Here is a 144,179-nt window from a genome sequence, read left to right as displayed (position 1 = left end):
GTCTGTGACATCTTTGGAATTGAGCCCAGTTCTATACTGAGTTCTCTTTTCCCCTATTGCAATTGTTTCTGAGTAAAATCTGTTTTTTACCACTTTAACTGATTTTCTTTGATGGTATTTATTCCACTGCTCTCTCCCTGTGGGGTCACCTTGGCCTGGCTGTGTCCTCATTCAAAGTCATTGCTGCTCTCCAGGTGACTGACTACGTGACTTACTCTCACAGGTTTCAATAACTGCGCCCCACCCTACCTCCTCCCTCTGATTCCTGGGGTGGTAAAGATTCTGCCACCTCGAGCTCCAGGTTACTGCACCGACCTGGTGATTCCTAGACCCACAGTTTTATAAAGAGTCTCTTTATAAATGAACTCTCCTCAAATAATTCTATTTCAGCATTCATTGTGTTTCCTGTTATTCTGATAAATAAATGCACTGTTTTAAGGAGATGCTGTGGAATAAACAGTCTAACCTCTACCAGGCACCTTTAAAGAAGCAGTATTTCTCTTGGAATAAGAAGGCTAACTTAGAAAGTCAAGTTTTCTAGTGATTCCTATGCCATTCAGGGTCCCAGCAGAAAGCAAGTGGCCACTCAAATTAAGAGAAGACCAGAATGACTTAATATTTACAAAATAGTGGGCAGGGTGCAGGAAAACCCTAGGGCACAGTGCAGCCCCTCTGGGCTACTCACAGGCCAGTGTTCCCATCCCAAGGCCCAAGGAGGCGAGGAAAGGGAGCATTATGGGAATGTGGAGAAGAGAGTAAGGAAGAGGCCACTGGGTGAGGAGCAGGGTCTTTAGCACAGGCCACAGCCAACTCAAGGAGATGCCACAGGGGAGTCAGGAGAAAGTATGCCCTGCATGCACCACCTTCCTGCCCTCTTGTCTCTTGCCCAGGGTTCCCACTGATCAAATCCAAGAAACCAGAGAGCAAGAGAGCTCCTCCATGGAGTCAGCATCCTGGAGCAAAGAGAGGGCAGAGACTGGACCCAAGAATAACCAACACGATTCCCAGATGGAAGGAACTGGCTACATCAGTCTACTTGAGGCACCTTTTAAAAATACATGAATTCCCCAGAGCCACCCCCCCCCAAAATTAATTCAGAGTTAGTAGGAGCCTAAATAATCTGTGCTTTCTTAAAAAAAAAATTCCTTAAATGATTCCAATGCACATCCAAGACTGGAATCCCTGACTTAATAGGACACACAAATGACCCTGAAGATTTCAAAACAGGTCACAAAATCCTTTCTCACCACAAATCCAAGCCATCAAGACCAAATCACCGTAAGAATTTTTCAATAAAGGGACAACATTTGTACTATTACAGGGGCCAGTCTGGGGCAGCACTTATCCGTCCAAGAGAAAATTGTGTCACTTTCTCTCCTGAAGTACTAATCCTTAGGATGGCTGAGCCTAAGCGTAAGTTTTATACACTTACTGTCCCTTTACCCCCTGAGTAGGAACCACAAGCAATAGCTCCAAAAGAAAGACCTGATTCCTTGAGAACTTGTTATACAGATCTGGACCCTCAACTTTAAATGGCAGCAGCCTCTACTGGCTAAAAGGGATTGTATTTCCACGAGGACCATCCATTGGCAAGGCATGTTGTTCAGAAGTTTCATTTAAAGATCATTCTTTCTATGATGATCATTGAAGTGAAGCCAAGAGGGAAAAAAAATTGACAGTCTGAACTCTAGACTCTTGGCTTCAGAAATGCCTATTAATTCAATACAATAAAACTTACAAACTCCCAGTAATCCTCAAGGTGCTCTTAAAATTGAAATTGATTCTGTGAAACTGCTTTCACCTACTATCATTAAAGAAAATTCCCTTTTAACTCAGCTCTTAATAGGGAGGGCATGAAGAAAAGTCTGATGTCCAGGAATGCAGAATGTTATTTATGAACACCAGATCTGGAGGAAGGAGAAACAGAGGGTGTATACCCAGCCCAGCCCATGTGTATGCTACGACTGTGGGTTCCGGCTCTAGCAGCTGTACATTTTCCTAGGGAATTACATGGAGGAAGTGGCTTATAATTTCCAATCACACAGCACAGTTAAATGGCCAGTTGTTTTCCACAAAAGTAATGCAACCCAATATTAAAAGAAGCCGGTGGGGCGGTGCACAATGGGAGGTCAGAGGGAGCAGAAGACATTTATTTACTTATGTGGCTAGAATAACAAAAGGACTCCTTTGACTTAGACTTGGAGTTGGAAAGTGGAGCTTAGGTCTATCCATGCGGTGAATGGGTCCCAAGAGCTGTGGCTGGCATTGCTGGACTCCTGGGTCCGGCTCCCTGACAGTCTATTAATCTGCCCTGTAACCTTGATCCCACGCTCTTAAATATCTTCTATCAATTTCCCAAAATGATAAATAGGAATAAAAATACGCCTACCTTACAAATCCTATCAGAGTCAAAATGCATTTTTCTACAGGTATGTCCCAATGTACCCAGCAGGTATGTCCCAAACTGCACTGAAATGCCTGCCATGAATAAAAAATCAAATGGTTGCCAAGGTGCTTTTTAACTACTCTGAGAGAGATGATTTTAAAAGCACTTATTTATGAGAGTGGCTAAGAGGCCAGTTTCTAGAAACAGACAGCTCTGTTTACTTACTGTGGCAAGATGTTTTTGGTAGATTAACCAATGTTTTTTCCTTTACTCTTAACTCCTCTTATCCCCACAATCCTTTTCCTCCACACACCAGTACCTTCTGCACTTACTACTGTGTCAATGACAGCTTACAGATCACCAGAGGGGTGTGTTCCTACCCCTCCGTGGAGCGAAGATGTCGCTGGGAAGTGAATGTCCAGCCAGTGAGCTAGGCTGAGGCCATGTGACTGAGTTCTACCTGACTCTGAGGATAGAAATAACGCAAACTACTTCAGGACCATCTCTGCCTGGTCACTGGAAAGACAAGGAGCAAAATAGGATGCTTCATTCAGCAGGGAGATTCTTTAAGTCAGTTCTTAAACTTACTTCTTTAAGTAAGTTCAGTTCATGGACCTCTTCTCCTGTAAGTCCTTCAGCATCATGTACTTCCCTGAGAATCGATGTAGCTGACTCCTCAGCCAGGACGCAGCACGTGCCTCTTTAAAAATCAGACTAAGCACCTACTGCATGCCTGTATGCCGAGATCTTTCACACACACACACAAAATCTCATCTTTTGGAGCGGATAATTATCCCCATGCAACAGAGTGGGAGAAACTCAGGTGAGAGAGATGGAGTAACTTGTCCAAGGTCACGCAACTAAAGTGCAGCAGTGCTGAGATTTGAAGCCGGGTTTTCTGGCTTTGAAGGCAGTGATGATGGCACTACTCAACAGTTTCCTCTTTCGGACAGTGTGCCCGAAGGGATCCCTGTCGCTCATGTCACCCTCAGAGACCCAGGCATCCAACACAGAATCTGAGAATGACTAGTTGAACCCACTTGTCTCTAAGAGACAGCTTACTTGAGATTCTGAGCAAAAAAAAAAAAAGTTTTTTCCAAACTTTGATCCACATGGATGCATGGGCCACAGGGCCTGACCATCTGTCCACCATTATCTTTGTATGACTGACCACTGCCAGGTGTCACGCCAGCCGGCATGGATTAATTAGTTAACATAAACCAAGTTCAATGTAATTAATCATGCACATCTAAGCCCTTAATGTCCAATATTACTAAAAGCATACCATAAACTTTGGACACTATAAAGGATGAATGACCAAAGTGGAGATATGAATAAGGCCTTGACACACCTGACTCATGTTTGAGTAAGTCTGATCCTCACTTGCCCAGTAGGGACTCTCCCAGCTCACTTTTGTTATCACTAAAAAATTCATGTAGCCTGAGCACATATGGATTTCTGTTCACATGACCCACCGTAAAAAAACCTCAGACGGTAACTCAGTGAACTCTTCCCTTTGCTTGTTCCAACCAATTAGGCCAAAACATTCCACGCCCACCTGCAGGTCACAAGACGCACACTGCCAAGGTTGCCATGGAAGCCTCCCAATGTCCCCCTGGAGAAGGGACTCCATTTGCAGACCCCACCCCCTCCATTATGGGACGAGAACACATTTATCACCTTCACCTCCCAAGGGGGCTTCCAAACTGTCTCTGCCATTGATTGTTTCAGCAATTTACCAGGTAGGGAATAAAGAGTTATGGGTTAGTAATTTCCCATGTACTTCTTCCTTCACTTCTTAAAAGTTTGGTGCTAATTTAATCCGTGCTGCTTGGATTCCCTGATGGTGATCAGAGAGCTGATTATTTATCTGCAAAGACTTACCAAAACTCACTGACTGCTAATAGATCCCTGGCTGATGACAGACACAAGATCGGGTACCAAAAAGTTTGTTCGGCTAAAAGAAAGGATCAAGAACAAATTAAGGATCCAGCTGGACAGAAGATGCCAAAGGCAGGGAAGGGAAGCTCCGCACTGTTCTCTGAAGGCTCACAGAGCTGGACTCTGCCAGGCAGTGCGAAGGATGGGCTGGAGCTCCAGGGAGGGAGAACACAGGAGGCCAGCGCTTACCTCCTGCAACCCTGTTCCCAAGGCAGTGTTCCAGGTTAATGCAAAGCACTATCAGTCATCAAATGTGTTCCATCAAGGAAAGCCAAGAAAGAGGGATACGTGATCCTTGCAGGAAAGCTAATTCCAGAAAAGCCACAGCTGCTGCTGCTGCTTTTCTTCTTTGTCTTCTTTCTCTTTTCCTCCTCCTTTTCTTTCTCCTCATCCTCCTTCTTTTCTTCCTAATGACTCTTGGATGATTCTGAAATTTTTCATTTTCTGGGCTGGAATGACTCACTGCACAATGAATTCTAATTTTAACTCTATCCTCCCCCGTAGGTGACTGAAGCAAGGCAATGATTCTCAATAAATATCTTCAACCTCCTTACCCCCCAAAGAAGGACTGGCAAAGAGTCTTGCCAAAGAATTGGCCTTCTGGGAAATGGCCTCTTACTTTGACTTAGGCCAAAGCCCTTCAACCTGTGGAGATGTTTTCCCATCTTATTTTCATGATCGCACCCCCTCCCAACCCAGAGCCTTAAACACTTTTTTCCTAATTGCTCCGCCATCTATGGAGTTTTAATGCCACAGATATACAGACACCATGAATCTGTTTGCACATTGTATATCTAGCTGCACTTTATACATGAAAAGAATAGGGTTTGGGTTTTTGTTTTGTTTTGTTTTGTTTTTTGCCTCCCAAGAATAAATTTTGTCCCTCTTGGGAGCATTCTTGCCCTCTTTGGGAAGGAAAAGACAGGCTTAAATTCACACTAAAGGTGTGCTGGTTTACCATCAAGGCATGTCCTGTTGAGTGGGGAAAATGGGGAGCCCAGTAATGTCAAGGGGGTCAATTAGGAGGAAAAGGGTAGAGAGGAAGCAGGGGACCAATTTACATCCTTTATAATATTGTCCAGGGCCAGGCTTGAAACTTGACCTTTACCGACACAGTGTCCGCTCATTTATGAAAGGCATAAATATCACCTCCAGTTCTACAATTACTGCCTTTCCCTACACTTGGGCAGGCTCAGTCTTTAAAGAAAATGTTACGCCAGGACTGATTCTGGGTAATAAGAAAGATTTCGTCGGAGGAGACAGAGCCCTTTCCTCGGCCTCTGTCCTCTGCCCCTGCTCTCATCCCTGCTGTGTGACCCAGCTCCCAGCATCCCTCCACACCAGCCTCGGCCCCTCTCCATGGTGCTCTGGGCCACTCTGAGTTTATTACAGCATTTTGTAATTAGCCAGGAGTACTTTAGACCCATATTTTTATTCCTCATCTCCCTGATTGATTTTCTAAATTATGTGTCAGCACAAAGGTGTTTAAAAAAAAAAAAAAAACACTTAACTCAGCAGCAATTAACTGCAAAGCTTTTAAAGCTTAGTTTTCATTTCATAGGTCTTCAAGAGCCAGAAATAATATCAATAATACTAAAATCAAGTTTTTTTTTACCCCTGGTTAAAAAGGCAGCAAGCGGCTTGAGAAGCACTATTATCTAAGGCGACATTTGCTAATCTTTTCCTTTTGTGCCCCATTTCTAGCTGTCAGAATTTCTTACACACACACACACACACCCCCACAGGCAAGATTTAGTGAAGGCAGTATTGCTCATGAAGATGACGTTTGAGAATGTTCGAGATCTCTGAACACTTTGGGAATGCCAACGTTTTGTTTGCGCCATACATCCTCATCCATTTTCTAAAACTGAAAAAGCTAAACCTCTAAAAGCAGAACCTTCAAGGTTATTCCAAGGAAGTCTGGAGTAAAGAGCATAAACAAGAAAGACAGAACTGCCCGGCCACATATTTCTCCAACACTGTTTAAACAGTCCCCAATTTACAGGGAGTTTGGAAACCTGGTTACTTTGCAACAACGGTGAGCAAAGAGCCCTTCCTGGAGTTTGGTATTCATTTGGAGATCACAGCCTGCCCCTAGGGTATATGTTGATATAACTGCCCCCAAGGGTCACTCACAGTTGAAGATTCTATATAAGCAAACAATACTGCAAGTCACAGAGAAGGAAACTAAAAGAGCTGCTGTCAGACTCTATGGGTTCATCACAGAATTTTGCAAAAAGATGGAGGCTGATGTCTGGCAAAAATGTTTTCTCTACTGTCTTCCACCTGTCAGTCACTAAAAGTGGCCCATTGCTCCTTTCAAGTTTACCCTTGATGCTAATTTTAACCACATTTCACCTTCAACTTTTAAGTACAGGAACATGAGGGGGTGTGTGTGTGTGTGCACTCACATGAGTGTGGTGTTTTGGGGTGAGCAGCCACTTTGTGATTTGGCTTTAAGGTGCTCTTTCATAAGATGCAAAAGTAAACCTTTATTCCTAGGCTAACTTGTCTGCTTGAGATCACACACCTAAACTTCTCTTGTCTCACAGCATACTTAATTTTATTAGATAGAGGCCTTCATACATCATCTAGTTTTCCTTTTCACCTTCGTGGCCAGGAATCTCAAAGCTAAATGCTATGCTCAATTGCACTATCTGGCTTCAGCACACATTTTCCACCACCATTATCTTACCCCTGCCCCACTGCTGCCCATCCCCCTCCATGCCTGTTACATGATGTTTTGGCCTTTGTTCTTTTCTCCTTACTTGGATGTGACTTTTACAACAAGCTATGCTACAGCTTGTTTGGTGAAAATTCAAATAGAAGAAAAAGAACTAAATTATCTTTAAATGACTTTCCATTATGGAGCAGTCTTTGCAGTATGCCCGTGTTGATATTCTTATTGAGAAAAGCGGATCCAGGGGTGGTGCATTTTAGTGAGACTATTAGCCTGCACATCAGAATTCATAAAATATCGTGACCATGACCTGCTCCGCATGAACAGAAAGTCATTTCTGCCTCCCTCAGCGAAGTTTCCCCATCTATAAAATGATGACAATGCTCGCTTCTTCTCCCTGTTACTCTTATGTGATGAGGATCAATGCCGCAGAGTCTAGAAAGTGCTTGGAGATCCTCAGGGGACAGTGTTCTATAACGGTAATTACCATTATTGACAGTGGCAAGGAACTGCTGTAGGCTTTTGAAGGAACAGTCAAGGCTCAGGCACCTGCCTGGCCTTCGACTGGAGCTGTAGATAGGCTCACAAGTCTATCTTCTGCTAGGGGCATGCTCACCATTAGCGCCAATAACCCATATAAAAAAAGAGTTCTCAAAATGCACAAAGAGTCCAGGAAGGCTGAAAACAACACATCATCACCACTGCCATTAAAAGGAGGCTTGAAACACCCAACAGTACAGCAGGGTAAATAGGCATATGGTGGGACAGCCAGCAGCAAGCGGCATGGGGCCCGGAGGCAGTCAGTGAGTCCACACAAAGATCATCCCTTCCCTAGTTAGGAAATGCTTTTATAGGATCCCGTTCTTCATGTCAGAAAAATATATATATGATGTCCACATCCATCAAGCTGTCATGGCTTTTTATGACCCTTTTAAGACTACATCTCCTGGAAGCCTGCATTATCTATCTCAAGGAGACGCCGGGCTCCAGCCCATAACTTTGTCACCCCTCCTCCCGACTGTGACTGTTCTCCTTTCTTGGATCTGACTGCTTTCACCCTACATCGTTTCCAGCTCAGTCAGGATTCCACAGGCAAATTCCTCCTTGGGACAGCTCTGAGTCCTCCTCTGATCTGAAACACTGCCCTTTCCAGCCAGTGGCATCTTAAGACCAGATTTCTAAAAGATACCTTCTGATTTCCTCTTGAGGCCCTTTCTTTTGAATATTTTCTTTGAAGTTTTTTCTGACCCTAAAGAATGCCAGGACAAATCCTAAAATCAGACACGATTTACTTGACTTCACAGAAGTACATCTGCCTCCTCTTTTAAAAGTCTGGGTACCACACACGTGGTGGTGGTGGTGTGGTAGCAACGGCAGCAAAGAAACCTCAGGAACTATATGAGATGGAGATGGTGTCTGGGTCAGGAGACTGTAAGGCCAAAGCAAAGAAAATAATTGAAAAAATATGTATACAACATGTCTGCAGTCCCAAGATTCACTTTGAGTGCGAAAGATATACTGTACTTAGCATTCTGCTTTCAGTGTAGCATCAATGAAAGCCAAGAAACGATTTCAGAATATCTGAAATTCAACTGCAAACTTGCATTAACACTTAGCAAAGAGGAGGGGAACATAAAGTGACAAATTTACTTGGAGTCTTGTGGGCTCTTTTTTAGCCAAATTGCTGGTTTGAGACAGCTCATCATCTCTGTAAGAACACGGAGTGCAGGCTTGTCACTTCCCCACTCTGTGCTAATCCGAGCTGAGTGATTATATGTCTGCCCTCCCCAATCAGCAGCACAGTTCCCGTTCTCTGCAACGAAGAAGAGCCCTCTCGGGACTAATGAACGACTGTCATCAGCGCTCTGTGACTGGGTAACGGTGGAATAAACGTGATGGACGAGTGGCGCCTTAGCGTGGGAAGTACAGTCTCACTAACAAAGAGAACCGGCTGGGGGACTGAAGGTCCCTGGAGCACAGCGTTCAGGTAACAACATCCATCCCCCGGCCTGTCCTCAGGGACGGCCACTTCGTTGTCCCACGTGATCAGGCTTATGATGATTCAGCCAATCACTTAAACTGCAAGCACACCTCCAGTGAATGCTCCTAACGGTTTCGAGAAAAAACTGGGACCACCAGCCATGAATTCTGGGGGTTAGGAGTTAGCCCTGACCTGACTGTCAAGTGCACTGAAGGAGCTCAATAAATGCTTGGTGAGAATCAGTGAATTGTGAAGTGGTTTATTAAATACTTAGATTGTGATGTGCCTGTAATACCCTGTTTCATATGAAGATGTAATTGAATTGTCACACTAATCCTATGAACCTGTCACTGTCCTTATTTTAATGGATGAAGGAACAGAAACAGAGTGACTTGCCCAGGGTCATGCTCCAGTAAGGGTCTGGCTCCGGACCCCACCTTCTTAACTTCCACACTTCGCTTCTCCTGCATGAGAGTAAAGGCCTCCCCTCCCAGCACTGAATCCCTGAAACCAGTGATACAAGCCGACAGCTACACTGAGGTTCTTTCTGTAGGAGATGAATGCAAAAGGCAGCTTGACGGGCTCATTAAAACCTCCTTTCTTCCCTCCCACACCCAAGGACACATGAAGTACCCTTGAAAACCTGTTCTCTTGTCCCAGATGGGCACCTTTCTCCCTCCCTTCCCACCACCCCCTCTACAACACAATGGTACATATGTTCCCACGCCAAGGACTACGTTCCTTCCCAGCTTTGGCTACTGTTTTTGTCACCCATCCTAGCAAAACAATGAGAAGGATAGATGCCCCCTAATGCAGATAGGACAAAGTAAATTCTAAGTCCCTCTCATGTCCCAAATTCCCAGAACTGAAGTCCTCTTAACTTACTAAGGAAATGCATAAGCCAGTTATATAGCCAAGATATAGCTCAGCTGACCTGTGACACCAAGGCCATCCTGCTCGAGGACAGGGGATTCTGAGGCTTGGCTGACATCAGGTATGTGGTACCTTGATGACATAGTAGTATGGAAACCCATCATCAAAGAAACCCTGGACATGGGGCTGAGAGAGGCTTCAAGACCATTTATGCCAAACCCCTGCCACGTGGTAGGAGAACTTTGTCCAAACCAACTCTGGGAACTTGGTTTTGTTGTGTCAAATCTGATTTACTCATGGTGGCATTTTTTTTCTTTAAAAATAAACATTGAAACAAAACACTACAAATAAATCTCAAAGAGATTACTATTCCATGTCCTTAAAATGTGGCTGGGTTTGAAATCTCCAACTCCCTTTGTATGTATTTTTCCTGATTCTTGCCTTCAGTTCATAGAGGGCAGAAGGAGGGAGGGCACTGACCAACCTGGGCTGCCAGGCTGGCATTTGCAAAACTAGGGCCTCTGTTTCACATCTACAGCCTGGAGCCTGGGGACATATGCCCCCACTGTCCCTTCTCCAAAATGTATTATTACATCAGCATTATGGCATCATTAATTGATGAAATCATTTTCACCTACAGATAAACTAAAACTGAACCAATGTTTCACTTAAGTAGTTATCTATGTGCTGATTTGAATGAGATAATAGACATTAAATTGCTTCAAAAAAGCTAAAACACAGTGCTTAAGTATAAGCTGTGCACGTATGTGTTGTGAGATTACATATAAATGTCTATTTATAATATATATTTAGGTGAAATACTATTAGAATTGATCAAACTTGGGGAGTGGGTATAGCTCAGTGGTAGAATGCATGCTTAGCATGCATGAGGTCCTGGGTTCAATCCGCAGTACTGTCATTAAAAAAAAAGGAATTGATCAAACTTAAGTCCCCCTATCAAAAAAACTCTACTACCCGTTTGTATTGCTCATGATTTCCCTGTATGTTCAAGTTCTCAGTCGTCTGGGGCTGAGAGCAATTCCCCTCAGACTGGCTCTGTCTGCTTTTTCGTAAGGTGATGACTGAGTGTCAAAGAGCCAGAGGCTTCACCAGGACATTCCACTTGAGCTCATCTCACATTCTCCGCCCCCACTCACGGGATGGGCAGGGAAATGTTGGTGGATGCTACTAAGGACTTTTTTTTTTAATTGCTATTGCTATTCAGTGACCCTTCTTGTAAATGATTTCCTTCTTACAACAACTGGAATGATCAATCAAGAGAGGCTTTCTGCGGAGAAAAGAAGAAATTTCACATCCCAGTGAGGGCCAGTTCTCACAAATTGTAGCAGAGGCTCCCACAGCTCACGGACAGAGGCTGCAAGAGCTGGTCAGGCTGCTCTGGGTGCTCTGCGGTGAGGCCCGAAAGACAGCAGCTGGCCAAGAGCAGCGACTCGGCCCAAAGTGGTTTGGTCAGAGGAATCCAGGTTTACGGCCCCTGTGAACTCCTAGGTGTCCAAGCCACCAGGCAAAGACCATGACTTCCAGGCTTCTGTTCTGCCTTCAGAAAATCCAAGCCTAGAAAAGTGACTCAAACAGAAAATCCACCTGTCTTTCTCAACATGCACTTTCCTCCTGCCACCACCAACCATCTCACTCCCGCCATGAGGCAAGTGCCCAGCCCCATCTGCCTGCATGTTCGTCCTCTTGGCCAAAGTGAGTCACATGGCCAGGCCCAGGGTCAAAGTAAGAGAGAGGCCTGATTCATTGGCGACCATTTCAATGGTAACTTTTCCCACCCTCCAAATTGGTACACGTAGATATAATCATGAGATGTAGAGGAAGACAATGACGGGTGTTCATTCAGCAGCTCAGCAAAGTTGGGAATGGAATAGTTGCAGCTAGTCTGACCCGCCCCTCATGCTTGTTGCCTCATGGTTGCAGAATGGCTGTCGCAGCTACAGACATCACAGCCATGTTCAAGGCTGAAAGCTAAGGGGAAGGGACAGCACCAACTGTACTAATTGCTTTTTATCAGATTAGCAAAAGCTTTACCAGAAAACTTTTACTGGACTTCAGATAACATGAAGTAGATGGCGATTTCTAACTGCAAGAAAAGAGTTATCTAATTTATCCAGCCTCAATAATGGAAGCAGTCAAGAACAAAGGAGGCTGGGAATGGGTTGGGATTCACCAACCTCAGAATCTGCCAGATATTCTAAGCCAATTATACATCATTTCTATCCAGAATGGCTGCTAAATTCCATCGAAAGGCTTTTCAACAGAAATGAATATGATCATTGTTCCCTTCATTGCTGTAATGAGTGAAGCTGATAGATTTCCTTATATTTCATTATCCTTGCGCTCTTTAGCTAAACCCTACTTGATCATGGTTATTGTTTTTTTCATTGCTGGGTTCCATTTGCTAATGTTTTTATTCAGAATTTTTGCATACATATAATAAATAAAATTAGTCTATAGTTTTCTTTATACAATCACTGTCATTTCTCTATACTAGCTATACTATCATTATCAGTTTTTGACATTAAAATTATGCTGGGTTCACAAAATGGAGAAGTTTTCCATCTTTCCCCTTGATGTGGAATTGCTTATATAATACTAAGTTATCTGGTCTTTAAGGATTAGAAAGAATTCAACAAATAGTTGAATTCATCTGGTCCTGGTGCTGTTTCCATTCTCTTACATGCAAACTGTTCAATTCCAGTTTCCAGCTTCTTTGGTGAATTTGGGTAAATTAAATTTTTATTTCTGCTGGGTCAGTAGCTTTTCTTTCACAATTCTAATCTAGGATTCATTCTCTTCGAAGTATCACAGAACTGAGTGGTCCATGCAAAGCTATTCCTTCTCACCATCCCAATTCTAGGTGTTTTTAAGATAATTTAGTACTTTATTTTCCAGAATATTACTAGAATTTTCTCCGCAGGAGGTCTCTTCTGTTTCAAGAGTATTCATTCATCATTCATAGTACACATCATTCATAGTACATAGTACATTCTTCAGAAACTTGTATTAGCTAAGGTAATGCCAACTGCTCTAACAGATAAACCTTGTGACCTCAGAGGCCTAAAATAATGTCAGTTTATTTTTCACTTACGTAAAGTCAAATCAGTTGCAGAAGGTCCTGCTCGCTCAGGAACCTAGACGGACAAAAGCCTTTCCATTTTCACCTCTCATCTTCTGAGGGCTCCCTGAGTGTCAATGTCTGACTGGCAGGTAGAGGAGGCCAGGGTGGGCCAGGCCTCAGAGTGGCTTACATCCCTTCCACCACCTTCCATGGGCCAAAACTCAGCACACAGCTACGCCAAACTGCGAAAAAGAAAGATTGAGAAATGCAGCTTTGCTGTGTCCCTTGAAAGAAATGGAAGTGGATTTTGGTGAACAACTTATGATCATTAAATATGCATTTCATCCAGAAACCCTCAGTATCTCTTCAAGAAACCCAGCCCAAAGTCATCTAGTTGCTGCATCCAGCTCAGAGCCCCAGAAGCTCCCCAGGGACACTCAGTTCTCCTCCTCAGGAGCATCTGGGCTCAGATGGGCAGTGACCTAAGAAACAGAAAGACAAGTTAACCTCCGCACCACACAGATCCAATCTGAAATGGAAGAGCAGGGACAGAATAATCCTGCAAAAGACTCCTTTTTGAGAAAAGTAATTCTTGAAAGATGCTCAGTGGTCACTGGTCCACGGAGGTTGTGAAGGCCTGCTTGTCAGGAATGCTGAAGGCCCTGCCCTGGGGTTGGAAGAGTTCCTTTCTGAGATCCTAATCCTGCTTTCAGGATGAACACCCTGCTCTTGTTCCCCACAGCCCTCTGGCCTCTCTCTCAACTTCTCCCAAACAGGAGGTGGAAAAACCATTCCCTTAATCTGCTCTTTTCCACATGTCTGAATTTTAATGGAATATTAGTTGCTCAAAATATTTCTCAGGTTAATCTAGAAGTCTAGAAGCAGATGACTTTTCCAAACTTGTAAAGTCCCCAATTTCTGGACACTCTCTCTTCCCCCATCTGACACCCTGGGCAATCTCAGGAGGGACAGACTGAAGACATAAGAGTCTCCACAGGCCAGGCCCGGAGTGGAGCAGAGCGCCCACCCCCCACCACAGTGATGGTGTTTTATGAGAGCAAGAAATGAGCCTCCACTGCCAGCCTCTGAGGTTCACCTGTTACAACAGGTAGCATTTCCTCAACTACGTAATGAAGGTTTCACTGCTATTTTTCTCTCTCTTCATTTCTTCTGTCTTGCTCTTCTGATTTTTCATTTGTTTTGTTGTTTTTCAGAGCTTTTCTTCAGATGCAGATTATATATTCCTTGAATTACTGCATACTTGTAAATATCTTTCTTTCCATGTGGGGAATAAACCATATTTTCCTGGATCCAAAATTCCATCGATGTAAGATGTACCATTATTTTATGCACCATTTAGAACAACAACAACAACAAAACCCAGTTCTAATTAATTATAACATAATGCTTTCTTATAACTTAGAATTTTATTTTATACTTACTGAAAGAGCTCTTTCAGGCTTGTAGACATAGATTTTTTTTAAATCATTTTTTACTCTTGTGCATTAATAAAAAGGAAAACATAAGCAAAATAAACTGGGTAGGCACTTCAAAAGCTTCTTCACACAGAGTTCAGAAGCCACTCATCAACTGAGAGCTGTCAACGTCCATGGTTTTCCACGTGGTATTATCCCCTCTACCATCAAGAAAGTTCTTGAAAGAGCACTCCATGGTCATCTCCAAGATTTTCATCCAGACTCTCAACTCCCATTCTGCAAGATTTCTTGCAGCATTTTCTTGATCTTTTCAGAAAACGTCAACCCATCTTCACACAAAAGTCCCAGTACTCGTGTTCCCTCCCAGTCATTTAATGACTGGTTCTGAGATGCTCCCCCAAGTATACGAGGGCTGTGAAGGGTCTGCAGGCCCCAACCGAGGCCTCACACACTCGGAGCTACAGACCGGCCTCATCAGAAAGGGAAGAAGAGGCGGAGCTGGAAACGGAAGCAGGTGAGATGCAACCCAGCCACCACTTTCCCAGAAAGCTCTTTACTTTGATGGTGGTTAGAAAAGATAGGGAATATCTGAACGGAATATAAAAACATACTCGGGCTACACACACCATTCCATTCATTCCACCATTTGAATGAACCAATGAATGATAACGGTGGGGACCATTATTTCAAACCACAAGAAGTAGTTCTGCATTTTAACAATTTTCTGCCTATGAGGACCCATGGCAGGGCAGGAACAGATGACATGAAACAAGAGGATTAGGAGTGAAAGCCTAGGAATGGTTTCGGTACAAACACACTCCACCTCCCCAGAGCTGAAATTCACACAAGACTGGCAAAAAGACAATCTCAGCTTCTCAGAGAATTCATTCACCCAGAATGAGGACCGGCCAGCCTGGCTCAGATGATGGCGTCAGTGTCCTCAGTTCAAATGGGGTCACAGCTTAGCCGTCGGCAAGTTACTTAACCTTAGTTTCAGATTTCTCATTAGCCACACTTTTGTGCTGTGAAGATTCAGCGAGATCATGTCAAGAGACTACATCTCACCTAGGCATAGAGGGGATTCTCTACAAATGTGCACACCTTTCCTACGACTGCTCAAGATAGTCTTGTGTACACAAGGGTCGCTGTGGTCCGATCTGGCTGGGCTCCCCAGGCTGACACCAGGTCATTCTTGGCCAAGCTTGAACCAATTCACTCTCCAGTGGGTTACCCTCAAAGGATTCCAAGTTCCCTGTTGAATGCAAGGATGGCGGTCACTTCTGCTCATCAAATTTTAGTGGCAAAACATCTAAAGTGTTTATCACGGTGCCCTGCACTTAGAAGCACCCAGTAGATGGGAGCTGTTATTCTCTGTCCATCCCTCCCTCTGGCTATCCCACACCTTGCCCATTTCTACTGTCTAGAAGAGGGAGGCTCAAGTGCCCAGAAGAGTCATGGAGCAGTGAAGGAGAGCAAAGGCACAAGAAAACGAAAGCGGTGGGGTGAAGGTGGGTTACAAAGAAGAAATAGACTCCTCTGATGCAGAGGAGAAAAATCCTGCAGAGGTTCCTGGAAGACAACCACACAATTTTGACTTAAAAGCTTTCGATCACACTGAAACTGCAGATCTCAACAGCAGACTCTGAAAATCACAAGTCCACCCTGCTACTAGGCAATTGTGCCCTCGTGTACGCTGGTCCACTCTGGGACTCCTAAGGACTAAATCTTACATTTCGGGAACAAATGGACAAAACTGGTGGGCACTGCCGCTCAGAGACCGGAAAGGAAGGTTCTCTAAAATGCTACAGGCCTGGAGCAGAAAGCAAGTGTTGACTGAGTCCTGTGCGGTGGCTTCTCTCTAATGGGATGTGGAGAAATGGGCTCCAGGGCTTCAAAATTAAGTCTCAGCTTTCCCAGGAGCCCAACACTCAGCGTATTTATGTTTAGCATCAAACACACAATGCAAAAGTAACAACCTTGGCTCCTAGGACTTCCGCAGGTGTTTCAGAAACAACTCAAACAAAAGCTTCAGGACAGCCATGCTATCATCAGAAAGGGCTGCCGCTTAGTAAACCAGCAGGTGAATTATTTCTGGCAGCTACATAGCTTGAATCAAATGAATCAAAGTTTTCCTTCATTTGATTAGCCTGGCTGGGTAAAGGCGGAGTTGCTTAGAATTCTTTTTTACCCTCTGCTGGAAAAGTAAACCAATTCTATCCAAAATATTCGGAAAACAAAAGCATCACCCAGGAGTCTCAAAGTTAAATCTTGGATTGAAATAAAACACACGATATGACTGGTCTTAGAAAAATCAGCTTCCCAGCTGCAACTTGAACAAGCTCCAATTTTAATGGTGCCAAAAAAGTGCTTCATACTGGACTCAGAGACGAGATCTCATAATTCCTTTGTGAACAATGAAAGAAATCTATCACTGAGACCCTGTGGGCAGGAATACAGATTTAGGGGGTCAAAACACCAAGCATTCCCATTTATGACCTCCCCACATGAACCCCTAATTAATTATGGGTGTCCTAATGTGAAAAATACTTTCATAACTGGAAGGTGACCTACCCCCATTCATAAGCAGACCACAAATCAGTCATAACTCTCCAAACACCATGAAAGAGCTGCTCAATTTGTATCTGTGTTGAACTTCAAGTGTTGCATAATTTATATCCAAAACCCACTCTCATACATCTAGTAAAAGACCCATTCTGACCTTCGCTCCCAATCCCAACTGCATTAAAAGGGACTATAAATCACTGGAACATGGGCACCCAATCACAGCTCAGCTCTCCCAAAGCCAGGCAACTTTCTTCCCTTGATGAGTTCATCATCCCCTAGAACAGGTTATAAAAATTGTTCCCATTTTGAGATAATAATTCAAAGGCTCTTTCTTTTACACTGAGATCACTGTTCACCCAGGTGGACCAATTTAATTGAGCAAGTAGACAGATGGAGTGACCAGGTTCCACAGAGCATTTGGTTTATCCCTGCCTTGCGAAGACCACCATCAGATCCACGCTCGCTGCTGCAATGGACTGTCCTCAACACAACAGAGCTCTGCTTTCATCTCAACACACCTTAAATCCAAGGACAGTACAAGATATCAGGCTATGATCCTTATAGCTATGAATTCCCTTGACTGGGGATCGAAAGTGAGATTTTTTTACAGGAAGCCCCACACTGTCCTTTCATTACAGTGAAACTTCACTTTGAAATACAAACATTTCTTAATTCCTAAGAGACAATATTTTCTTTTCTCAGTTTTTCCAGGGAAGGGCATCTTTGTAAGTTTCTCTCAATCCCCGGATGCAGTGAAACCAGTTGGGCTGATAAAGCAGATGATGTGAGGTCCCCCTTCTCCCCAAATCACTACAGAAAACCAGCAGCCCTGCAGCGAACAGGTGAAGCCAAAAGCCAAAAGGTTCCCTTGATCTGTAATATCTGGAGGGATGTTAAAATGCATTCTCCAAGAGTCCCTCTGCAGTCACCTGCCACCAGTATGATTTTGTGAAAAGCAAATTGCTAGCCTACCTTCTCTTGGCTCCCTGGTAGAGATAGGCAGATGCTAGGAAGCAATAAATGTTATCTCCAAAAATTTCACTGAGGCTCTGGGGGCTTTTATTGCCCCCAGCAACCTAAGGAATTGGCCTTAATGAGTGATTCTGGGGGCTGGTGGCTGGAGAGAACAGAAAGCCGGGTTTGAGGAATGAAAATGGGACAGAAGGCAGGAGTCACCCCATCAGGTGGAAGAGAGGTCAGTGCAGCTCCATCCCACCACTTCGGGGTGGACAAACAGCAGACCCAGCTTTGAGTGCACCCAGGAATCCGGGGCTGCTGCCTGCGGACAGCCGCAGAATGTCTCCGGGTCCAGGGAGTTACTCTATTATGGGATCCCCCGGCATCTCCCTTTATCTTATTGTCTCCATTGCTTCCTCTTTCCCAGGTTTTAAAACCGCTTCGCCCAAGTCAATGTTGAGGAGAGAAGTAACAAGAGAAGTCAACCTGTTTATGTAATAACTCTTTTCTAACATAGAGGAACATGTCTTCATTCGGTGCTGGTGGTGCCTTGCGGTGGCTTTTGGTGATCCTGGCAAAGGAATCCATTTTCCTTATGCTTACGTTTCTGAGCCTGAGCCTCTATTAAATATTTACTATTTAATAAATATTAACCATTGCTAAAGCGATCATTTGTCCTCATTTGCCAGGACAGTCCCAGTTTATGCCTGCTGTCCCAGGAAAGTTATTCATCTTTCCACACCCCTCCTGTCCCAGTCTGGATGATAAATCCCATGCCGACCGCAGCCGTAGGACACAGGCAGGGCTTCTTTCTTCACCAACCGGTCCTCCCCTGATAACCACTTGCTTCTTTCCAGCCCATTACTGTTTAGTCACACCAGAGGCCATTAATAATTTACTATTCGTATCCCACTTACTTACAAAAAGGATTAAAATGGTGCACAATGCCGTTAAATATTTACCACTTGGCAAATACTTACTGGAAGCCTAAAAGTTCCACGAATACTACCTGAGCATACAGACATGCGCAAAGTTGTTCAAATAAAAGTTAAAAGTGAAGACAATGAAAAAGCATACAGAGGAAGAAGATTCATGAGGTAGAGACCATAGGTGAGACAGTAATTATAATCCCTTCTCTATTTGACTTTTAACTACCTAGGAGTAAAACCAAAAAGTAACGTACAATGAATAACGTCAATCACACTGCCTAAGGAAATACAACTTTGACACAAAAGATACTTTTTCTCCTGACATTAATTTTCATAGGAATTAATTATTCATTCAATAAACAGAATACTTCCTATGTCCCAGGCAGTGTTCTAGGGGTGAGTTACAGAAGTGAACAAAACAGAACAAACAGGTAAAAATCCCTGCCCTCAGGGAGCTTGCATTTCAGTAGGGTGAGACAGACAATATGTAACAAATACAGTGTGTCCGATAGTGATAAGTGCCATGGGGAAAACGAAGCCGGAACAGAGACTGGAGAGGCTCAGACAGTGCCCTGAAGTCTCAATAGGCTGGTTAGAAAACCCCTCACTGAGAGGGTGACATTTGATGAAAGACACAAAGGGGAAGAGAGAGGGGTCATGTGGATATCCTGGGAAGAGTCTTCCAGATGGACACCCTGAGGTGGGAGTACCTGAGACCAGTGTGCGTCCCATGATGTGAGTCAGGAAGTTACAAGCACATCAAGTCAGAGCCTGGAGGGGAGGGGCAGGAAGTGGAGATCTTGGGTTTTTTCCTTCCGATAAAACCGGAAGTCATAGGAAGATTTTGAGCAGAGAAGTACCACGACCTGACTAGTATTTTAAAGGAATCACTCTGGATGCTATGTTGAAGATAGATGGAGGGGAACAAAATCCAAGAAGCTTGTGAAATTTTTCAGACAAGAGAGGATGGTGAGAAATGATCAGATTGTGGTTATGTGTTAAAGGTAGAGGCAACAGAATTTGATAATAGGTTACATGCGAGTGAGACAGAAAGAAAGTGGCCAAGATGGTTCCGAGATGCTTGGCTGAACAGTGGAGCTGCTGTCTGCAGAGACAACAAAGACTGAGGATAAGCACATCGTGGAGGGAGGACAGGGTTCGATTTTAGCCATGTTAAATGGGATACACTGGCTGGACCGCCATGGAGAAAGGTCAAGTCAAGCAGGTGGTCATGAGTCTGGGATTCTCATGAATCCTTACAAACAGGACATGGATTGGGAAAGTGAGTGAGGTCTTTGACAGTCATTTTTGCCAAAAGAACAAAAACATTTGTTTTATGACCATTTTTATATCAGTCTGCAATAAAAATCAAGATCTTCAATCACAGCTAAGTGAAGGCATTTCCGGAAGCAGCCAAGTTAATGTCATAAATGTCTTAAAAAATATTGCTTTGGGAAGCTGACTTAGACCAAGGATAGAATTTACTGAAGCAGCAGGGATGGGCAGCTCACGCCTGCCTCTGCCCACCTCTCTCAACTGTGATTTCAGATTTGCCTTTGGCAAGAGTGGGCCCTTTGATTGTACTTATTCTCTGGGGTAGATGGTGAGGTGGCAGAGTTGGCATTTCGCGATGAAAAGAAAAAGAGTCTGATAAATTCTACCCAGATCAAGGCCCATCTCGCTTTACTTGGGGGCAGGTCATAGGATATCTGAAAGAACTACCAGAATTTTTCTTTAAAAGGAGGTGTGTCTTTACTCAAATGGGCAGACCAAATGGAGACCAAAAGTCGCAAGCTGAGGCCTCAGAATGATAAACTGGTGTTTAATAACTTTGAAATTTTCCAACTTAAAAAACCTAGTGCTTTCCGGGCAAAAAGATGGATTTCAGATAGGATACACAGACAGATACAAGTCAATCCTGTCCCCAGACAAATGATAAAGGTGTCTATAGTTCCTCCAGGCCATACCAGTTTGGAGGGGGAAAAAAATGTGTGCAATTGTCAGAAATGAAGCAGAACCATCAAGAGTATATACCAGCAACTTTAGCAGGGAAACTTACGTCACAGTTGAATTTTGCCTCTAAAAATGTAAAAATCATAACCTTTTAAAATTCTTTGAAACTAGGGACTTTGCCTTGTTCAGTCTGTACCCCTATCACCTCCTAGAACAATACTAGCACATAGTAGGCATTTAATAACATACTGACAAAGGAATGAATCAAGCAACATTAAAAAATAAAACAAAAACGAAACCCATCAGCGCCATCTTGTGGCAGGCCTTACATGAGGCATCCAAGGTTCCAGTCACCAGGCTGGGGAACAGACTGAAATTTCTGTGACAGGGCCGTAGGAGCCAAGGACTGTTGGGGGTGGCAGGCTAGGAAACCTGTCTCAGAGCTGTGTTTGCAAATCAAGTACACTTCTGACTTACATTCAGGTGAGGTTGATGAAGACTATGGGAGGCTACAGAAGTTCCCCGGAGCCACCCCTCGACACTGCCAGAGTACAATGGAGAGATATAGATCTCAGTAGCCTTTGACAAGTCCCCCCACCCCACAACACACACACCAAAAAAATGTTATAATAACCTAACCTCAAATTTTCCCTTTGTATTTCAAAAGACCCTTGGGAACACAAAGATCCCAAGAGCTCTTTGGACACCTGGTAGCATCCTCTGCCTTCCTGTTTCCTTCCTACACTTCTCCCCAACTCCCTGAGGCTCCTGCTATCACCCCTTGGTACTGATAGAGGCTTGACCTGCTTTTCTTCATTTCTCTCCACATCTGGGGAAATAGGGGGAGAGGCAGAAATTGTTACCTGGTCATCTTCCACTTGCTTACCTCCTCTGGGACCACCAAACAGAGGCGGAACCACCAAGAACCACCAAGGTTCCCTGTGTCCCATGCCTCTCCCCCTAGAGCCCCTTTTCTGTCATCCTCACTCCTTTACCAAGAGCCTGGCAGAGGCCTCCAAGAGATAATATGAAGAAATCTAGTAACATACACACCTGGTATGCATGGGGTACTCAGGATTCTTCAGGTTTTGTGGATACCTGCAGCTTATACAATTTGGTGGACCCTCTTTGAGAAAAAGAATAAAAAATTATAAACACAAATTTAGGTGCAAAAGTGAATATTCATTTTAAATAGAGAAAGATATCAGAAAAAATTACTGGCATCTCAAAAATCCAGGTTCTTTTCTTCTGACTCTCTGTGACAACTGACTAGAAATGTCTACACAGAAATGGATTTCAACCTGGTCTCGTGGCTCACCTTCTGCAACTCCCAGTGAGAGAGCGACCAGAGCATGTGAACATCACTGGCTTCCTCTTACCCCTGACCCCAGACCGAGCCTCTGCACCTTGACTCTGCCCCCTCAGGGCAGCACCCCCGCCCTTGCCCCCACCCAACAGTATTCCAAAGAGCAAAGAGGCCCTCTAGGGTACTTAGGGGTCTTTGTCCTGGGGGCCAGCCCAAGTGAGTCCACTTAGGATGTGCCACGCGCTACCATCCGGCCAGCCCACCCTGCAGTCTCAGAGACCTGACCCGTTAAAGGGCCTCAGCTCTGGGAGCTTCAGAGCCTGTCTCTGCATCTGAGCAGACACCCACCCACAAGCTCAGCGCTGGGCCCAGGATTCAGGAAAGGCGATGCTGTGTGACTTTGTATTTAGAAAAAGAAAGTTATACAAATTACATATCATTAATTAAATAATAAAACAATAAAACTCCGCCCAGTCTTTGCAGCTCCTCCTCTGCGGGGAGCCCAACTGTGGACTGGCAGTTTGGCCTGGCAGGTGCCAGCCGCCTCCAGGTACTGACGGCCTGTGGTCCACAGTCCCCTTTTGGGGGAACACCTGACGCGGGTGGCTGGGACGCCAATAATGAGAAAACTTTCTGGCCAGCCACCCTGGCCCCAACCAGGAGAGAAAGTGGGAGAGGGAAGCCGAGAGCAGGTCTGGGCGCGGCGGAGGGTGGGGGCGCCGTTCCCATGGTAACCGAGCTAAACAACGCCGGCGCCAGGACACTGCGCGGGATCCGTGCGGGCCCCCGGGCTTGGGTAAGAGCTGCGGGCTCAGCCGTCTGCGTGCGCGGGGAGACTCGACTCCTCCCGCCCCGCCGGGGAGTGGGGAGCAGCGTTGAGGGTCCGGGGAACAAAGAAGTGACACCACGCAGACATCTTTGTTTCCGCTCCCTTTCTCTGCCCTCCCTGCTCTGGCCTTCCTGTTCCTGACTGTGCCGCGCTTCTCCCCTTTGTGAAGCTCGGTGTTGGGTCGATACTTCTGCAAATAAAGGCGGACTGGGTCCTTTCCACTCCAGACAGTCCTGGCCCTGAGTTCAAGGGAAAATTATGGGTGTGACAATATGAATTCTTCCTTTTAAGACCAGTCAAATAAGCAGGAGATGAATTCCCCACATCCAAAATTCTAAAATTCCAGCCTTGAGCACAAACCGGCTCCTGTGACCCAAAGCAAATGACTCAGTCTCCTTCCCCCACGCCCTCTCCTCTAAAACGGGAGAGAAACAGCGGCCCTAGCCTTCCAGGGAGACGGTGCTCCGCAGGTGCTCCGTGCCAAGAGCTGGCTCAAGGTCATCCTCCTTGAAAGTTCAATCCTGAATACATTTGAGATTCTATTTCTCAAAAAGGCCTTAGGAAATGATGTTTCAATAAGTGCGCCAGGGTGTCCCTACTGCTAGAAACTGCACTGATTGGTCTGAGAACTTTCTGATTCAGCGTTTGCCCCCTGTCATTTTCTCATGTGGACACCCATCAGCACCAGCACGGCACCACAGGACTCAGGAAGTAGGCCATCCATCGTTCCCCACAAGACGGAAGGCAGCTGCCTTCAGCCAAGGATCCTGCCAGGTAGAGAGGTTGTAAACAGCTACCGAGGACAGTAACAGCAGCCAGAAGTCCTGGTGTTTGCAGAGCACAAGAGACCATTCCTTTACAGAAGTGGGACTTCTCCTCACACTCCAGCTAGGGTTTCCAAGCTACAACCAAAGATCCTGTGGCCCACCCCAACCTCCTCGTCAGCTGCATCTTTGCTGTTTGAGCACACCCACAACCCATGTCTTGGGTTTTTCCTTCAGAAAATGAAAGAAAGTTAAGTGGATGGCGGCCTGAAAGGTCCAAACCAGAAACTCAATGTATCTTTCTTCCTATGGACCATCCATTCTGTCCACAAACTCCAGTTGAAATTCTACCATGCGAGGTGTCGTGCTAGGTCCTATGGGTGAGACAGACTTGCAAACAAACAGGTGCAACGCAGTAAAGGAGGGACTGAGAGAGCTGAGGGGAAGAGGACAGGCTCTTTCCAGAAGAGTCTGCATGTCCTCACCGAGGAGGTAACTTCGAGTTGGTTTTTTTAAATGACTAGACTTGCTTTCAAGTCATAAGGAAATTCAGAAGCAAGGCTGGAATCCCAAAAAGAAATCTTACTCTGGAAGAGCTGGCACAAACGTATGTGGCCTTCTCCAGAAAATACAGCAGGACTGTGACTAGGAAACCAAGAGGAGACTGGGAAACAGGTCAGGAGGAAGCCCAGGCAGGAGGGCTGTTCAGTGGACAGAGCCCTGGTCCTAGCTCTGAAACAGGCTTGCAATGCCCAATCTGATCAGCTAATCCACGACTAGCCCAAAGGCCTGGCCTCTTCCTAAACTGACTTTTAATGTTAAATAACATAACGGTGTTAACAGTGCCTCCTTCTGGGCACATCAAGGATTGACAGGAAAGACTGAGACCTACAGGTAGGGTTTTGAATACACTGGCCTGTTCTAGAACCAGACTTATCTCCAGTCTCCGAATGGTAGGAGACTAGGTCCCATCTACCAAATCTCCAGGCTTCTCTTGGAGCCCTGCTGTCTCATCTTTGCCAACGCAGTTGGGGCTAATATATATTGTAGGTAGGACCTCAGCAGCAAACTCCTCACCCTTCCCACTCCTCAGCCAGTGACTGCATCCACTGGTCTTGAGCCCAGCACTTGCTGGTTTCCTCCTGGACCTTAGGGGTTTACCCAGCCTCTTTACTTTTGGCTGATGTAGCTCACAATCTAGAAGTGTTTGCCTCTGCTCTTCCTGTCCTGCCAAAAATCGGAGATGCTGATTTAATAAGAGAGTTTATTCGTTGGTCATATTTAATCCCTCCAAAGTCCAAATGCAGAGCCAGGTATCTGTGCCCTTTTAGATTGATGTCTTAGCCTTTTAGAAGAAAGGGGTGTTTGGGAAGCACACCCCAAGTCCTGAGCCTGCCCGCCAGCTCCAAACCATGGAAGATCCCTAGTCGTGCTTTCACCAGTGGTTGGGATAAACTTCAGCTTTATGCTGGTTCCCAGCTATGAGCCATGCTTTAGCAGCTCAGCTATCTGTGTGTGATTTGCGCCGACTCATGGCCATGCACTCAGGGCCCAGGGGCTACAGCTGACCATGTTCATGGACACACTCTGTAAGGAAATAAACACTCTCAGCACTCCTCACCCAGATCATAATTTCCTGAACTCCCAGCAACAGGTGGAGCCCAGCAGCCGGAATCAGATCAGTCTGTGCAAGAGGCTTTCTACAGGCTTCCAGGGATTCTGGGAAGCACTGAGGAGAGACTCAGGGACAGCTCCCAGATGGCACCTGGCACCGTCCCAGAACCCACTAATTCCCAGGACTCTGTTGCCTCTTGACTACAGAGGTTTCCTTCCTTAGGAGGGGCTCACTGCCTCAGGAGTATCCCTTTTTGATCAAGGACATGGGTCCAATGTGGGATGGATGACCTAGCAAGGTCACCTATTCTCTGTCCTACAAAACTTCTAACACTTGGGAACCGCAGTCTCCCAGCACCACCCTGGGGTCTGCAGCGTGAGCAGATGAGCCATTCTGTCTGGAATCCTGAGGACTCCAGGCTTCACATCAAGGTCAGACTGGGGAATTACTCTTGGAAGAACCCAACGAGCAGTCATAACAAAAAGTCCCTTTGCTCCTGGTCATACCAGCCTTCCCAGTGCCTAATGGGGTATTTCCAGGTCACAAGTGACCCCCTTCCACTCTCATCCTGTCCCTCTCTGGTCTCTAATTGAAATCTAGAATGCTCCCCATTTCTCCAGTCCACCATGTGAAAACAGCCCCCCTGGCCAAGGCAATTGAACGTCATTCCTTAGGGAAGTTCACCAGTGGGGAGGGAGGAGCCCTGCTGGTCAGGCAGGTAACAGGAGAAAAGGCTGCAAGACTGGGCAGTAATAGCCTAGCCCCTTCCATGAGTAGGCTCCCCTCCCCTCCATCCTTTTCCCATTCCTTTCCTGTTCAATTCTCCTTCCATTTCCTTATGGTGGCTAAAGCCTCCTCCCTCCCCCAGCCATAGGACATCCTCTGGCCAGCTTTTAGTTAAGTGGGGACAGCCCACGTCCCTGACAGGCCCCACACCCCAGAAGCCACAGGTAGCGCTGGCATTCTCCCAGCTCCCTATTTTCTCCTCTCACAGATAATTGCTCTTCCGACTCATGCTAAAATTCCCCTCCCCCTCTTTCATTCATGACATGATCACACTACCCTTTAGTTTATTTTTTTCTCCCTCTGCTTAAGCAAGAAGCTTTTTTACGGCCTACAGATATGCCGCATGCAACGTTGAAGCCCCAGTGCCCGACAGTGTCCGACACATAGAAAGTCCTCAATAAATGTCTCCAGAAAGATAGAGGAAAAGAAGAAAGGGAAAAGGATGGGGGGGAGACTTGGAAGCTTATCCTTTGCAGTAGCAAATTTTCTAAGGTCTGGTTATGCACAGAATGATAGAATCAGATTCACAAATATTTGAGCAGCATGTAAGGGTGAGGCAAAGCCAAGAAAATGAAATTTAATACTGATCTATATAAATTCCTGAATCAGGTTTAAAAAAAACTTACGCTTAGCACCAAAAAAAAAAAAAAAAAAAGGTAAATAACATAAAAGCTACCTTCAAATATTTGCAGCCGCTGTGGAGCAAATCTATCATGTGTAGCTCCAGACAGCAGACCTGGGGAGGCTGGTTGAAAGCCCAAGGGAGGAAGATTTAGCAGCAGAATTCTGTGTAATTTGTTACGTGCTAAATACAGTGCCTGGCACGTAGAAATAGTGGCTGAATAATTCCACACTTACTGAGATCTTTCTGATCTTTATTATTACCAGCATCATTGTCATTATTTATTATTTATAAGAGCTGTCCAACAATCTGCCTCAAGAAGCACTGAGCCCCGTTCCCCAGAAATCCAAGGTTATCACTGGGTAGCCACCTGTCTGGGGAGCTGGTTGACCTGATGCCTACCTAACCCCTCACCTCCCCTTCTCCATAATCCTGTGATTTGAAGAACAATGCTCTGTGTGTCCTGGGTAGCAAAAGCTGCAGATACAATTCCTGGCTGAGCAAACTGTCTTTTATATAAAGAAGCTTTTGCACTCCCTGCATTTGTTGCAGTGTGCCTCCTTCAAGCAACCCCTCCAAAGCATCTCTTTGATGTTGAAAAATAAAATTGCTTTGTGTGAAAGCTCCTTTAATCTTATATAGATACAAATGCCTTGTATCTTTGGGGAGATGCCAAACCACTCTTTCTGTTTCAGAATTAATCTTATTAAAGAAAGCTCTATTTAATCCCCACTGCTTTTGCCAGAGATGCTGAATAATTCCACATCTATTGCCGCTTTACTAGGCAACCTTCCAGGATTTAGTGTTGTCCAGGAAAACATACTGGCGAGTTTAGGCTGGATGATGGCATTCCCACTTTGGGTCTAACGCTGTGGTTGTAGAAATGTTCCTTTACACATCTTTTTTTTTTTTTTTAATTTTTATTTTGGAGAGGGGTAATTAGGTTTGTTTGTTTGTTTGTTTGTTTGTATGGAGGTACTGCTGATTGAACCCAGGACCTCATGCATGCTAAGCATGCACTCTCCACTGAGCTATACCTTCCCCCGCTTCCTTTATACATCTTTATCTCAATTTCTTAGTTAAAGAAAAGGAAAGACTTCTTCAACAATATAATTTGATTCTACAGCCAGCCAACATTTTATTCTAAATTCCTGCATATGGATGAATTCCTCATTTAAAATATTATGGGGGAAAACAGAAAATATAAATTATATCTAATAAAAATAATGAACTCAGATTAAGTCTGATAGTTTTCTTATAAATTAGCAAACATAATGCATCAGATAAAATTTTTGATTTTATAATGAAAACCCTTTAATACTGTTTAATTCAGTTAAACCCTATATCCAAATATTTGGCCATGAGCACACTTTATTTATATTTTATGTCTCCCTGAAGATCAATCTGTAATTCATTACAGTTTTTCTACATTTTTTCTGTATCATATACCCCTATATTTATAACTTTGCAGATTAGGATTCTGAAATAATTCTTTGTAAATTTAGAGGAGAATTCCACATATTAATAAAACCTGCTGTCATATCTTACAAGTAATGATGCACTGATGTCAGTTCACAAATAAATTCCCCAAAATTCCTAAAGCAAAAAAAAAGAGAGAGAGAGAGAGAGAAGGAAAAGGTAGGCGGAGCTTGCCTGTTGTGAATAATGAGTTGCTTCACTGACCATCTCAATATAATCCCATTTGATAAGCCAGTGCTGCTAGTATGGCCAAGGAAAATAGAGTTCTTATGAGGTTATTACCTGTTTTCTCTTTCCAAAGAATATAGGAAACCATTGATTAGACTATCTGGCTTGTACAATGTATTTTATATATAAATGTATATTTCATTTATGTACGTATCAGTATGTATATAGAGACATACAGTTGTATCAGTCAAATGACATTACAACTTCCTCCCTCCGAACACACTTCTCGATTTCCTTCACGAAGAGCCATCCATAAGTGATCTAACCATGCAACCGATGAAATAATCAGACGTTTGTCAATTTCAACACATATTTATGACCTCCTACTTTATGCCAGGCATTATTCTATGGCAGGAATACAGTGGCAAATAAGAGATAGTCTCAGATATGCAGATCAATGAACATGATACAAATACTATGAAAAAAATAAAACGACATAACAAGATATATAGTGACAGAGGCAGAGGGTGGAGGGGGGTTATTTTAGATCCATTGCTCAGGGAGGGCCTCACAGGGGAGATGACATCTGGGCTGATGCTTTAGGAGGAGTAGGGCATCTGAAGAGAACTTTCCAGACAATGGGAAGGACCAATGGAAGAGCCCTGAGGTGGGAACAGGCTGCAGCATGGTGAGCAAGGGGAGGAGTGGGATTCCAGGAGGACCAGGAAGGAAGCAGGGGCCAACATGGCAGATTCTGGAGGCCTTTCAAAGCGAAGTGGAAATCACTGGAGTGTTTTAAGCAAGGTCACTAAGACATGATCTGTGTTAAAAAAGATCACCTCTGAAGAATGGATTGTTGGAAAGCCAGAGGAGGGAGGCTGTTGTAGAAGATGGTGGATTAGACAAGAGTGATCACAGGAGTGATGGAGAGAAAGGATTCAGGACATTTTTTTGGAAGACATCACTAAGAGGATTTACTGATTGATTAGCAGGCTTGGGAGGATGAAAGAGAGCAGAACCAAGAATGACTCTGAGCTTCTATGTCTGAGCAACAGCATGAATTATACCAGAGGTTCGCAAACTTTCTCAGTTCACGGCACCCTCAGTATCTCAGTGAATTCTTCACAGTGCCTCCTAAGCCAGGAGAAATCTACAATGGTTTTCACTTATTAGTTATATGCAAATAATTTAATAAATACTTGTGTTGCATCCCTGTCATAGATTTATGTCCCAATGTAAAACACAAAAATTGAAAGAAAAAATAATATTCTTACTTCATTCTTAACAATGACTTGCTAATGGAATGTGTATGTCTGTTGGGCATTGCACAACTTGGAATCAGATAGCATACAGCCACCCTTATTTCCTGTTCCACGCTGATGTTTTTTTTTACTTGCTTATCTCAACAACTGCCAAAAATCCAGCTTTGCAAAATATGCCATCATTGAAAGGAATGCAGTGTAATCTAAATTACAAGTTTATACAATACCCAACAGATGTTGAGTATAGCTGTTTTTCTCAAACATTTTAAATCCACTGCAATATCCCTGTGAGTTCCTCGCAGTGCCCAGTGAACCTCAGCACTCAGATTGGTCAGACCATTCAGTGATGGGCTGGGGGCAGGGAACAGCAGGGGAGGTACTATAAGTGAGGGCTGCTTGGGTTGGATTCTCATGTTGGACGTTGAAGGAGAGCTAATGACCAAGGAAGGTTAAGGAAGAAACATGTACTACAAAACCAAATTCCATTTCATCTGAGCATAGGAAAAAAATATCCATTATCCAGTACTGGAAGTGAGGTGCTCTCTGGCTAACTTTCTGGGTAACTAACAGCTAACCAGAAAACTTTATTTTTTCAGCTGTTATTGTTGAAGAATCCCTTGGCGGACTCAGCTCACTCCCTGCGCTGTAAGTACTGAATGTGAGCACAGCTGGGCGTGGCTGCTGCTGCACCTGCCAGGTCTCAAAGGCCACACAGTCATGATCGCAAATCATCCTCATTGTCCCCCCTGTGAGCCACACTGTGATCCCAGAAACAGCAATGTCAAAATACATCTCCATAAAATGGATTTTGTTTTAAATGTATTTTAAATTCACTGGAAGTGGGAGGAATGTTATCTCAGTGGTGGAGTGCATGCTCAGCATGCATGAGGTCCTGGGTTCAATCTCCAGAACTTCCATCAAATAAATAAATCAGTAAATCTAATTACCTCCCCTCCCCAAAAAACAAAGAAAAAACCCCAGAACAACAAAAAGATAAGGGGAGAGGGCATAGCTCACTGGTAAGCGCATGCTTGGTGTGCATGAAGTCTTGGGTTCAATCCCCATTGCCTCTGTTAAGGAAAAGAAAGAGAGAAAGGAAGGAAAGAAGGAAGAAAAGAAAGAAAGAAAATAAATGCACCCTATTTCCCATCAAGGGCATAACATTAGATAAATGCTAGATGTGACCACCCGAAGAAACATAGACATAGGATTCAAATCCCTTATGCTCAAAATCTGTAATCCAGAAAGTTCTAAAACCTGAAAGTCTTCATGATTAAGTTTGTGGCAAACTGATTTGGACACAAAATCTGACCTGCTAGAACAGCGGGAAGCAAAATCCAGCCTCAACTGATACGGGGCTATTTAAAGTTTCTCTTTATTCCACTTATTGTGAAAATGCACGTGTTTTGCTGTGGAAGTACTAGTAAGATCCACTACAGGGTGCTGCCCCCAGGCCACTCTAGGGTTGTTATATATCTGTGATGTATAAGGCCAGTCTAAATCAGAAAAAAAATCTGAATTCCACAGCACACTGGCCCCAAGTGTTTTGAATAAGGGATAATTAGTCTTTAGAAACAGATGGCAGGAAGGAACCTAGATCTCTTACAGGTCAATCCATTAACACCACAATTGAGAAAAGAAGCCTGGACACATGTGTGGGAGGAGCAGGGAGCATGTCCAAGATCACATATTCCGTTTGGAGCTTAGCCAAGACAGTGCTATTTCTCCTGCCACCTGCTGCCCACGGCCCCAAAAGGCGGCCCATACATGTGCTCGTTTGTGTTGAGAACACAGGTGCTTCAGCCAAACAGGGCACACCCAAAGTACACGCTCCTACTGAGATGCTAAGTTGAGCTAACTGAACATGAATATGTCATTGATTATAACAGTTAACCATACTCCTGCTTTGTTTCAGACAATATTGAAGGTTTGAGGGAGGTTAGTTCAAAGTCATTCCAAGTGACTCTTGAAAATCAGTCCAGTAAACTTTTAACTAAAAATGCCTCTTCATCTGAATGAATTTCTTTTTAGCAAGTAGAAACTCTAAATACTATTTGTTTGTTCTTTGAAATAATTTCTTTGTTCTCGAAATATTTGGAGGAATCACTAAGAACTCGAGTGGTAAACACTGGAAAGATAACATCTCTTGCTCATTCCCACATTTAATTGTTTCATAACTCAAAGACTGCTTCCCAGGCGGGCAGAGGAGGGCCCGGGAGAAGGCCTGGGGGAGGAAGAGGCTTGCTGACCAAGCGGCCAGATCAGAGCCTTAGCTTCCACCCCACCTCTGCCAGGGCCATCACACAGGGCCTCACGAGTTGTACAGCGCTCCATCCTTAGGGCACAGCTGGTTCCCAACTGTAAGTCCCTTTCCCTGCATTTGGTTTCCAAAGCTCGAAGCCTTTCAGCACGTCTGACCGGCCATGGCCACAGGAAGAGAGTCAAAGAACAACTCGGAATCAGCAGACTTCTCCGATCGTGGAAACAGAGGAGACATCCTGCTGACTCCTTTACCTAAAAACCACAGCCAGAACACGGAGCCCGTCTCAGGTCACTCAGCCCGGAAGCAGAGGCTATTACCAGTCTTCCTCTTTTCAGTCTAGTCTAATCAGCCATTTACAGAGGGAGTGTTCTGTTCTGTTCTGTTTGTCTGTTTGAGTTACTTATCTCCCTCTTTATTTCAACTAAGAATGTTTCAGGGAACCTGGCCTTAACCCTTCAAGAATGACAAATGGAATTCAAAGAAAACCTCACTATAGGGAACTCAGTTGGCCTCTTACTGACAGCACAATGTGGAAGGGGTTATGCAGATAGAAATCTACCAGATTGTGGCAGTATGCTGACCTCTGGCATTAAAGCCTTATGCCTCTTCACTAAATAATCCCAAGCACATCATCAGTAAATACACTTGGCAAAGCACTTAGCACTTTATTGATGCTTTCCTTTGCTTGTCCATGTATTCATTCAGTGGGTACTACTGAGAGCCTACCACCTGCCCAACCCCATGCTAGGTGCAGGCGTGCAGTAGTCAACTGTGCTAACACGGTACCTACCGGCCACCACCAAACAGCCTCCGCTGAAGGCCCCATCTCTCTCCAGGAGCTGGAAACATCAGGCCGAGGCACCAGGAGGCAAAGTGTGAGAAAGAGCAGACCTCTTAGGGTATCTTTCGTCTTCCCGCTTTTGATAGAGATGTGGCTCTACCTTCTGATAGAGACAGAACACTATGGTTTTCCTACCAAAAAAACCCCCAACAAGACATGTGCGCTGATAAGCCTGCCTGGGAATCAAGCAGGTCCAGGCAGTGGTGTGGACAGAAGCAGAAACAGGGAGCGCGGTTCCATTCAAAGAGGGCAGCCTCCAGTCAACATCACTGTCCCCATGTGGGGAAGCCAGCCCGGGGTCCCCGAGACGCCTATGTCCAAGAGGTGCCAGAACTCTTAACTTTTTGTGAACTCTGCCCATTCTAAACATTCACTCTAATTTTTTAAAAACTATTTGAGTTGAAAAGAGTATGTCTGGCAGCCTGCTTTGATTGTGGCAGCCACTTTGTGAAGCTAGTCTAGGGATTGCTGAGCTAATCAGCTGATTAAATCAGCTATTATAAAGTTGATGTTTCCTGTTGTGACCACAGAAATTAACCTGCAATCTGGCAGAAACCAGGGTCAAAATGAGTCAAGATCTAAATCACAAGTCAAAACCAAGACGTTTGCCTCGGACACTGGGGACCAGGTTGCCATTACCATTTATTTCTGCCTGACAGCTTTTCCTTTACATTTCTTGGCGAATTAAAGGGAAAGTGTTGAGAATGTGGTTTCTTCTTTGATCTGTAGAATGAGAATGCAGCTGACTGGAGCCTTTTTAGAAGGCCTGATGGGAAAACAGAGAGAAAAGACTCTTAACCCTGAGCGACAGCATGCCATTGATAAATGCATTCTGGGCTATCCAGGGGATCCACTGATTTTGATCTTTTATCTTAAGCAGATAAAAAATATGAAAGCTGGTCCCAAGTGCAAGCACACCTTTGATGGAGCACCTAGTGCCTGCATGTGCTCCTTTACTGCTTCCAGGGCACGGCCAGACAGACCCCTTCTCCTAGGGCTCTTGACATCCCCGGTCCCTTCTGTCTCCCTCTAGCTTACAGGTATCAGGAGCAAGCGGGGATTAGGACTGAACAGCTATAGTAGGTGGTGTGTTTAGGTTTTAAATAAAAATAAGGCTGGAAGGGCTCCTTTAAAACAGAAGAAGCGCCTGTAGACACAGAAGCCCCAAAGCTTTCCCAAAGCTTTGCACCATCTGCCGCAAAGGCAGCAACCTCCACCCTCATCTCATGTATGATCTAAACTTCACCTCCTCCATGAAAAGACACAGGTCCATCACAGAGCTGTAAAGTGATGGAGAAAGAGCAAGTCAATGACAGGCCGAGCTCCCAGGCTCTACTTCCTAACTGCCTGGTGAGTGGCCACAGGAATCCTCTTGTGCCGGAGTCACTAATCATATCACCACCCAACACAAGATGCTTATTCATGGGTGTTTAAGCTCTTCAGCCACTCTGCACGCCCACCCGGCTCTGCCTTTACTTTACTGCCTTGTCATCCCTCTGCCAGGTCAGTTTTCCCTGCCCGAGCAGGTCTGTGTTATTCCCCACTCACCCAGCCCTCTAAACTGTCAAGCTATCCATGAGGACTTTCCCCTTCTCTTTACCGGATCTTACAATCAGTTCTTTTCCACATTTACATTTCGTGAAGCTGCCTGTCACAGGCTGGGTTCTCTAGAGATAGACTCCAAGGTGCATGCTGTTGAGAGGCAATCTGTTGAGATGTAAAATGTTTCTTAGGGACCAACCCCTGAGACAGGAAGGACAAGGAAGCAGGACCCGCAGGAGAGGCCACAGTGGAGCAGGCTTGGCAAGACCGGCCTTGGAGGAGAGCTGGTGGGTGAATATGACCTCTCAGAGGTGCCCCGCCTGGACTCAGATGGACTTTTATACCCCCACCTTCCTTTGCCACCAGATGCGGGCGCCCCGAGAAGGGCGTGGCTTCTGGAAGTTAGCTCCCTGCAGCTGAGGCAGATCCTGAAGGGGCTGGGGGCTGGCGGCTGACCATGCTCCCACAGCTGGGCAGCAAGTCCTTCCTGGAAAAGAGGTCTGGGCAGCGCACCCACATGCACCACACTGCCCTAGGCTAACCCTACAGGAATCCAATAATCCAAGGGCTCTAGCAACCCTGTGGGTGGACAAATATGGTCCATTACTGATACTGACCCAGGCTCCTGGACCCCTTTAATCAATAAAAATTGGTATGAGGCCAGATGAGGAATTCAGGCAAGGCTTTGTTGGGACGCGGGCTGCAGCACAAAGGAACAAAAACAAGTAACTGGTGCCCTTGCTCACTCCCTGAGCGGGGGTGAGCTGGCCCCTTAAATGGGGTGAGGGGAGGGGCGGACCCAGGGGTCAGGCTGGGGGGGGGGTCTGCCCACCCCCTTGGTGGTGCTGTGTGTGGGGATCCTACCCAGTACCCAGTTTTTGCTCCCAGCACCTCGGGAGTGGCAGTTGGGTTTTGGCTTTTTTGTATCTTACTTGTTCATAATTTGCCCCCATGACATGTGTGCAATTATTTTTAGTCCCTACAGTTTCTTTGTACTCTGTTGCTGGAGGAGACAAGGAGACATTTGTCCCAGTGCAAGCACTGCAGTAAAGGGTCCCAGGTCCCAGCCGTCTCATGTGAATGTCTTCACACATCACACCCCTCATCTAAGGCACCATGTCCCACGTATGCTAGACAGTGATCCTCATGCTTTCATCTGGCTGATTCCCCAGAACAGAGCTTCCCAATCAGAGATCTGGAAAAAGGCAGACCAAAATATTTATCTCTCAAGTCCTCAGAGCAAACAGGAGGATTCTGGGCCAGTTGCCTCCACAATGAGCAGCTTATCCCATTGAGCAGAATAACTATTATCCTTTTTAAAACTTTGGGATGCCCTGCTCCAGAGCATCTACTCTTGGTCCTTCATTCAGTTGCTGATCATTTACTCTGGGGACATCTATTATGCATCAGGCACTGAGCTAACCACTGCAGACAGAGTGTGGAACAGGTCACACAAATTCGGTCCCTGTCATGGAGACACTTAAGGTCTAGTGGAAAAGAAAGATTGAACAAGTGAACACAGAAACAGAACCATAATTAGAAATAGCGGTAAGTGCTAGAGGAGAGGATAAAGGGGTGGGAGAGTAGAGGAGGAGGGTAAGAGAGGAAGTCACAGAGACCGGCAGGTACCAGATCTTGAAGGACCCTGGGAGCCACAGAATGGTGTTCGCGTTTTAGTCTCAGTGCCAGAGAAAGCCATCGGGGGATTTGTAAGCAATGGATATCATGATGTGATTTGTCTTTTGACAAGAACACTCCTTGTAGAGAATGACTATAGGGCAGCAGCAGGGGTGACAAGAAGGCCAGTTAAGAGCGTGTGGCGGTCAGTAATCCAGACTAGAGGTGACGCAGTTCACTGCAGGCAGTCACAGTGGAGCGGGGAAGAGAGGAAAGACTCGAAATATATAACAAGAATCAGTTCTTGCCCTCAAGAAGTTCATGCACTGTTGGAAAGACGGACATGTAAACAAACTATTTAATATGGCAAAATCGTTACTTAATGAAAATATAGAAGGGACAGATGGAGCATCGGGTGGAGAGTGGAAGACTTCGTTGGGGGATGTAGGTGCTGACAATTGTGTTGAAACAAAAATAAGTAAGCGTTTGCCAAGTGAACTAACAGTGAGTGATGCTTCTAGCAGCTGTGGCAGCCGTGATAATGTGCCTCGCAGGAGCCCGACTACAGGGGCCCCCACTGACCAAGACCCGGAACGTTGTGTTCTTCCCCGCCTGCCTGGGCCTCTTCCACTGTGCTGCTCGCTTTGTGTATGGAGTTTTATTTGAATGTCTGCTTTTCTCCCCAGTCTCAAGCTCCTGGAAGACAGTCTCTGTCATGGTTATTGTTGCAATAACTATTTCTTGGTGACTAAATGAAAGTCTTCTCTAATGATTGTACCACTAAATACCAATCATGCCTTCATTTTCCAGCCAGCCTTCCTCATTTACTTCTTACTGTGCAGTCATTTAATATGATATTTTTCTTTCTCTCTCTGGCTTACTTCACTTAGAATGACGATCTCCAGGTCCATCCATGCAAATGGCATTATTTTATTCTTTTTTATGGCTGAGTAGTATTCCATTGTATACATATACCACAACTTCTTTATCCAGTCACCTGTTGATGGACATTAAGGTTGCTTCCATGTCTTGGCTATTGTATATAGTGCTGCATTTCAAAGGCACTGTCTTCAGGTGTGGTCTCTCCAACCAGCTCCTCGGGGGTAAAACCTCAGGCTCCTTTTTTTGTGCCTTTTCATGGACCACCAGGTACTGATCTGCACACTCAAAGGGCCATCCAAAGAGCACTGGATGAAATGAGGGGACAATATGCAGTAGGCAATTCCTGACTAATGGGGTTTTACTCCTTTCTTGGTTCCCAGGATAACAAAGTGAGCTGCCTGCTGCAGAAGGCTTTCAGCTGCTTAATGCCTCCCCAGCATGTCTGCTGAAAATCACAGCCCATCGGAAACATCACCTCCTCACTCTCCCACAGTTTTCCACCATCCCACCCAGACCTTAGCTTCAGAGGAAGAGGATACTGAGGGAAATGAGAAGAGTTCATCTGAAGAATCTTTATTTCCTAAAGACAAAAAGTCTCTGGAGGAAGACCAGCACCTGGAGGAGGAGGAGGAGGAAAAGTATCTGAAAGGAAAGAAATATCTGCATGAACAGGAGCATCTGAAGGAGGAAAAGTATCTACAGAAGGAAAAGCATCTGGAAGGGAGAGAGGATCTGTATGAAAACTTTCTGGTAGACAGTGAGTATCTGGGAAGGATGTCCCCTAGATGCTAGCTAGAGCACCACAATGCCTAGGAAAAAAGAACAGATTTGAGATACAGCCAAAGCTCAAATGATCAGTCCTACCCACCACGCTGACTGCCTCGTTAACCACCGCTGACCAAGTTTCATGCCCTACCTCACAGCTGTGCCCCAGAGCACTGTGCCAGCAGAGCAGACAGGGAGCCCTGAAGAAGGAGACGTGCTTGTTCATAAAAAACCAAAACAAGGCAAACAAAAAACACCCCCTCCTTTGTATCTTTTCCTATCCTTATTGCACAAGTAATACGAGTGCATGGTGGACGTTTGAGAAACTGTATAGATGGAAAAAGAAGAAAGCAAAAATCACTCTCATCCAGAGATGATGTTTTCGCACTTTGGTAGTAATATCCCCAGACTCTACCTAGTGCTTGTAACTTGCCTTTTAAGATACATTATTTGTATAATACATAAATATAAAATTATTTCTATATTTATATATTATAATTATAAATACTACACACTTACATGAGTATCATTCATGCTGTAAAATCTTCTACAAATCATTTGAGTGGCTGCATCACACTGTATTTTCAAACCATAATATTTTTAATTGATTTCCTATGATTGATCATTTATTGCTTGATATTTGTGTTACTTTTTTAAACAGCTCTTTGATAAACATCCTTACAGCTAAATTTTTTAATGACCTCTAATTATTTCCTCAAATACATTCCCGTGATCTGTTGCTATGTCAACAGAGACTAGAATGCTTCCCAGAGTGCCCGCTCATCCCACGCTGCTGATGGGTACTTAACTTTGGAGTGATTTCTCTCATCCTAGGGCTGACATTTTTTCAATACTGTTTCTGCAATTGGCAACTTTTCTTTAAGTTGGGTTTTATTATTTGACAGTGGCCTCCCTGCCTGTGCTGTTGCTCCAAGTGGCATTAGCCATATGCATTTATTCACAGGCCCACACAGTGTCTTCCCTTAATGTTATGACTGCATGGCTATATCCAACCAGAAACAGAAAGTTAATCCAGGTCATCTGCATCATTGTAATGGTGACCTAGAAATAGAACTATTTTTCTGGACCCTGTTCTGTTACCAACTGCAAGCATCTCAGGCAGCTTGAATTTTTAAATCCCAAAGTGATTGCACACAACGAACATCCTAAAAGGTGGGGGGTGGGGGTAGGGGTAGTTCAACAGCCACAGGCATTTTACCTTTACGTCCTGTCCATCAATTCAGTTTTATCATCCTAGATTCCTTCTACCCTCACGAAATTTCAGTTAGTACATGGGGAAGGTAATTCCTCCACTGCTGGGAGATTCTCTTTTCTGTGTGCCTCTACCATGAAGCTCCCTCTCAGAATTGTTAATGTCCCTGCTGTTCGAGTACCAAGTGTAATTTTAATACTGGAAAATAGCATTCAAGCCATTTCTTTTGCACAGTATGAATCAAGCATTCTTAACATGTCCCTGCTATGCGTCAGATCTTCGTAAATATATTACCCACTAGAGTAGGACAAATACAATGCTGTCAAGTGAATGGAAATGTGTATAAAGCAAAAGCTTTGAAAATAAATGCCCTGCTAGCCAAAATTGGAGAAGCACTGAAAAAACTGGAAGGGAATACTAAAATACCTTTAAAGGCACATGGAAGCACGTCTCGGTCTACAAAAACCCAAGGTACCAAGCCAGACTATACAAAACAGGTTAAGAAGGGGTTTACAAGAGGATCTTAAATTTTCAAAAGAGTGTACATCAAGATTTCTTTATGTAGAATTTCCTCCCAATCCCTTTAAGATATAATTTTGTTTATCTCTTGTTTTGAACCTCAGAGCCTAACAAAAGTGCATTCCTGACTCATAACAGATGCTCAGTAAATGCAAATTGAATCAAGTTCAATTTCATTCATTTCACAAAGCCAGGCATGTATATACACACACATGCATGCACACACCCGCATGTATTTTTAAAAACAGCTTTATGAATGAATTGGTACCTATAAAATGAGCCCTAGAAATGACAAATGGGCTTCCCTCTCTTATGCTGAAGGATTAATTGTTAGAGGCTAGTGGTGAGGCACTGTAGTGAGAAGGATTCTGAGCCCCACTTTGGGCTCAGCAGGAAAGAGTGCCATGATCCACTAGTGATGTCTGCCACAGGATCAGGAGAGGAGGAAGGAGCATGCATGCCATTTAGTTGTCTATTTTGTGGCAGATATGAATCTGCCACAAAGAGCATTTTTTTCTTCCTCTCTCAAGAGCTCAACTGCGCAGGTTTGAATGCCACTCTCTCCCACTTATTAGTTACATGAGCTTAGGCAAGTCACTTTACCTCTCTGTGTCTTAGTTTTCTTGGCTGTAAATTAGGGATGACAGTAGACCTACCTTACTGTATGTTTGTGAGGACTGAAGGGGTTAAACTATGCAAAGTATTATGCGGTATGCCAGGCATACAGCATTTTAAGCCTATGTAAGTGTCAGCTACTATTACTATTATTATTATTGTCATTATATTTTATTATTCCCTTACCATTGACTTGTGAAGGGTGGATTACATTCCCCTGGCCACATTTCCATCCTTTGTGAAACGGACGTAACAAAAAGACAAGAGAAGATGCAATGAACTAGGGTGTGGGAGGAATCTATGCTCCCACCCAGCTACTCTGCAGGCAGGTCAGTTTCAGAGCCTCCCACTGTCCTGGACAAACCAAAGTAGCGTCAGACTGACACCCTCCATCCCCTCTCTTCTTTAAAGGGATGATTTTCTCCATGGTTTGTGAGGAAATCCAGTAATATTAGAGGAGCAACTTGAATATAAACACAGCTTTGATTGCTACTGAATAATCACTAATTACATATGACGGGTCTTCCCGGACTTGAACCCAGGAGGTCCCAAATCATTTTTGTGAAACATGGGTATAAACCCTCTGGTGTCAGAGTCAGAAGATCCAGCACGGGGTGGGGGGGGGGAGGGTTGACCTCAGGCATGTCACTTACTTTCTCCAAGTTTCACTTCCCCATGTGAAAAAATACCTGGTGGTTGTGACAATGAAATGAAAGAACATTCTGAAGACACTTTGAAAGCTCTCCCAGACCATGCAATGGTAAGGTGTGAAAATGCTCTTCTGATCTTACAAGGTCCAGGAAGGCTCTAGAAAGAAGACGTCCTAGCTATATTTCTGTCCTGCTGTCACAGAAGCGGAAACCACCCCATAAGGTCTTTTTTGTTTTCTCAGAATCCAAGACCTTCCTAAAGATGAATTCTGCTCTGTGGCAAATAATGCCAGAGAGGTGTCACAGTATATTACTTCTGATTCATAATATTTTTACTAAATGGTACTTTGAGCCACATAATTGGCTGGATTTGATTTTCTTTACCCTTGCTAGCTCCTCTTTGGTGGCTCCAAATGCTGTTTGGCCTAAATGCTATAATTTGGATGCCATTTCCAGTTGAGAAGTGGTGTACCAAGGATCATTTCCAAACAGGGAACCTGGCAGTTCTGTGTCTTTAAAAAGATAGTTTTGAGACATGCTGATAAGGCAGAGATGGGTGAGCCAGACAACTCATCAAGCAGGAAAGCTCACAGACTGTGGGAGAGCTTCCCATCAGGGTGCCTTGAGTTGGCCACTATCGGGGGAAGATGTTGAGCCCCAAGACCGATCGCCCCCAGCCTCCACTCTGCTCCTGTACAGACAGCATCATTTTCTGTGCACGTCTTGTCCTGAAGGTCAGGAGCACAGGCCAGTGGCACAGGGTGTGTATGGTGGATGTTTCACAATCTTTGTCTCCTTTAATCCTCCAGCCACTCTTTACCCCTCACTTCACAAATGAAGATCCTGGAGTTTGAGAGCCAGTATGTGACTTGTCCAAGGTCACGGAAAATAATTAGAGGAGCCAGGACAGGCTTCCAAGCCTTGTCATCTTTCTATTCTAATCACTTCTTTCTTTGTCCTTTCCTTCCTCTTTTATCTTTTGTTTCTGGTATTTGCTAAATTATATGCATATTTCAATTGTAGAAGAGTAACATAAAAAGAAACAACATCTACTTTTGTTCATTTTTAATGGGAAATTTGAAAAGCAGAAAATAGAAAAATATCTCCCAACCTGTTAATACCCAGATACAAAGCTGATTCACATTTTAGCAATTTTTACTGTGTCCCTCCTGCCTTTATTTTTTGCATGTCTGGTGGTGGGTGGTCCTTGTTTTGCTGGATCATTTTAAACATGCTGTATATACAAGTTTGGGTTTTACTTTTGTAACTTAGTATTATGACTTCAATATTTGCCTGTGTTGCTTAATTTTTGTAGGCATCATTTTAACAGCCAACTAATAGTCCTCAATAATAGTATGTCTCATGGGTTAACTATGGATAAGTGTAAGTGTTGAACATTTAAGTTTCAAACTCAAATTTTCTTTTTTTTTTCAAATTCAAATTTTCTGATTCTCATTTCTTTACTGCTTTTACTATGCCATTCTCTAGTACTAGAAGTGATAGTATATTTTATTTCAATTATACATGAAATTCTTGATGTCATATCATTCAAGGTCAACAGTCAGGTGATTAAATGACACAAGTAGTCTTTAAAATTAAAAATAATTTTAAAAATATTTATATTCTCTGAACCTCAGCCACCTCTCCTATACAGATAGATATCTTTCATCCTGTGACAGGCAGGCCTCTGTGATAACACAAAATAGTAACACAGCAAATTTGAGTGTCCAAAATCCACGATTTCATGAAAATTATCTTCTCAAGTTTTTTCTGATTTTATAAAATTTCAGCCTCATAATTTCTAAAGGATACCATTAAGAGAGACAACACTAAAGAAAAGCAAAAATAGAAAAATTCTGTAAATCAGGGCCACCCCAATCCCAGCATCACATATTTAACAACAGATTTTCTAATAGAAAGAATGATTCTTTCCCTTTTTACCCCAACATTGTCTTTCTGTTCTTTCTTCCAACAGAATTCAAGGCTCATTCATCGCAAACCCCGCCTGATCTTAAAGCAAGGTAATAGTTTTTGATTTTTTTTTTTTGATAAATCAGGTGAAAATCCATGCTTAGGGATGATGTTTCAGGAGGCTTTGCAACATCAAAGATGGAGAGTGGGAGTGAGGGTGGGGTAGGGGCTGTGGGGAGCAGGTCCCCTGAGAAAGGAGGGGTTCGGGTAGGGGGTCTCCTGGAAGTCACACCCAAGGACCTCCCAATACTGCTCCCTCTGCCACTCAGCCACTCACAGGGTGAGGGACAAGTCCCAGGATCAGAGCCCTGGGCACCCAGAGAGGAAAAGGCAGGGGCCAGCTGACTCTGGAGAGAAGGCTGACCTGGGGAAAGATGGCAAAGTGCCCTCCCTGGGCAGCACCTGTGGTGAAGAGATGAATGAATGCCCACAATGAAGCTGCCATCTTCCGTCCATCAGGCAGACTTCTGAGCTCTAAACGATCATTCAGGGAGTGTTCACGAAACTCCTGCCACACGGCTTAGCACATGCTAGATGGTCAATGACACAGCTGCAGACAGAAGCCTCTATGCGCTCAGCTCTGTAGAGACCCATGGGCTCAGCGACAGGCACCTGCCAGGATCACCCCCACTAAGGCAATCCGTAAGAGGAACTAGTTTTCCTGAGGTCCCCCTCACCTCCACACCGACACTCACGGAGAAGTAAGCCACTTGGCACTGAAGGGGCCCAACGGTGAAGTGACCCCCAGGAAGGTCATGAAGGAGAGCAGGGACCTGGGGGCCAGGCTGCCTGGGTCTGAATCTCAGCTGCTCCACCTGGCCAACTGTGTGCCACAGGGCAGCCATTGAACCTTCTGCCTCGGTTTCCTCATCTGTTACGTGGGGAAAGTAAGTTTCCGCCTCCCAGGCTGTGGTGAGAATTAAATGAGTACCAACTCGAGGGGGCACGTGTGGAGCAGCATCCAGTGCACAGGACACACCCCATAAGGGCTGTGGGTCACTGTTATCCTCCGTTCTGCACCCCATGAGCCACCATGTGTAAAACTTAGCACATGGAGAATGAAAATCATGATTCCTAGTCACCTTTATTCCAAACACACGCACCTGGCCAATTTTTTATTCGTATTTCAGCTGAGGGAGTTTCCTGTTCCCCAGGCTCTGCAGGGAGCGTGGCGATCACAGAGTCCCTGGAGCCTTACCCACTCTGTCCCTAGGCAGTTTGGCTTGACTCCCGAGAGTCCAGGTCTGGGCCTCGGGATGTTCAGAGAAGCCCTGGACTGTCCTCACACAAGGTTGCTGAGAGCCCGAACCCTCCACAAACCCCTTTGGGCAAGAAGTGTTACACTCGTATTTGTTTGCTGGTGGGGTGGGGGGAGCAGATTCTGGGCAAGGGTTTTGTGGGTCCCTTGGAAACAGGAAGGCCCCCTCTCCCACTTGTGCACACGGGCCATGAAGGTCCCAGGCACACGCCAGGCCCCTTCCCTACTCTAAAGCAGCTGCAGAAGCAGGCCCGGGACCAAGGGCCAGGGGCTCCCCGCTGCATCACTCCCGCCACTGCCAACAGGGCACTGGACCGCTGTTTGGCCCTGATGAGCCAGAAGCCTGGTCCCGCTTCCCGGGTGCTGAGGTCACAGCCACATCCCAGTCTGGGGCAGGCGTGACAGGGAGGGTGCTGGACAAGTGGACGTCCGTGAAGACAGAAGTGACTAGACCAGCCCACCAGGACCTTAAGTATAATCCCTGTGTTGGTCAGCAGCTTTGACTTTCCAAGTCCTTTCATGGGGACTGGAGTGCGACAGCTACAATTTCAGCTCTGATCACCTGCCACCAAAGTCCATGCTCTTTCTACCAACCATCGTCACTGCCGGCTTATCTGCTGGGAATTTTCTCTTACACTTGTTTGAGAATTAGGCCAGTTTACGTGAGATGACTTCAGGGTCAAAGCCCCCTACCCCTCTCGTTTCTCTAAATTACAGTTTCCCGCCCCAGTTAGAAGTCAGAGATCCCTGAGGAAGGACTCGGTAGGTTGGTGTGTTGGCTCTTCCCTTTGGATCCTGAGCTCCCAGACAGCTGGCCCTGCACCTGACCCCCAACGCCCTGTCATCAGACCCCCAGGAACCTTTCTCGAAGATGGTGGTGTTTGCAGTGAGCAGGCAAGAGGGGACAGAACCCAGAGCTCAATTTTAAGCTGCTGCTTATTTCTTCTGCGCAGCCTGAGGCAGCTGTGAGGCAGGAAGTGCACCTGGAATGAGCAGGGTCATGAGCCTGCAAGGACAGAGAGTGGTCTGGAAGGTTAGGCTGACCATTATAGAGGCCTGGCCCACTGGCCTCTGAAGGGCCCCAGATCCTTTCACTCCAAGTGAAGAAGTGGCTGGCAATCAGAATGGCACACAGACCTACTTTCCATGGTCCACCAGCTGGTCCCCTCTAACCTAGTGACAGCACCACCTGGGATGGGTGGAAGTCCTCGGGAGCTGGGGAGCAGCTGCCGCCACCCCCACCTCCTTGTGGCCATAGCCCTGGGGTCCTAACCTGGCCCCTGTCTGGAGGTGGACTGACCCCTGCGCTCCCCTCTGCTGCTGGCATGCCTAGGGTGCCCACCTTCTTTGCGGTCCCCGCTCCCATCTCTGAACCCACCAGCAGCAGGCCTCCTCGTGGTGATTCGATACCATCTACATCTTCCATGAAGTACAATTGGGAGTTTCTGGACTGGCAGGACCAGAGCACCCAGACGGAATGGATCTATGAGAGCAAGCTCGGTAAGGGGCACGGCACCCTACGTCCGCCGCACGGGTGGGCTCGCAGGCGCTCCGTGTATGTGGAACGCAGGGGCTGGAGTCTTGTCCGTCACCTGATGATGTATACTGCTTCCCAGGCCACTTAAAGTCAGTTTCTGGGTAAGAATTTAAGCTCCTCTCTGACCCTCTGACCCCCTTCCTCCGTCCCAGAGCCCTCTCAGAGAAAGAGCGTCAGCAAAGTGCTAAAACAAATACCTTCCTCAACCTCCCCCTGTCCTTTCCTTAGTCTTTCTGTTCTTGTTCTACGTGAACACAGGCCCCTTTTCTCTCAGGGACACAGGCCATTTCTTCCCAGATTACGGACTGGTCCCCTGGGGAGAGGCCATATCCAAATAATCAGGTGGACGGCGGTGAAGGGGACTCAGGCCCACCCCAGACCCTGTCTCAGTCAAAGCCAGCCCTGGTTCAGAATGAGCCCAGACCATCCATAGCGGGGAATTTTGTGGCCACAACTAGAAGTGACTCAGGAGACAGTTCGGCAAGATTGCACTGAGGCTCTTAATCCTCTACCCAATTAAGCCCAAAGGCCCCCCGCTCTAGGATCCCGGGAATGGAACACTGAACAGCCTTTCTCGCCATGATTAATAATTTAAATCCAGCCTTAGTGAGATTGATCCATCACAGATTCACACATTCGTTTCACATCTGTAGTCATGGCAGCGGTAAATCAGATTTCCCCCCGGTACTTCACGCCCCTGTCCCCATCCCAGCCTGTTAAATTTTGTAGCTCAAATGTGGCTAAATGAAATCAGAAGCCAGAAACCCTGTGAGGGAGGATGCAGCGGCAGAGGCAGCCCTGCACCTGCCAGGAGTTCCGGGGTGCAGGCTGCCTGGCATGGGATGAGAAGTATTTTACAGGCTAAATTGGTTCATGTGGGGTTTTTGTCAGCGTGTGTTCTCCAAAAGAGTCCGGAAAACTGGAAGCATTTCAGAGTCAGTGAGCATGACAGCTGGAAAAAATCTGAGCATTTATCTAAACATTCATAAACAGGATTCTGAAAGTCATTTACCGGGTAATCGTCTGTGAAGTGCTAAGGTTAAGCTTGAAAGGATGTGGGAGAGAAGGGAGTTGGAAGGAGGCTGGGGTGTGGGAAGGAGGGCCCAAGAGCCTGTTCATACCCCTGGGGGCCCCCCTCCAGTGAGAGGCCCCCAGAAATCATTGTTTCATTTGCCCCGTTCATTCATGATCCTTTTGGTCTCTGAGTTTAATTTATAAAGCCAGGCAAGTCTGTATCTAATTTATAGGGCTCTCTATATTTGGTCTGTAAGGGCATGTTTTGTCACTAAGTCTCTTTCCAGCACTGAGTTCCTTAAAAGCCAACATATGTTCAGTGTTTAGCAGAAGTCTAGTCACCCATAGTAACACCTACTGATAAAATCCTGTGATGTTGGTGGCCTGGACCATAGGTCTGGACAGTGTTGGAGCCTCTAAGCCAGGGCCAATGAGACGCCCCAGGCTCCCACAGTGACATGAGGGGATGGTGGTTACAGCAGAGACTGAAACACAAGGAAAAGTAAGCAATTTCCTAAAATTCATGAAGGTTTTTCTTTTCCCTTCTGCCTCTGGTTTACAATCAATCTTTTGGAGAGTGTTGGCAGTAACTGGGCAAAATCTGCTGGCAGAACATACATGATCGTTTCTGGCCAATGGAATGGAGCAAAGAGACTCGTGAAGAGACTTCTCTGAAAGAGTAAAGAGTTGTAAGAGGAAGTGATGGGAGGGAAGGTGCAGGGGGAATCCACGAAATGTGGGGCTCCAGGAAGGCAGAAGGGCTCAAAACACAAGAAGAGGAGGCAGAGGACAGTGACCCTGGGAAAACGATCTGGGCGTGATGGGATGGGCCCTGGCCACAAAGGAAAGCAGTTGGGACAGAACACTCGGGGTTCCCAAGAATGACGGGTGCAAAAAAGCGTCTGCTTTCAGCCCATGGCAGAAGCCACATATCCACTTGTTGGAGAAACAAAATCAATCAAGGTAAAAGCAATTCAAGTGCTGGCTGTGTGGGGCTGAGGGCCCCCAGGCGTGAGCAGAGGTGAGAGCAGGTGTTGGCGGTGTGGCTCCTCGGGGTCCAGGACCCTGCGTCCTCATCACCCAGTGCCTGTAAAGATGCAGATTCCCAGGCTGTCTTTATCAGGGTCCCTGCCTGCATCCTTAACAAGATCCCCAGGGGATCATTAGGCACAGGAATGTTGAAACATCAGAGTAGCTCTAGGGTAGAACAGATTTCATGGCTACCAGGTTCCTATTTCTAATGCACTTTTTTATTATGGGACTGTTCAACCCCAGTGCACCAGAAACAGCATTTTACATGGATTCTACAAACAGCACTTTGAACTGAATATGGAGGAAAAACACCCAGATAAATCCCTGAAACCTATTACTACAGAGAGTGGCAGGTCTGACACCGAAGGAATGTTAAAGGCCCTGAGAATGCTCGGGGCTCATGGCAGGCAGCATTCTGCAGGGGGACCAGAAAGACTATTTATGGCCTCAGGTGTGGACCCATCCAGGCACAGAGCAGGGTCATAAACAAAGTATCCGGGAAATTCTAACACAGCGCGTTACAACCATGCTTGTAGAGATCCTCAAGACTTGGTGCCTGGCGCACAGTAAGCACCTATAAATGTCTGTTATTTACTTGTGAAACTGCTGTCAAATCCTCCTCAGACTCAAGATCAGATACAGTGGTGAGAGGGTATATCTTACTCCCAAGAGACAGCCTTGATCAGAAGGGAGCTGGTGTAGAAATGTGTACACATGGAGACACAGCGTGTAGAAATGTGGGTGAGGATAAACAGAGGGAGGGCAAGTGCTAGCTGTGGAGTAGTTTACTTCAGGCCAGCTGGCCACATGGAGAAGGTTGGAAAGCTCCCCAAAGTACAAACTAGTTCTCAATTAAAAAAAAAAAAACCCACTGTAGCCTCCTGTGGTGTAACTCAGTGGATCCATGCCCAGCCAGCTCCCGGTATGCACCCCTCTGGGAACCCCTGACAACAGAACACCATCTCCTACAGGGACAGACATGCCCCATCATGTGTCTACACAGCCTTGAAGCCCTTGACGCTATGCTTCCTATAGCTACTCCCTCTACAGAAGGAGGAATATCTCCAAGGTCACCCCTCATCCCCAGCCATCCTGCTATCCTGGGGACCCAACTGACCAGAGAAGAAGGCCACAGAGGGGCCACATTTCCCCAGCATTGTTGATTGCAGTCCCAGAGTAAGTTAGCAAAGTTAAGGAGGAGGAGGCAGGCAGAGGGAGCAGCCAGCATATGTCAGCAGTGCCCGCCAGCCCACACGTTCCCCCTCTACTGATCAGCCTTGGGTGCCAGGAAAGAACCTCAGACCCTAAATGTCCAATAAGAACACACTGTAAAGTGTAAGGTTAAAACTGTTAATAGCCACCCTCTTCTGTCTTTTAACAGCACCTTTAAAATCAAAAACACAGAAAGGAGGCTCAACAATGATGCTAACCACCTTGAAGCCTGACTCGCCAGGTAACACTTTAATTTCATAATTGATGATGCTTTTAAATGACTGGCAGAAGCTACAAATCCCCCTACGAGAAGATAAGCAGCACAGAACTAGCCCACCCTGGGCCAAAGAGAGCCCTCTTTTGACTATCTTAGATGAGCGTGGCCTCAGTTAAGGCCAGAGGCCAAGGCATTATTTCTATAACCCTGTCAAGGTTCAAGGTTCAGGTAGGAAACTGGGCCAAAGAGTAAAATGCTTTTAATTTTGAATCAAAATTGAATTTTCAAAGGAGAGGAAATAATATTTACCACTGGAATTAGGAAGGAAGATAATGGATTATCCACACTCAGTTTATTCCATGATGTTTACTGTACACCTACTAATATTTATTGTATACCTACTGTATACTGGGCAGGATATAACCATGGACAAACCCATCACACCCTCTCAGAACTTAAACCCTGAAATATGAACAAAACAGGGGAATCGGGCATGTGCTGACCATAGGCTACAGGCGTCTAACTGCTGAAAATCAGAGGAGCCTCTTCCTCTAAAATACGCGATCTCCACCCAGGTCTCCCCAGACGTTTAGGAGGTGATTTCTGAACGGATTCCCTCAGGGATCCAGGTCTGGACTCGCTCACCACACAACATTCTATTAATCATTCTTCCAATTCAGTTTTCTGTATATATTCCCACTGAAGAACAGCAAAAGGCAGGAAATGGTGAGAGTCCCACATAGTCTATTCAAAGGTATCTCCTCCCTGCAGAGTGTCCTGGTGCCCTGGGTGGGCGGGTGCCTTGCTGGTCCAGCTGGTGCCAAGTCCTAGAGAGGACCTAGAGACATGCCGGGCACACAGTCCCTGAATCTGGATGTGCTTCCCTGTCCTTAACTGAAGACGAGAGACAGGATAAGAAACAGAGGATCTCTGCAGCGGGACAAAATGACCTGGGAACAAACCAGAAGTCCATCTTTCTACTCAAGCTCTGTACAGGGATGCCCACTTTTAAAGAGGATCCCGTCGGTCGGTTGCTGGGTTCTCTGAAGTCTGGGCAGCAGGGCTTGACTGGGATGCATGGGCCCCTCCAAACTCGGTCGATGGCACCTTAGTAGGGAATAAATTGGAGTCCCCTGAAAGCCTGCTTAAATTTGTATTTAGGAAGGGTTAGTTGAACTCTGTTAGGGGGAAGGACAGGGGAGAGTCCTTTTGGTGGCAGAATCTCAACCTGCACAAATCACTCCACAAAAGTTCGGCGATTAGCCAGACCCATCCTATGAGAAACAATGCAGGGACGAAGATCCGCTGTCTTAGCTTGGGGAGCAGGAGCGGGGAGGATCAGGGTTACCCACACAGGTGGCTTAGCAAACAAACTCTTTCAAACTCTGGACTATAGAATCTTCTTCAGCTTATTCGATTTCCGGGGGTGGAATGGTTTGGAGTGGTGCTGCTCAGACTCAATGTACAGAGCATCACCCAGGAATCTTGTGAAAGTGCAAATTCTGACTCAGTTGGTCTGAGATTCCGCATTTCTCACAAGCTCCGGGCAGCAGCTTCTGGACCACACTTTGAGTGGCTCTGGGACAGATTATAGGCTGGTGCCCATAGCAACTGCCAGAGCAGCCCACCCTGGACCCACCTGTGGCGGATAATGAGGAATCCACACCATGAGGGTGGAGGAGGTGACAGACGGCTGAGTTTCATCAGTGTGCTTCTCTTCTCAGAGCTGGCGCCAGGCTAGCGCCTATGGCCTCTCCCCCTTCCCTCCTTGATAACGCGGGTCCTGCCCTGCGGGGCAAACACACAAGGTTCAGACATCTAGCCCGAACTCAGGAACTGCTTCCACCAAGAAAAATATTAGAGGAGAGGCATTGGTTAGATGGGGAAGAATTAAGATTTTTCCTTAATCAGTCCAGGAGAGAGACCCTCCACTTCAGGGGGTGCTGGGCGCCCGGCACTCACCTACATCAGCACCGGTCCTCTGAGCCATCTGAAGATGAGTCTTATGTCCCCGTCACACAGATGAGGGGACGGGGGCAAGGCGCAGGTCCTGGACAACAGGGCCAGCACTCAGGAACCTGGCCTGACACCTCCCCTGCCTCCCACAGACCGAGTTCAGGGGAGGATAACGATCTCACTAGAACAAAGGTAGAGGTTGACAGAAATCCCCAAAGGAAAAGTTAATTAGGAATAACGCTTTTGCTCCTCATTCTGCCCCAGTTATGGCTGTTACTGCCTATTTACTGCCCTTGTCCTGACATGCAGACAGTGCCCATTGATGTTAATAAGGTTAATTATCACGTTGAAGTGAATGCTTCTGAACACAGCTGTTCTCTATTCAGGACTCCTGAGTCTCCTTCTTCTCCTGAGAAACACCTACTTCTTTTTTTCCCCTCAAACTCACTGTATATTATTCAATAACGCCTATTAAAACATGGCAATCACAAATGATGGGGCTTTGCTAAGCTATCAGGGCCAGAGCCGGACTCTTCTTGTCCACGGAGGTAGGCTCGTACTCCGAGCATCTTACACGGAGGCTCTGCCACCCGGTCCCTCTAGACCCCTGTTCTATCAGGTCCTACATTCCCCTTCAGTGACAACCAAAAGGAGTTTCCTGAGGGTGTGCCTGAATTCCCAAGGATTCCTGTTGGGCTTTCGCAGATGGCTTTTCAAAACTTATCTAGGCTGTGTCCCTGGCGGAGAGTCTGGGGACACACAGTGTGTTGGAATCAAGCTGAAAGGGCCCCTTTGCCAGTCGTGAGCACCCCGGTGGGGTGGCGTGTGCCCGGCGTGTGGACCTGCCTTGGGGACTCCTGTAGCGCAGGGTCCACAGCAACAGGGCCGGTTTGGGTCAGCAACAAACCACAGCAGGGCAGGCGGTCTGCAGGTAGAAAGGCCCGGGGCTGGGGTCGGTACGGCAGGTGCAGCTGAGGGGTGCTCTCCATCCCACCAGGAGCCCAAGGCAGGCAACGTGTGTATTACTGAACCAAAGTTGGGAAGAAGGGCAAAAACAATGTGTTGGGCGATCACAAAGAATGCCCCTTCTCCACCCTCAAGAGCCCAACAGGGACACAAAATCAGACTGAATAAGTCAGCCCAGCGCCAACCCGGTGGATTTTCAGGGCTCTCTGGATGGCCCAGAATAAGGGGGCTAGTGTCATCCTGAAGCTGAGACAAAGGCCACCATGATTTCCCCAGGGGCCCAATTATCGTGTGTGAGCCCTACCCCCCAGCTCAGCCTCAGGATCCACACCTTCCCTGGAGCAGGGGATCCAGGTTCAGGTAGTAATTGTCAATTCCTCCGTTCAACTTGTACCCTGTTGACACTGGAGGTTCCCAGCCGCTCTGCTGGCCCAGACAGTTACTAGGCTGTAGCTGACCTTAAGAACAAAGGCATCTACGGTCTCCGAGAGACTTTTTAAAAATCTCACTGGCTTGGAGATTCATCTCGTACACTTCAATGAGCAATTACAAACCATGCACATTTCTGGAAATGTGCAATTTTTGACAAAACTGACGGGAAGGAGGGATATTACTCATAATTTCTGAGACAAAATCACACTCAGAATACATCTCTCTCAGAATAAGATCTAAAATCCCACCCACAGCCTACATGGTCCTCCGTGAGCTGCCCCTGTCCCTCCTCACCTCCCCTCCTGCCACCTGGCATCATGTGATCTCGCTCCTCTCCAGGCATACTGTTCCTCTTGCAATTTGTCAAGTATGTCAGCCACGCTCCCATTCACTCTCACCTCAGGGCCTTTGCACCTCCTTTGCCCCCTGCCAGGAATGCTCTTCCCCAGCCATCTGCCTGCTTGGCTCCTCTGCTTCATTCAGGACTCACTCCAGTGTCACTTTGTCAGATGAACCTTCACAAGAAACACTCACTTTCTCAAGTCTGCAGATGAAGCTGACCTTTTTATTCTTATTTTATTAATATTCCCAAGTTGAATTTTAAGTTAACTTGATGAATCTATTTAAAGGCTTATTGATGACATATGCATTTTTATTTAAAAGAGTAAGTGCAATGCCATAAATCTATTTCCCTTTGTGTTTTTGTTTGTTTTTTATTTTGGTTCCTTTTCCAAATGTCCTTCCTTTTGCTGTGCCTTCCAAAATTGAAAGCCATGGAGTCTGCCTCTAAAAGGAACTTTTGGGATCAAGTATTAATTGATCCCATTGGCACGCTGGAAGGCGAAGTCGACTCTGAAGACAATGTAAGTTGGATAAAAATTGGAGCCCACCTTCCTCTGAACGGCAAAGCAGGGTGGCCTGGGGGCAGCTGGGAACTGCCTCGTGAGCCCCAGGATTTGTAGTTTCATTCTGTTGTTAACACAACCCAAGTGAGCTTTTCTTAAAACAGACATGAGTTTAAATAACACACATTAAATCAAAGACGGTCAGAAGAAAGCCAGATGTGGCACTGCAAGGCCCTGCTTTCAGTAATATGAACAACACACCCTCAAGATTGCTTCTGAAGGCAGCAAAGCCAAAAACAAAACATGTAACTTACCTAGATGTCATAGATATCTAGATATCAGGGCAAATTGATCTTTGTAGAAACCCTATGTAAAAATGAAGTTAGATTCCGGAAAGATGGACTAGATCTACTCTTCCCACTAAGTACAGCTTAAAACCCTAGACGTTATATACAAACAAACACAAGAAGCTTCTGAATGCTGGAGAGAAGAAGGCAGACCGGCTAGGGACCTTGGGACTCAAGGAATGATAATGGCAGTGAGTTTCCTGAGTTTTTGCTTCATATATCCCTGACTGGGTGCTAGAAAAGACAGCAACCAGAAACCCCGACAAGCACAAACACACACCCCAAGGAAGTCTTAACTGTATAAATTTTTTGCCTGCTACAGCCTGAGTGGCTCTAATTTCCTGTGTCAACTTATCTCTAAGACTTACAACACACTTCGTTTTGCTTTATTTTTTATTGACTTATAGTTGATTTACAATGTTGTGTTAGTTTCTGGTATACAGCACAGTGATTCAGTTATATATATGTGTTCTTTTTCAGATTCTTTTCCATTGTAGGTTATTACAAGATACTGAATATAGTTCCCTGTGCTGTACAGCAGATCCTTGTTGCATATCTATTTTATAGTAAGACTTACAACACATGTTGATTCAGGTTTTACATCCTTTTAACTATGACTAAGAAACTTCCTCAGGATTGTAGGTACTAACTACATCACAAGAGTGAAATCTTGCATTCCTGGAACTCAAAATTAAGCAGATTTTTTTTTAAAGAACAAAGTTAAGCAGGTATGTTCTTTCTAAACTTGCAAAGGAAAAGGGAAAAAACCTAGGCATTTAGGGGTCTTTTTGTAATTTGAATTGGTAAATTTTCTGGTCTCAGTTCCTATTTAGCCCTAAATTCCTTATTTTCTAGACTTGCTTCTATACACACTATATTAATAAGAATTGCTTTTCGAATACTGAAATACCATGTCAAAGGGAGGAAAAAAGATGACTTGAACCTGGATTCACCGCACTGTATTTACTAAGACAGGAAAGTAAACTCAGACATTTTAGAAAGATTTCTCAGAAAGAGTTGAAAACAAAAGGAATTGTTTTCATTAGAAACTTAAATTACTCAGAACCCTTCAGCAGGCCTGTCCCCTGAGGCTCTGCTGTGCCTGGCGGGGCTGCGGTCCGACGGGGCTGCGCAAGGTCGGAGATGAACCCAGACACCGGGAGGGCTCCAGGTGCCAGGGGGGCCTGCGCAGGAGCGCTCCAGTCACAAACACCTGGCCTCAGCATCTCAGGGGCTCTGCCCAGGTGACAGAGCATGGCTCACAGAGTTGGGGGATACTTTCCCCTGCTGCCTATCCCACTTAAGGGATTATGAGGCAGCTTCCACGGCCCAGACCCTGGCGTGCTCATGATGGGCAGCCATGTAGCTCCAAGCTCTACAAATCTCATGACAGGAAGCAGTGCTCCTCCAAGCAATGCCACAGGTGGCAGATGTGCACAAGTGGGGCCAGAGCGGGACAGAAAGCGTGACATAAATGCCACCAGGTTCCTGCAGCTGAAAGACTTGTCTATATGGGCTTCTGAGGCCTTTTCAGGGGGCCACCAGAAGCCACTCAGGTACACACCAGGGAGAGAACGCTGAGGTCCTAGTATCTGAATGGGGGGCTTTCAATCTACACTTTGGTTATGCCGACAGTTCAGCCCCTTGACCGGTTTTAGTTCACTACACATGCTTGTTTTATTTCTGTGACACACTCATGTGTCACACACCCTGCTGTGCAAATCCTTTTGGTTGCAAGAACCAGAGATTTACCCAGGAGGAATCCCAAGGCGTGGAAGGACTCAACACTCGGGCCCAATACATCTACTTGACCAGGAAGATTATTCCTCTCCGTAGGTTGGGGAAGCAGATGGGACAAGCCTCCCTCGATGGCCTACGTGCTGGAGAAGTTGAGTGGGGTGATGCTGCCTAGTTGGGACGAGAACTTCAACCAGGCCCAGCAAGCGGGTCTGTTGTCTGGTGGACCACAGCGGGCACCCTATTTTCTGGTGAACAAAACATGGAATCCAAAGGGGCTGGTGAGCGACCACTGGCCTGGGCAAGTAAGCCGTCGCTGCATCCCAAGGGAGGGATTGTCAACAAAAAGGAATTTAGAGGCAGGAATGTTGGCACCATAAGCCTCAACCTCCACCTGCCCTGGAGCACTGATTCATTCCAGTAAGAAAAAATAAACTAAGGCCTATTAAAATCTGAAGAGTTTATTTGAGCCTCTGTGGATTCGAATTGGGCATCGCCAAACTGGAAGTGGCGAACCGCCTTCTACCAACAGGCGCCACGTCCAACTTAGAGCCTCCTCCATCTAATGGCCTCAGTGTTTAATTAACAAACAGCAGCAATGAGGAGAGGAGTGTGCAGAGGCTGGGAATCAGGCAAGGTGGGCCTGAGACACCTCAGCTTTTCCTCAGCCTAGAAAAACCAGCCAAACAAAAGCTACCTTCTTCTATCTGTCCCAGGTCACATGCACTTTCTATAGGAGGCTTGTAAGTCAGTGCCTACCGTACATTCTCAGATGCTGAACAACCTCGACCTGCAGGTGGGCAGGGCAACGTGAGAGACCCATGGTTTTCCTGGACAGCAAGCCAAACTAGCAAAAGACATCCAAAAAAGAAACTCTTGTGACCAAGCCCCCGTGGGTCAGTTCTGGTTAACATCACGGACTTGGGATAGAATGATCAAATTCACAAAATAAAAAAGTAGCTTACAACTGTCATTACTTTGGAAGAATCTTTAAGTACAGATCCGTCCCCTAAAAGAATGTGCTACGCTGGAATTTGACACAACATTGTAATATGAATATAACTCAATAAAAAAAAGTTTAATAAATAAATAAATAAATAACAAAGTAATTAATAATAATAATAAAAAGACATGTGCTAGGTGCTCCCTGCTTTCCTGAAGAACCTTATCCTTCACGTTGAGTAAGTAACCACTGAGAGCTTGGCCATTCCTGAAACTCCAAACACCTGTTATAATACTCTTAAGGCACAGAAGCATTTTTATGTTCTACAGACATCTCCACACTTGGAAAAAGAGGATAATTTTATGCTCTCAAAAGATTTCTTGGTATGCTGCTATTAAAAAAAATCCTTGAGGGAACTGGGGAATGAGGAGAGAGTATGGTCATATTGGAAATAGTATTTAAAACAAATCCTCCCAGCTACCCTACTGTTCCCACTGATTGTCTTTTTTCGAATGACATGTTGAAATCTCATCCTGGCAACTTAGGGAATCAGAAAAGTGATCATTCATAAACCATTAATTTCCACTTTCTGGATATATCATCTGTGGTCCTTCTGTAGGTTTTTACCAGCTCCTATCAGATGGTGTTTAGGACCATGGTCAAAGAAATGGCTGTTCGCGACGAAATGGAAGAGGATATTTACATTCCCCTCACTGGTCATCTGGAGAGTGAAACCAGAAGGAAACTTGGAATTCTGTAAGTGACTGGAGAGATCAAGCAATTGGTCAGTGAGTTCGGAGAGGCCAGAGGTAGCGGCAGGGAAAGTGTAGACTGGGTCACCAGAGAAGAGAGCAAGACCAAAGTCAAGCAGGTCCTGAGTCAAAGGGCAGGCACAGGCCAGGCACAAGGGCAAGGGTAAGACTTGGGGTCAGGGGGACAGAATGATCTGGCTACTGAAACTTAAGAGCAAAGAAACCCACGAGCATGGAATGTGCAGGACAGATCAAAGGCGGGCAGTGACAGAGGTTGGAAATCCAGGACAGGAATGAACTTGAACAGAAGTCTGGGAAGCAAGACTCAGACCCCTGGGACAATGGGGGATCAAGATCCTGAGCATCTGCCCAGGAAATTTCTTAGCTGTCTCCTAGGCTAGCCAGTGCTTTCCCATGCTCCCTGGGCGGGGAGAACCCTGAGCGTCACTGACCTAGGATTCAGGCTAGAGCCCCTATTTGGAGTGCGAAATGATAAGGTTATCCCAGACTGTTGCTAGCACCAAATCTTTCCAGTTGGCATGACCCCGGGTCACAAAATGTTCCAGAACCGTATTTGTACATCCAGCCTGTGGTACACGAAAGTCTGGTTTTTCACTTCTCCAGCTGTCAGAAACCTTGGCGAACAAGGTGCACTGCTCAGGTGTCCAGCGGGTCTGTGCAGACCCTCCCTCAGTGGCACCAAGGATCAGGCTGGGGGGATGGGGTGTCCTGCATAACCTCCTCGGTGAGTGGATTTTCCCAAAATTCAGGATGAGAGATTGACTGCCAGCAGCTTCTGCTTTGGGCTCAATAGTCATGGGGTGAGAGACCCTCGAGGCTTCTCTAGGAAAGGGGAAGGCAAAATACACAATGTAAAACCCAAAGAACATCAAAGCTTTCAGATCCTTATACAGCAGCAAAAACAAATGCCAAATAATATCTGGGTAAGTCATCCTGCGCTGTATGCAAGATTTTCTCCCCTTCTGTCCCATTTAAGCCTATAAGCAAGATTCCTTCTAACCTAATTGCACTCAGTGGATATTTCCTGAGCACCTACTGTGTGCTGAGGTATGCAGTAGTGTATACCCAGTCTCTACCACTGAGGAGGCAGCTAGTGAGGATTCCACTAGCTTGCAGAGGTGGGCCAAGAGCCAAAGGAGAAACCTTCCTGAGAGGGCCAGGGGTGCCTCTGGCTGGATTCCCCTACTAGAATTTAACTCTTGCATGCACGAGGCATCCTGCTCTAACTCCATGAGGTAGGCTTTACCCCGCCAACTCCTCAGCCTTACTCGTTCACAGGTGATGGTGGGCTTAGGTGACTGCTGCAATTCTATTTAAAATGCTTGCAAATAAAACAAACAATACTTGGTTAAAAAAAATGGACTGTGTGGAGCTTATTCTCAAGTTCCACTATTGCTTTTAGAGTACAAATAGGAAATCTCTGTTCTCTGCCAGGCAAAACACCAGCCCTTCCCTGCAAAGGGTATTTGCTTCCTGAAGTTGCTTAGGGTTAAATTATTACACTCTCTTCAAGGAATCTGAACTGAGAACTTAAAATCTGTCATGTCAAAGGCCTTCTTCTCAGATCCAATTAAGCCTGGGAAGCTCACTCCTTCCGGCAGATTCCCCTTCAAAAGGGCTCTGATCTGAGAACCGGGAGAGGCAGCTGCCCCTGGAGACCACCCTTATTTGGAAGAAAAACAGTCCAAGTCGTTGAAATGCCTGGATGACTTGCTTTGTATACTGACACGAGAGGAACTGAGGGCTTGATCATTTTGAACAGTTGTGCCTTAGTGTGGCTTTCATGGTAAGCCATTTTTGAGTGAGTCTGAAATTTTCCTACCAAATGCAAAGGGGTTTCAGGTGGCTCTGTCCGATTCATAGACAGTGTTGTTTCTCTAAGCTATTTCCAAAGGCAGCCTTCACTGAAATATGCACAAGCCGTAGAAAAATCAAGCCACACGAGCTTAACTCATAGAGCCAGCCTTGTATTTGGACCTCCTAGCCCTTCCTGGCTCCCAAGAGGACCCCCTACTGGATTCATTTTGAAAAGTCTGGAGGCTAGCCCAGGCGCCCAGGCTGAAGGCCAGTGAGAGGCCGGGAGGGAAGCACAGCATCGTGCGCTGTCCTGTTATTCCTGAGAACAGACTGGAAGAAAGCTAGGTCCAAAAGTGGAGCCATCAGTCCAGCTTCCCACCTATGGATCAGTACTGTGTGAGCTGTGTAGCATGATATGTAAACAGGAACTTTGTCTCAGCTTTTAAAGATGATTCACATTCCTTTCAGGTTGAAGAAAAATTTTGAAAAATACAAGGAAATAATCCTCTGGATCATCAAGAAACGTGAAAGTAAGAACCCCTCTCCCATTTTCCATCCTGTGACCTTGCTCTGCTGGGGTGCCTCTCCCTGCCTCCCACCTTCTGCTGTGTCCATAAAGGAGGCAGAAATGCTTGTTCCCTCACTTGAGCTGGGCTGTGAAGGTCTTAGCTGCTGGAGATAAAATACTAAGCAAGTGAGACCCAGTCTGGGACCTCGACAGGCTTATCCTTTGGTGGTAATGGTGAGTGGGTAAGGATAGACAAGAAAGCAGAGAATTTGTATATAAAATGGTTAATACTGGGGTGGGAAGCAGATATCACAGGACCACACAGGAAGAGAGCTAAGCTAGACAGGGGCCGGCAGGGTGCGAGGGTGCTCCAAGAAGTCATTATAAACACAAAGTTTAAGAAATAGCCCCTTTATCAGATAATGAAGGCACTTGAGGTCCAGCTGTTAAGATTTGCCAAACATGGACGATGCCTTTTTTTAGGCCTAATCATGGAAAGCTTCAGTCAAGAGCCTAAGCTGTCAGGCTGCTGAATTCAGAAACTCAAAACCACCATGTGGAACATCTTTCAGATCACTAGGTCCAACTAACGTAGAAACGGCAAGAATACTCATGGCAGACGGAGCTAATCAATCGTGGTGTTTCTTGCTGCTGAGCCAGGACACAGCCCCAGATTCCCTCTCCAGGAAATGCTCTTGCTCCCCAGAAACAAGGCAGCCCCTGACCTAACTCCTGCAGAGTAACTGCTAGAGGCCAGGTATTTTCACATACACGATCTGATTCCAATTAACCTTCGTGACCAGGTGAAGCAAGATAAACAAACTTAGGCTGAGAGAGTAAGTGACTTCCCTGGGATCCCCAGCCACTGTGCAGGTGTAAACCACACTCCCACCAAAGACCTCTCAGGTCAGACCCAGAGCTCATCCCGGTGACCTGTTCAAAGAACAACAAAAGAAGAAAAAGGTCTTCTAAACCTAAGCCTCGTGCCCGATTGGAGCTGGGAGGCTGGAAAAAGAAGGAATCATCACCTTCAGTTTCTATAGCGGGTGAGTCCCGCCTCCTACCAAGACTCTCACAACAGGGTACCCCCCAAAACAAAGATGCTCTGCAGCCAAAAACACAACAACAGTCTATTACACGGGTTATGTTATACTCATCTGTTGTTTCTATTTCTGTTCCCTCCAAGCTATAGAAGCCAGTGTCTGTCATTCTTTAGCACCATAGCAAAGCACACAGTAGACGCTAAATAAGTGGTTTTTGAATAGATGCAGGCAGGGATGATTTTTTTTTTTTTTTTTTTTTTTTTTTTTTTTGCTCGTTTTGGGAGATTAAGGCCTTTTAAGACACTCTACTGTCACATACTCAGGGTAGGACTTCCAACTGGAGAATGAAATATGACACGGCTGGATTCTTCCCAGTGCCTCACCACCCCCACCACCCCACACCCACTCCCTGTTCCTCTGGAAAACTGAAGCCTGGAACATTGGAGCTTTTAACACAGAAAAGCCACAATTTCCAACTGATAAGAGGCAGCCCTTCCATATGCAGGCTATAGCCAGTCCCAAAGGAATCTCCCAGCCTCCTTTGAGATACAAACTCACTTCCGGTATCCAGACCACTGTCTGATATCGCAGGCACACAGCCCCGTCTCTGAACCCTCTGATTTCTAAGCCAAGGCTGGCTTCACGGGCATGTGCCCTGTGCTTGCTTAATAATCCGCTGGCACTGTCTTGAAATTCTTAATAAATTTAGAACAAGGATCTTTGCATTTTCATTTTGCACGGAGCCCCTCAAATTAGGTCGCCTCTCCTATTCAGAGCCATCTAGTTGGGCGAAAAGAAGTGGGAGAATACGACACAGCTCATGTCTCGGGCCATCGGAATTCAAAGCTCCCCACGTGAGGGAACACAGGTTTATCGCCTGCCCTTCTCCGAGGCTGCCAGCTCTAGGCAGCCCCAGCTCAGAGTAACCTGATGGTCTCTGCAGGCAGCATGATCCCACTTGAAGGAAACGGAGGCTCAGAAAGGCAGCCTAAAGTCCCCCCTAATAAAGGCAGAGCCAGAGGTACAGCACAAACCAGAAAATCCATGATTTTAGCATTATGACAGGGATAAAAATGAGCATCTAATGTCCTCTTTTATCATGACCGTTTCAGAAAGGCTTTCTATTAATTTCTACTTGATACTCAGAAACAGCAGCTGGGCTCACGTCAGCCATCATTTCCACCTGGTCAGCCAGTCCCTCAGTCTCGGAGGGAGACAGAGACCGAGACCGAGACGGGCTTCCTGACTTTTTACAAGGGACTTTAAATGGCTCTGCCCCTGCCCACCTCTCTCCTTCTCATTTTCCTAAGGAAACACTCCCTGTGTGAGCTCTAATGAGCAGCCTCTCTAGTTCCCCAGGTGGTTCTCCTTCCCCATCCCCCATCCCGTCTCTCCATCCTCACTGACACCACTTAGACATCGTCTCTCCCCACACCCGAAGATCTCACCAGCCCCCTCGACTTCCATCTTCTCTCTCAGTCCTTTCTTCACATTGTTTACAGCATTATCTTTTTATAATCTCCACTGGCCCGCCATTGCCTCCAGGAAAATCCCACATTCCCCATGTGGCTCCCTTTTTCCTCTCCAGACACACTGGCATTTTTTGTTATCCATCGAATGGGCCAGGCACCCTTGCCCCTGGGCCTTTGGACTTGCTGTCCCCTGCCTAGAGCGCTCTTCGCTCCAGTATCTCTGTGGCTAGCTCCTTCACTTTATCCAAGTCACGGTTTCAGAAACAGTTTCTTGGCTACCCTTTACAAGCCAGCGCACATGCACGCGCGCGCGCGCGCACACACACACACACACACCCCACACACACACACACCCCACACACACACCATTTTCCATCCTTTGCACCCTGCTTAATGTTTCCTCAGAGCACTCCTAGGCATTGGCATATGAAGTGTTATCCGGTCACTTATTTAGCATCCGTCTTCCCTACTAGAACACGTAGCAGGGACTATGGCATCCCAGACAACCTAGGACAGTTTTCCGCACACGGGTACACAACAGGTATTCAATGAGTGTATAAAGAAATGTTCTAGCCCTGCCGGCCTCTCCCGAGTCATCTGCCATCACCAAGCCGGACCCACACTAGCCTTCAACCACGCAGGGCATAATCTAGGAATTCCACCTTGCACAGAAGAGGCAGCTTCCACTGGGAATGCCCTCAACCTCCAGGGCTGGTTACGTTCCCTGCGAGCTCTGAGGCACCCTCTGTGTTGGTTCGAAACTTCAGAGTTCCTCGGGTGAAATCTGAAATTAGCCCCCGGGGGAAGCAGGCCTAAGAAAGAGGCAGCCCGCTCCAGGCTGGTAGGTGGCGTTTTAATAAGCGAGGTAACATATCCGAGGCTTGTCTTGGTCGAAGCAAGATTAGATTTCCGCCGGTGCCCACCAGGACTTTAAAATTTAGACACAGGCCTTACCTGGCTTCAGGCACGTGTTCATGCAGATGGGCTCAACAACACACACTGCTCCCCTGGCTCTCCTTTCAAGGCTGCGTCCTTGAAAAGGGCTCCCGCTGCCGGAACCGTGGGAGCAACGTGCCTTCCAGGGCCAGGCGAGGGGGTGGGGAGCCCTCCATCGCCCCGTCCAGCTTGCAGGTCCAAAGGCGGCCACGTCCTCCCCGTGACCTCCTCCAGCACTGTGTTGGCCCCAGTGGTGGGGCCACCAAGCTGTCTGAACTAACCCCCCCAAACCTCACTGCCGAGGGAGCCGGGCCCCTTCCGGCGGCGGGCAGCCGGCCGACGCCGACCTCGCCGGAAGCCCCGCCTCCCGCTGCGCCCCCCGAGGGTCCCTGGGAGCCGGGGTTGTTCCTCCGGTGTCCTTCCTAGCGTAGTTCCAAAGTTCACTTGTTATAAAAAACGGACCAAAATGAAGATGAAAAGAAAAGCATTGTTGCTGTGAAAATTAAGTGGAATGCTTTGAGAAGACTCATTAAGAGAAGATTTTTTTTAGAAAACTGTCTTGAACTAGATGTGGACTAAACATACGTAAAAGAATGAGGAATATACAGAAAGATTTTTAAAGTCTAATTTTGCACTCAGGCTATTTAGCAATTGCCACAACGGAAAGTTAGACATCATAAACTATGAATGGGGTTTGAGCGAAAATGATCACAGAGCTCTGCATTTAAAAATGGTGTGTTAAACAGAAACAGACTAGCAGACATAGTGAATAATCTTATGGTTACCGGGGAAAGGGGGTGGGAAGGGATAAATTTGAGAGTTTGAGATTTGCAAATGTTAGCCACGATACATAAAACAGATTTAAAAAAAAAAAAAACAATTTTCTTCTGCGTAGCACAGTGAACTATATTCAATATCTTATAATAATCTTTAATGAAAAAATATGAAAATGAATATATGTATATACATGACTGGGACATTGTGCTGTACAGAAAAAAATGGTGTGTTAATACACATTTGCTTGTTAAGTTAAAATAACATGTTTAAGGTAGGTTTCATTTTTTTCTAATGACTCCCCACTTTAGCTTATTTTTTTCAATTAACAGAATCAGCAGCCACGCTTATTTTGGGAATATGGCTGGTGTGTCCCCCCTCACATTTCCAAGTCTGGACTGAGTGGTCTTCACCATGGCATCTGGGATCTGGCACTGGGCTGCTACATTGTAGGCTCTTAAGAAATACGTGTTGAATGAATGACAAAAATGAGAGAGCTGGAAATTCAGCCTCAACATCTCTCCCTTCAAAGGCTTGCTCTTCCTACTGCTTGGCAGCCTTCCTTGCTTGGGAGAACATGCCCGATGTCCCAAATCCTCAAACTCTCTTTGGTGCGTTGAGAGAAATGGATGTAAGTTTTCTTTCTGTTTTCCACCAAAGACTTGCTTAACCAAAGGACTACAGAGACCACTATCTCGTTTACTTTGTGTCATCAACCACCAAAAGTCGAGGAGCCTGAGAAAGAAGAAGTAAAAAAACCTCGTATTGTTCGCCGTGAGAAGACACTAGAAATAGATACGGACTGGATAAAGAGCAAGACTAAGGTAGACCCTTCCTAATCCACTATTCACGCAGGCTGCCCAGAAGGCTCATGAGGATGGGGACATTTGGTCATTTTTTGTTTTTATAAATGGGCAATGAATTCCAAGTAATTTCCTGAGTCAGGCAGGACTGTTGATAAGTGTGTGCCAGTGTTCAGGCAAAATCCAGCCTGGCCAACCCAGGAGCCAGCATCCCCACCATAGTTAGGGAGAGACTGCAGACAGACAAGAGCCAGGGAGGACTCACAGGCAGGCAGACAGACAGCAATAGGGAGAGCTCATGGACAGACGGCAGCTGGGTCCTACCTTCGAGGCGCTGTTTTCTCTCTACTAGAACTGAAGAAGGGGCCAGAGATGTAATCCCTTCTCTCTTAACTTTCAGCTCAGCCTCATACTCTGTCCCCAGGCAAATGGTGGTGAGATTTTGGCTTTTAGATATGCCATTTGTGATATATTTCCCAGTGAGAAAAAAATGTGATGACTCTACCTCTGCACCAGAGATTTTTCTTTGCCCGTGGGGTCCTTGTCATCAGGAAAATGTCATTACATGACAAGTGAATTTGACAAGAAGAAAGCATCTAGAGAAAGTCTGGCTTTCAGGTGGCTTTTGAAAATAAGACGTAAAATACAAAATCGTCTCCCATGAACCATATCTAGAAGCTTCCTATGGGCTATTAGGAATAAACTAACCACAGATGTCCTTATAAAGCACTTCTCTAGGTTAAGAAAAAAGAGCAGTGATTTGTAGACTAAGCGTGCCAGGTGGCTGGGAGCTGACTGGTTGGAGACAGCGTGGGTTCCGAAGACGAGCCCACAGGCTGGGCGCCAGATTGTGGGAGTCCAGCTCCCCTCTCACTGGATAACCTTGTGTAGGTCACTTAGCTTCTCTTAAATGGGGCTGATACTGCCTACCCTGCAGGGTCACTGCATTGTGGAAGTGAGGTGTTGAGCACAGTGCTGGGTGTGGGGACAGAGTCAGAGGGTCATTGTCATCATCTCATGCCGTGGTTCCTGGGCATTTAAAGGCTGTGCCCTGGGGCGCCCCCAGCACCTCCTCCTCAAACCACCGTATCTCTTTTTACTTACTTAGATTTTGGCATTCTGACTTAAGCTCTCTTGAACACAGGATTCTATAACTGTTAAAAACAATAGCTTGAAAACCACTGATCTGACATCTAGTTAGAATCACGCAGGATATGAGAGGACCTGAAAAGGCTTCCTGCTACAAACACCTGGGAAACTTAGTGGAAATGTAAAAAGCATCCTTTTAAATGCAGAGCAGAGTGTATAAGAAAGCAAGGGAGTTATTACTGGAAATCGAAACTGGGAAATGAGAAGAGTGAGAGTAAGTGAGGAGTGAGTGTCCTGGGAGAGGGGAGGGGTGGGAAGGAGGAGACAGCCGTCCTGATCACTCAGGGGCTTGGGTTTTAACACCTGATGGGGACACCAGGCAGCTGGAGGACTTGCGTCCTTTTCAAGCACACATGAAATAGCTACAATAATTGATGGCACACTGGGCCACAGACACTAAAGAGCGGCTATCATATAGACTCTGCCCTCCTACCCTTGTGTATTTTGATTGGGAATAGTAATAACATAGCCAAAAACAACTGGTACATGTGCAGATTTAAAAGCATGGTAAACAACTTGTGTGTCAAAGAAGAAATCATATTGGAAATTTGAAAATATTCAGAATGAAAATGTAGGTATCTACAGTTGGGGGAACAGCTAAAACAGTATTTTGAGAGAAATATTATAGCTTTAAATGCTTGTATTAGGGAGGATGGTATAGTTCAAATGGTAGAGCGCGTGCTTAGCCTGCACGAAGTCCTAGGTTTAATCCCCAGTGTCTCCCTTAAGAAAATCACTAAATAAATAAACCTAATTACCTCCCCACCAAAAAAAAACCTAAAAAAAAAAAAACTCAGAAATATACATGCCTATATTAAAGAAGAGGAGGAGGAGGGTCAGGAAGAAGAAGAGAGATGGAAATCAATGAGCTCAACATTCAAATCAAAGAATTAGAAAAAATAGAAAAAATTTGCTAATATAGAAAACCCACAGAAAGGAACATATATAAATGATAATAAAAGGAGCAGAAACTGATACAATAGAAAACAAAGAAGTAATAGAATAAGCAAACCAAAAAGTTGGCTCTTTGAGAAGACTAGTAGGCAAATCTCCAGGCAAGGTTGATCCAGAAAAACAAAAAAGAAAAGGAAGAAAATCTATAAAGAATGAAGACAAGGACATCACAGAGAGACAGTAGAGGGTTTTTTTTTAACATTATATCACAAATTTTTATGACAATAAATTTTAAAATTTACATAAACAATTTCCTAGAAAAATATGATTCACTAAACTGATTCAAGAAGAAATAAAATCCATGAATATACCAATATTATGGGTGGAACATTGTCCCCCCCCAAAAAATATGTTTAAGTCCTAACCCCGAGTGCCTCAGAATATGACCTTATTTGGAAAATTGGTCTCTGAGGATGTAATCCATTAAGATGAGGTCATACTGGAGTGGGGTGGGCCCCTTATCCAATATGACTGGTATCCTTACAAGAAGACGGAGACACAGGGAGAACACCATGTGAAGATGGAGGTGTTGAAGCCATATGTGTCCCAACCAAGGTACAGTAAGGATTGCAGCCAAAAGCCAAGGAAGAGTAAGGATCATCACCAAAAACTAGAGAAAGGCATGGAAGAGATTCTTCCTCAGAGTCTCCAGAAAGAACCAACCCCACTGACACCTTGATTTCAGACTTCTGGCCTCCACAACAGTGAGAAAATTAATTCCATAGTTTTCAACTGCCCAGTTTGTGGTACTTTGTTATGGCAGCCCTAGGAAACTAATACAACCAGTAACATGAGAGTGAATGAGATAACAGTTTAAAATCTGCACACACAAACACACAGACACACAGTGATCCATTTCAGCCTCCTCGTCACATAGACAAGTAAACTGAAGCCCTGAGAAGTTTCCTGTCCCCAGCAAGCTGGTGGTAGTGATGGGAAGGGTAGTGATGGGTGGGGGGCATGTGGGCATCAGAGAGTAAGTAGACCCACCCCAACCCTTCTAGTAACAATACCATGCTCTGAATTTGGTCCATCAGCCCCCAGTGCACCTTTCACAGGCTTGTCTCTTCTTCCTAGGTTCATCAAGATGATGGAGAATTAATTCTCTACCCCAGTGAGACTGTCTTCCAAATTCTCTTTTCTGATGGATCAGGCCAGATACAGTATCCACTAGACCACGGGGACACTCATGCTGACACATGTGATGCCTAAAAAGTCTGTGATTCAGGGACTGGGTCATGGGTTTTACTGAGGCCTTGGTCCTCTGCAGGGCTCTGCCTTCCCCATGGGATCCCAAGGGACTACTTGTGCCTTAACCATCTCCCAGTTATCCATCAGGACACCTGGCCATGCTCATCCTCAGTATAAAAGAAGGAAAGTTCACGTGCATCATTCTGGAAGACAGTGAACATTTGTGTATCCGGGCCCTTATCAACAATTCTGGCCATGCCACCTTCTACGATGAAAATGGAGACATCTGGTAAGCTTGGGTCATGAGTCCCAGACACCCCGCCCCATGGAGAAGCAGTGTGATTAAGGTTTTGATTCCCAGTCTGCACAGCTTCTCACTGGGTAAGCCTCTCTCTTTCTCTCTCTCTCATCCACTTATGAATTCATTCATCTGGCTCATACTTTGGGAGGTTGGTATCATGAGGGACCAGTAAGACAGGTCCCTGACCTCAGATGGCGGGCTGTCCTTTTTGCACCATTGTTTCCCCACTGGATGAAATAGCATCACAGACTCAAAAGCTGGAGTAAGAACCCCTGTTGGTTTCGTCTCCTCGGCACCACTTAAGAATCAAACCAAAGAGAATAACCTTAGAAAGACACGGGGTCCCTCTGTTCCAGGTGCCTCGGAGAGGACGGTGTGGTGAGGGCTTTGGAGGTACATGTATTTTAAAAACATAACTGCTGAATGTTTCATTGTAACTAAACTGAGTTGTTAAGTTCCCATTTCTGGTGACAGTGGGAAACTTCATCTTACCAATTCAAGGTAATTCAGTCACTTCAGAACTTTTCTCCATCTCTTTGGCGTTAGAACTCTGTTTTTGCAGGATTTCTCCCTCCTTTTTCTGTTCTAAGTGGTCGTGGAGTAGGAAATGCAGATTGTCTTGAGCCAATTTTATACTTTCTTCTTGATAGTCAAAGCCAAACTTTTTTTTAATTCCAAAAAAAGATTTTCACTCTCCAGACCTTGGTTTTTAAGAACATTTTCTCTGCTATTCAGTTTTTATCTACACCGTTTCCTAGTTTACTACTTTGTTCTTAGAGGTATCTGCCCTTCCTGGAGGGCGCTTTGTATAAAAATTGATGTCTGCAATACTACAAAGCTACAGTAATCAAAACAGCATGGTATTGGCACAAAAATAGACACAGATCAGTGGAACAGAATAGAGAGCCCCAAAATAAACCCACAGACCTATGGTCAATTAATCTTTGACAAAGGAGGCAGAATATACACTGGAGAAAAGATCAGTCTTTTCAGCAAGTGGTTTTTGGAAAACTGGACAGCTGCATGTAAATCAGTGAAGAACACTCCCTCCCACCATACACAAAAATAAACTCAAAATGGTTTGGAGACCTAAATAAAAGACATAACACCACAAAGCTTCCTAGAATAGAACATAGGTAAACATTCGCTGACATCAATTATAGTAATATTTTGTTAGATCAGTCTCCAAAGGCAAAAGGAATAAAACCAAAAATAAACAAATGGGACCTAATCAAACTCAAAGCTTTTACACAGCAAAGGAAACCATAAATTAAACAAAAAGACAGCCTACAGACTGGGAGAAAATATTTGCAAATGATGTGACCAACAAGGGCTTAATTTCCAAAATATGCAAACAGCTCATACAACTCAATATCAAAAACAACAACCCAATCAAAAAATGGGCAGAAGACCTAACTAGACATTTCTCCAAAGAAGACATCCTGATGGCCAACAGGCAGATGAAAAAATGCTCAACATCACTACATCACTAGTTATTAGAGAAATGCAAATCAAAATTACATTGAATTATCACCTCACATCAGTCAGAATGGCCATCACCAAAAGTCTATAAATAATGCTGGAGAGGGTGTGGAGAAAGGGGGACCCTCTTACACTGTTGGTAGGAATGTAAATTGGTACAGCCACTATGGAAAACAGTATGGAGTTTCCTTAAAAAAGTAAAAATAGACATACCATATGATCCATCAATCCCACTCCTGGGCATATATCTGGAAAAGACGAAAACTCTAACTCAAAAATAGGCACCATAGTGTTCATAGCAGTGCTATTTCCAATTGGCAAGACATGGAAGCAACCCAAGTGCCCATCAACAGATGAATGGATAAAGAAGTTGTGGCATATATATGCAATGGAATATTGCTCAGCCATAAAAAAAGAATGAAATAATACCATTTGAAGCAACACGGATGGAGATTATCACTAAATGAAGTAAGTCAGACAGAGAAAGACAAATGTTATATGATATCACTTATATCTAAAAAATCATACAAATGAATTTATTTATTAAACAAACAGACTCACAGACATAGAAAACAAACTATGGTTACCAAAGGGGAAAGGGCTGGGGAGGGATAAATTAGGAGTTTGGGATTAGTACAAATAAACTACTATAAATAAAATAGATAAGCAACAAGGACCAACTGTATAGCACAGGGAACTATATTCAATATCTTATAATAACCTATAACGGAAAATAATCTGAAGCACTTTGCTATGCATCTGAAACACACTATTGTAAATCAACTATATGTCAATTAAAAATTGTTTTAATAAATAAATTGATGTCTGAAAGGGGGAAGAAAGTACTGAACACAGGAAGCACTAGGGAGATGGGGCAAGAAATTCAGTTAATTATCTCAGATAGCATTTGCTACATACAAGAGAGCCTCTTCTCTTAATGACACTTAAATTTTAGGGCCAGAAGTGACCCTGGGAAAATCCACCTTCATTTTCTTGACCAGGAAACTTAGGCTCAGAGAAAATGGTAAGTCGTTTGCCCTGAGCCATACATAAAATCACAGGCAAGAAATTTTAGGAAATTTTGACTCAGTCAGAAATAAAGCTTTATTTTAAATGATCAAATCATGTTTGCAAGAGAAACCACATCTTATCCCAGCCCATCAAAACCCAAGAGGAAGAGGAGGGGAAAGACACTCCCTCACACTGTAGACAAAAATAAACTCAAAATGGATCAAAGACTTAAACATAAGAAAAGATACAATAAATCTCCTAGAAGAAAATGTAGGCAAAACATTATCTGACATACATCTCAAAAATGTTCTCCTAGAACAGTCTACGCAAGCAATAGAAATAAAAGCAAGAATAAACAAATGGGACCTAATGAAAACTACAAGCTTCTGCACAGCAAAGGAAACCATAAGTAAAACAAAAAGACAACCTACAGAATGGGAGAAAATTTTTGCAAATAAAACTGACAAAACTTGATCTCCAGAATATATAAGCAACTCACACCATTTAATAAGAAAAAAACAAACAACCCAATCCAAAAATGGGCAGAAGACCTAAACAAGCAATTCTCCAAGGAAGACATACAAATGATCAATAGGCACATGAAAAAATGCTCAATATCACTAATTATCAGAGAAATGCAAATCAAAACTACAATGAAGTATCACCTCACACCAGTCAGAATGACCATCATTCAAAAGTCCACAAATGACAAATGCTGGAGAGGCTGTGGAGAAAAGGGAACCCTCCTACACTGCTGGTGGGAATGCAGTTTGGTGCAGCCACTGTGGAAAACAGTATGGAGATTCCTCAAAAGACTAGGAATAGACTTACCATATGACCCAGGAATCCCGCTCCTGGGCATATATCTAGAAGGGACCCTACTTCAAAATGACACCTGCACCCTAATATTCATAGCAGCACTATTTACAATAGCCAAAACATGGAAACAGCCTAAATGTCCATCAACAGATGACTGGATAAAGAAGAAGTGGTATATTTATACAATGGAATACTATTCAGCCATAAAAACCGACAACATAACGCCATTTGCAGCAACATGGATGTTCCTGGAGAATGTCATTCTAAGTGAAGTAAGCCAGAAAGAGAAAGAAAACTACCACATGAGATCGCTCATATGTGGAATCCAAAAACAAAAAAAAACAAAAAAAACAAAAAATACAAAACAGAAACAGACTCATAGACATAGAATACAAAGTTGTGGTTGCCAGGGGGATGGTGGGTGGGACGGGACTGGGATTTCAAAATGTAGAATAGATAAACAAGATTGTACTGTGTAGCACAGGGAAATATATACAGGATCTTGTGGTGGATCACAGCGAAAGAGAATGTGACAATGAATGTATGTATGTTCATGTATAACTGAAAAATTGTGCTCTACACTGGAATTTGACACAACATTGTAAAATGACTATTTAAACTCAATAAAAAAGTTTATATTAAAAAAAAGATAAGAGAAAAATCAATGAACTAGAAAGCACACAAACAATAAAGCTAATCAATGAAACCAAAAAAAACCCCAAGAGGAAGGATGGTGCTCAGAGCTGGGATGAGCTGACCATCAGAACACCCCTGCCCCCGAAAGAGTCTGAGTCTGTACATCTGGGGTGGGGCCTGGAGATCTGCATTCTTTAAAAGCTTCCCAGATGGTTGTATGGGTCAGCGAGGTGCTGGAGCCCAGGCCAGCGCACCCACTCCTGGCCTGACTTTCCCTGGCTCCAGTCTTCTGAAAGGTCCTGTCCTGGAGGAGAGCAACGACCATCAACCTCTCTGCCCACCGGCAGCCTGGCTTCCAGGCCGTAGTCCCCAGGCCCAGCCTGGTAGCCCCCTCGTGGCCTAGGAGCCCCTAACTTCTCATCTCCCATCTCTTTCCTCGGGACCTATTGTCCTTTTGCCTTGGAAGTTTTTCTGAAACCATGTTGACCACTTCATGGCTTGTGGATTCCCGAGATCGGGAGACACAATTTCCCTCCTAACCCTGGGCTCCCGGTCCACAGGGAAAGTGAAGCAGCTTAGAATAGAAGTCTGTCTCATGTTGAAAGCTAATCAGTTCGGCTCAGAGTGAGCCTCGAAAACCCCAGCAAAGGGCCCAGACACATCCTGCCCACAGAGGCACAGGCCAAGGCCCAGGGCACCCCAAGGGCCTCCCCTCTCACCCCCAGGCCTGGCCCCTCCCCGCCCGCCAGGCAGGCCTGCCTTTACCTGCCTGCTCCCCAGTGGCCCCGCAGTAAGAGAGCCCCTGCGATGGTGTCACTGTCGTTTTTTCTTGCCCTTCCAAGAAGATGCTGGACGAGCAGGGAGAAGGGATGAGCTTCCAGCCACCGCTCCTCTCGGCAGGGCCGGCCCTCTGCACACAGGCCTGGGGCCGCGTGCTCGCCTGCTCTCGGCGGCGCCTCCACACTCAGCTGTGAGCAGGTTCTAGTTGCCAAACCTTTCTGCCCTGCCTCCTCCAAGGGCAACTGCATCTTACCTGGGTCATGCTCTCATCTCACTTGGCTTAAATCAAAGGCAGGTGGCACCACTGATGGCATTTCAGCACTGGAGACCTGGATGAGAGAGGGACTGTCCCTGTGTACCCTCCACACACACACCCATCACACCTGAAAGTTTATACCATCAGGCAGAGTGCGCTCCCCCGCCCCAGGCGGCACCGGAGAGAACTGTGCTCCCACAGCAGAAGGACTTGGTCCCACATGGGCTTCACCATCAGAGCTGCAGTCTCGCTGTCACTGGGAGAAAGATTCTGCAGAAAAGGCCCTCCAAGTCACTTAGGAGCGTACAGCTGCTGCACCAGGGCCAGCGACCCTCATCCCTGCTGGGATTGAGGCAGCGGCCCCTGCTCCCAGCCCCACCTCCGCTCCTCCATGGCACCACAGGCCCTGGGAAAGAGTGAGCATCAAGCTGATTCGAGGACTGAATATTTCTTAGGTTATTTTTTGATCACCAATTTTTTCAGGGAAGGCAGAAGGCATGGTTGAAGTTTGCAGGGTGTGTGGAAACTCAACCCCAGCATCGTCCCCGCCCTCCAGGCTCAGACTTGAGAAACTGCAGACCAGGCCTCCCTGCAGGGTTCAGAGTCCCACCCAGCAAGGGCCCCAGACCTGCCTGAACTCGGGATCCCTGTCGGTGGGGTCCCCTGGCTCCACAGTCCAGGGTCTTCACACTTTCTGAGGAGAATCCTTCCATTCAGACCATTTCTGGGTGTTTTAGACCCCATTTTCCTGAGGGAGCCTTAGCCCAGGACCAGGTGCCCACAGACTGGGGTGGACCCTAGCCCTGGGAAGTAGGGAGAGCCTAGCGTGAGAACTCCGATGGGAGCCCTTTAAAAGGTCAGAAGCTAGCAGGGATCTGCCCCACTGCAGAGTGAAAGAAGATTCCCCTCTGCTCTCCTCAAGGACAATAAGGAAATTCTAATGTTTGCCGAGTTATTGCTTTGTACAGGCACCTAATCTTCACAACAACCCTAGGAGTAAAGTACTGTTATTATTTGCATTTTACCATTGAAACTGAGGCACAGAGAGGTTAAGTAACTGGCCCAAGGTCACAAAGCTTGCAAGTTGCAGAGCCAGCTATGAACCTAGAGAGTCTGGCTCCAGAGCCCAGGTTTTTCACTCATCACATACATACAGCCTCCTGTCTAAGAAAAGAGGGATGAGGTTGGACATGCCGGGGCCCGACAGTGAAGGGACTCAGCTGTTTGCACTTGGTTTGATGGGCAGTGGGAAGCAACAGGAGGACCTAGGGTTGGGAGTGACCAGGGGACATTCTGCTTATTGGAGGTGAACAAGGCTGCTGTTAGCAGGCCTGAGCTGGCCTCTCCCTCCCAGCAGAACTTCAAGGCCCCTGGACATCCCAGCCGAGGTCTAGCAAGTAGTCTGAGTAATCCAGGCTCCCTGAAAACCCCACTTCTCCTGACGAACCCCGGGTCAGATTCTCTTCCCTTCTGCTTTTGGTTCCTGAGAGAAGTTGCTGCCCCAGCAGCACTGATTCTCAGGACAGCCCTGGTGGAATCAAAAAACAGAGGCTTGAAATGGTTTGAAATGCTGGGAAAGGACAGCTCGAAGGAGAGCAGGGCCTGGCCTGGAAGAAGAATGAACCCACCACCCCTCACTCACCCACACTCGGGCGTCAGGCAGTGTGGGGCCAGAGTTCACCCAGGAGCCAGACAGGTGTAGCCCCTGCCCTCCGGATCACACGTTATGTTGACATTTAATGGGAGGACAGGTAATAAGCAAGTAGGGTCGGTTCTCATTATTCAAAATAGCTCTGTTCTATAAAGTATCCAGAACACTGAACTAGCAAACCCTGAACCATTGCTCCCAGGGGGAAGGCGTATATGTACATATTTCACGTAGAGTCACAAATGCGCACAGAGCAGTGAAAAATTCAAGTCTTCTGATGTGCATGTTCCCAGCTGCTTTGCCTTCTCGATTCGGCTCCTGCCATGGTGACCAGAGGTTGGAGCCAGGAGGGGCATGTGGTGCTGGAAGCCCCAGCTCTGGGGCCCACTGAACTCTACCGGGATGGGCTGTTTCTAATATGTAAGTTTATCTCTGTGAGATACACACACACACACACACACACACACACACACACACACACACACACACACACACACACACACACCCCTATTTCCCTTGGGAGCAATGGGTCCGTATTCTCTAATTCCATGTTTGAGGCAACTTTATAGAACCCAACTACCGCAAAGAATGAGACTCAGTGTATATTAGCTAATTATATGAAGGAAACTAACAGGAGACGGAGATGCACTGTCATATAGGGACACACCGGGGCTGCAGGAAGGGCGTCTCTGAGGAGGTGACATTTAAGCTGAGACTTAGAGTAGAAGCAGGTGCTGGCCACACCAAGCAGGGTGGGGAAGAGCTTTCTAGGCAGAGGAAAGAACACGGCAAAGGGGTGAGGAGGTCAAGGATACGAGTGACCCAGGAACTGAAAGAAGTGAGTGGGAGTGGGGGGCCAGGGGCACGGGAGGAGCCTGAACACAGACGGGCTGGGGCTGAAGGGCCGTACCTGGTCTTGGGTTGGCCTCCTTGTTCCCACCTGCCAAGGCCCCGTGGGTGGGCTAAGGAGGAAAAAGCAAGGCAGGAGGGTAGGGAGGAGGGGCAGGCCTGCATCGGCCAGAGAGGCTGTGCCCGTCGACCCCAGGCCCAGCACAGTGACTGCCTGATTCCTTCTTGGTCTAGGTTGAGCCTGAGCCCAAACCTAGGCTACTACTTCGCCAAAGGCAAGCACCAGAAGGCCTGGAACTGGTGGGATCTGAACCTGCACGTCCACGCACCCCCTGTCCAGTCCATCTCCTTGAATATCAACCGCTACATCAAGGTACATATAAGGAGCCAGGATAAGATCATCTTCCACTTCACCCACCAAAAGAAACGCATCTGCTTAAACCTGGGCACCAGGTACAAGGTAAGGTCTCAACTCCCCACACCCTCTGCCAGTTGGAGAACCACCTGCACATAGTCACTGCTGGCTTGGACTGGTCCACACTGGGCCTGCCGCCACATTCTCCATCACTCCAGCCCCTAGGAAAACAAAGCCTCCTTCCCTGACCTGATGCTTGACCATATACAAAGGCAAACACTTAACTTCTGGGCACCATGAGATTCAGAGCTGAGGAAACTGATATCTTCATCCCAGCAAGACCCAGACACGCTCCAGTGGGAGCTCAACATGGATGTGGGGCTCGTAGCAGACACAGTGACCCGCCTCCTGGCTGCGGCAGGGCCTCAGTCTCCTGCCATGCTAGGGAATCCCTGGGGAGAAGCCTGACGTCCCTAGATGGCACAGCCTTTGGAAGGCAGGGTGCACCAGGGCCCAGCAGCTGGCCTCCCTTTGGTTTGGAGTCAGGCTGTGGTGTGGCCTGAACCCAGTCGCTGCAGCCCATGTAGCCACAGGCTTAAGCCAAGCGAGTATCTCGGGGAAGTGGCAGAAATGTTGCCGGTGGCAGCGCCAGGTGCACAGCTTTGCCCTGGAGAGTGACGTCTCCAGGGGAGACTTGATCCTGGCATGAGGGGAGCATGGTGCCCAGGCAGCATTAATCCTCACTGAGCCTTCTATGCACTCCTGCAGTTCATCAGCCCAGAGGTACTGAGTGAAATGAAGAAGAAAGCAATCCTGGAAATGGAAATCAGTCCAACAGCTCAGAAGATCCAGATCCTCCTGGGAAAAATGAGTAGGACCCTGAATATACTGACCATCTTTGATCTCAAAAACTTCATAGAGGGCTCCAAGATCTTCCCAATGAGACAATCTGAGCTGGAGGAGAAAACCTCATCTTCCGGTCTCAGGCAGTCACCAGATTACCCCACAGCCTCTTCAGCCTGAGCTGAATGTTTCAGGGAGGTGGAGTTGTCAGAATCCTAGAGGAAAAGCCCAAAGCCCTAGTTTATGTCTTTGAGAGTTGGTTTGTAATTTGAGATCTATGACAGATCCTTGGTTTGGGGGGGAGAAAAAGGGAGGTATTTTTGGTGGGGAAGGGGCTGACAGACTCTGTAGCTGGCCACAGGAAAGACTTAATCAGCCCTGCCCCACTCTGACAGCATTAGAAATAAATTGTTTCAATAGACAATACACATCAACACCTGTCTCGCTTGATTCTGCTGGTCACTTGAATGCAGAAGTTCTGTGGCTTTCCTGTACTTGGTTTGACTCAAGACACAGGCTATCTCAAAGCCTAACTCTGCCCCTGGTTGGCTGTGTGACCTTGGGCAAGTAGCTTTCTGCCTCAGTTTCCTCATCTGTAAAATGGGTCTAGAAATAGCCTCACAAACCACCCCCTCATTCACCCCTGCCAAGACAGAGGGAAGCCCAGTTAGAAAAGCAGCCCCAGCCTGCAGCCAGTGTCCCAAACCAGGAGCCGACTGGGAGCCCGGAAGGACCCACATTTAAACCCCTTTCAATAGCTGGACCGCTTTTGGTCATGGGTAACAGTCACTCAAATAGGTAAAGCAAGATGGGAAACATCATCAGGATGGAAGATGCAATGCATCTCCCTCCTAGTGGAGGGAGGCCTCCAGGAGCCAGGGGGGGACTTTCGTTCTTGTGTCTGCAACACTCATGTTCTTCCAAAGGGGTGTTTTCTGTGCATCTCGGTTCACACGGCTTTGTCTCCTGACCTTTCTCAGAAGAACCCCCGTAGTCCCCAACTGACCTGGCTTGATCCGGAGGCCACTCTTGGCGCGATCATGTGGTAAGGGAGGTGGGGTTATGTCTTGTAAATACAGCTCCTAGCTGATGCCAAGCATGGTCGGGGGTAGTCTCTAGAAAAGGGAGACTCGGGAGCTGGTTGGCCTCCTCTAGCGTGACTTACAGATTCCTGAGACACTGCAGGATTCCCAGGATGGCTTCCACTGCAACCTGAACAGAAAGAGTGTAGAAAACTCCTTCTTCTTAACTCAGCGCAGCAAACCAGCCATTCCCTGCAGTGAGCAGACATCCGAGCCCCATGTCGCGGCCCTACTCTCCTAATCTCACACCGCCTGCCACCAACCCTCACCAAAGTCCTGCCATCACCCCAACCCCAAATGCTGCGCAGCTGCAGTGGTACCAGGCTGTAAGGCCGGTGGTGGAGGGGCGTTACACGGTCACTTCCCCTACGGGACTGTCACACGTTGGCAAACAGCATCATCAGCTAAGACAACAGTTACTTTGTTGCCAGACAGTGAGCCACAGATGACCACTGCAAGAGCAAATCCTCACAAGCCAACCTTGACATTTTAGAGAGCAGGTTAGTTTCCGCCTCTGCTCAGTGTGCGCGGGGCCCCCTCCCTTACCAGTTGCTAGAGACAGAAGCTCCGGAGTCTGGTCTGGGCTACAAACAAATCCTCCCAAGCTTGCAGCGTGTCTCAGAGAATTGAGCCCGCTGGGGAATTGAAAGCACGTGTGTCCTTGAAGCAGACAAGCCTGGTCTGCTTCTTGGATGGTCTTGGAACCATCACCACCACCTGCTGGCTGTGCGGCCCTGGCCAAGGCAGTAAGCCCCTCTGGGACTCCAGTTTCCTTGTCTGTAACAGGAGGACAAGCAAGGAACACACCTCACGGAGTTACGGTGAGGAGGAATGGGGGTGGCCACGGTGGGCTCTCAGCTTACAGGGGGCTTAACCCACGTGGGCTCTGAGGTTCACCAGCCAGTTCCTCTCCCTGGTCTTTCTCCTTCCATAAAACCTAAACACGTGACTCCATTAATGCAGAGGTTGTCCACAGGTGGCCTCAAAGAGGCATTGTGTTTGGTCAGCCCCATTTTCAAATATTTTGTTGCCAACACTTATAAGGCACGCTCTTTCCAACCTCTCTTGTGGTTGCTGCTCTGTACAAATGTTATCAAAGACGGGACAGAAAACCCAGTGCCCAGGGGCTATTTCGTAAGGAAAAATGAGTCACCTCACAGGCTGCAGAGTAAGTAGTGAAAGCAGCCATCCGGGGACTATAAAACCTCAGCACCCCCTGGCCTGCATTCGTTTGCCAGAGCTGCCGTAACAAAGGACCACACCCTGGGTGGCTTGCACAACAGCAATTTATTGACTCACAGTCCTAGAGGCCGGAAGCCCACGACCAAGGGCCAGAGAAGGATGTGGTCAAGGCCCCTCTGCCAGCTTCTACCAGTACCTTTGTCTCGTGGCAGCATTAATTCAGTCTTCATGTGGCGTTTTCCCTGTGCATGTCTCTGCATCAAATTATCGTTCAACTAATGAAGCATTAAGAAGCTTCAAAAAATGTCTTTCTACAATAATCACCTTGCCAAAAGAATCCACAGAGTACAAGGAAAACGGGGGAAGGTGGGGTAACGCTGATGGAGTGTAATGAACTCAATAACCTGCTTGTGATACAACCTGTTAACGTTCTGCAAGATGACATCGCTGGGAGAAATCTGGTAACGGAACACGGGATCTCTCTGTATTACTGCTTACAACCGCATGTGAATCTACAGGTTGTCTCAATAAAAACTTCAGTTAAAAAAATTTTTTTAAAGAACCCACACACATAATGGACCCATGAGGACAAGGTAGGAAGCAAAAATCTTTATTTAAAAAAAAATTCACATTTATTAAAAACAGCAATTTCTAGCCAAATAATATAAGGCATTTTAAGTTAATTATTTGAAAGTATGTACACTCTGTATAAGTAAATACTTGAAACTGTACAGATTTAAACAAACAGTCATTTAGCAAACAAACGGGATCACTATCACCTACTCAGCACTTTTGTCAGGTATTTGAGTGTTTCAGACATAAAAGATTCAAAACACAAGAATGAGTGCCGTCAAATATTTTTATCCTTAACAGACTCGCTCTGTACACCAAATCAGTCACAGTACTGTACAATAATCATGCCCTCATTTCTTTGGAAAGGCGATTAAAAATCAAATGTACATATAATATACAAAACTGGATATTTTACAGTTTATTTCATTAAACACATATTTAAAATAGTAAAAGTACATATAATCTTTCTAATTCACTCATTTCCTGTCAGAGAATGAATATGGACCCTCTTTACCTTTTAGTTTCCCAAGATCCAGAGTATTAAGCTCTGTCAAGCAACATCCATCACCAAGTTAAACCGAGCTGAAAAACAAGTGACCTGTTTAAAATGACAGGCGTCACGAGATGTACACACGGCGGGAGGAGAAATGCTAGTCGCACAGAACGAGGCCTGCTGGCTACCTTCCAGAACCCTTGTTAGCGTTCTATCTCTAAACTAGTGTCTGAATAACTCAAAATCCCTTGTGAACCAAAAAGCAGGTTACATTTACTGTAATATCAGAGGCAAAACCAAACCAATCCAAACAGGAAACAGGTATTTGTAGGTAAACTCATAGACGTGCATCATTTATCTGATAATCGCTGACACCCTGTGGTGGGCGGGTCTGAAGGGACGGGCGGTCTTCATCGCCCTCTCTGTTAGTAAAACACGTTCCGCAGTAGCAGGGCTGGCGCGGCACAGCCACTGTGAAGTACAGGACATGAAAGTGTTCACTTTTCAAAGAACCATGGAAACGGAAGGCAGTGTGCAGAAGGCAGGCAGCCCAACCTCCGTGCCAGGTGCACCATTCATCAGGCTTCCTTCTCTCCTTCCTGCGCCAGACTGAAGATGCCTTAATTGGTATTTCCCACTCACAAACACTACCTATTGTACCGTGAAGATTCTCATTAAAGATACGACACATTTCAATCATGAGGAGGCTGCTGCTCCCTGCCTGCTTCTCAACGCCCTGCCCCTAAGCAATTCACGGAGTACAGATCCCGGGACTTTACGCCAGGTCCCTGCATCTTGAAACTCCCTCACATCAAACACACAGAAAGATAACACCCTGAATTCCCAGAAAAGCAGAGCGTGTTCTCAGAAGCATCCAATCTACTCCAAACTAAACTTCAAAGTGATAGGAGAAACATTACATTAAATAGAGTGCAAAGATAACATTTCTGGAAATAAAAAAATTAGTCACCATGGAATGCTCAGTGGTTAAAAAGATTGCAGTGTTTCACGCTTTAACAGACCTTTCTCTTAGCTTTCTAATTAGCTGTATTTCCATAAAGTTCTTCTTTGCACTATTTATTGTCACCTATTTTCATTGCACACTTTTTCTTAGAACCATTTCACTGAGTGCACACCATAACTTCCTCTTAACTTACACTGCTCGTGACCATTTAAATGAGGCAGTTATCAGCGCTCATAGGTTAATCTTTGGCATTTTGATATTTTTCAAAGGGAAACATCAATCATTTCACTCTTTGCTTCTATGTCATTCTGCGGTCAGCACTGAGCAGCACGCCGTGTGGTTCTCGGGACATCCTTCGTACAGTTCCCCGGGGGGTGCAGGCCGAGGGACACCTCAGCCCGCTCCCACCAGACAGGCCTTTTACACACAGCCCGACAGGCCTGGTTACTTGGAAACTGACAGCAGGAGGTTCAGCTGAAAAGCAAAGAGAAGGCTATGTTAGTTCTGCTGCAGAATACCATACTCAAGAAAACTATTTAGATTCTCAAAAACAGAATGAGAGGGAAAGTCCAAGATTTGTAAGAGACCAGTAAACATGGCTGCAAGGTGTAAACTGGACCTGCAATGCTGGTCTGATTTCTGAAGCAGCCTCTGGGCGCGGCACATCGTGGAGGCCCGTGGGGAGTCACACCCCATCACAAACCTAGGCCCTCGACTCACTTAGAATCCAGTGAGGAAGACAGAAAAAAAAAACCACACACCAACAATGACAAATTAAATAATCAATCTCACCTTTTCCTACGCAGAGTGTGTTTTGGGGAGAATCGTACATAAGCTGAATTCTTTAAATGAATTCCCCTCCTACCCGGCTGCCCCCAAGGACGAGCCTCCCCTGCAGCCTCCTCAAGTGATAGGAGTTTCTCTTCCACACGCCTGGAGGTGGGATCAGAGGCCCCCCCCGTTCCTCACTGGCATTTCCAGCCCATTCTCCTTCCCTGTCGCAGCACCTTCTGCAGCTTTCCTGGTCCTGGTATCAGACCATGCCAGGCTTCACTCCTCTATCTGTGACCCCTTGGCCATCAGCCTGCCCCGCATTTCGGGCAGATCTCAGAGCATGATCACTCTTTTCTGCAACTACTCCTGCAGGAATTCTTGATGATTTCAACATCCAGACAGATAACACTTCCAGTGTGGAGGTCTCTCAGTCCTGCGGCTCCTTTCCTCCCACAATCTCATCTTCCATCACCCACGTCAGCCAGCCATGCATGGAGACACCCTCACCCTCGTGACCCTGACTGCAGCCCCTCCGTCAAGCATCTCACTCTTTGATCACAACGTCTTCCCAGCTCATCCTCTCCTCCTCCAACTCCAGTGACACTCTGACTCCGCCAGGCCTAGAACCCACGGTTCCTCCTACCTCTTCACACTCTTCCCTCAGCTCCCTCTTGCTCCTCGTCCGCTCAAGTTCTGTGGCAATGATTTAAATCACTCCCTTCTTTAAACACTTATCTGTCCTGCCCCCACGCCCCTCCCCCTGGTCCCTACTGGCAAAACCACAGTCCTGATGACTACAACCCTCCAGCCACCCTGCATCGACCTTCACACAACCGTGACTGGAGAAAACAAATGAGACAACTATGTTGAATGGTCTCTCTTGGGCTCATAACCACGGAACTCAACAGAACCCTCCTTCCAAATCTCTAGCACCTTTCACTCTCAGTAATAACCATGCTTCCTGGTTCAAATAAGAGCGCCCGGGAGCTCCCACCACACCCATCAGCTCCCTGCATGTGCGCCCACATACCTTGCCTTCTCCCCTCTTCCCACGCTGAACCCCGCAGGCATCCAGCAAAGGCCCCACCCTCCAATTGCCCCTGAGATCCCACCCCCACTTCTCTTCTCAGGAACATTTTCCCAGCAGCAATTTTCCCCTCAATTTAGATCTTCCCCATGAATACACAAACATGCATTCCCTCAACTTAAAAAAAAAAAAAAAAAGGAAGGGTAATCCAATAACAAATACAAGTAACTATCTAAGGAGGAGAGAGGGGAAGGCTGGAGGGACTAGAAAAGGAAGCAAGACTCCTTCAAATTCACCTTGTTCCATAATTCTGACTCGGGAACCATGTGAATATCTTATATAATTAAAAACAAAATTAAATCAAAACAAGAGGGGAAAATCTCTAACTACTGAAAACAAACCCAACTATGTATCAAGTTAATGGCATAATTACATAGAATATAATCACTGCAAATGACTTAGAAAAAAGGATCTTGACCGTACATCCCTAGAACTACAGAGACAGTTTATCTTTTTAAAATATGACCCCCAGAGCCATCCAAAGACACACGCACAGCCAAGAGGGAGAATGAAGCCCTGATACACACTGCAACACAGATAAGCCTTGAAAACATTATGCTGCTGGAAAGAAGCCAGTCATGAAGGCCATGTACAGTACAATCGCACCTGATGAGCTGCCCAGGACAGGCAAATCCAGAGGCCACAGCAGATGAGCAGAAGGCAGGTGTGTGCGCGCGTGTGCGCGTGTGTGGAATCTGCTAATAACAGGTAGGGATTTCTTTTGGGGGATGAAAATGTTCTGGAATTAGACAGTGGTGATGGCTGAACAATGCGGTGAATGTACTAAAAACCACTGAATTGTCCACTTTAAAAGGGGGAATTTTATGGCATATGAATTATATCTCAATTTAAAAATGACCCTATTTCTCCTCCAGCTACCACCCCACTTCCCCTCTCCCCATGTAGTAAAACTCCTCCGAAGACTCACCACAGTCCCTGCCTCCGGGTTCCCTCTCCGCAGGCTGCACCCACTCCACTAGCTCTCACCACCCTGACCACACGCTAACCTCCAGCACTAAACCAAACTTAAAACCGGAAATAAAACACCCTCCACGGCACCAGCCTACTCCTACTCAATAAAACACTTGCCGACTGAACTGAATAAATGAGTAACAGTAAACACAGACCGAGCTCTCTATTTAGTTTCTTTTAATTTAAGAAGAGAGAAAACAAAAACACTGCTCTCTGGGATCTATCTGAATCCCTCAAATAACTTCCATTTTTTTTTTTTTTTCATTTGAAACATGTTCCACTACCATGCACGTTGCAAACAAATTATTCAGCAATCTAAGGATCACTATTTGAATCTTTCACAAATGGCTTATTCATCTTAAACACAGCAACCTTCAATGTCAGAAAACATTAAAAAGCAATTAAAAATTCTAAAGACATCAACAAATATTTGAGAGAGCAATTCAAAGCTTGAACTCTTGCTCTTCAAAATAAAACAATGTACAATTTTTAAAATTACATCCAAAAACATGGTTACTCAGAGACATGATCTATTCAAGTACAATAACTAAGAGGTTATAAAAGTAACAGAATCTTCAGACTATGGATTACCTGTTCCATAGAAGGACAAGCAATGATCTGGATATCTTCAGGGCTGAACTCTTCCTTTAACAAAACATGGAACTTCTGGAAAATCTGCTGAATGTTATTCTTAGAAAGAAGAGGCAATCATGTTACACGAGTCACAGAAAACATATGCAGTCGCCTCAGACACGAAGCACTAATAATGTTAAATCTTACTATTTGCCAAAACAAGTAGAGGAAATGTATCTTCCGTGGAGTTACCAAACACTTGTAATTTACACTAAATATTTCACAGGCTAGCACAACCTAAGACTTATCAGATAGTACTTCCTAAAAAAACTAAACTCTAGCAAGCTCTGTCCCCAACAGAGAATAATACGAGTCTTCAGCAGCAATTCCTTACACAAAAGATAATAAAGTTCCAGACACATAAAATGTACTTTAAAAATCAACCAACACCGTGTGAGCTCAACACAGCACTGGAAGCTATGAGCACTAAATTGGCCTTGACATTAATTCCTCGGTGGCCACTGCTAGCCATTTATTTCCACTGCTCACCAGTAAAATGGGGCATAATTCTTGAAATGCTGTTCTCTCAAGTGTTGGGCCACATCTAATGTGAAAGTCTGATTACTTATTTATTTATTATTAATTTCTACTTGTAGGTAGAAATTACCTTTGTGCCAAAGGTAATGGAAATTAAGGAAAAGGAAATTAAGATAAAGTGAGGGTAGGGGAAAAAAAAGATACAATCAGATGGATGTAAGCTTTGTAAGTCTTTCAAGAATCACGGTGATTTTTAATCAACTGCACTAGAAGAGCACACCAACATTTCAAAATGTTTACAGGAAGAGAAAGATGGTAGACAAGGCAAGAACACGTGAAGAGACTGCCCAACCCTCACGCAGATTATCACAATACTCACCCTAACAGGTTTAAAAAGGATGAACTCAGTATCTTTGTTGGATAGGTACAATGACATACTTCTCAATGTCAGGGGCAGCTTTGCTTTTATTGTCTTGTAGGCACTTGCCACAAGGTCACCAACCTTTGCTGGAAAGAAATTAACCTCGTTAGTGTCACAAAGAAAAAGAGAAGAAACATTTCCATTTTAATTCAGAGGGGAATAAAAGGAGAAGAAAATAGCAAAATAAAACACTCTTTATTTCCCCAAAGAATTTCTTTCACTTGTTTATTTATCAAGTTTAATCATAAGCCCTATAAACATTTATTAAATTTCTACTATATACAAAATTCTAATCCTAAGGGATAGGGCAACAAAAGAATTCCCCTAGCATGGCTCAGGACACTCAGGGGCTGTAATACGGTACCTTTGGAATCTGGAGAAAGAGGTAAGGTAAAATAAAAAGTCATTTGCAGTGAGACACTGGTAAGAATTACTTTATAATGAATGAGCTTATTCATTTGCAGAACCAACTCACAGTAAGAGATGCTGTCTTATGAGATCATTCAGAAAATACCCACACATACTTAATGGGAACTAAAAATCCATTTGTACATTCTTATACTGTATTATCAGAAAGGGAATAGAATTCCAGAAAATTGGAATTGAAATAATTAGTAGCCCAGGTGTGCATCTGAAAAGACGTGCAAATGGAAAAGAAGAGCAGTAATCTGTATGAAGTATTTAAAAGAAGAAATTACCTAGAAAGCTATAAAGGAAAAGACTGATAATTTCAAAGATGCTCAAACTCACTCATAATTAAAGAAATGCATATTAAAACAACTGAGATATTTCAGATTGGTAAAAATTACTAAGACTGTGAATATCCTTATTTGGCAGGGGTGTAGGGAACAGGTACCCTCATCCACTGTTGATGGGAGTATAAACTGGTTCAACCTCTTTGAAGGGATATTAGGCAATGTCTAGCAAAACTGAAAATACATGTACTCTTTCACTTAACACTTCTACTGCTCGGTAGAGCTGAATATTCTGGCACAGAAAGGGCTCCTAGATGTGGAATTAAAAAAAAAAAGCAAGGGATATAGTATAATTGTATTTGTATAACATGCCTCAAGTCCATATATGCTAGTACATCCATAAATAATTTGGGGAAAGCAACCATTAATAGTGGTTACCTTTGAGACGACTAGTTAGTTCTGAGGTGGAGAATAGAATTACTCCTCATTTTATACTTTTCTACAGTTCAAATTTAATATCATGTTAAAAAAACATTCGTTTTAATTGAGGAGGGTTGTGGTAGAGCAGGGTAAGAAGGTGCAGATGCTCTCAAGAAGAAAGAAACAATCTAAGAATTGCTTCCTTTTCATAAACAAAAGAAAACTCCTTTTGAGACAATGAATTCCACAGGCTGTGGTCCTATCATCACTGACACTTCAGGGATCAGTAGGTCAGTCTTCAGAGCCCTTCATGTTTAAAAGTTACGTGTGGAGACTGCTAGTAAAATATCCTAATTCTTAAAAGGTACACTTCTCAGAGTAAATTAAACTGGCGTTCTAACTTATAACTCCATCTCCTGTGAGTTTATCATGAAATGGCCCTGAATGTAATCAAGTCTGCATGAACCAGTAACCCTGCTTTTCCAGGGGCCCAAGACAAGTTCCTAGATTGTTCCCGGTGCTCCCACCCCAAAGGCCCAAAAACTTTTGACATTTAAGTGTGGGCTTCTCATATTACAGATCAAGAAAAAGCAACTCCATAGCTCCCTGTGGCTAAATGGCTCAACGGGACAGAAGATACAACAACGAGGTAAACTGAAGTGTCACTGCTACAATCACCAGGATCTCCTTGCTTAGAAAGAAATGAAATGGGTTACATGACAAACAGCAAGCCCTACTTCATCCAGGCCTTGTGTCAGCCTGCTTTCATCTACTCCTACTTTCTAACAACAACTCTAGCAATGCTTAAGAGCACAACACACCCACCAGCGGGAGTTCTACTAGGGTTCCACTTGAGAAGATGACAGCCCCTGTTTTGAGTGAAAGAGGATCTTTCCAAAGGGGAAAGAAAATACATTAATTATGCATCAAGCCCCTGGGCTTAGCTGTGCTAACTACGCCTATGCCAATTCGGTGGTTTCTACCTATTTTAAGAAAGATTTATTGCACCCAAGAGTTTCATTTACACGAACACTTGAAATAAAATCAGTTATGTCCAAGCTCTATAAGTGGCTGAAACCTTGAGCCAAAAGCCCAATTAATCCAAAGATGATCAGAATTCCTTCTAGAATCAATGCTGAGTTACGGACCAACAAGCCTGCTCCTGACCCTGAGGGGTCAGAATAAGTGGTCACCACCAGGCTGTGGTTAGAATTTCTAATATACGTCCAGTACTGTCTGTCCTTTAGTAAAATGGTGGAGATTTCAATCTCATACATGTACAAAGGCTTAAACTAATAAAGATAGTGTAACATTTACTGTCTCCACCACAGTAAACAGAAGGCCTATTAAGCATGTCACAGATTTTATTTACAAAGAAGCAAATCAATGCAAACCTATACTGACATCATCAAAGTTCACATGACAAACTTTTGCGTAAAATTCTCCCTTCCATTCAAATACAAGTGGTAATTCTCCACATTTATCTATCTTCCTAAGAGACACATAGCTATTCTTACAATTTCTTTGCTCTACTTAATCTTCAAATTAACCTGAGGCATCAATAATAATAACTGAAAATTTTAGAATGGCCCCAATTCTTTTTCCCAAAAGAAATAAATACCTGGCAGACATATATTCTTCCACTATGGAAAATCAGTCAAGTTAAAAACCTAATTCCAGTTTAGGTGCCTGTAGACAATTTTCTATGACTAAGCCAGAATCATTCTTTGGATCTCTCTATGAGCAAAAAGCTTCCCTATCAACTTGGACACAATTTAACCATAATTAAAACACTAATTCTTTTGCCATCTTGCCTTTCCAGTTTCAAAAAATCTCTGTCACAATATGGGCCAGGGAATGGCCAGAAATACTAACAAAATGATTTATTCTGGCTTAATGGCAACTTAAAATGTCACAAAATGTACCAAAAATAACCCACAAAACTAGTTGTGATTTTCAGTGTCTAATGTCTAATGCCAAAGAAGGAAAGAAAAAAAAAAAAAAGAACCTAGCACAAAAAAATTTACATTTAGGAAAGAGTTAGGACTGGAAACATCTCAAGCCTTTCTGCCAATTACATGATGATATTACCTGCCAACTGCCAACTGATATCATAATTTTTCTGATAGCACATTTTTTATATAATTTTTTCCAAACACTCTAAAACATTAAAGAGGATGTAACTTGCATAAAATGTAATGTGTCCAATATTTCTTCATATAATATTTGAAAACAGTAGCATCCCCTATAATTTCAGACTATCAAACACAGTTTTCACCACAGTTCTCAGACGATGAAAAGCAGGTATACAGAAACCAGCAGACTCGAAAGTGTTTCCACCTAAGCCACATTTTATTTTTAACCCTATGTGTGTGTGTATGTATATATGTATGTATGTATACACACACACACACACACACACACACACACACATATGTAGTTTTTATTTCTTCTTCCTTGGAATGCTTGTTGAAACGCAGGTAGTGTTGACAAATTAAGACCTGTCAGCTCCAAACTGAATCATGCATTAACCTAAACCACAGCAGGGGTAGGAAACCAACGCTAAGCTATTAAAGCAGGACTATATAAATGCAAATTAACTGGCATCCTAAAGAAAAAAATCCCAAATAGTAAAATGTGGATACCTGGTTGTGCCCAAGGCTGCTGAGAGAGAGTATACTTGGGTCCTCCCTGACTGGCCATTGTTTTTAATGCGGAAACCTAGCAGAGGAAATAAAAAGTTTCATTTCACTGATGACAAATTAAACTAGTACTGCTCTCATAGGATACACCATTTAAACCTGTGAAAACATAATGATAATCAAATGTGCAGCCCTGAAAGAAATCCATCATATCTCTCAGTCCTTTACAACTAATAAAATATTTCAGCAAAACTTCTTTTGTGATTTCAAGGCAGATGTTGTTTTGCAAAACAAACGAAAAACAAAACAAAACAAAACAAAGCATACCAATATCCCAAGGCATTCTGCCTGAAACATTTCAGTGTAGGAAGACAAGAACGAAGACAGAGAAACATCAACACAAAACAGCCCTCTAAGTAGACGTTGAGGTTAACATTAAATTATTACTGTATAGTATTATAAAAATGTCACAGCAGCAGGACAAAATCTCCTTTATATGCCTAGAGGGTTCTTTTCTTCATTATAAGCAGAGAGAATGTTATTTAAGGGAAAAAAAAACAACAGACTTTCAGATAGCATCAAAGTGCACATTTGCCCAACCAGTGCTACAGGTACAGAACCGGATGCCCACCCTCTATTCACCTTTCTCTTCATCCCTCAGCATCAGTACAGGGAAGTAAAATCAAGAAAGTACATTTTGTTTCTTGGACAAGAATGTTCTTAATATGGCAAATTACAGTGGGGCTAAGGTGTAGCCAGGGAGAGTGAAGGACAGAAACAATATAAAACATTAAAAAAAAAAAAGATTGCTAGGTGCCAAAAGTCCAGGCCATGACCTTGGCCTCACTAGATAGTCTCATTAGGAAAACTTGAGCACCAACTCTTTAGATTTCTCATAAAGAAGGCCACACTAATATTTAGGCAGAGGATGGGCACAGACAGGATATAATGTTAACTCAGCCCTCTTCAGCCCTCTCTCTGTTTCTACCAAGTTCATATTCCTGGACCACCCTAGACTTTTGCTCATGTTGCCATGTGTATAAAATCAGCCCTTTTCTACTGTCACTCAGTTCCTCTCTTTGTCTATTTTTTATTGTGAGATGCAGCTTTTAAAAGTGAGTCAAACATACAAGTACAGATTATGCTAAAAAAAAAATCATGTTTAGTATGTACTATCCCATATATTTCCCAGTGTAAATATATAAACACACTAATGTGTCTACATTTACAAAAATAGGAACACAGTGCCCTGAAAACTTTTTTCTAAATCTAAATCCTGGCCATTTTTCTGTATCCAGCAGTTATGTTTTAATAGTAATGGCTGCCTGTTAGTCCACTGATTGCTCCAGAATTTAACCAATTTCATAGTAACATATACTGTATATGGTATTTTTATATCAAAAGCAAATACAGACTTGTATGTTCATCTCAATTTACTATCTAGATAATTTCCTTATCTTTAAGTTAAGCCTCAAGGAGCATTTTCTTCGAAAGGTTTAGCCCCACCTTTTTAAAAAAAAAAACCCTACAGGATAAAGACAGATCATTGTCTATAATGACACTGCTGTACACATCTTAATGTCTACATAATTTTCTATCTTGATTTCCCATTAGGTTATAACTCCTTGAGAACAGAAATTAAATTTATAGGTCAAATTCTATTACACAAACTATGTCTCAAGAAAAAAAAATTAAATTTATAGTGTTGCTGAGGAAATTAGTAACTTCAGAGGGAACATTAAAAATAAACTTGCAATACTTTAGCAAATTGCTTGAGAGGAAGTGATATTGCTAAATACAAGTCTGCATAAACTTGTCCCACCTGGGGAAACACTTTGAGCTTAGCTATAAACTTGAAATCATACTTCCTTTAAAATGTTTTCATTTAGACTTTTTGCTAATGCAAAATCTTCACTTCAAACTTATATTTTACTATAAAATAACATTTCTGTTGCACTTACATATGAGATTGTCTTTTGGTCCTCATGATAACCTTAAGTGGGGAGGAAGGGTGTGATGGCTATCTCCACTGCAGAGCTTAGAAAACCGAGGCTTGGAGAAACTAAGAGACTGCCTACCATTCTAGGCAGGAGGTGCGGAAGGCGGTCCAGAGCTCAGCTTTCGTGGCTCAAAATGCTATGCTCCTTCAACTACACCCATGACTATTCCAAGCCCTACTTGTGAGATTGTTTCAAGCAATATTGTATGATGAAATTCTAAAACAATAAAAAAAACAACAGCTTTATAAATATCTGACTGAAATGTTTTAATATGAACCTCTGCTCCTAACACTTAGAGAACAGTATTACACTCCCTAGGGCTGTTCAAATACTGAGAGAAAAGGTTATTTTTCAAGGAGCAGAAAATAAGGCAATAGTTCTTCTTATATTGTTCTCAAGAAATTTCATTAACTGTGCCAAAAAATCAGGAAGGGTATTTACACCAGGCAGATTAAGCTGTGGTAGAAATGTTTACCTCGTGTATAATGGGTCACTCTGCAAAACTTGAGCTTCTAACTTTAGCTTTAGTCTGTGAAATGAAGATGTTCTACTTACTCCAGGTAACAGGAATGTCATGAGAACTAATGAAAACAAAGTATCTCAACAGAGAAAGCCCGAGGAAGGAGCTACGTAAATCAAAGAAGGCGATTCACAACAAGTGAAAGGGCACCAGAATCACATCTGGAGTCTTAGGGCTCAAACACAAGTCTTCTGACAACCTAAGAGTGTCCTCTACACACTCTGACACTTCGTTTTATTATGCAAACCATGTATACTTTAAAAATCAGTCCAAACTTAGAAACAAGCTGAGGACATTTTGTTGGTAAGGCTTACACCCAAAGAGTAAGTACTAAGACCTACAAGCACACACCCAAATGGAAGGTAAAAACTGTTTCCTTCCAGCACCTATGGATGCTGGTTTTCCTGCAATCATTTATCAAGGTACAAGAACCGGCTGCCTTAAAATGCCAACTATAATAAAAGGGGTATACGATTCTGCACTTGCAGAATTACCTTTAAAGAAAATCATTTTAAACTTTTAAAATCATTTATTCTGTTTCTGCTGTGCAGAATACTAGTAATATTGACCAGGTGAAAAGTGAAAAACGTTTGGAGAAAAACGTTTGTTCAGAGTCTTCCAAATGCACAATTACAGAGTCATACCAAATTTACCAAGCTTATGCTAAGGTCAATTTGGACAACTGCATCAGTGAATTTTCATTCTCTTGGCTTCTAGAAGAACTGTGCTTTTCTAGAAAACCCCTTTAATCCTAGATTCCTTTATAACCAACTTGCTTCTATCAGAAGATTTGTTCTGCTGCTGTTATTGGAGAAAATTCATCTAAGATATTTCCCACCAGTACTAATGTGGATGCCCTCCCAAAAATACATACTACAATCTACACACTGGTTTTCCATGAGGATAATTTCAGTAAAAACTATAATGACTTATTTGTAACTTATAAACTATCAATATTTGTACCCTTTTTAAGAAAATCAAAACCTAGTAGAAAATATTTCCACCACCCTCCTTTTAAATTTATGTAGTAGGGAAAAAACACACATACACATATTCCAAATACCTCATGAATGGACTAAAATCCAGTAAACAAGTAATGTACCCCAATGATAAACAAAGGAACAGTTTGTTCTAACATTTCTATATTTACTTTTTTGGGGGTATCATTTATAATTTTTAAAAGCTAGTATCTATCATCTGTCTGTATGACAGGACCTAGCAACAAGTTACTGATGGACAATTTCCTTTGCTGCCTCTTGTCATTCCATGGATATGGTACACTTTGTCTCCCCAGCTAAGACTTAGATAAGTAAATCTGAGAAGAAAGACTGTCAAATTCTTATTCTTTTTTAATGTCCTTTAACACAAATCTGGACAGACAGTAGAGGCTTAATAAATGAAAGTTTATTTCAAGACTTTCTAAACATCTTTATGAGGTAATCCTTAGTAACACCACTTATTTTTTTTAAATGGTTATGTTGAAACAGGAAAGTCAAAACCACCATGATCTGATTTTTTCATTGCTGGTATTTGACAGTTGATGGCTTTTAGATAGGAGACAGAAAGACAGACTATTATAAATCCATGTATCTGGTGATTAACAATGCCATGATGTAAAACCTTCAATTCTCAATTATCTATACAAAATGAAAGGATGGGATAGTACGTAAAACTAAGAGGAAAAATAAATCACCCATTTAAGTAACAGGAGAAACCCTAACAGATAGGACTATGATTACCACCATGCAGGTCCTGATCCAGGGAAAGTTGGAGTCCCAGACCACATGCAGATACCTACTATGTGGATAAAGAGAGCAGAGCTAACTGGAGGTCTGCTGTAACTAGCTTTGCAACATCTGCACACTTTCTCTTTAAAACTGAAAAACTCTGCAAGCATATCTAAAAGTCCAAACCAGAAAGCTTCCATAATCAGAAACAAGGTGATTTCTTAGACAGAATCATTAAGATGTGTGTTTTCCTATCTCCTTCTGCCAGAGTTTTCACAAAAGCGTAATTCAAAATGAAATCTAGAGAAGAATTCAAAATCACTTTACCAGACATCACCAGGGTCTATACCTTTGTCATGAATTCCTCCAGCTGCTCTATAAACAGCGTGGTCTGCTGCTGAATAAACTGCTCACAGGCTGATTTCAGATGACGATCTACATCTTTCTTAGAATCAAGATAATGTTCTCTGATCTCAGGAGTACCCTTAAAAAGAAGATAACAATTTCCTCCTGTTTTTATGTGCCTAGAAATTACCAGACATGTAAAGAATGTCGTTTATCTCCCACCACCAAGGAAACAGACTCCGTCTCACCTCCAACAAGAACTCTATCAAGGCATTGTTGCTATTCAGCCTAAAAAATCTTGGAACAGTCATAGGATTCAGGATTTTAAATGCTGCATCTGTGAAACAAAATTACTCATCCAGTGAACATGTACAGTTTCAACAGAAAAGCTGAGTTACTATTTCAGTGTGTGAACATACGCTAGTTCTCTACAGCGCGAAGCAAGAGCGCTTTTATTTTCACCAGCTCACCTCCATGAGTGGGTGAGGTTAGTGCCAGTGATGGCTACAGAACTCACACATGATTATTTGCTAGTAGTCAGAAATGCAAAATGACTATTAATCTCAACTGTTCATTCAGAAAAAAAGGAAAAAGGATAAATGGTAATCAATACCTTAAAATTTCATTGCTTTACTTTCATGATGACAAATAGGTTTAAAAAAAGTAATTCATATACTTACCCAGCTGCTTTTGTTTAAGATCCAGCTGGCACAGAAATTTACTCACATTTGAAGCAGAGTAAGTAAACTAATGTGTCAGCCAGAAAGAAAACACCAAAAGGACATATTTACCCCTTAACCTCCAGACTAACTAGAATCTATGCAAAGTACTAACAGGTCTCATTGATGTTCAAATGCAATAAGATATAACATTAGTCATGAGAGGTTAGAGGCTTAAAAGTAAAGATAGCAAATATTATTAAGGGATAGAAAAGACCATTTCTTTGCTTTGCCTTGCCAGGCTGGAGAAAGCAAAGCATGAAATGCTTCCAACCTTGGTTTTACAAGTACACACCATGTCGTACTTACTGGCTTGACCCTGATCTTGCTGGAAAAAAACTCTATTAGATTCAGGGTATTCAGAGTAAAGCTTTAGTAAATGGCTCTTTGTTTCTGTTGTCTTTTCTACAAGACGCATGAAAAACTGTAGGTGACTGAATGGTAGGGTTACATAAGCTTCATAATGTTTTAGGGAAAACAATACTTCCAACCAAAATTTGCCGAAAGTTTAGAGTATTTCATTTTCTCACTCCTCAGGGGCTCTGTAGTAGAATGAAGCAGCAACAAATTATGAATTAGAAAAAACATGAAAGAAAATAGATCAGCCGTGCTTTATTCCATCACTTAAATAAAGGACGGACGACAGTGCCTGGCATTCTTCAAGGCAGAGCACCATCCCACTGAACACTGAAAGGAAAGCGGGAAACCAACGAGAATGGCTGGGCGATGGAAGCCTCTGATAAGAATAAGCTCTAAAAACATGACACATTCTATAAAGGCAAAGGCCAGGAAATCTGGCTGCTGTAAAAAAGAAAAAAAGAAAAAAAAGATTACAAAGCATGTGAATAGCACACAGGCTTACTATCCAAATTCCACCAGAACCAAAAGGTATTCTCTGCAGTGAAAAGGAAAGCGTGTTAGAAAGAGAAAAAGAATAAGCTGTTTTAATATGACTCATGATGAGACCACTCTGGCTCTCAGGTGAGTTAAATCGAGCCTACTATTTTGTAAGCACAGTCATTAGGAAAGTAACAATCCAGCCCCCTTGGAAATCCCACTTTTGGAGTTCCTCTAAACCACAGAATACAGAAAATAACCTGAGTGACTATGAATTTTCTTAATTCCCCCAATTCATAAGAGAGAAATTCATTCATTTTAAATGGATGGTTTAAGGCGTGAGAGCTTAATTCTCTTGGGAATGGTTAAGAAAAATTAAAGTTAAGATACATTTCTAAGTAATGAAGGGAGACGGACAGTTATGGTGTATCCTTAACTGCTTAAGATCAACATCTTAGAAAATGACTACTTTGATCTTTTAGAAGTCAGATTCAGAAACTTACTTCAGTCAGAAACAAATCATTAGGATGGATGAAGCATCCTTCTCAAGATGATTCAATGCCTGTTACCCACTCAAAGATCCTGTCTACAGGATTACTTAACCACCAGCTGATTTAATAATACAATTTAAGCTTATTTAAGCACGTTAATAATATATATTCTTGTTCATTTTCATTCTTAATGATCTTGATAATCTGGTGAAAGCATCATGACAAGTTGATTCTGCTCATCTGACCAGGGGTAGGAAAGCTAAAACATGTATCTAAGATCATAAGAGCCAGGAAATGATGGGCCAGGAATAGACCCTGACTCTTTCAGACTCTTAGATTAGTACTCTTCCTGTTTTACATAGCTGGCTTCCTGAGTTTCTACAAACTGACAAACTCAACTCAGTGTTTAGAATCACTCCAGTTAGCTGACACTCTGAGTAGTTATTATACTGATTTTTTATTTTTTAACTGGTTATGGTAATAGATGGCAGAGTCTAAAAGAGGTAATACTGTGTTACAAGTTGAAATGCTCAGATACAGTTCCCTTCATAAAGAAATACAGCAAGTTAGATGTAATAAGGATGTTGCCCAGCTTAGCATGAACAAGAAACATGCTTAGCAAGCACAGCATGCAAAAAAAAATTGCAGATGAACATAAAATAAACCTATAACCTGTGCTGACACATTTGGACAGGTCAAACACACCCAACTGTGTCAGTCAGGACATTAAAGTACCTCTAGTTTTCTTGAGGTCCAGGGAAATTTCCTTAATGGTGAATTCAGTGTGAAATGGAGCAATTTGTTCACGAAGAATCAAAAGGTGCTTTATTAAGAAAAGTTGTCCATCAATCGGAGTCTAAATTATAAGATAAGAAAAATGGGTATTATCACAGATTAAATAAAAATAGGAGCACATAAAACATACACATTATCAATCAACATTTATCTCTCTGGGTCAATGGCCCTTAACCTAACTATACAGTACCAATACTCTCTTGCTATGCAAGGAACTCTCCCCATATTTCCATGTTAGAATTACCTGGAAAAATCTTGCTTCAGATCCTTACTAACTCTATCACATGCTCTACTTAGTAAATCCAAGGAAGTAAATCAAACGGTTGCAAAGCAACATATTTAGAAGGAGAAGTCAAATCTATCCTAAGTTGGTGCAGGGACAGAAGAGATGCTGTGGCCCAACGCCAGCAGAGAGCAGGAAGTGAAAGCTCCAAGTGCGAGCACGGTTCTGCCCTCCCACGGCTTTCTGGTTTCTCTCAGTAACTTGGCTTTCACTCTTTGGTCAAAGTAGTTTCAATATCCAGAATATCAGAAACATTCGTATTTATACAAAAGTACAAAAGGAGTCAACAAATATAAAATGATTTGGGGTTACTATTTTGGATTTTCCAGCCAGTAACAGAGCACTGACTACCCAGAGCCTCTGGGAGTCACTGCATTTCCCTCTGTCCTCTCAGGACGCATCCACAAGAGTCCTGTGACTCAAGCTTAGTTCTCAAAGCTCTGACCCAGTCCCGAAACTGTGAATAATCATAGCTCTCATTTCAGAAAAGAGACTGTATATTAAGAGAGCAAAGCTGTGTTTGCTGTGCTAATCAAGACAGAATCTTACTTGGAAAATATTTTCAATGAAATTATACTGCATTAGGAAAAAAATAAAGCTGTCCTTGTAAGCAATACAGGCATACCTCAGAGATATTTTGGGTTCAGTTTCAGACCACTGCAATCAAATGATTACTGCAACATAGCAATTCACAGGAATCTTTTGGTTTCCCAGTGCACACAAGTTACATTTACACCATTCTGCAGTCTATTAAGTGTAATAATCTTTTTGCAATAGTAACATCAAAGATTTGATCAGCGATCACCATACCAAATATAGTAATAATGAAAAAGTTTGAAATATTAAGAGAATTACCAAAATGTGACACAGAGACACTAAGTGAACAAATGCTTTTGGAAAAATGGCGCCAATAGACTTGTTCCGTGCAGGGTTGCCACAACCTTCAATTTGTTATTAAAAAAAAAAAAAAAAAAAAAAAAAGCAGTATGTACAGAGCGCAATAAAGTGAAGCATATAAAATGAGGTGTGCCTGTATAAACTTTAACGAGGTTATTAAGATGATTCCCTTCTGGTCTCTCTTCCTCCCTCTAAATATACACACAATCAATGTACGTAAGTATGACTTATATGATGGAAACTCACTTGGCACTCTGGAACACAGAGCATTAGATAAGCAGAAATGCTACACATTTTGAGTGCTTGCTCTATTTTTAAAAGAACAACTCCAATGGGGTAAAATAGTATAAGACAGATTTAATTTACTTTACTGAAGCTGTTGTAATCCAGCAGATAGTATCATGCTAGTTGACTGATACACTAGGTGCTCAACTTAAGTATGTAAGAACAATTTCTTGCCTTAAGAAATTCTAAGACATTAAACCATTTTCACTGATCACTGTTTAAAAAGTCTGAAAGTCAAAAAGCACACGAGCTCAGCCATGAAAATAAATTTGCTAATTCTTAACAAATTGAGGGCTTCTTCATACATACTTAAACCTCTTATAATATGTAGGAAACAATTAGGTAAAAAAAGAGTGGCCTTATAGGCAATGAGGACAAAAGACTAATCAAAAGGCTTTTCACTCCTCCCTTTAAAAAGAGGACAGTGGTACAAAAGGACATAAGTATATGAAATTTTTCTCTTAATTAGGTCATTTTTTCCCACTAATAATCTAAGAAATACACGCTCACTGTAGAAAATCTGGAAAATATAGGAAAGTGTAAGGAAAAGAAAGAAAAATCACCCATAGTCATGTAAAAGCTTTCCCCATTACTTTTTTTTAATGCGTATGTTCACTACATAAAGTCACAGTGTAGTGATTTGTATCCCTCTTTTTTCTTTTTTTTTTTTTTTGCCTTAACATATTTTAGTTAAATTTTATCGTTTCATTTTTAAAAAATTTAATGACTGGGTAATATATTAGGCACATGTTTCCTAAATTCACCTCTCATAAAAAAATGTGAAAGCTCAGACTTGGAAATACTCTTTAAAGTTCAATCTGCCTGTCTGTATCTTAGCCTTCCATCCTCTTCTAGTCCCCATATCAAAATTTCATTTCAACTCTCGATTCCACAAATGAGAGAATACAGTGGTCACAGACAAAGGTAGAGCCTTTCTAGCAAGAGGATCTCAGCTAAATTCTTTTATGAGGTTTTTGTTTTGTTTCGTTTTTCAGTTTATCTAAAGCCTAGAAATTAGAAACCAACTTTGTAAATATGGAAGTCCAGAAAGGTTCACAAGGTTTGAAAACTCCCAGTAGCTATGGAATTCTGGCTGGAAACAGACCCCAATGCTTCCTTCCTATAGGCAACAGGTATTTTTAAGCCGAGAGTTAAGCAGAGCAACAGTCTGAATCATGCTGTACTTCTTGAGGAAGAAAACCTCAGCGGTCATGGAAGAACAAGGGCCAGCAACTTTTAGGCCCAGATCCCTTCTTGATTAAAAACTTTAAGTCCCAAAATCATGGCCACTACTTCTAATCACACAATCCACAGGCCACAACTGCCTGTCTTCCAAACTGACTGGCTGACTGCCTCCAAGTGAGGCTATTCGACTATTTAAAACGTCATTGTAGGGATGATTATAAATTGCTACGTCTCCTTGAAAACAACATTTTGGTATTCCAAGGGAACAGTGGTTCACTACCTCCCCAGCTGCTAAGGCTATAACAAGAAACCTTTACCCTACAGATTTCATAACCTAAGTATCATTTTTGGTACTTCAGCAAAGCTGGCACTCTCTTATACAACATAGTCTTTATTTAGCACTAAAATGAAATACTAGCTTCTCTCAAAGGACCTCAAAATTAAATCATATTACATAAACAAATCCTACTGCCCGAATAGCTTTAAATTTCTGTGCCTATAAATTAATGATCAAGTCCACAATATTACTGTAGGTGACAAGACTTCACCTAACACTTCATCAAACCTTGTTTTTGCTGATAGACTCTGAAGCTCCAAGTAACGACTGAATGCAGGCAGACAAGGCTTCCTGTGACAATCCTTGGAACACTGCCCTCTGGTGAAATAAAAGAGAAACATCACCTTGTGGCACTTCACAAAATAGAAAAAAGGAAATTGTAGGCTACAAGTACAGTGAACAATGCTTGCTCGCCCTCATCTGATGAATTAATTTATTACTGGCAATATTACTCCTGAGTTTCTTATTCCCATGTAACCTTTCTAGGCCAGCACGTAGTTTCCTAATTTGCATCCTTCTAAACACTCATGTGAACTCTTCAACAGTATTTCCTGAGAACCTGTTTCATGCCAGGCTCTGTGTTAGATGCTGGAAGTACAGTGCACAGGAGACGCAGTTCTGACTTCACGGAGCGCTCACTTTGGCACAATCTCACATTATAGGCCGTTTTTTAAATATACAAAATCAACTTTAAAACAAAGCCTCAGCAAATTCACTTCTAAGAATGTATCCCAAGTAATTAATCAGTATTGTATTCTAAGACTCATGCACATGGCTCTTCATCACAGTATATTTAAAGCATCAGAAAACTGTAAATAACTTAAATGTTCAATGATGGGGGTGCTAACAAAAATACTAGTAATCTAAATTACAGAACACTGCATGAAATCAAAGAATGCTAAACAGGCACGATGAAGTTCTTACAAAATATAACTAAGTAAAAGCAAAATCATGTTACAAAATAGTATGTGAAGTATGACTCCTCATTTAACTCTGCCATTTCTATATCTTCCTAGAGGTGCAGCCTATTGGTCTAGGCAGGGACTCCTGTCAGTTCCCCTGCAGAATTCCTTTCTGCCTCCATTCCACCCAAAATGGAACTGATATGGATGGGTGTGAGCAAAATATTTACTATTAGGCCACAGTCCTAAGCCCTAGTCTCCTACTTGATATTATTCTCTTTCTGTACTGTTTCTTCTCTTTTGTTTTCCATGAGGTCACTGTATAGTAAGAAGAGATCAGAGCTGCCTCTTACTAGGTCACTGACCATTGCCTTAGGAAGACCAAAGGTGGGCCGCTCAGACTGAGGCCCTCTCTTTCTCCTGCTCAGCCGTAATAGGGTTTTCATTGGATTTGTCTTTCCTTACCTTTGGTAAGACAGAGAGGGATAAGAGTTGGATGTAAGCTAGGTGAAAATGGAATAGGCAGGTCTAGGGCATAAAATAAAAACAGGTAGAGTGATGTCCTTAGGCCTACCCTGTTTGGCTAAAATCCCTGTTAAGCACCTAAGAGAATTCACCAGGGTCTGTGATGACAATGGGTTCTACGTGGAATACGGCCCCTGCATACTTCCCTTGGGATCCTGCTCCACTGTAGGAAGTTTCTGAATCCCAACCTAATTCCTAAGAAATAGTGGCATCTGGACAATTAATTACATGACTATTACAATTAATCACTTCTCTCTTTATATGCTGTTTCAGCTGTAACAATCAAATTAATTTTTTAAAAGTGAATTAAAATCACTGAATTTTATAAACTATTTTGGTTTAGCAGCAAACCACTGACAATAAATAAACATAGACAAATCTGACCATTCAGGGATTGATATTCATAACATTAAACTGGAATGCTTAAAATAACTGTTACCTAAAACCAATGCACAGTATAGTTGGGACTAAAAGATAAAATAAAATAAAAGGGTATGGCTAATTTCAGGAAATTAAAATTAGTCCATGGGTAGAAACTCGTGTAACCTCACTACTACTTCTTAATAAGGAAGCTAATTTAAATTGAGTGCAAAACTGAATTAAGGTAGCCATATTTAGTACTAAATGAATATTATACCCATGTGGCACTGGACATATTACTTAACCTTTCTGCACCTTTTTCTTCATCTACAAACTAAGACAGATGAATTAATTAGTAGTTTCAAGGGTACCTGTAGTCATAGACCCTGTGAGAAGCAATAAAAGCTATAGCTCTTTCCCTCAGAAAGACACAAATACAAACATACATATAAAATTTTACCCACAACTTCAAAGTGTTCATAGATTATTCAAAGCCCATTAGAGGATTCTAAGAGTCTATAGAATGCTCAGGTTCAGAATCTCTAAATTAGGTTGATCTTAAAGTTATTTCTGTATCTAAAAATACTATGATTCTAATCAAATACCAAACTATATTGTATCAAGATCTTAAAATAAAATTAAAATTTTAAAAATATTTTAAGTGAAAGAGCAAGCGATTTACAATAAAGACACAAGACTTTACACACGTACATCTATGCATCTGTACAATTTGGAGAGACAGACGAGAGTTCGTCGAACTGTAGGATACCACATCCCATGAAGATCTGCTGGGGAAATTGTGGTCTGTGATCTAGCATTGAAAGATTCTGTTGAACCTAAAAACCCAAATGGAAAAGAACACATTTTACACACATGGAGGTCTGTCTTATTTGCATGACAAATTTGCTTAGTGCGTAACATGCACCCTATTCCAAGCTATCCCATACAGTTCTGTCAATTTTTTGCCCCAGACCCAGGCACTCAGCACATTTACAAACTGCAAATCTGATGATACAATTAGCTAGACATTCAAACTCCATGAGATTATTACCTGACACCTATCACAATCTGGCCTGATTTACCTGCTTCTTCCGTACAAATAACCTGTGCCCAAACATACCAAACCACTTGACTTTCCCAAAGCAACCATGATCTTCCATTCTTGTATGCCTTCCTCCATGCTATTCTATCTTAAACAACCTCATTTCACCTGGCTTTCTCATATTCATAAACATTACAGCTTTCAGGTGCCACACCTCTCACTGAATCTGCCTTCTTGTACTCAAAGTTCATCTCCCTTCATAATTTTGATGCCCTTCTTCCATAGTCAAGAGTGCCCTGTGCATACTTTACCCTGTCACCACTGAATTATGCCTTGGCTTGCCAATCTCCCCTACTAAAAGTGTAGGCTCTTCAAATGTACAAGCTGTTTTTCAAGCCTGAGACATGAAACGTCCACAATAAAAGTTTATTAAATGAAAGAGCAAAAGTTAGAAGTTAAAACATCATAACATACCAGATTTTGTTAAATTATTAGGAGATTCTGCTTCTTCTAACCGAACATCTGAAAACGAAGATTCTGAAGGTACCTTCTTCTGTTCATCTTTTAAACTCTGTGCAATTTGCTATATAAAGAAATCAGAAGTAACATTAGAGTGTAGTTTTCAGCAGTGTTTAGCAACATGATCCTTTTTTATCTTCCTTTAAGGTAAAAAATATATATACTACTTAATAAATAAATGGACTAACCAAGAGAACTATGCCAAAACAACACATAAAAATGAAAAAGTTAAATTGGTATAGAGTATTTCTATTCTCGTAAACACATACATAGCTTTTTCTGAACCTCTAATTTTGGAACCATTATAAGGTATCTGCTGAAGGGTCAAACATAACAAGGCTCAGATAAGAAGTTTAATTTTCGACTTTACATTTAGAAACAAAGATTCAGTAGGGAAGGGTACAGCTCAGTGGTAGAGTGCATGCCTAGCAAGCACAAGGTCCTGGGTTCAATCCCCAGTACCTCCATTTAATAAATAAATAAATAAAACCTAATTACCCCCCCCACCCCTAAAAAAGTACACAGTGCTATAGGTCAACTATGTCTCAATAAAACTTGTAGGGAAAAGAAAGAAAAGAAAAGAAACAAAGATTCAGATTTAAGACTGAATGCATTCTGAATGTCAGAAATGCTCTTATCAAGTTGCTGGCCAACCTGAACTATAAATTTTCTCTTTATATGAGAACAGCTACCATTTGTCATTTTTTAAATAGATTCTTTAAAATTATCTTATGGACTGAAAAAAAATTTTTTTAAATTACCTTATGGCCTGAAACTATTTAACCCTTCTTCACTGCCCAAAGAATATCATCAAATATACACAGGTCACTAACTACTAAGTTAGTAATGAAAGTCCCACTAATTCATGTTGGTTATGAAGGTGGAAATATACAGAAATGAAGGCCTAACAGATTCCGAGCTACTGCCCAAAGAATGGCCCAAGAACTGTATAAGAGACAAAGTCTATATGAATCAGGCTGGTCCTTTCATTCTGCGTGCAGAAACCAGAAAGTATAGCTAATCCCTAAATGGAATACAGATGTCATATTCAGCTCACATCTCTCACTAAAAGAAAAACAAAGCAAGCATATTTACTGAAAGCAGTACCGTTAAATCAAGAGGTCTACACAAGAAAGCATTCAAGATACTGGCCATGTGATGACTAAATGTACCACTAAATTAAATTGCGGAGGGGGTGTACAGTAAACTTGATCACCTAGCATCCTATCAGACAGAAATATTAAATCAGGTATTCTATCCAGAATATAAAAAACTGATATTTACAAAGACAAGGCAAGGAGCGGAGGAAGAGGAGAGAGCACAATTGCCTAGATCAGGCCGAGAAACAGACCTAGTTTTCATCATATCCACTTTGTGGCCTTCAAAGTCAAAGTAACTCCTGTAAACAGACTATCTATCTGCTCTCTGAAATTATTAGCAATACCCAGACACCAAAAGAATTCCTACCATGAGCCTGCAGAATAATAAAAGTTGAACAATAAACAAACAGCCCCAATACTACATGTCCTTCCTACCATATACCTGATCCCTAAAGGGTGATTTTACATATTATTTTTAAAGCATTAGGCAAATAATTAATACAACTATCCAAAAAATAATAAATTTAAATAGAAGTGAGGAGAAAGGATTAAAGATGAGGAAAACATTCTTAAAACAAAAGGTAAGGACATCAATTAAACAGGGTGGTGTATTTCAAGCCTATTAGCTTTAAAACAAGCATATCTATTACTACGTATTTATTAGTCTAAGCACTGAAATAGGTTAAAATGCTGGTGAGGGTGTGGAGCAATAGGAATGAGCTAGTATACACACATGTATTTCTTTGCTCTGTCAGCTGAGAGGACCCAGAAGCACCAATACCCCATAGCAACAAGCATACCTAGAACCCAGATCTTGGTTTCTAATACCATTCTCCAATAAAAGAGGCCAGGACTCCTTGAAAAAAATGGCTAATTCTAGGGCTGACGCAGGAAACAGACAAGGTAGGTCTGGAGCATCCTGTAGTGCCAGGAAATGGGAAGTGCTCAAAACAAACAAACCAATCTATATAGAGGGAATTATACAAAGGGACATAGGAATCTACTGGAAAAGCGCCCACTGGCCAAGCCTGGAGGTATTTGATCAATAAAATAAAGTAGCAAAGGACTATAACCCAAAGTATAAAATAAACATCCATGAGTTCACAGTGATATCAATAAGTGATTAAATAAAAAAATACATAAATAAATGGAAAAAGGGCAAATCTCCCTTGCAGAAAAAATAATTTATGTAGATACTCTGCTCTCAAGAAGTAGCATAACTCCCATTCTTTACATATGGGTTACACACAGTACAGAAAAGGGGAGGAAAAAGTAACTTTTCCATGGAGAAACCTGATAGTACTACCTCAATTAGGTGACCAAGGTCAATAGCAATGTTGATAAGTCATGTTGAAAGTAGGCACTTTTGATATGATGTGATAAAAATGGTACTTTACCACTACCGTTTTCCTTTCCAAAACACGTAACGTCAATCTAATCGTGAGGAAAATACAAGACAAATTCCAAGAGAGAGGCATCCTACAAAATACTCAACCAGTTCTTCTCAAAACTATTAAAAATCATCAAAAATAAGGAAGTCTGAGAAACTGTCCCAGCCAAGAGAAACCAAAGAAGACACGAAAAACAAATGTAACATGGTATTGTGAATAAGATCCTGGAACAGAAAAAGACACCAGATAAAAACTAAGGAAATCTGAATGAAGTCTGGACTTCAGTTAACACTAAAGTATCATTACTGGGCCACTAACAGTGGCAAATGTACTACACTAATATAAGATGTTAATTAACAGAAGAAACTAGGTGTGAGATATATAGGAACTCTCTGTACTAAATTCTCAATTTTTCTGTAAATCAGAAGCTGTTCTAAAAAATAAAATCTATTAAAAAAAAAAACAAAAAAACTTCTATTCAACACTGCACCAGAGGTTCTAGCCAGGGCAATTTAGGCAAGAGAAAGGAATAAAAGGCATCGAGATTAGAAAGGAAGTAAAACTATCTCTATTTGCAGACAACGTGATCTTGTAAAGAGAGAAATCCTACAGAATCGACAAAAAAACCATCAGAACTAATAAGCTAATTTGCAAGGCTGAAGGATACAAGATCAACATAGAAAAATCAAATATATTTCTATACACTTGCAATGATTCAAAATCCAGAAGTGGAATTAAGAAAACAATTCCATTTACTATTTAGCATCAAAAAGAATAAAATAATTAGGAATACATTAGACAAAAGAAGTGTAAAATTTATACTCTGAAAACTACAAAACATTATTGAAAGAAATTAAAGAATATCTAAATAACTGAAAAATATTCCAAGCTCATGAATCAGATTTAACACTGTTAAGATAGCACTGCTGTCCAAATTGATCTACAGATGCAATGCAGTCTCTAACAAATCCTAGATGTCTTCTTCATAGAAACTGATAAGCTGATTCTAAAATTCATATGGAATTTCAAGGAACCAAGAACAGACAAAGCAATCTTGAAAAAGAAGAACAAAATACGAGAACTCACACTTTCTGATTTCAAAATTTATTTACAAAACAATAATCAAGGCAGTCTGGTACTGACACAAAAACAGACATAAACATCAATGGAATAGAATTGAGAATTCAGAAGAAAACCCATTAATCTGTGATCAACTGATTCTCAACAAGGGTGCTAAGATTATCTAACAGAAAAAGAATAACCTTTTCAATAAATGATGCTGGGACAACTGAACAGAATGATGGGACAACAAGCAAATCAAAACTACAATTAGACATCACTTTACACCCACTAAGATGCCTAGAATCAAAAAGTCAAATACTAATCAGGGTCGGCTGAAATGAGAACCTTCATACACCTCTGATGGGGATGTAAAGTAGTGCAGCCACTTTCACTAACAGTCTGGCAGTTCCTCAAATGATTAAACAGTTACTATATGCCCAGCAATTCCACTTCTAGGCACACACACACAAAACATAGGTACACACAAAAGTGCGTGCATGAATGTTTATAGCAGTATTGTTTACAATAGCCAACAGCTGGAAGCAACCCAAGAGTCCCTCAATGGACAAATGGATAAACAAAATGTGATATGTCCATACAATGGAATATTATCTAGCCATGAAAAGAAATGAAGTACTAATATATGCCACAGCATGGATGAATGGTGAAAACACTACGCGAAGTGAAAGACATCACAAAAGACCACATATTGTTATTATTACATTCATATGAAATTTCCAGAACAGGGCAATCAGTAAGAGACAGAAATTAGTGTTTGCCCTGGGCTGGGGTGGAGGGGAGATAGTTAAAGGGTACAGGGTTTCCTTCTGAGATGATGAAAACAGTCTAAAATTGACTGCAGTGATGGTTGCACATACCTATGAATGTACTAAAAACCAATGAGTTATAAACTCTAAATGGATAAACTGTATGGTTTGTAAACTATATCTCAAGAATTAAGAAAAAAAAAAAGAAGTACTCTAAGATTATGGGGACATGCCAAAAGGACAAAGAAGGCAATCTAAAGGGGCTTCCACTAGACAAATATTTTGAGCACCAAAAAAAAAAATAATGACGGCAATGGATTATAATAACTTAAAAAAAAAATCTGCTAGTCTACAAGAGACAGGAGCAGGGAAAAGAGGGGTTAAAAAGGGAAATTAATTCCTTACAGCAAAATGCCAATTAATCACTGAAGAAGAAATGGCAGATGGGAAAATCACCACTTGCTACCCTCAACATAATAACTGGTTTAGGCAAGGATCATTAATGTTTACCATTGGGTGAGATAATGTTGGGGAACCACAAAATTTCTAAGTGTCGTTCATCATTACTTATTAATTACAAAGCAGGGAGTAGATTTTCATAATGAACAGAGTTAGCAATCACTATCTTAACCAACAGTGGAACAACCTGCCATGTGCCTTTGATGTGATGAAGTAAGAAGTACACACATCAAAAAAAAAAAAGTACACACTTGCAAAATAAAAGTTTAACCTGAATCTAAACATACTGAAAACAATCAGACAAATCGAGAATGTGACACATCCTACAAAACTGGCTTGGTCTCTTCAAAAAAATCAGTATCATAAAAAAAGGAGGGGAAAGACAGCAACCTTGACTGGATCCCACTTTTTAAATTTTTTGATCTGGTTATAAAAGACATTTGAAGGAAAACCAGGGAAATTTGAATATGAACGGTATATAAATAATACTGCTGAATTAATGTTCTTTTTCACATATGTAAAAATGGCATTATGGTTATGTGGAGAATAAGAACTGAAGTCCTTAGGAATGAAGTATCATGTTTGTAACTTACTTTCAAATAGTTCACCAACAGAGCAGACACAGACACATACACAAAGAAAAAGTAAATGCAACAAAACATTAGTGAATCTGAAGAAATTTTAAATTCAACTGAATATTTGGTGATATTAAGGAAGTAAAATAATGTTTATAGGTGTAACTATATTGTGGTTGTGTTCAAGATAAAAGTGCCCTTATCAAAATAAACAACTGGGACTACATCACACTAAAAAGCTTCTGTACAGCAAAAGAAACCATCAACAAAGTAAGAAGACAACCTATGGAAGTAAGAAAATGTATTTGTAAACTACATATATAATGGGTTAAAATCCAAAAATATATAAAGAACTCATACAACTCAAAAGCAAAAAAACAAATAATCCAACTAAAAACTGGGCAAAGGGCTGGAACAGACATCTCCAAAGACAATACATGAATAGCCAACAGGTACATAAAGAGATGCTCAGTATCTCTGGCCATCAGGAAAATGCAAATTAAAACCAAAATGAGATATCACCTTACACCTATTAGAATAGCCATCATCAAAAAGACAAAAGATAACAAATGTTGCCATGGATGTGGAGAAAGGGGAACCCTTGTGCACTGTTGGTGAGATTGTAAACTGGTGCAGACACTGTGGAAAACAGTATGAAGGCTCCTCAAAAAATTAAAAATTGAACTATCATATGATCCAGCAATTTCACTCCTGGGAATATATTCAAAGGACACAAAACACTAACTCAAAAAGATATCTGCCCCTCCATGTTCACTGCAGCATTATTTACAATAGCCAAGACATGGAAACAACCTAAGTGTCCATCAATGGATGAATGGATATATACACAATAGAATATTATTTAGCCATTAAAAAAAAAAAAGGAAATCCTACCATTTTCACAACATGACTATAATTAAACTGCTATATGATATACAGGAAAGTTGTTAAGAGAGTAGATCCTGTTTGAGTTCTCATCACAAGGAGAAATTTTTCTTTTCTTTTCATTATATCTATATGAATGATGAATATTCACTAAACCTAGTGTGGTAATCACTGTACAATGTATGTAAGTCAAGTCATCATACTGTATACCTTAAACTTATACAGTGATGTGTATCATTTCTCAATGAAACGTGGGGGAAAAATGCCTTTACCTTTTAAAGTTACCTACTAAAGTATTTACTGATGAAAGGATATTTGGAATTTGCTCCAAAATAACTAATGGTAGGGAGAGGGAGTAAGGGAGGTCTAAGCGAAACAAGACTAGCCATGCTGAATCTGGGGCGGCGATATATGAGAGTTCATTACATTATTCTCTCTACTTCTGCTCCTATTTGAAATGTTCACTTTAAAAGTTCTAGGTTTTAGGGGAGCGGGGGTATAGCTCAATGGTAAAGCGCCTGTGTAGCTAGCATGCATAAGGTTCTGGATTCAATACCCAGTACCTCCATTTAAAAAAAATTAAAATAAAAAAATAAAATGTATTAAAAACATTAAAGTTCTAGGTTCTAATTCTGTTCGAGCACTAATATCCCAGGCATTATTTAAACTCTTCAGCAATCAAAGAAAATGAAGACACATATCTAAGTGAAAGAGCAGACCGATAAATCTAACTCTTCAAACTATTAATTGGACATCAATGTAATTTTGAGGAGACAGCTTCTAGTGTTTTTATGACAGAGCATGACACATGGTTATGAGACCATCATATGGTAGCTCATATGTTATCAGTCCTCTTCTATGCCACTTATATAAAAAAGAAATCATAGAAAGCACTAATTCAAATTAAAATCTGGGAATGCATATTTCCTGGAAAAGGGGAGAGAATTGAATAAAATGTTTATAAAATATAACTTGAAGGAAAGACAACCTAACAAATTATTTCTGTTCAATATTTTAAAAATTTTATTTCCTACACCTTTATAGCAAGTTTATATTGATTTTACATCTTGAATGAGAATTAAAAAGAAAAATCCTATTTTCACCAGTATAAAACATCCAAAAGCTGTGTGGGGGTGGGGGAAGATCAAGTAGGAAGACCCTACCTCCATCATTACTAACTTATCGGGGTACGCCAGGTCTCCAGGAGCTGGTTTATAGCCCGTGATGTCTGTCTGAATGTAGATGTGGGTTCGGTAAACAAGCCGCTCTTGTACATCTTCCAACATCTGCTTTACTCCAGCTGCAAATGCCCCCAGTTGCTCAGCTGATAAAAAAGGAAAGTACAATCATCCACTCCTTTAGATTTAGAAAATACTTTAAACAAGCAAAAAGATTACAAAACTGTCTAGGAATAGTATAAACCACTTCAGCTATATTCCATGTTGGTATGACTCAATAACCTTAGAAAAACTTATGTCTTTCAATTTCCTCAAATTCAAAACTGGGAAATGAATTTGCCCTTACATCTTCTTCCTGGGACTCTCTGAAGTAACTTCTATTATGAATATGAATAACAAAATATGAATTTTAAAGTGCTTTACGTTTTTTAAAAGCTCTCATATAGCTTCGGACGAAACTGAAGACACAGCTAAAGCAACTTATTAATTGGGTTATCATCTCCATTTTACAAATAAATTGAGTCTCAGATATTAAGTGACAACAGTCTCACGAAGAAGAATGAGTTAAAAAAAAGAGGTATGTTTACATAGAACTTCTTCATATCTGAGATGCCCTCAATGTTAAGACACCCCAGTAATTCAATAACAGCTTTCCAAGAGCTAGGGAGTTGAAGACACCACATACTCATATAATATTTACATTAATTTGAAAAATCATCTTTAATTCACAAGCATTAAATGTGAGAAAATGTGCATCTTAGAATGAACTAAATGCTGGGTGGGAAGGGTATATATAGCTCAAGTGGTAGAGCTCATGCTTAGCATACACAGGGTCCTGGGTTCAATCCTCAGTACCTCCTCTAAAAATAAAATACATAAGTAAACCTAATTACCTCCTCCCCTCCAAAAAAAATTTTTTTTTAATTTTAAAAATAATAATAAAAAAAAGAACTAAATGCAATAGAGTAAGAAACTCTGGGAAAAGTAACAAAACTATAGTGTCTCTTGAGGAAACTCAAAGTAAGGATAATAATTTCTTTTGCCAGTGAAATGATCACCAGAAGAGTATTTTTTAAAGGTACTTAAGTATCACCAGGAAAATCATGTTTTTTATGATAATCAAATCAAATACAGAAGAACATATTGGATGAATAAAGTAGAGCTATTTCAGAGAACTGTTTTTCTTAACTTGTAATTTCAAAAAAGATGAATTATTACTAGGGTTGTATACTAAAATAATTTCTGGTTTTTTAATTAAGACTATGCAATATAGTCAATTACTTTATGTATTCTGGTAACAGTGTACTATAAATGCCCAACCCAAAACTGATGTTAATTCTCTCTGGATTTCAGATGCTAGAAATAAAAGTAACTAACATTATTTTTTACTAAAAAAATTCTCCATTATTACTTAGTCACAGAATAAGGTGCATCTTGATTCAAAAAGAGACAGGACATCAACCCAGGTTTCAAAACTATTAAATTTACATAGGGATGTGGGGGCTAATAGTTTTCAAATTCATTGGACCACAGATATAATTGAAAAGACCTTTAAATTATCATTTCTGCTTGTCACTTACCATTGTTCTGTACATGATCTTCAAGCACCTCATTTTTAAGAATCCCACAAAGTTCCGATAGCGTCTCTAAGTGAATAACATGAATGATCAGTGGCCTGAAGACATCATACAATGACACACACAGTTTCTCCAAAAGTTCACTAAAATGAAAGAATAAAATGTGGTTGTCAGTAATAATCTTCTTAGGATTTTCTAATAGTTTAAAAGGCAGCCTTGATTACTTCCAGTCAATAAAAATAGTAAAAATCTACTGGAAAATAGTATGTGGGAACATTATATAATGAGAAGTGAAAGGTAGAAAGTAATTTTGTAAACTGTTTTTTCTAGAATCAATAATCCAGCTCAGAATCAATAAGCAATCCTCAACTCAAACTAGCTGGCTGCAGTCAAATGTCAATTTATTACTTTTACTTATGTCAGCAGTAATTCTGTATATGTCCTTTCAAAAATAATAAAAAATATTTCATTAGACTTAATTTTCCTTTTTTAACCTACATCACTGTGAATCAAATGATGACATTCTCCCCAAGAAAAACAGGTTCAAAATTCTTGCTTACAGATTTGGATAAACAAAACTCATAGTATTCTGAGCATACAGCAAGTATTTTGACAATTTTAAACTCTTCTAAAATTTGAAAAGAAAAAACTAGGTGGTCTATATTCTTCATATTGTCAGTAGTACTCTTCTATATATAGTATTTCATCAAAACCATAAGATAAATTTATTTCTTCCCCATTGCAAGAGTTATAATCTTGGAACTTTTATGAGTCAAAATCGTCAATATGAAAAAAACCAACAGTGACTAACAGTGGGTGTGAAAAACACTTTGAGAAAAATAAGGAAAAGGATATTAAATAGTGTCTATATTTTTAAATATCTTTCATTAGTTAGAATCATAGAATTTTTTAACCAGAAGGAGTTATCATACTTAGTGGAGATAAAGGGATCTAGATCTCAAGACAGTTCTCTACACAGGATTCTTACTATCTTATTGCCACCATAATTATATTATAAACAGTATGACAGCATGTTGACCTTTAAACTGCACATTTATTTCAAAATAAATAACCACTGACTCATCCAACAATATTCTATTCACACACCCACAAAAGTTAAAATACTCCACAGTTAATTTTAGAATACTCCTATAACATAATAAGCCATATGTCATTAGCAAATTAAATCTTTTAAAAATCTTAATTAAATCTTAAAAAAAAAAAAAAGAGTTAGATTCCATGTACCACCTACTCTAATTTTGATGTTGGTTTTGTGAAAAATTCATTATAAAGTTGGTGCTCATCCTGGCATACATGGACCATAAAGGCACAGCCACTGCGAATCTGCAGGAAAAAACACACACCACCTATAGTTAAAGACACACGGTGACTCCAGTGTTTATGAGATAAATATTTTCTTTACAAAGACACGATGCGCATATAATTCATAAAACAACTTCCTGACAAACAGAAAATGGTTTTCAATGGTTTATTGCACAATAGGAATATGGGTGATCTTTATTTTCTTCTTTATGCTCTCTAAGCTGTTGATAATGAAAATTAGTTACTCTTCTAGTTGAAAAGGGGGTGTTTAAAAAAAGAATCTATGTATTTTTTTTACAGTCTGAATTAAAATCGCACTTAACAAAAAAGCACTTCTGCAGCAAAAACTAAGATTAAATTGTCAATATAAATCCACAAACTTTGAAAATTCATCTTTCAAAAAAATAATTTGTGAATCTTTGTACCTCAAAAAATAGATCAAAATGAGACTATTTTGAAAGCTGAATGCTAATTACTAAGCCAGATTTGTCATAACTGAAAGAAAAATTCTGAAGTTTGTTGATATGGGGACGAAAACGTATTTACTCAAGTATAGCATCCAAGGTATCAAAAGAGCTCAGAGAAAGGTTTAACACTAAACCAAAATAATCAGAAACTTACCAAGGCACAGTGATCTCTGTTATTCTGGCTGGTTAACTCTGTTACAGTACAAGTAATACTAGGGCCCAAAAGAAGCTCCCGCTGATCAAGATAACACTGGTGGATGTCATTTAGCAGTTGTTGATATCTGATGAAAAGCAATGAGAGTGAAGCACAAACTTTTGATTTCAGATATATAAATGAAATCTGATCTTAAATCCCAAAATAAGCTGCCACTCCTTTAAAGCTGTATGGTCACCACTCATCTGCCAACATTAAATACTAGAAATATTTATGTATATATAAATATTCCTTTATCTTTTAAAGAAGGACTTATCTTCCAAGAGTAGCGATCTTACATCTACCCAAATGAGAAGGAAATACTGCTTATATGGGAAAAAGATGCCTTGCAAACTCGCCAAGTCGGGTCTATGACTTTGCTTCCCAAAATAAGTTTTTTGCTACAAAAAAAAATCTTGTATAACATGCAAGGTAACTGCTCAGAAAAATACCAGGGACATACAGACTTGGAAAAATAGCACCTCAAGGTAAAATAATTTGGAAATTGAAGAACTTATGGGTACTCACTCTGGTATTCTTTCAGATCGTTGTTCTATTTGTTCAATGAGAGTCTGGAATAAAAAAAAAATCCATTAACCCCATCGGTTTTAATTATACTTCTAATTAATTTCTGATGATAATAACACAAGCTCATGCTAGGATACCTCTTAATACAAAAAAGATGAAACATAAAAATCACCTATAATACTGAAAAGTAATCACAGGTAATATTTTAGAATATTTTCTTTCAGTTTTTATATGTACACACAGTTACTATATTTTTCTTTCTAAACAAAATCAAAATTATACTATAAATTTAGCTTTATAATCTGCTTCTGAAAAATTAACATTTCAAAACATTTTCCTATTATTAAATAATTCTCATTATCAGATGGAAGTATATAGAAAGCCTTAGCCTAGTGCCTGGCACCTAGTAAACACTCAATGAATCATCATTATAAATACTATTTACAACATTACTTTAAATGGCTACATAATATCCTACTGGGTAAATGTCGGTAAGCCAACCATTCTTCTACTGTTAGACATCTAGGTTGTTTCTTAAGAGTAACAGCCTGATGGTTAAGAGCTCTAGGCCTGGAGCAAAATTAGAGGGTTTGAGAGCCAACCCCCAGTAGCTGTTTGAACCCAGGAGAGATAGTTCACTTCGCTGAGATTCCACGTCCTACCCTGTAAAGCTGGTATAATAATAGTACCCACTTCCCAGTCAGGGGCCCCAAAGCTGTTTCAAAAGAGAGAAATATTTTTAGAGACTTTTGATCCATTCTCCTAAAATGTTGAGAAAGGGATTTATTTACATCCCTATCAGCAGTATTGCCTGTCTCACCAAATCCTCAAAAGCACTGATTATGAAACCTTAATCTGTCAATTTCTAACAGACAAAAAAATGTCTCCTAACGCTAAACTGAATGTACTCTCTACTGAGGCTAAATAAACATGCATTCATATTTATTAACCATTTGTATTTTCTGTGAGTAATCTGGTCATTTTTATATGAGATAGTCATCTTTCTTACTGGCTTATAAACTCTTTTTAATATATTAAAAATATTAACCTTCTTACTTATTAGCTGCAAATATTCTCTCCAATTTCTGCTTTTTCTTTTGCTGTGTAAAATTCTGAAAATTTAATTTTTACATCCTTAAAATTCTGTAATTTTTTTCCAAAAATTTCCTCTAGTTTTTTTGCGGTTGTTCTTGTTGTTTTTGGCCTGCCTATTATTTTTACATTTAATTCTTTAGTTCACTTAAAATGTATTCTGGTAATGTCATAAAGTGAGGAGCTTACTTTTCCCCCCCAAACACTTAGCAAATCTTCCCAATACAATGTAGAAAACTTCAGCCCTTCCTTTTAGATTTGAGAAGCTTCTTTATATACAAAGTTATAGAATTTTCCATTCCAATGATCCATCAGAATTCTTAAATCAGTATCAATTTATTTTTCAAATTTTTCTTGTTTAGTCTTGCTTATTTAAACTACCAAAGGAATTTTAAGATCAACCAAAAGGAAATTCCATTGGAATTTTTGACAGGATTACATTTAACCAATAAATTACACTAGGAGGAACTGACATTTTAAAAACTGTCTTAATACAACATTGTAAATCACTATATTTCAATAAAAATTTTTTAATTAAAAATAAGTAAAAATTAAGTCTCCCCAACCAGGAACACAACAGGCTTACCATTTATTCAATCTTTTATGGTTTTCTTTCTAGTTTTGTTATTTTCTTCATACTTCTATTTCCATTAAGGTTATTTCTAGGTAAGTATTTTATGCTTTCTGTCACTTATATAAATGGGACCTCATCATATGTGCTAACTGGTTACTAATGGTATGCAGGAAAGCCCCTGATAACTACATAATCGTTTTACATTCACCTACCACTGAGCCCTCTTATCTACATCATTTCTTTTCTAATCAAATCTTTATCACTGCTACCTGACTAATAAGCAAAAGCAACCAATCTGGCATACTCTAAACCTCAAACCATCAACTGTATCTTTTCTAAACATGACCCAGTTCCTACTTCAAAAAACAAAAACTCCTTTCCACTGACTTTCAAGAAGGAAATAAGGAAAGAGTGAGGTCAGAGTCAGCCAAAGTAGACTACTCATGCTAGTAACTTCACAATGATAAAAAAAAAAAAAACAAAAAAAAAAACATGTACCAGCTCCAGGCAGCTGTTATCTGGGGTATGTCATTAACTATTCCAATATATAACACATATATCAAAACTCCATTTCCAATCACTTAATCAAGTTAAACACTTTGTGCATTCCTTTATGTACCAGACACTGTGCTCAGGAGGGTGAATAAGGTACACAAGCTCTACCTGGACCACTGAAAAATCTTCTTGTTAATCAGGCCTCTATTTGTCAAATCCCTCTTCACCATAATCCATTCTTCATTCTGCATCCTTAGTCTTATTAAATGGCACGCCTGACCAAATCACTCTCCCGTGTAAAATACTGCACTGGTTCTCCACTTTTCCTGAATTGGCATGACCAGTAACACCCCTTGTGAGATGGTCTTTGTGGTCTTTCCTTTCTTCTTTCCCGTCATGTCCTAGTTAAGTCTCATGTTCCAGTCATGCCAAATTACATGAGGTTCTCCCAAACTACATGTCTTTTATGTCCCTACAATCTTCCCTATAAATGCTGTTCTGTGTAAAATATCCTTCTCAATTCCCTCAAGTCCACTACAAACCAAGCCTTTTAAGCTCAAATATCACCTTCATCTGGAAACCTTCCCCGAGCATCACAGGAAGAACTAGATGTTTCCTGCTTTGTGGTCCCAAGCACCACAACATACACTGCTGTAATGTGGAAGGACAAAGCCTACCTTTCATGCATATTCATTTTCCTGGTATAGGCAAAGGATCTAACACACAGTAGTACTTCAAAACGGTTGGCTAAATAAATTTCATAGAATACCCTATTTACATCAATAGACTTACTCTGACTTTGGGGGCAGCAGCTCGAAATCTCACATAAAATAGTGTGAAAGCATTATCTGCATTAGGTACAGATGAAGGATCCTGAAGAAACATGGGGAAGAATAGAGAAGGAAGATAATTAACAAACAAATAACTATTCAGAAGATATGACACAAACCATTTCATATGTCTACAGCTTGGCCTATATAGCAACCAAAAATTTATGGAGAAAAATCTCAAAGAAAGACCAAACACTATTATTGCTATAAATGAGAAATAATTATGTGGAACTGTCATCTCTCTCCTCTTTATAATTAAAATTTATCCTAAATTACATGAATTTTAGTGGTAAAAAGACTTCAGTTTCCTACTCAGCCACTTGTTGAGTGTAGGACATTGGTCAAATTAACCTCCCTGAGATTCAGTACATCTATTGAATGGCAATATTATATACTTACAAAGGTTTTAAAGCACTAACACATATTAAGTACAAGTATTTATTAGGTATTAATTTCCCAAACTTATTCAAAATTTTACAAAATAGAAAAATTACAGTCTGTCTTTACATCAGCTAAGAAAAATGTGAAAGGTAAATGCAATCCAAAAACCAGTGGCTTTGAACTGAAAGCTCAAAAAGATATTCCATGTTCTTTAGAAAGTAAGCTTAAAAAACAAAATACATTATTTTTACGGATTTATTTTCTTAGGAAAGAAATGTGCTCAATGACCATCCTAGCTAGCTCCACTCTTATTTTCTGAAACTCTGCTAATTTTCCACCTAGTATCTACTACAATCTGTAATTGATTAATTCATCTGTTTCCTTCGTTACTGATTATTTCTCCTGCGTATAAGCTCCACGAGGGCAGGGACCTTGCTAGCTCCTTTCATTATCATACACTTTCTAGTACAATACCAAGCATTTAGGAGGCACCCAGTAAGAATATATTTACTAAATACAGAAAATTAAATTATCCATCATTTGTAAAGAAAAAATTCAAATTATCCACCATATGTAATCCTACCACGCAAACAGAACCACTTTTATTATTTTGGTGTGTTTCCTTCCAGTATTTTCTTGAAAAGATAGGCAAAGAAAATTTTTAAGTGACAAACAGTTTGTATCTTATTTTATCATTTACCATATAGTCCTGAACATTTCTCACACTGTTAAATACTCTTTGAAAATAAGACTGTGATGGGCATATACAATATAGCCTTTTTTCCTATTATAAATAAAATTAGAATGCATATTCTTTTTTTTTTTTTTAAAGGCAGAGGAAATTAAAAAGGATTGGAGAATCCGTCCCATCTGAGAATGCACATTCTTATTTAACAAAATGTTAAAAAAAAATTGGAGTTACTAGGTACTAATCTCAGACTAAGATTATGGAAGATAAATGAATCCAAAAAAAACTCGACACCTCACCAGTTAACTCACCCTTTTTAATAACTGATTTGTGAGGTTCTGTAGTGTGTTCACAGTGTATGCCTTCATGAGGTGCAAAGCTTTAGAAAGACATTGCTTAAACTTCAGTAAATATACAGGATAATCCTTAAAATTTGGCTGTAAAGGAAAGGGATAAAATTACAAAGACAAAACAAACATTAACAAAGCAAACTTTTGATGAAAACCAACTTGTTCTTTATGTAAAGTTATCTATAAAGTTCAAAAGAAGGTCCTATGTAGATCTTAAGCTCCTTGAAGACAAAAACTCTGACTGTCTTGGTCACAGCCAAATCCCCTGTGCCTGGCATGTATATTTTCAGTACCCCGTAGACTTCAAGGCTAATACATGAGGCCCAACTAGGAAAAGTATAGGAGTTCGGTGAAATAAATACAGCTATAAATCCTTGGAGGAAAGAGAGAGAGATGGCGATTAAATCAATGGACATGTCCCTTCCTCCCACCCCAAGCAATATTTTTGTTTCCAAAGAAGTATCTAGCAAAACAGGAAGTCAACAGTCTGAAAATCACATGTCGTTTTAGATAGAATAAACCTGTGTCATCCAGGCCCTTTCTCTATTCCAGGAGCTGCCTCAGTAGCTCAAAGTACTTTTTACATTGTTACTGACAATGACTATGAGTTCACTACAATCTTTCTTCAAGTATATTACAGATATCTATTTCCCTTTGGAAGAAATAATTACTCTATATAATAGAGATGTTAAGATTTCTTAAAAACATACAGAAATACCATGACTTACATGAGATGATATATACATTATACAATCATCTAACTTGGCCAGCATAGGTATAAATCCTTCACTATTCACAGACAACGTGGGAGAATTCAGTTTCTTTAAGGAAAAGAAAAATTTTTTTTTACATTTTAAGAGTCACCAAATATCCTCAAAAATAGCAACACAAAGAAGAAAGCACAAATTAAAAAGAATATGGATTTAACTCAGTTTATTCCTAATGAGCTTTAATGGGGCCCTTCATGAATTAGCAAACATTTTATACTCTACTATACAATGTTATATTAAAATAATACATCAAGGACCTAGATTTCCCATTTTCTAGTCTTTACAACATAAATTTTCCACTTGCAAATGCTGGCAATTTTCTCAAGGGTAAAAGATTAACTAGCAGTCATGTTTAGTAGTTGCTATTAAAGTAAAAATATAATATATACAGGTAAAATGCAAGTAAACTTATATAAGTAATAATAAGCACAAATATAGGTAATATATAATATAAATATAGTTAATAACTTAACATAATAGGTAAATTATATATAAAATATTAAAATATACAAAACTATACAATATATATAAGTAAAATCAAATATTTCTTATTTTGATATACAAATAGTTTGGGAATGAACTATTTCCCACTGCATTCCATTGTTAACTGGCTACTGATTTTATTTCTATCTCTTTAGTAAACATAATAATTAAGATTAATAAATTTAATAACAATTCATATGTAGTTATGATGATTAATTTATGAGCCAGAAACACATAAAAAACCATTAAGTTAAAATATCACTCAAACCAATTTATAAATTTAAAGATTATACTCAGAAAGGGAAATAAATATAAAGTCACTAATTTAAAAAAAAAAAACAATGCTTACTGTGTTAATAGTCTCCAATTCATTAAAATAGGAAAGCTTTTGTTGAATATTTTCAGCCAGATCAACAAGTTCCGACTTGCATTTTTTAAAAGAGAAAAATCAATTATTATGAGAACATAAGAATCAACACTTCAGTCTCAAAATTACATTGAAGAGATTTATATTAGACATACAGGTTTATATTAGATACACAGTTTCAGAATAATGCTCCAACACTTCTGCAATCATGGACTAAAAATAAAGCAATGATTATTACAGTAAATTACCTATGATCTCTTTATAAAATAACAGATGATTATCTTTAAAAAACACACACAAAATAACACATAGAGAAAACTCTGACATATAGTATCTTAAATATTGTATCTTTAAGTCACACATTTAAGTGCAACCTAGATCAGTTCATCTTTTCATAAATCCCACCATTACTATAACCACTATGCCTTGTTTGAAAAGTGTCAGTAATTAAGAGCAGACAGAGCAAATATATCCTCTTCACTATGAAATTGTTTTGAGATGTTAACAGCTCAGAACACAGGAAAGCTTGCCCTTGCCCCTGCTCACATAAGCTTAAAAGGCTGTCAAAGTAATCATTTGCATGCTTAGCACAGGGCTTCATACAGAGCAATGTTCAAAATATACTTGGAGAAATTTTTTAAATTACAATTAAATCATTTATCTACTTTAAAATAAAATATTAAATATAATCACTGACTTTCCTATTTCAAATTACCTGTTCTTTCAGGAGCTGTTCACAGGCTTCATGTAGGGTTCCTGTCTTATTGGACACAAAAAGATACTGTTTCTGCAATGATTCCAGATGCTGAAGAGCACTGTTTACATCATTCAATATAGCATCACACTGCTCCTGAAACCCAGACAAGTAATCCCTCATCTGTCTAGAAAACAGAACCAAAAGGGGATTGGCAATAATATTTTCCCCCAATAAGCATACACAAAAAAACAGCAAAGTCTTATTTTCCCCCAAATGCCTGAATTTCAGAAGGAAAGTCTGACATATTCACAAAGTTTATTACATTCAGAAATGTACCAAAAAACTATGTCACAAACTGTTTCTTAAGAAGAAAAATTACATAAGAAGGAAAATGACTGAAACAAGACTGGAACACCAGGGCCAGCCCAAGGTATCAAGTAGGTCCATCCTTCTGCCTTTGAAAGATGGTGTGATGTCATGAAAGAATTTTGGATTTGGAACTGGAAAACCTGAGTCCAAGTCCTAGCTCTGTCCAAGTGTCCATGACATTAGGCAAGTACTGAATATTTCCAGGCCTCAGTTTGCTCATTTGCAAAATGGACATAGAATACCTTTCCTCATAGGGCTGCTATAAAGATGAAATGGAATCACACATCAGAGAGCCCAACACAATGCCTAGCGATAGTAGTCACTTAATTAACGTTAATTAATGCAAATATTCAACCCACAGTCCCCAAATCAGCTAGAAACCATGGTTACTTCCTCCATGCCGGCAATACACACAAAGAGAACAACAGTTAACACCCAGCCTAGCTGGCCATCGCTTAAATCTCTCTCCCTCCAAAGAAAGACAACAAACACCTCTTAAAAGTTCCTGCAAAACTCCCACTTGATCCCAAGCATTTCTAGAGTTATCTAAAAATCAATGTCTGCCCCCTTAACCTATTAATTACGATGTAACTTTTTTAATCACACAACTTCCAATACCAGTTGTAATGACCCAAATCCTCTCTAGCTATTCTTAAAGAAAACGTTCAAGCTTTCTCTGTCCCTTAATTTTATTTAAAGACACAGATTACAAAATGCTTCAGAGGATCTAAAACAGAGGATAGCCGACAAATGCAAGAGCCACATACCTATATTTAGTTTCTTCATCCTGATCCATCTGAGTTTGCAGCTTTGCAAACCATGAGAAGAACTGGAAAAAGAGAGTATTATGTTGTCAAAAAACTAGAACAGACAAAATGAAAAGTGGCTACATGCTAAACAGCAAGTCAAAAGGGTAGACACTAAGTCTTATTGTTTCAGGCTCAGACATTAATAGTTTTAAGCCCGGAGTTGATAATTTAATTGCACAGTCAGTATCTACATGCTAGGAAAGGCAAAGGATATTAAAAACACTGGCCATTTTCAGAGTCAAATAAGGAAAAGTATTAACAAGATAATATGCAGAAATAAATATTTCTTCCTAAGAGGCTAATGCCTACTTGCTAGTTTGCCAAATTTGAGTAGGTGACACAGGGCTTTGGGTAAATATTAATATTAATGTTATCTAATAATAATTGCAAAGATAAACACTCAAAAATAATACAAAAGAGTGGTTTAAGAACACGGACCTTTGCATCAGCTAAACCTGGGTTTGAATTCTGGGCCTACCAACAAGTCGTATACTTAAAATGAGTACATTTTATTGTATGTAAATTATAACTCAACATACTGGATTTTTTTTAATTTAAAGAGAGATATGCAAGTGCAAATTTAATCCAGAAGATTTTTTTTCAAATAGTTCAAATAAATTCAGAGACATAGTGCAAGAGTATCTTTTATAATTCTCAAGTGCGATTCGAAGTTAAAGGTATGCTTCATTCTCTCAAGATGTTAGGCGTGCCAAGTATCTGGGCTTCCGTTTACTGAAAGCTGATTGTCTGCCTGCTACATACTGCATTTACATGCATTACCTAATTTAATTCTCACAAAAGTCCTATGAACTAAGTATATAATTATCCTTGGTTTACACATTAGGAAACTAAAGACCTGAGAAGTAATCTGCCTAGGCTCACAAATATGGGAAGTGATGGAGGTGACTTTCAGATCCAGGCCTAACTCAAGAGCTGACGCTCTCCATCACTTGGCAGCACTGCCCCTCTCGACTTACTGTATATGCAATTCAGCACAGTTGCTTTGTGGTTCACTTGACAAATGTCTCAGCTCTGATTCTTAACAGGACAGAAAGAGGAGACAGAGGAAGTGGCAGAAGAAATTACTGCATATTTAAATTTATAGTTAGGAATAAGCAAAAACCAAGAGAAGATTACACATTATAAATGACTGAAAAATAACTCTAAATGTTCAGCTAAAGAGAATACTGAGGTTTTAAAGAAAGAAATCACCTAGCAGAGAGGCATGTGCATGGGGGTCCACATGTGTGCAAGTGCACATACATATGTATGCTGGGAGGACATGTTCACACAGACACACACTGGGAGGAGGTCAAAAGGATGTAAGATATCAAAACCTTAATAAGTATAACAAGTCTACCAACATCCAAACTGGAATATTGTATTTTCATCTGCATTGCAAATAAAATTGGGCAATAGGTTCATTTTAAACACTTCAGAAACAGTGTATATTGATTATACTTCAATTTAAAAAAAGTGGCTCACAACTCAAAAAAAAAAAAAAACAACCAAAAACTCACTTATGAAACAGCCACAACACAAAATCAAGAATGTTCTGTAAAGATTTTATTTTAACTATAATTTCAAATGTTCAGAACTTTTGATTAGGACCTTTTTTACTAGCCTTATTTTACTGAGACATTTAAAACAATCAAGCATCTTTAGAAATAACACTGCCATTCACCTGTTGTGCAGTTTCGATTCTTTCTTCTTTCATTTCTAAGGAGGTGAAACCCTTCAAGAGAATGTCTTCCGTGGATTCGGGCACTATTGAAGAATGTGCAATGGGCAGCGACCGGGATGTTAAACTGCACAAGTCTTCAATTGGGAGCTTGAAAAAAAAGAAAAGAGAGCCACAAAGATTAAAATAACTTGAAAATTCTCTGAACTTAACAAGACTGGTATTTCATCTCAGGTGTTCTGAAAAGAGAAAGGAATGCTTTCTATTAAATCATTTAATAAGTGTCATATAACAGCTACAACTAAGCTCTCTCTGTATTAAATGCTAGTCTCAAAGTGTACCCATGACACAAATATCCCATCATTAATAAAGTATGGGGGCTTGTTTTGTTTCTTTTGTGCTTTCGGTTCTTTCTTTTTAAGTAAAGCATGGTTTTTGAGTTACTTTTCTAAAACTGGTGGTGAGTCTGTACTAATTCACACACATTTTCTTACTGGACCCTCTTGCAAACCAGAAAAAGGCAAAACCTGCATGCTAATGCAAGAAGCTTGCCCTTTCTAGTATCAAACACAAATACATAACCTTATTAATACCAACCGGAGAACAAATTGCACCCAAGAATTAACTACCAACAACTGTTACCTCCTTCTACTATTTCCACTGCTGGCACACTTCACCCACATCTTCTTGCTGACAGATTGTGAAATTACAACTGAAAAGAATATCAGAGTTTCCCATCAGATTCAGAAGAGCCTGACTTTGACACCATCAGACCTGCAATATTTTCTAGATGTCCACTACTAAAGATAGTCCAGCTGTTCATTTACCTAGAGTCATACAGACAAGCTATTTTCAGACCTAAAAGAAAGGAAGCATAGATGCTGGGGAAGGTACAAGGGCCAGATTGTTTCATTTCAATTCCAGTTTCCAGCCCTTATGGCATGACATCTAAGGTCCAGCAATATCAGACCTTGATTCAAGGCCTTAGGAAATTGCCCCCTGTCTATTTTTCTAGATATAGGCATTTCATCCAAAGATTTCATCAGTATTTTCTCTTCAAAGCTAAAATAAAATAAGCTAGATGCAACATGCACCATCATTGATTTAGAAACACAACCCTTCAAATATAGGGGTTTTGTACCTGGGTTCAAGCTGTACCTTCAGGCACAGTAAAGCACATCACAACACAGCCTGGATTGAACCCTGCTCCTGCTCACTTACGAGCTGGGGGACAATAAGCAAATCACTTAATGCTTCTAAATCTCAATTTCTTCTATGTAAAATAGGAAGTACATTATCTGTATCATGAGGCCATTGTGAAAAGAAGAAAACACAAGTGTGGGAAGAGAACAGGCTTCTTGGACCACTGGGAAGTTGCAGGCAGGAAAAAAAACATGTTCAGGAAGGTCCTTGATCTGCTTTCTCCCCACAAATGAGTCTGACTCAAGAGCCAGGAGGGTCCTGGAAGTACATAATTATGTCTTATTAAAGGTATCACTTGTTCATGTAAACTCTTCCTGAATAGTGACATAATTCCTGAGTACTAAAGGACTGTTGGGCAGTAAGAATGAGGTTTCTCAAATCTAGTGAGAATCTCTTTTTTTTTTTAGTTAAAGTTTTTTTTTTAATTGTTTTATTTTATTTTTAGGTTTTTTTTTTTTTTTTTGGTGGGGGGAGGTAATTAGGTTTATTTACTTATTTATTTTTAATAGAGGTACTGGGGATTGAACCCAGGACCTTGTGCATACTAAGCACACACTCTACCACTGAGCTATACCTTCCCCACTCTGAGAATCTATCTTGAGTCTACAGTGTCACCAGCAACTGTGCTGCCACCAGAGGTTCTGGAGGACAGAGGAAGCTAAGTCCACCTGCTCATGCTCTGTGCAACCACCCCAGTTACCAAAAACAAGCTGTCTCCTTGGAGAGGGCAGGTAACCCACCAGACAGAATATTACATGTACTCAGCCTAATGCCTACCAAATAGGAAATACGATAAATGTGAGCTACTGCTATTTATCACATTACTACCATTATTCCTATTTATTAGCAGCAACAGAATAAGTAAATTTATGAATCAGAATCTATACTGCTTCTTGGGAACAGAATAGTCTGAAAGCTATCTTTATACAATTTTATTTTATTAGTAGTAAAATTTAGTTATATATGAACAGATTATGAAAAAACTCAAACACATAGTTCTATCAGCACTGCTTATATGATACCTAAGGAGGAAAAGGGAAGGAGACATGGATTAGGCACAGATTTGAAAAATATACTAGAAAGGGCCTGGATGCTAGGCTAAAATAAAGAACGGTAGACAGGGTGTTGCTTGCACCCTAATAATAAGAAAAAGACAAATAATGTACGAAATCATATTCCTGAATGTATCAGAGAGCTAAAGTTCCTCTAATCAAGTAGATTACTAGATTAAAACCTAGAGAAAGATGGGCACCTTCAGGCAGAGACAGTGTGAGCAACTGGTTCATCACAGCAGATGATGGGAAAAGAAATGACAAACGCCACATGAACTGGTAAGAACTGGGCTAAAATTTCTTACAAACTGCTAAATGCTGGAGGGTGGATGAGTACAAAATGCTCCGGAGCCACAGACACGGGAAGTTTGCACCCACTCAGACGGTCTTCATGGAACTCCACCAGGTGCTCACAAGAAAGAATGAGGATGGTGAGGTGCAGGCCTAGAGGAGGGAGCTGTAGAAAGTGGGGCACAAGGCGCCATCCAGACCCTTCTCCCCAGTGGAACAAAAGACACTCTAAAAAGGGCAGCAAACCCTATCTACCCTAGGGCACAGAAGACATACTACAGCTGGGGAAAGGGAGAACAAACGACCACAACCCCTGGAGGAGAGGCGAGAAACCACCCAAGCCCCAGAGCATTAGAGGTCTCTTACTGCCGGAGGAAGGCCGAATCAGGAAGAAATTCCACCCCCAAGCCCAGGAGCAAAGGGGCCTGCCTAAGACTGAGACTGGACTTGGATGACAGAAAACTCCCACCTACCACGCCCCAGCTACCCGGCAGCAGCAATCCACCGCCATGGGAGAGGCAGAAGCACAGACACCCTGAGACACAGGCACGAAGCACACCAAAAGCTGAGGGTCGAGGAGGAGGGTTAAGAACACCCTGCAGCAACCCAGCCCCAACCCAGACAAAAGGTAACAAGAGAGAAGTTTGAAGCCACTGGTAAACTAAAAACAACCAGAACAACATCAAAACCCTAGCTCAACTCCTAACTAGGCTGATTCAACCCCCCACACTAATAACTAAACAGAAGTGTACTCACTTCCAGCCATTCATACTATTTTTCTCATTCTCAGATGTCCTGCATAATGTCCAGTATTCAACCAAAAGGCACATTAAAAAGGGGGAAGAAAATTCACTGTCAAAAGATAAAGCACTCAACAGACCCACATCTATCTTTAATTCAATTTATTTTGAGAAAAAAAGGTTATAAACATATCTTAAAAAGTAATGTAGGTCATGTAAGGTACTATTACTCATTCTCAAATAAAGGAAATCCTGCACGTGCTACAACACAGATGAACCTTGGAGTCATTATGCTCAGTGAAATAAGCTAGTCTCAAAAGGACAAATACTGTATTTTACCTGTTATATGAGGTACCTAGAGTAGTGAAATTCATAGAGAAAGAATGCAGAATGGTGGTTTCCAGGAGCTGGGAGAATCAGGAGTTACTGTTTAATGGGTACGGAGTTTCAGTTTAGGAAGATGAAAAAGATCTGGAGACTGACAGTGGTGATGGTTACACAACAATATGAACGTACCTTGTGCCACTAAATTGTACACTTAAAAGTGGTTAAAATGACAAGTTTTACTTCTGTATTTTTTACTACAATTAATAAAAGTAGAAAAAAAGTAATATAGATCAATGTCAAAATCCTGATTGTGATACCACGTACTATAGTTTTGCAAAATGAAAAAGTAATGTAATAATCATATTCTCCTAAGTTCATGAGGCCTTACAACGCATTAATTCTGGTACTACTTCATAATATATAACAAATTCCAGATAAAAAATTAATTCCCAGAATCGTTTGTAATATATATGGCAGTCTTTTAAAACATATTTATTTGAACAGGTAAAAAATTCATGTGGCACAAGATACAAAGGATATTCAATGAAAAGTCTTCTTCCCATGGACCCATTCATTCCCCAACGATCCGGTTCCCTCCTCAGAGGCTCTTAATGTTAACTAGCACCTCAGGAAGCTTTCTTAAGGCAGTCTATCCATATACAAAGGAAGTACACCTTTTTTTTAATCCAAATAACAGCATATTATACACACTTTGCCTTTTTCATTTGATATGCAGCATTTTCAACAGAGCATAAGGAAAAGATGGAATTTACTTTCTTCCTTTAAATTCATAACTCTCTGTCATTAACCTATAACGAGCCTTTTACTCTAATAAAAGTCCAGGAGCATAGGATGATTAAGTGAAAACCCAGTCTCCCTCTTTCCATCTTCTCTGAAGCAATACCAACGTTTATTATAGTTTGAGAAATATTTCTAAGGAATTCAAAGGCAAAATAAAGAACTTTAAAAGAAGAAGGAACCAAAGAAATAATCTGGAATTTTTATCAATCTTCTTTTATAGATATTATTCAAAACACACGAACGTATTTTTCTCCAAATCATCAGAAGAGTTAAATGAAAAGTAAACTCCTCCCCTACCTCCACTTTCAACTAATTTTTTGCAAAATTTTTTTAAAGTACATTTATTTATTTGGGGGGATTATTTATTTGTTTGTTTGTTTATTTAAATGGAGGTACTGGAGACTGAATCCAGGACCTCCTCCATGCTAAGAATGCACTCTACCACTGAGCTACCTTCCCTATCCCGTTTTAACTAATTTAACTGTTTTCAGTATTTTTGTTGGTTACTCCATAACTCATAACACAGATTCAAAGCATTGTGTTTTATCAATTGATGGTCTTATCTACTGACTCCCCGTGACATAAAATGAAGAAATGAGTACCCCTAACATGTCCTTTTATATTTACTCTCAAGTTTTGTCACCTATACCATCTCTTTTTCAGACTGTCAAAATCTGTAATATTTACACTTTGTTCTGTAATTAAGTCTTTAGATTCATTTTTTTAATGATACTACATGCTTCCTAACTCCTATTAATTTACCAAAATTACAGATTTACTGATACCATCTGTGTTTTGGATGTGCCTCACATTTATTACTGTCATGTAAAAAGGATCCCAGGGTGTCACACATGTGCTTAGTCTGTCATTCTGAACCAAAAAAAATCTTCCAGTATACTTCAGAAAATGAAATCATATGAAAACTCTGGCTACTTGAGAAGGTACTACAGATATTCCAGATATAATCTGCAACCTAGACATTGTGAGTAAACATGATAATTTGAATATATGAAAGAGCATTCTGTTTGATTGGTTCATGCACAAATGACTACTTCCCAGTCATACAGACTTTCAAATATCAGAAGCAGAAGGCCTCCTGTTCACTTGCTTTAATAAAAAACCATTTTCTCTCAAGCCAAGCAAGAGAGAAGCCACACTGCAACCACTTCTAAGAAACAAATTTATAAAGTAACAAAACAAGTTGCTTTTTAAGAGTTTATGAGAAGATGTCCCCCAGTAGGGGCATTTGCCCAGCTGTCTTCTCAAAGCACCTGGGATAGAATGGCAAGTCAAGAAGGGTGTGGTGGTGGGGGAGGATACAGCTCAGTGGTAGAGTGCGTGCTTAGCATGCACAAGGTCCTGGGTTCAATCACTAGTACCTCCATTAAAAATAAATTAAATAAAAATATAAAAAACTAATTACCTCCCCCCCAAAAAAAATTTTAAAAAATAAAAAAGAAGGGTGCAGTGGTGTCACAAACTTCCCTGTTCTGACCTGTCATTCACTCCTGACTAGGAGATGACAATGCCCCTGGCTCACTCACACTGTCCTGGCTCCCAGATGGAGCAGACATTCACCACCCGAAAGAGAGGAGCATAGACCTCGGTTGCTGGTTGCTAGTCCCAGAGAGCTACTGTACAGTTTATACAAAAGGGGACAAGCAACATTCTAAATACTAATTACAATAAATTATCAAGCCTTGCTTGACCAGCTGAGCAACTCCAGGAAAAAAACAATATACCTTTCTCTCCCAAACTTTATTTCTTACCTGATTCTGGGCTGGAGAAAATCACTTTTGTTATCAATCTAATTAATTCATTCCCTGAAAGAAACCTCAGGTTACCTTCTCTGTTTGGAGCAAATCACTGAGGAGGTAGAGACGGAGTCTCAGAACCTTTCACAAGGCAATTAACCTCTTCTTTCTTACCTTTGGTCTGTGTGACACCAATACCAGCTCAGGATCATGATTCTAATCTATTCTTTTAAGGTACTATTCATATGAGAGGGGAAAACATATGAATAATAAAATACTAGCAGGTAGCTTGCTGTGTGTACCTCACATACATTATTTAATTCTCTCTACTTCTGTGAGGCAAGTACTATTATCATCTTCACTTTATAAAGAAGAAAAGAGGCTCAGAGAATTTAAGAATCATGTCTAAGGCCACAAAGCCCTTAGAAAAACAAAAACTTTAACAGTAAATTACAGGTAAATTTCAGTGTAAATTACCTCAGCATTTTATTGAGAATTACTAAATGCAGTAGAAAGAAAAAGGCCCTCACTACTAAAAGGTTTGCCCCGGCTACAAGAAACCAGACTACCTAATATTCTACATCAAATTCTCTTATCTAACATCAAATAAAAAGGTATAACTTCTTTCCAAGATATGATTAGTTCTTCAGAAAAAAGAAAGCTATTAACAGCTTCATCATGTTTGCTGAGAGCTAGCTGGCTTCCTGCTATTTAACTAACGTGTTCTGTTCCAGTTGTTCAGGAAGTAATTTATCTCCTGAAAATTGTGAAACTTCACAGAAAACCCTTCACAGATACACTGGTTGGGCAAAATAAAAATTAAGACATGCTTCCTCACTGTCGGTGTTAAAAAGAGTGGTAACAGCAATAAAAAATTCAATTCCAGAGTCTTCCTACCAGACATATAAAGGGAAATGAGGGCTGCAGAAAAGTTGAAAAGCAACGAGAACCTCCCTCTCAAAGATTCCAGGATGGGTAAATAACAGGCTGGTACTTCATTCTCACAGGAATCCCATACCAAGGCTGCATGTACTGGAAGACCTTCACTGAACCCTTGAACTGGTGAAGTTCATCCCCTACCCATGACTCTGCATTGTTTTTTCCCTCCAGCTGGAAGCTTATTTTTCTCATTTTCCATCACAAGGTCTCACCTTAGACCGTTACTATCTCAGAAAGGCCTTCCCTCTTTATCTAAAAGGGCACACCTCATCCCCTGTTGTCATACCCTGTTGTCATACCATACTGTTTTATTTTCCTTAGATCATAAACCACCTTCTGAACTTACCTTCTCTGCTCTTTTTAACCTGCTCATGATCACTATAATTAGGTCAGCTCCACGAGGCAAGAGATCCTGTGTTTCTTATCATTCTATCCTCAATTCCCAGCCCAGGATAGGCACATAATTCATGGTAAGTGACTGAATGAGACTAATGGTAGATATTATATTGCATAAACATCAAATAATGGGGTGAAAATGAAGAGATTCCACTAACTACACTCCAAATCCTTTCCTTTGTGCTCAATGAGAATAATAATATTGTATGATTCAAGACAATAAAAAACAAATTGGGTTACTTTTCTTGTGGAATATGTTTGCCACAGATGCTGTGATGCCCAAGCATTCTGCTTTGGTAATAGGCCAAATCAATTATAAACAGACTCAAACATTTATAGAGCAAACAGTTTCTATCATCCAGAGCCTAAAAGACTTTGACAGCCACGCCAAAGCAAATTTCCACCTGCTTCCTCATTTATTTCAAACCCACTTCCAGCACAGAATCCTAGAGGTGGACAGAGAAACCCAAGAAAAAACACCTGTACTTTACGGCAGAACGTGCAACAGTGAAAGTGGAGAGAACTTTCAAAGAGTTCTTAACCTCTGAAGTGTGAAGGCAAGGGGAAAAAAAAAAAAAGCTTAAGTCTGTAAACTCAATCTGCCTTTGAACACAACTCCAAACCGTAAAAAGAATGCTTCCAACATCAAAAAATAACCATCCTTATTAGTAAAACAATCTTCCTAAACCTGGCCCTCAAAACAAGAAAAAGTTTGTAAAACATTTGACAATTGATAAAACGTACTTCTGGCTATTATAAGTAACTGAATTGAATCACACAAGCAGTAACATGCATGATGTCTCAATGGAAATTAGGATTTAAAACGTTGACACTAAAACCGAACACTAGCATTATTTAATAATGTACTGATCCAGCTTCTAAAGAAAACCCATTTTTATTGCTTTGCTACAGCAAATATGAATCGGATCTCCACAACATGCACTTAATCCAGAGCTCACTGCTCAATGTGCGATGAATGAAACTATCACTCAGTATCAAGTTTGGTCTCCCCAAGTGCCCCTATGGAAAAAGGAAGCTGAGTTATTCATTAAACTGATGAACGAATACTAGTAAGAGGCTGTCCTGAAGCAAAGCACTTCGGGTTCAGTGCCCTCTCCTTCCGGGAGAAGGTGGGCAACAGGACTGTGCCTCGCTGACACCAGGGACACCCGGGGCAGGACGCCCAGAACCAGGATCCGGGCCAACCGTCCCAAGCCGCAGGGGGAGGGCTGGGTGCCGGCGGCCTCCAGCCACTGGACGCCCCCGCAGCCTTCCCCACGCGGGAGGGGAGAGTCGGCGGGGAGAGTCGGCGGTCGCGGGCAGCGTGAGGCCTGACAGCCGGGGAAGGTGAGGGACCTCTCCAACCGACCCGCCACCATGACCGGGGAGGAGAGAAGAGAGACCCTGGACAGGGGTCTGCAAGGCCGGGGTTCGTCAGCGCGGCCGTACAGCATGCCAGCCCAGCTCCCGCCCGTCACCTTACCTCGGCCGGCACCGGCAGGTCCTCGGCCGCCGCTTTCAGCTCCAGCACCGAGTCCGCCTGCCGGTCGGTCAGCGGCGCCGTCGTGTCCGGTCTCCTATCCCAGAGAGCCAGCTTCTCCCGAGCGTCCCGCTCCCCCGCCGCCTCGGGCAGCAGCAGCAGCGCCGCCTCCGCCATCGCCGACGCCCCCGCTGCCCGCAGCAGCAGCTGGGAGGTCGGGACCCCGACAGAGAGAGGCCCGGGCCACTTCCGGGACAGTCGCGGCTTCCAACGCGGCACCGGCGGAGGGGCGGGCCGGGCTGGAATACCCTGACCCCGGAAGTGCTTCCCCCCTGCGTGGGCGGGACTGAGACCAGGACCGACGTGGCTTTTAAAGGGGTAAAAGTATTTCCGGTCGGGGTGTAGATGGAGAGGGCGAAGGATATAGGCCCTAACGGAAATAGAGATACCCCTACCGGAACTCTCTTCCTCAACATCAATAACTTTATTGTTACGTGTTGTTGACAACTATGCACAGCTACCCCGCCGACAGGGGTCTTCGTGAGCTCCAGGATATACTGCCTCTCTCTGCTCGCAGCTGGGCAGTCTGGGTGGAGTGTATGGACTGTCATTTCCTTGTTACATGTTGACATTTTCCACAGCCTAGATAGAAACTTTATAGAGTGTAAACTTTTCCAACATCCAATAATTGCTGTTAGAAACCTCAGCATTTTTAATCTACCACAGGTCCAACATTTTGTTACCATTAGAAGGAATGAAATATTTTATCAATTCTGCTTCTAAGTAATCCATGGATTACCTAGGGGCATGAGGAGCTTTTGGAAACAATGGAAATGTTACCTTCACTGTGGCGATGGTCTTACCAGTGTACACATATGTCAAAACCGATCAAACAGGGGGGACGGTATAGCTCAGTGGTAGAGTGTGTACTTAGCATGCACAGAGTCCTGGGTTCAATCCCTGGTACCGCCGTGAAAAATAAATAAATAAACTTAATTCCACCCACCCCCCCCCTCCTCAAAAAGTAAAGAAGGAATTCTTCCCAGACCTTTCCCTAAAACAAAAAACAAAAAACACCTGATCAAACTACATGTTAAATATGTGAAGTATATGTATGCACACACGATGTACTCAGTGATACCGCAATAAAACTGGGGGAAAGGGAGAATGAGGCAGATCTGTAAGTAATGACACGGAAGAAGGTACATCATATATTGTTGAATGAAGAAAGTAAGCTGCTGAACAATATGGATATAGACCTGTATTTAGTTAAAAAAAAAAAATGAAACACACACAGGGGGAAAAAAAGGCTGAAAAGATAACATAGCAAATTTTGCTACTAGTAGTCATTCCACAGAGTAGGATTGGCAGAGCAGGTAAAGAGTAGGACAAGGTCTTCATTATTTTAAGACAGTTTATTGAAAAAGAATGAATATTGGATTGGGGATCAAAGTGAATTCTAGTTCCAGCTCTGCTGCTAACTAGCTCTGAGCCCATACCTTAAATTTGCTAAAACAAACTACTTGTATATGGCAACACTCCAACAAGTACACTGTTCATACCCACCCGAATGACACAAATACTCCTCGTGTCCTGAGTCCCGTGCCTGGTGAGGACTAGGGCAGCTCTGGGCCAGTGGGCACAAGCAGTCACCTGCCGCAGGCAAGCTCTCTGCCGCTCCATCCTTAGCCCTGAGTGCATTCAGCAATGTGTGTTTTCCACTCTGCTGGGGCCTCTCTTTACGCCACCTAATTAGTGTGTTCATTCACAATGTTCTACAAAATATGTGCAACTATTATTGCGTACTTGTCAAACAGAGAAAAGTTTGTAGGAAAGATTAAGACATCTGTTTTGCAATGGTTTGAGCAGCCTTTCAGAAAAGGGTGCAGGGAAGGAGGTATCCTAACAGGGATGTGTGATTGTCTTCTGACGTTAAGGACACCGGCGTAAACATCACAGCAGCCGGGGAACCGAGCCACAGCTGTGCCAACTGCAGAGGAAAGAACAGCTGGAGGCAGGTTAGGACTTCAGGAGATTGACCAAGTGCTGGAAACCATCTCCATAGCCCTTTGCTGGTATTAATGCCGCATATGGTGCTCATTCAGCTTGCGATCTCACTGCCAGGGACCAGAGGGTACTGCTTGTAAAACACGTAAATATGTACCAGCAGTAAATCTACGATAAACGAGCTCTGTCACAAGGTCTGAAGTGGTTCCCCGCTCCCCCAACACATCAACAACCAAAAGTAGATCCCTTTCTTTCCCCTCTGCGCAGGTATGAGGGGAGGGAAGGTAACTGTGATCTCAGAAGGACTCCTGTGGGTAGGGATAGGGTTTCCAGCCTTCTGTCCTAAAACGAACAGCCTGGTAAGTGAGTTTTTTGGTGAATTACAAACAAAACAATCAAAAAGCAGAAAAACATCTCTTCTTTTTTAAATTAAATAGCTTTCATGATGATGTCATGGCATAAAATACAGATATTCACCCAGAATGATCCTGTGTTTTAAAATTTTCATCTGCATATTTTATCAAGAGTGGCTGGCATTGTTTTTGAATCCAACTGGCAACTTTAAACAGGAGAAGGAATAGAAAACACTTAAAAATTTTTTTTTTACTTCTTCACTTTTTCACCCCCTTACTGGGATGTGAGCGTGCTAAAGAACACCCGTGAGTGGCCCTCAGGGCCACAGTTGCAGCGGTTTCTGTGGTCTTGGGTTCCCTGCCCTCTTCTGCCCCAAGCGTGGGAACTTGCTGTTCTGGCCGCTACGCTTAGGGGCGCCCCCAGGTGGCGGCCGCTGATGGTGCTAGTGCGCTTCTGGCCAGCTCTCCTGGACACCGCGACAGCCCTGCAGAGACCTGGTTCTTTCCTGGTTAGAGCTACAAATCGGCCTCACACAAGAGTAATGGGCTGCTTGGGGACATTCCTGTTCCTGCCGCAGAAGGCGGATCCCTGGCAGGCATGACCCAGCTCCCCGCTGGAGAACACAGAGGAGCAGTCAGCACCCCAGCCTAGGATCTCTTTCCTTTACTCGGTCCACAATTGATTGTTGAGCTGTATCATTCAGACCCATAAGGCCTGCCCAAGGGTCGGTGGTCCACGGTGCTCAATAGCACCTTTGCCTGTCTTTGTGTCTGTGCTGGCAATGCAGAAAGATGTTTAAGAGCCCGACTCCAGAGCCCAACCACCCAAGGGTGTACCCTGGATATCTTCCCCACATGAATGTGGGCAACTTGAACTTCTGTGCCTCAGAGTCCTGATGTGAAAAGGTGTACCGAATAAAATAATAAAAGTATTTGCCCTTAGAGGAACTCTAATTCAAAAAGATACATGCACCTCAATGTTCATAGCAGCACTATTTGCAATAGCCAAGACATGGAAACAACCTCAATGTCCATCAACAGATGACAAGATAAAGAAGCTGTGTTGTATTTATACAATGGAATACTACTCAGCCATAAAAAAGAATAAAATAATGCCATTTGCAGCAACATGGATGGACCTGGAGAATCATCATTCTAAGTGGTCAGCCAGAAAAAGAAAGAAAAATACCATATAACTCATATATGGAATCTAAAAAAAGAAAGAAGACATTAATAAACTTATCTACAAAACAGAAACAGACTCATACACATAGTAAGCAATCTTATGGCTACTGGTGGGAAAGGGGATGGGAAGGGATAAATTGGGAGTTCAAGACCTGCAAATATTAACTAGTATATGTAAAACAGATAAACAAGTTTCTTCTGTATAGCACAGGGAACTATATTCAGTATCTTGTAGTAACCTATAATGAAAAAGAATATGAAAACAAATATATGTATGTATATGTATGACTGAAACATGCTGTACACCAGAAATTGACACATTGTAAACTGACTATACTTCAATTTTCCCTTAGGATGTGTGGTGAGGATAAAATGAGAAAATATATGTGAAAAATCTTAGAATCACACACGGTGGGTTCCAGTAAGGTTTAGGTATTGGAGCAGAAGGGAGTGGGGATAAGGCAGAGGACGAGGAAGAGGAGAAGAGGGAGAAAGAGGAAGGAGGGGAGACTTTTTTAGCCCCTCTAGAATTCGCCAGGCTGATTTTCCAAAGCCTCTAGGTCTTGGTTGCAGCTGGACCTCTGCCTGTGGGAATCTTCCAGAAACACCATCCAGCACAATCCAAAGACAGCTTTCTAAACTGCCTCCCAACCATTTTTCTGTGCCACACCCCAGAGGATCTGATCCAGTGCCAGCAGCAACACGGTCTAATTCAACCTGGTTCTCAAGTGGGGTGGAGCTCCAGACAGGGAAGTTCACTGGATTGAGAAGCCCTGATTCTGATGACACCCTACCCTCCCCAGGCCGCGTGACGAATCACTGCCACATACCAGGGACATCCAAAGTGTGTACCTTGCATCTGAGCCAACAAGAGTTAAGGAGGCCCCTTCCTGCTCCTCCATAGGGTCAGAGCAGCTAGAAGCAGCTTCGTGCTGATCTTGACAGTCTCTGGCTAAAATTACAATGACGTCAGGCTTCAGTCTCAGAGAACAAATAGCACAAACCAGCCTGGCTGTGTTTCCAAATAAGGGCTCCTGACCTTTGAAGAACAGAATTGAGAGCTAGAGGAGAATCTAAAGATCATACAGCCAAACCCTTTCATTCTACAGATGAGCAAACTTGAGGGATACAGAGGTGAGACGACCAGTCCAAAGCCCTACAGATGGTTACTGTCAAAGCTACACTTAGAACTTAGATAACCTGACTTCTGGAGCTGATGCTCTTTGTACTACCCCTGAGTTTCTCCAGTGATGTACAAAGTCTCTTAAAAAAAAATTGCAGATCCCAAACATTGACGTAAATAACTGTATTACGTTGCTTAAGAAAAAAAAGGAAAATTGACCTAAGCTTTGTATGTTTACATCAAAATAGATTTATAAGTTACATACCAATAAAAGTATAAAACCACTAACATTCAAATTAACAACAATAATGAGATGGATGATACTGTCTTGCTGGAAAACTGCTGCTGGCAACATGAAGATGGTGATGACAGCTGCCATACAGCTGCTTTGAGGTTCACGGTGCTTATGTTACACCAACAACATGCTCAGTTCCCCTGCCATTTGAATCACCAGGAAACCAACACTCAGGCTGGAATCCAAACATCATTTTGCCTTTAACTGCCTTGTACATACCATTTGCATCTTAAATCAATCCTTGTTCTTTTATAGTAGCTTAATTAGAATAGTCTGCATACACAAATAAGGAGCGTGGTGAGTAGAAGCTGAAATCACATGGCAATCCTATTTTTTTCTTACTTTCTCTTCTGGGGTTCTTTCAAAAATTAATGATCTTCACTATTACTTTAAAAAACTCTGTGGAGAGATGTTCATCACAGGATACTAATAAACATTTGGAAACAATTTAAGTATAGAACTATGGTGAATTTAAAGTCTTTTTATAAGTCTTTATTATTATTATTTGTTTATTTTTAGGGGGGGGAGAGAATTAGATTTATTTTTAATGGAGGTACTGGGGAGTGAACCCAGGACCTTGTGCATGCTTAGGAACTATACCCTCCCCCACTAACGTCATTTTAAATTGTTTAAATTTTACTTGTATTTTGTTTTTATATTTTTAAATGAGTAAGTTATTTATAATGATGTACATATATTAATTATTCCTATATGTTTTTATTTGTGGTTGGTGTATGTGTTTTGTATAGAATTAGGGTTCTCAAAACATACCCAATTACCCATTTACTCATTAACTCATCCACTTATTAAAAATTTAGTGTGTACCTATTATGTGCCATGTTGTGTGCTGGTCTGAGCAATCAATACTAAACAAGAAAATTTCCTGCCTTCAGAAAGCTTATGATCTAGTAAGACAGGCAAATACTGGAAAGTGCAATACAATGTAAGATGCAATTATCACTGGAGTAGCATAAGATGATACTACAGAAAGCACAGAAGCAAAGCATCTAATTCATTCTTGGAAGATCAGGGAGGTATCCTGGAGGAAGGGACCGCTAAGCTGTGTTTGGCATGCATTAGATGCTCAATAAATGTATTCTGAATGAACTGGCATCTGAAGGGAAACAAAGAGAGGAGGAGAAATCATTTCAAGCCAGAGGGAAATAGCATGAGCTAAGGCTTAGACGCGAACATTTTTAGGAAGTCAAAAACTTTACAATGTGGCTGGAATTCAGAACTGAAGGTAGAAAGGTGATGGGAGATGAAGCCAATGAATGAGTAGGGACGAGACCATGAACTCCCCGGGTGCCATGCCAGGGAGTCTGGGCTCTGTGCTGAAAATGGTAGTAAGGACATTGCCAGACTGGCTGTAGAAAGGTCCTGGGCAGATGGACATATGTACTGACGGGTCAGCCTGGAGGTGGGGACAGAGTGGAGGCTGTTTCAGCATCTAGAAAACCTGAACTCAGGAGTGTCAGGGCAGATGGAGAAAGCATGAAGGAAAGAGGTATCAAGAGATAAAACCCACAGGGCTTGAGGTTTACTTAAAATAAAATGGACAGAGAGGAGTCAGGGGTCCAGCACAAACAGAAGTGGTGTGGTACAGACAGACAGCATCAAGCATGAGCAGGTGGCTCAGACTCCCCCGCAGGTGGTTCTACTGCATTCCTACCTTTCCCTCAACCACACCTATGGCATCACTGGGATTTCCCTTTGGTCAGCTGGCAGAGGAAGAAAAAACTTAGCCTGGTTTGGAGATGGTTCTGAACAATATACAGACACCAGCTAGAAGTGGACTGCTGCAGTGTGACAGCCCCACTCAGGGGTGTCACCAGAAAATAAGGTAAAACACTCTGACTGCTCAGCCTTCCAATGGTACCTTTGTACTGCCAGGGCTGGAAATCTTGAATCCATGACCACGGTCCAGGTAGTAAGGCTCCATCAGGCCCCCAGAGCTATTACACCTGTGTTCTACTCTATGCTTTTGGGTGATGGCTTCTTGGATGTGGACTCCATTACTTAGGTCCTTTTACTCTCTAGGCTTTAGCTGGGCTTAGTCAGTGAAAACATCAGCAGGAAATTGGAGGTGGAGAGGGAACAGGGTATTTTCTTCACTCTCCCCGTTTCACAGCAGTTTCCCTCTATGGTCACAGGTCCTGCCCGCTGGCCCCTCTGTCACAGCTTCAACTTTCACCAGACTCTGACCACACGATTTCCTAGCCTCGCCTCTTCAAGCCTAGGGGTGGTCATGGTGTCTGTCACTAGTCTCTAGCTGTCCCAACATCCATCGTTTTTCTCCTTAACTCTGCCCACACCTATGTAATTACTTCCTTCATTGAAGTCTCTTCATTTGAATCATCCCAGGTAAATTCCACTTCCTGATGGGACCTTGGCCAGATACAACCTTTTCATTCTATCTTCTGTGTCTCTCGTCTTTTCTATCTCCTGGTCTCAAGCTGTATTTGGAGAAATTTCTTAAGATCTATTTTCCAGTTTACTAATTCTCCCTTCAACGATTTGCCTATTTAATTCCAACAATATTTCAATTTTAAAGATTGTATTTTTAAAGTATCATTTTCTAAATATTTTGGTTATAATTTTCCTGAATATTTTTTATAGACGTCTTTCCTTGTTTGGTTTATTCGTTCCATTTCATTAATCTATAATCACAAGTATCATGCTTTTACCTTTTTCTGAAAATTACCCCTTAACAAGGGGAAGTATAGGGTGCCACAGGAGCCTATGAGGGGGACTGGATCTCATCCGGGGTGCAGAGAAGACCTCCCTGGGAAAGACATTATAGCTGAGAACTGAGGAGCACCCAGCCATTTGTAGCTGTATCCAAATTGCCAGACTCTCTCCAGGCCCAACTTGAACTTGTCTCTTCTACCACTCTGGGATGGAGAACAAAGTCAAGGGGCTCCCTGCACCAGGCTGGAGTCTCTGAAGGGTCTCTGTGAAGCTGCCTCCAGGATTTCTCAGGTATTTCTATGCCACTGTTTACGCATGACTAGGACTTGGGAGTTCTCTGGGATTTTTCCTTTTTCTCTCATCACAGTTAGGAAGCAAGGGATAAGCTTTCTCTGTTCTCAGATCTCTCATGAGCCACTCTTATCCCCTACCAGCAGTTCACGGTGCACCTCAAGTTGCGTGACCAAATGCTCAGTTTCTATCAGGGATCAGTAACAAGTGAAGAGCTGTTTTTTCTCAAAGGGAAAATAATTAGTTGCAAAAGAGGATACAGCTTTGTTCCCAAACCCCAGGGATCTGCACTGTGATCCTATCAGGGATTCCTAAAGGCACCATACAGCATCCCTGTTTGCCCGAAGACACCAAAGACACTTTAGCCACATACCCTGTGTGACAGAGCATCGCACACTCCAGCCCGGACTTGCCATAGAACTTCTCTTGCTCTGGGCTCACTTCAAAATGGCAACCTTCCAAGTTTCTTCATAAATAGGTCAGAGCAGCGGACTCAGTCTGCTATATCTTACCACCAAAGGAGCCCAAGATAATGGCCATGGGTTTCTTAGGGCTTGAGGGATGATTTTTAATACATACTTAGAGCAATGTCAAAGGGCTTTCCGATCTGTGAACTAGCTCAGACCTTGGAAGTGGGTGAGAGGCCATGACTCTACTACAGTGACCCAAATTAGATTTCTGTTTACCTAATAATTCCCAGCTATGTAGATCAATTTATGTTCTAGTAGGCTGACCAGCTACTTCATTCCCAGGGACATCACCAAAGATCTTAACTGTTGGTTTTTGGCTTTCTTCTTTATATAAAAGGGAACAGGATGCATGAAAACATTTGGTTGACATATTGACATGTTATTAACATGACACGTTAACCCCAAATCCTACGCAAAACTGTCCTTCAAAAGTGAGAGAGAAATTTAAGACATTCCCAGATAAACAAAAGCTATGGGAATACATGACCACGAGCCCTGCCCTGTAGGAAATACTCAAAAGGAGCCCTGCAAGGTAAAACCAAAGGACACTAGACAGCAACTCAAAGCCATGTGGAAAAATAAAGATCTCAATAAAGGTAAATACACGGGCAGTTATAAAAGCTAGTGCTATTGCAACAATGGTCTATTAACTGCAATTTTTGTTTTCTACATGATTTAAGAGATAATACATTTAAAGAAAATAAAAACAATTATTAGTGCAAAAGCAGTATGACTGTAACTTTGGTTTGTAACTCCAAAGCTTGTTTTCCACATAATTTAAGAGACTAACGCATTTAAAAGAATTGTTAGTTTATGTTTTGGGGCACATGATGTATAAATTTGTACTTTTGTGACATCAACCACCAAAAAGGGCTGAGGACAGAGCTGTAAAGGAGCAGAGTTTTGTACATTATTGAAGTCAAGCTGATATAAACTCAAGTCAGAGCGCTATAATTTTAGGATGTTAAACGTAATCCCCATGGTAACCACAAAGGAAATTGCTATAGGACATACACAAAAGGAAATGAGAAAAGAATTTAAACATATTACGACCGAAAAAATGAACCAAACACAAAAGATAGCATTGCAATGGATGAGAGAGAGAAAAGCTACAAGGCACACAGAAAACAAACAGCACAATGACAGAAGTCCCTCCTATCAGTAATTTTAGTACAGAGGAATTAAACTCGCCACTCAAAAGACAGAGTTTTAAAAAGGCAGAATGGATAAAAACAGAAGATCCAAATATATGCTGTCTGTAAGAGACTCACCTGAAATCCAAAGACACGAACAGACTGAAAGTGAAAGGACGGGAAAAGACATTTCATGCAAATAGTAACCAAAAGAAAGCAGGGTGGCTACACTATTAGATAAAATTGACTTTAAATGAAAAAAGGTTATAAGAGGCCAAAAGGACCATACATAATATTAACAAAAGGTTCTGTACAGCAAGAAGATATAACAATTATAAACTTTTATACATCTAATAGGACCATCAAAATACACAAAGCAAAAACTGACAGAATTGAAGGGAGAAACAGACAGTTCAACAGTAAGAGCTGGAAACTTCAAGACATCGTTACATATAAAATAGATAAACAAGGTCCTACTGAATAGTGCAGGGAACTATATTCAATGTCTTCTAATAGCCTATAATAAAAAATATGAAAAGCAATACACACACACACACACACACATATATATATTTATCAAACTGGATAAATAACTAGGAAAAAATGATTATACTCCACAGTATGGGTGGGCTTCATTCAATCAGTTAAAGGCCTTAAGAGGGAAAAACTGAAGTTTCAGGGAGGAGGTGATAAACTAGGAGTTTGGAATTAACAGATACACACTACTATATATAAAATAGATAAACAAGGACCTACTGTATAGCACAGGGAACTATATTCAGTCTTGTAATGACCTATAATGGAAAAAGAACATATGTATTTATATATAACTGAATCACTTCCTGAACCACTGCACATCTGAAACACAACATTGTAAGTTAACTATACTTCAATTTAAAAACTGACTATAGAAAAAAAAATTTTTAAACACACACACACACACACACAATAAAAAACTGAAGTTTCCCAGAGAAGGAATTCTGGCTTAGACTAACAGAAATCCTGCCTGGGGTCCATCTGCTGGCCTCCCCTACTGTGCCACAGATTTAGGACTTGCCAGCCTCCCACAAATCACATGAGCCTATTCCTTAAAATAAATCATGTATGTGGGCACACACACACACACACACGTCCCATTGGTCTGTTTCTCTGCAGAACTCTTAATACACACCCTTTAAATCCATTCCCTACTTATATATATGTTTATGTTTTTTTTCCCTAAGAAATGAGTCATAATATACCTAAGAGTGTGCATCTTAACTTTTTCCTACAACATATTGTGGACATCCTTCCACATCAGCAGGCTGAGACATAACTCCTTCTCATAAGCCACATGATAAGCCACTGTATGATTATTTTAGTAAGGGACTTACAGACATAGGTAGTTTCCAGTGTTTTGCTCTTGGTTCCATTATTTGCATCCAGCTTTCAAGAAACATATTTACCCCCTGCCTTTGTCTTACATTCTCATGCTTTACTTCGAGGATAGATCTATTTGTAATCCACCAGAAATTTACCCTGTCAGATTTTCTCAGCTGCTCATTTAAAAATAAATAGCCTGCATTTCATGCCAAATATGTCTAACAGGTGCCCTGATCCAAGGGAGAGGACAGTTCCAGGCATTTAAGGTCCACCAGCAGCCAGCTGCTCTGACCTTCACATGAACTCAATCATGCATGGCTGTCATTTGATCTCTTTGGTAGGAGGACTGAGACTTTTTCCTCAGTTCTGTTTTCTCAATAAACCACTGTATTTAATTCAAATGTTAAGACAGGCTCCTACAAAGTATTTTTAAGTTAAAAAAAAAATGAACGAGGTTTGTGTATTGTCCACTGGTTGTTTTATACCCAACCAGAGGCATCTCTGCCTGGCCCACAGTGAACCCCGGATCCCAGCTCCTGCCTCTAACCAACGCCAAACACTGGAAGGAGGAGCTTCAAAAGCAGTGATGTCATCACACTGGTGTTCCAGTCTCCAAGGTGCCTTGCCAAGCGAGCCCACAAAC

At 42.2% G+C, this 144,179-nt stretch overlaps 2 protein-coding genes and 1 non-coding gene across 3 annotated transcripts; 1 reads left to right on the top strand and 2 right to left on the bottom strand.

The window, feature by feature from the left end:
* The first annotated feature begins 37,197 nt into the window (after positions 1-37,197).
* On the top strand, positions 37,198-76,548 carry ERICH6B (glutamate rich 6B). Its single transcript, XM_014561454.1, has 12 exons — positions 37,198-37,516; positions 43,947-44,118; positions 45,084-45,250; positions 55,145-55,350; positions 56,608-56,744; positions 59,027-59,112; positions 62,724-62,786; positions 64,018-64,115; positions 67,275-67,360; positions 67,525-67,677; positions 75,405-75,630; positions 76,294-76,548. The coding sequence occupies exons 1-12, from the start codon at positions 37,198-37,200 to the stop codon at positions 76,546-76,548; spliced, it is 1,968 nt and encodes a 655-aa protein (XP_014416940.1).
* A 2,929-nt stretch (positions 76,549-79,477) lies between these two features.
* On the bottom strand, positions 79,478-133,023 carry COG3 (component of oligomeric golgi complex 3). The gene is made up of 23 exons (XM_032496126.1): positions 132,630-133,023; positions 123,647-123,793; positions 121,921-121,982; positions 120,803-120,968; positions 120,070-120,144; positions 119,196-119,288; positions 118,429-118,554; positions 117,011-117,091; positions 114,058-114,101; positions 113,491-113,617; positions 112,799-112,890; positions 111,550-111,689; positions 109,955-110,115; positions 102,508-102,616; positions 101,703-101,827; positions 99,433-99,522; positions 96,158-96,278; positions 93,624-93,712; positions 93,380-93,514; positions 88,787-88,862; positions 84,985-85,112; positions 84,087-84,185; positions 79,478-81,136 (listed from the first exon to the last, which is right to left on the bottom strand). The coding sequence occupies exons 1-23, from the start codon at positions 132,801-132,803 to the stop codon at positions 81,107-81,109; spliced, it is 2,490 nt and encodes an 829-aa protein (XP_032352017.1). The 5' UTR covers positions 132,804-133,023; the 3' UTR covers positions 79,478-81,106.
* Positions 125,353-125,424, bottom strand: TRNAT-AGU. Its single transcript has one exon. It is a non-coding gene; the product is annotated as a tRNA-Thr (tRNA).
* Positions 133,024-144,179: the final 11,156 nt, after the last annotated feature.

This window comes from Camelus ferus, chromosome 14, assembly GCF_009834535.1.
Source record: "Camelus ferus isolate YT-003-E chromosome 14, BCGSAC_Cfer_1.0, whole genome shotgun sequence".
NCBI lineage: Eukaryota > Metazoa > Chordata > Mammalia > Artiodactyla > Camelidae > Camelus > Camelus ferus.
This window is presented reverse-complemented; position numbering and strand designations above follow the sequence as displayed.

Excerpts from the sequence above, each read along its gene's own strand:
- ERICH6B (XM_014561454.1), top strand. The coding sequence starts at position 37,198 with ATGTCTGCTGAAAATCACAGCCCATCGGAAACATCACCTCCTCACTCT. Across the intron at positions 45,251-55,144 it reads GATCTATGAGAGCAAGCTCG|GTTGGGGAAGCAGATGGGAC; the intron begins GTAAGGGGCACG and ends TCCTCTCCGTAG. Across the intron at positions 67,361-67,524 it reads GATGGATCAGGCCAGATACA|TTATCCATCAGGACACCTGG; the intron begins GTATCCACTAGA and ends ACCATCTCCCAG.
- COG3 (XM_032496126.1), bottom strand. The coding sequence starts at position 132,803 with ATGGCGGAGGCGGCGCTGCTGCTGCTGCCCGAGGCGGCGGGGGAGCGG. Across the intron at positions 120,969-121,920 it reads GATGAAGAAACTAAATATAG|ACAGATGAGGGATTACTTGT; the intron begins GTATGTGGCTCT and ends TCTGTTTTCTAG. Across the intron at positions 110,116-111,549 it reads AGATCATGTACAGAACAATG|CTGAGCAACTGGGGGCATTT; the intron begins GTAAGTGACAAG and ends CTTTTTTATCAG.